Source organism: Pleuronectes platessa, chromosome 17 (genome assembly GCF_947347685.1).
Source record: "Pleuronectes platessa chromosome 17, fPlePla1.1, whole genome shotgun sequence".
Taxonomy (NCBI): Eukaryota; Metazoa; Chordata; class Actinopteri; order Pleuronectiformes; family Pleuronectidae; genus Pleuronectes; species Pleuronectes platessa.
Window position 1 is genome coordinate 12062927 of NC_070642.1, and position 143754 is coordinate 12206680.

Below are 143754 nucleotides of genomic sequence, written 5' to 3' on the forward strand. Positions count from 1 at the left end.
AATCGCCCACCTTCCATCTTTGATCACTGACCCCACGGGTGTTGGAAATCCAGGGGACCACATTTCAGCCTGTTAACCTGTCAAGCGGCTCCTCCTTTTGAATGAAGTGGTAGCATTTGGTTCCCCTGAGCTCCAGCGAGAGTACAGGGGCTGTGCTCTGCTCTGCGCCTCTCACCTGGGCTGCCGGCCAACCAGACAGGGCCCTCCGGGGGCTTGGATCTCGAACGTCCTGCTGGAGATTTGGGAGTTACCCAGAGTTTCCTCACCACGTGGGCCACGGGAGAGCAGAAGGAGGCGGACACCATGGGGTGCTGTAGTGGCAGGTGTACCTTGGCCTTCATCTGTGGCATGCAGCTGGTAAGTGTTAAGATTGCTATTGATTCTTTAGGAGGGTCGCTATTCAGGAAAATTGATCAAGAGAAAGAAAAGTGTTTTTTTTTTTAAAGAAATCTGGTAAGAATTCAACTGGAAAAGAATCAACAAAGAGACACCTTAACCCCGGTGACTTGACACGAAGGAGGGGACGGGTGGATGGAGAGGAAGAATGGATGAGTGAGGGGTCATATTCCAGAACTTAATAGGCGTGTAAGAAGTGATGATACAAGGTAGGATCTGTGTTGAGGGATAGATTGACGAATAGGAGGAGTGAACGGATGAATGGCTGTTGTTGGGAGCATAAGATAGATGGAGGAGGCATGGAGTGATGAATGGAGATGCTCGAGAAAAAAAGAGCTATGGTGGCAGGTAGATGTACGGAACGGGTGCATGTGATTTGTGGATAGAAATGTATGGATTAAGGGAACAGGAGGAATAGACTCGATATTTACTGATGCTATCAACTGCTGCCATTCTCTCTGTGTGCCTGTCTCCCTTTGTATCTCTCTGTCTCCCTTCGCCATCTGTGTCAATGGCAACTGGTGCCAGGCAAGACAACAGGGAGGGAGGGATGGGTCTGTAGGTGCATGTGAGGATGGGTGAGAAGGAACGACAATGATTTCACGGTTATTCAGTCCTGTGAATTCTCAGTAATCGATGACGAGTCCCTTTTGGTCTTATCGAAGAAAAGGGACCAAATGTAATGTAGGTGATCTTGACTCAGATTAATAATTTTCAAGGACATATGTAGTTCAGTGGATGTGAGTAATGGAGAACTCTAACTCCTAATATATTATGGCCGAATAAAGTTCTCATTCAAACATAGACAAATGTACTAGCAGTTGCTGAGTTGCTCTCATTTGTCATTCGAAAGCCTCAAGTTTGGTGTTTTTTATCCAAGGCCATCTTGGTCTTTTGAAACCATGAGTAATCCTATCTGGAGGAGCAGATGCCACGTGCGACTTGCAGCCATTGCATGGTACTCGCTGTCAGTTAGTCACATGATATCCATGGCCCCCTGCATACTGTCCTTTATTGTCTATTTTACTCTAAATGGGACCATCATTTAATGAATGGGCAGGTAGCGCTCACTGGCTCAGAACGCTGTCTCTGTTGGGGTCGGGTTATACATTTGTTCGGGCTTGTCACTATGAGCAACAGCTTTCACATTACATGCAGTAATTTGCCCCATTATTCATATACATATTTTAGTCAGTGCAGCTTTAATAAACCAAAGATATCTAGGACACACAAGACATTTAGATTAAGATACATGACCGGTACTTGTGTCCCGGCTGTGAGAAGTTGCTTGCTTGCTGTTGCTTCTTCGATCACGGCGAAGCTCTTCTCCTTGAATACCTGTAAACAATTACCATTATTGCTGAACATTGACCGAGACCAATAACTGGGACTGGAGAGCAATCAGTCCAGGCAGGATTCTCTGGAGGATTGCCCTGGGAAATAAAGGAAATCGCTGCCTCAATTGGACGAAGAGGAAAGAGGTTTTGTCAGAGAGGGGCCACTCATGTCAAAATAGATCCTGAATTTCTTCAAACCATGTGTGCACAGCAACGGATGGTGTTTTAGAAAGTAGATTGGGACTACACTATGCATGTGCACTGACTATTATTCATGAGAGTGCTTATGCTGTAGCATTCTCCGCTCGTGGAGTCATGTACAGTAAGTGTGTGCAAACTTAAGACCTATTGTCATGTTGAATAGGGCACTGTGGCTGACACAACACCATGTGTGTGTGTGCACGCATGTGTGTTTGCATTCAGTGCAACAGATCCATGAAAGGCACCTAATTTACTGTGAATGACCCTTTCTGTGGAAGTCAACGGTTGTGGAAGGCCCATTGTGCTATGAAATGGGACATTGCTACGCACATTTTCATAACAAGTTCAAATGGAAAAACGGCAGTTTAAGTCAACTTGTCCACAGTTCCAATGAAAATGAGATTTTCCACATGTGTGTGCAGCCATGAAACACACCATTGTGTTGTAAATGGAGATGCTGGGTTTTTCCATAAGCGAAAATAGAGGGAGTATGTTCGTGTGTCTCTGTTTGTGTGTGTGTTTGTGTGTGTGTGCTTGTGAATGAGATGCTGTCATAGTGATAGTCATTGTGTCTAATGTGGTGGAACTAATGCTATGCCATAGTCAACAACATGTTTTGCTCTGCTAACTGTTGTAATAGCTAAGCCAGCTGATACCACCGCTGGCTGAGCCGGAGGTCTAACACTACTGTATTTTACAGTTTGGCCATGCACAGTTAGCTCGGTTATGGCTGAAACCATTTAGACACAGGCCTCCTGATGGGGTATTCACATAACGCAGACTGTGAAGATGCAATTTTACAGATACTGTTAAATTGTTTTCGCAAGATCTAGGTCCGTCATTGCTGTTATTACTCACAGGAAACCCCCCGGTACAGTCAAACAATTTTCACCACAAATTGGAACTCAGCCCTTTTCTCTGCTTGAAACCCCCAGTTGGAGCTGACTGGTTTTGCCACGTGAGCTTCCGCATTAATAGTTGACCTCACGGTGTAGAAGACAATGCAGGTCAGTGCGGCGTCTTATGTAGTGGAACTGATATCTAATGTCACTTCTAACAGCAGTTTTTCTCCTGCTTCATTAGCCGAGTTAATTGCAGAGTTATCTGATGTCACCATAGCTGAGCAGGGATCAGTGATCCAGGTTGGAGAAGAAGTTCGTCTACTTCATAGTTGACGTCACCACGGGCCAAGTCAATTAGTCCCGCCAGAGGAAATAGTGCCTGGTTGTAATTCAAATTAGATCAAATGTTGTGTATTCCCGTGTATGAGGTGCATGAGCTAGCTTAATTAGGTCACCAGTCAATTTTAAAGCCTTGTGTCTGCTTTGCTACAATAGCTATTGGTGTTGGTTATTTTTAGACTTGGACTTGCCCCCCTTGTTGCTTTAGATATTTAAAAACAATGAATGATTTTCATCATCATCGTTCAACAATATATATGTGTATAAGACTAATACTTTACATTGATGTGTAAAGTTTATGAATTTACATAGTTCATGACAATTTCACTCAGGCCCCACGGATCTGATGCAAGTATCTTTGCTAGTTTCACACTGACGCATTTGTAATTTTACCGTCCAGTGACCATGTTAAAGAACAAATTCCCTCTCCCATCTGGGAAATCTTCTATTTTAATTGCAATCTGTCAAGATGCGAGCATTCCTGGCTTTTAAAGGCGACAGCAGATGACACTTTGATTGGTTTATTGCATGTTACATCCCAAACGCACTCATACACAATTATAACCCTCTAGAACCACGAGCTTGGAGTTTTCTGCCATTTAACAATTTGTACATGCTCCTAATGTATATCAGCCCGTGCACTCAGATGGTAAAAATGGAGCCCTCGATGTCAGTATCTCAAAGGACATGTTGACATTTTGAGAAATGCACTTATTTGTATTCTTGTCAATAGTTAGATGAGAAGATCAATACCACTCTCGTATCTGTATGCCACTGCAAACACAAAGTTACTGCCAGTTAGCTTAGCGTAGCATGAAAATTGAAAACAAAACCTCTAAAGCTCATACACACAACATGTCTAGTTAATTTAAAATGACAAGTTGCAGTTTGACTGACAGTTGAATATTTTTTGGCAATGACATCAGTCTTTTTGTCAACCAGCAAACAATACCAGTAAGTCCCTGTATCTGGCCAAAATTTATTCGCAAACAGTTGACCCAAAAATATGTGATACAAAAATCAGTGGTGTCCATCTTGTTGTTTACAGTCACTCTTGACAACCAATTCAACAAGGGTGGGTCCCAGAATTTGGAACATTTTTTGAAAAAGGGGATATTGAAGTTGACGAGAGTGGGAAAATAGCAGTGGCAATTTTCTTCAACACTCATTTGACTTCAGTTCAACCTCCGAGGCAGCAACAGTGATATTATGGTGAGAAAGATGACACACATACCCAGTGTGTCATGTCAAAGTGTGTCGTGGTGCGGTGAGCAGAACAGAGGGGGAGGTTAGAAAGTTGGAACAGGCACAGAAAAGACGAGAGCACGATGATGGCAGCCTGTCAGATGTTGTTTTTACCAACACCTTTGCACACACACACACACACATATAGATACACATATGTCACTGTTGACTCACTTGCTGTGGCAATGGTTGTGGTCCTTGTTGCTATATCAGTCCGCACACCCACTGCCTGCTGTCACAAAGATGATGACTAAATAATCCAATGGCGTGATAGGTAACAGGATGGCAACTGGTGTCCTCGCTCCATTGGCTGGCTCGGAGGAGTTTGTGCAGACGGCAGGTGGGTGTTAATGTTGATGCAATGTTCATTATGTTGTTGGGGTGTAAGTTAATTGAATAGATTGGAGCAGAAGTAAAGCCCCATGATTCAATGTGGCGCACGATCATGGTGAGATGATAATCAATTATCCAGTGGAGCAAAAATACAATTTTGTTAATTTTCCAAAAGGACATTTTCAGGAAACATCAATCATGAGACAAATTGTCGACAATACTGATCTTTGTACAAGTGTACAAGGCAAAGGTTGTATACACGAGACAAGTTTGACCAAACAGGTTGACCATACAGCAGCCATAGGCTATCTGAGACACAGTGTTTGTCTGTCTGTGGCAGTACGTTCCTGTGACATTTCCACCACTGAGGGACATAATGAATAATTTACCAAACGGAGGCAGTGACATGAATACAGAAATCGTACCTCTGCATGTGTGCCGCGTGGTACCTGATTGCAAAACAGTGACTGTGCAGACATTGACACCAAGAAGTCAATACCGATCATGATGGTGTTACGGGGGGGGAGGGGGGGGGGGGGGAGCAGAATCAATCGATGAAGACGTGTTGGATTTTCAAGAACCACAGTTTAAAGTGATTTTGACTTGGAAATAATCAACAACTCATCAATTTACAAATCAAAAAAATTGAATTAAAACATCCACTGGTGACACTGGTTTAATAATATCTGTTGAATCAGTTTCTACTGGAATAAATTGTCCATTATCATTGCTGTTTTGCAAAAAAATTCTCTCCCTCGCGGTCTGATTCTTGCTCAGCCACCATATCATTTTATTAGCAATGTTCAGGCTCTGTTATTTTTGCAAAACGCTTCCATCACTTGCTGTCGGTTTTTCAGCATTTTGAAGCAAATCCATGTGGGGGTAGTTTCAGTCGAAAGCTAAGGCGGCTCCTGCACTCTGACAGCGAACATAATCTTCAGACCTCCGTCCTCATCAGCTCAACTCTGCGAGATAAAAAGGCTTTGCTATCCTTTATAGAAAATGCCGCTTTCAACGAGGGACACACACAATCTCGCCTCAGCGTCTATAGATTTTCTGTCGCGCTGTCTTTTACGCAGTCTCTAATTTGTCAGTCTCTCTACCCCCAGGTCTCTTATTTTTATGTATGCCCCCTTTTCTCTGTGTATGTCTTTTTTGGGCCTTTTTCAGTCTTAATTCTTGTTTCTTTATGTTTTTGCTCGGAGGAATGCAGTAATCACACCTTGGCAACACGGACTTGATTAGCAATTCATTCAACGTGTTCAATCGAGGTCTGTGCACAAAACAAGCTTTCACCTACTGGTCCTGTTCAGGTAGTTCCATTTTGCAACTAAGTCTAACATCAGACCTCAGGCAGATCCGCACAAGCTGCAGACGTGTTGTCCAGGTTCTTCTTGGTGAATAAGGGGGAATTGGACTTAAAAGCCTTTCAACTTTTAACAAAAGGCAATGTAATTTTAAACATTGAGACCTTCATTTCACATAGAATCACACCAAAGTAGGTGTATGCCTTTGGTGGTGGAAATTTAGGCCGTTGCTTTCGGATTTCTATCAGTTACGGATAGTAAGCTAAAGCAAACTCCTTCAGGTAACTGTGAATACTAATGGTGGCAGTTCACACCAAAATTATGCGGCGCACCAAACTTGCTTTAAACTAAAGTTTGAGTTTGGCATAATCAAAAGTGACTGTGTCTGGAAAACCATAGAAAAAAAACTATATAAAATGAAAATAAGTAATTATCTTCTCAACCTGGAGGTCCTTTCTAGGCTGTATCCAACTACTTTAACCGAAGCCGTCAAAAATGAAACCTTCTTACATCTAGAAAGTCGGGAGTTGTGACACATAGCGAGCAAATAATGCTGTAAAATTGTGAAATCTTGTAGGCACTACTCATGCTGTTTGGTTGTAAATGTGATACCATACTTCTTGTGCTGGAAAAAAAGATCAATCAGCCTAAGGAAATCCATCATAAAGCTGTCAGCAAACAGTGCAGACTTCTTCACAACCTGGACTCCTTAAACTAAGTCAATATATTAGGGTTTGGAAAAAGACCAACTTTTGAAATGGAAAATATGTGGTAAAGAGTATTTTTCTATGCTGGAATGTGTCCAAGGGACGTGCAGGGGACAGTTAGATCCTCCCAGCCTGGATGTTTGACTGCAGCAGCCTGATCACAAGGTGCATCACAGAACTGGAGGTGACAGAGCTTCTCTCCAATGACCCTTCACCAATTGATCTATGATGGCCCAGATAGAGTAACGGAAGTGTGTGGTTGTCCAGTGTTTGTGCGTCCACTCTTAGCTCCCGGTGTCATATTTAAGTCAATTAGTCGCTTGTGCCACTGAGAGCTGCAGACCCTTCACATGTCTTAGTGTGTGGTCCATTAGCATCTGTTATTCAATATCTTTTAACGTATGGAGATTTCCTTACGTTTGCCTTATATTGAAAACTTAAACATGTCGCTGCGCTTTTCTGTCTGTTTAACATAATATCTTTTTTACATGCATATTATTTAAATGTACACATTTGCCCATGTCATGTAATCTCATGAAAACAGGTTTGTCAAGAAAGCTATTTTCAGTGTGGGTTCCTCAGAACCAGGCCTAAAGGATATAATTCATTACTAGACTATGTATTTATATATTTATTTGATAGGGACAGAGCACATTAATAAACATTGATATGAAAACAAAAATTTAAGAATGCTAAAACAAGTTACAGTTAAGCTAGCAACTCTAAGAGAGGTAATGACTATTTATCCAATGGTTGTGTCAACTTCTCAGCACTAGAGTAAAAGTAAAAAGACCACCCACGTCAATAGGAATCATGAATGCCAATACATCTTATTAAGACACTCTGTTAATACTGCTATATGGCTGAAATTGTGAAATTTTTGATTGCAATAACTTACTGTACGAGTTACCATAAAGCGTAACACAAGAAATGTTTGCATTCCTGGCTGCCTCCAATATAAGATTTGTAGATTGGTGTCTCTGTCTGTCTATGAGGTCTTTAGGAAAAGGCTGGACTGTAAGGGCTGGACGTTAGGAGAGAGGATTTCAAGGTTTTAATAGAACAACATGAGTAGAGAATGAATGTAGATCCAGAGGCAGACCGGAGTCGGAGTGAGTACATGCCGTGCTGGTGGGTGGCTGAGCGTGGCGGTTATGTCAGGGCTGGCAGGTGATTCTGGGTGCAGTCAAAGAAAAACACATGTTGAGTTTAGGATGAACAAAGGAGCTGTAAACTCAGAGAGATAGCAAATAGGTAAGTTCTCTGCAGAAGCACAAATACTGCACTGAGAGGGGCGGTTCTTGTTGGAGTCTTGTGGTCCTAACTGCTGAATGAAAAGTGCAGTTTGTGAGATGTGGTTGTATGAAAACTTTGAAGAACTCTTAGCACAAGACGGGATCACCAGCACTAGAATCACCACTTTACTAGTATTGTTGAACGTTTTCTCACAAACTCCACTTCTAGATGTTTTTATTGAAAAACCACAACAACGCTTTCTCTCTCGGTTGAGGTTGTGGGATGTGTTGTTAAAGCACTCAGGCTCACGGCAAGGGTGCAACACCACGATACTGTATCAACTCACACTGTTATTTTGAAAAACAGTGTGTGGAAGAGTGAGAATCTGTAAAAAATGAAATCTTTTTATTTGAGTTAGAGAAGCTGACTCAATCTACACTCCTCCACAGCTCAGTGGAGGCTGTAAACTGAGCCCTTACACTGTTGGATTATTTGTTGTGTAGTCTCAGTGATACTGACACACATGGTGTGAAATCACATCCACTGTGCAGACCACTGTTGTGACTCCATGTGGCAGTGGCACGAATCTGGACTGTAGCACACAGTGTTATCTAACAGCAAATACTCTTAGTTATCACTAAGTAGTGTGGATGCAGTCTTTGTTCAGGCTTTGATTTAGGGCAGGCTGGACTTTAACTATATTCTTTCAAACCTCAGTTGCTGCGGTTTTCTTTTTACAAAGTACAAATCAATGTTGCAGCTGTTTCTGAAAATATTTTTCCCTGCCCCAGTTCATGCAGTGGTGTTACACTCTGAGGCATCGTTTTTATTACAAACATTCTTCAGATACAGACACCAGCTGCAGAGAACAGCCAAACCTTTCATTTTCAGTTTATTATAGAGGCAACGTTGATAAGCTATGACTGATCTAATCCTCCACCACTGATGTCATGAAGTGATGTTAGAAAAGTAATAAGGTTTGGTAAAAGATTTGTTTGATGATAAAAAGGAATATGCACCTTGGGAGTTGTAGTGAACTTTTGACGTTTGATCATATACCATAAATGAAGATGGACGATGCATCTACATTTCCCCCCATTTTTCCAGAACTTTAGCAAGGATATCCTCGGTAAGAACGCTGCCATCTTGCGCCATTGATGATATTTGGAGCCAAATTCCAAACGAGGAATGGAACCGTGATATTTAAGCCCTGCAGATAAACGCGCTTGACCAATCTTGAATCAGTCAGTGTGATAAGAAAATGATAGAAACCATCTATGAGAAAAATTTATTCAACATGTTTTTTGAGTTTTTTGTTTGGTCTATGTCCCGGCCAGTAACGTGGATAAGGTTTATGACGAGGGGAGAGTTCAATGTTTTCCTACTGGGAGTTACTTTTTATTGTCTAGAAAATGAATGAGTAGCAGTTCATTAGTGTTTAGCGTCTCGCACAATTCTGCATTTCAGATGCAGGAAGTTCATCTTTCTTTTATCTGTAATACCAAAAACAAGGAGGCAGCAAACACATCAACGTATGAGTTTATCTAAAGAGGAAAAAACAACCAAGCAATGAAGCATTGGAAATAAAAATGTTTTGAATCCTTCAAAGCCTTTATTCATGTCATTAATGAGAGTTTTTGTTGATGTAAATTTTCAAAGTAATGTTCACGGCGTCCCCAAAATCCTCAGATGCTTTCATCTTCAGCTGCGGCTGTGGGGGAGACTCACTTCACTTTTGCAGCCGGTCCTATTCTCAGTGGCTTGTTGCTTCAGAGCAATCTGGTGGCCTATTTCAATCTTCCTTCATCACATTCCCCGAGTCCTGACCCCATCTTTAAAAATCGCCTCCGGCTTCGTATCGACACTCGGCAGCAGCGAGCGCGAGGAAAGTGAGGGGATGACATGCAACAAAGGTCACATCAGGGGAGTGTGTGTCTGTCCCCGCCGAGCTGCTAAAATGTGCATCAGCGGCGGTGGAAGCCGACCTTGTGCGTGACCACTGCTGATGGATGAGCTGGGATGATGTTTGGCCAAAGACTGCTGCTTCAATATTTACACACAAGGCTGACAGGCGGACTGACAAAGAGGGTGGACAGATAGACACATCGACAGACACCCTCTGTTATATTTTAATACACTTTAAGCTGCGGTGCTGACTTCCTGTTCCTTGCTGGGCTCCTGTATTGTTATTTACCCCTCAAGGTGAAACCCTCCTCTATTGTTCTCAGAGAAGTCATATCCTGTTGATGTAGTTGTTGCCGTTGTTGTTTCTCCCGCGAATTCTGTTATTCCGCCTGCGCAGACATTCTGATCTTATTACATCAAAGGGGTGCTGGAATTACAATGACGAGCGACTGCAAAGCAATGCCTCGAGCTTCATTACACATAATCACGAGACGGAGGAATGACTGGTGTCAGACGATAACCTGCTATCTGGAGCGAGAACAACTGCGTTTCCTGATTGACACACTGATGTTTTGTTGAGCAGGTTTCGGGGGTGGGGGAAAAGTTGCTCACTACAGAATGACGTGACTGACACTTTAAATTTAGCTGAAAAGGCAAGAAAAGTGAGTCACAGGTTTGTCTCGTGGGAGCAGTGATAATATTTTTCATTAATTTCAATTTTATTCGTCTAGGTTTTTCGTACAGAAAGGAATTACATTCAAACAATGTGGTTATGCTCCCATTAAGTCCAGTATTCTTGTCCTCGTAGATATTCTATAAAGATCATAACATTGGCCACAGTTGGATAAACATGGTCAGAAACTTGTAAATGTCTCTAATGTATTGTTATATTCTATGCATCGTCTTTCTTCCGCTGTTCCACCGTGTCGTCTTCTTTCTCTATCATTGTTGCTTTGTAATTTTTCTTTCTGTGTCTCTCAATCTTTATCTCGGGCTCGCGCTCTCTTTTATTCTCTCTTTCGCTGCGGTGCACAGGCTCTCCCAGGCCATTTGAGTTGGTCAGGGAGCTGTGAAAAGCCGTGAAAACGATGTCTGTGTGCCTTTGCGTCCGAATCCTTTTGGGAGTGCCTTCGTGTCTGTGTGTCTGCGACAGCCAAGGTAGCGGAGCGTGGTACGTCTCGCTGTAGAAGCCCTTCAACTGGGATGAGGAGCCAAGGGAGGAAGGGAAGAAAGGATGGTTGGATAGATGTTCTCTAAGAGGATAGATGAATGTCTGTGCGTGGATCAATATTGGGATGGAGGGATCGAGAGTTTGGACGAATCAATGGAGAGAGGTCTGGGGAAGATGATTTGGGGAAGCAGAGGAGGAACAGAGGATAACGAGAGAGGATGGATCGATGATGGACAGATACTGAAGATGTATGGATGAACCGATGATTAATAAACGGATGGGTCGTTGAGTTTTCAGAAATGGGCGTGGATTGCTGTCAGTGGTAAGATCCAATGAGTTAAGTTGGATGTTGGCTTTGTGACAGCGGTGGTTGGACGTAGGGATATGTTTGGATTTGGGTTATAGTCAAGGGAAATAAAAATTGACAGGAAAACAGACTTATTTTCATTCTCCATGCCCTGGCCCCCTCCTCCACCGCTATACTCCATTCCATGAAACATACCATTGTCAGATATGAGTCTGCTCACCATCCCCTGTACCAGCCTGAGAATCTACATTGTCAGGGAATCCAGTGTGGTCGCCCTCACCCTCTTGAACTCTCCACTCAAAGATCTGCAATGTCCCAAATCTGGACACCTTTAAAAGTCTTCTCAAAACCCACCTGTTCAGAAACAAGTTCATGTCACCACTTCTTTGGTTATCCCCAGCAAGTATTTCTACTTTGATTATCTGTCCTTTGTTTGTTTCATTTTTTTTCATTATCCTAACTTGTGGCTTTTGAAAGTTGCTATCTAGATGCAAATCCTAATTATTCTTGTTGTTATTATTAAGGTAAGCCTATCCACATGGCTTAAAGGTTGTGCATGATGCTTACTTTGTCCACTATCCATTTCTACAATGGTGTGCACAAACCCAAACTGTATTTACCACCGTGTCTGTTCAATCACGCTGCCTCGTCAAAGCTTCAAGCCACATCCTTTTAATTTATCTTATTTTATAGCCTTAACAGATTTACACCGTGGGTTTGACAATGTTTCATGATGAGATTTTATTTGAAAATGACCTCTTCATATTCAGATTTCCCTCCAGGCAGATGAATAGAACCCTCTTGGAAGTACTTCGCTGTGTAACAGACTGTAATAAATTGGTGACTAACTTACGTTGAAGGGATTGTTTGTTTTCTAATCATATTAATACGTTTGGAAAGTGATGCTTATATTGCTGAAATGACAGTGACAGGGTTTTAACAGTGGCCAAACTGAATAGAGGTGACAGAGAGGAGAAACACATCTGGTTGATTAACAAGCTTTACCTCATTTTACCCTCCGCTGTGGAGAGCGGTGCTGATTTTTGCGGAGACAGATACGTTAAGTACTTCAATCACTGATGGATTGTCTGCATCCATATAGTGCTTTTTTCAGTCTTAACGACCACTCAAAGCACTTTTACACTACGAGTCACATTCACACACACATTCATGCAGTGCCTCTATATATAGTTTTTTATCACAGCAGTCAAAGATTCACTGTTTTGCCCAAGGATACTTGTGGACTTGTGGACATGTGGACTTGAGGAGCCAGAAATTGAACCACTGACCCTTACGATCCAAAGGCCTCTTTCCACTGGCCAAAACCCCATCAGCACACTGTAACATCTGTTTTTTGTCTGCAATGGGAATTGATTCACTTGCCCTTTTTTCTTTGTCTTCTTTATTTTGGCAGTTTAGTCTAGCTGTGTATGTTTTTTCCAGTTATATGATGTGCATTGTACTTCTGGGTGTAAATACCCATTAATTGGTGTTTATGTTTTTTTTACACCTTGGGAATAATGAACGATAGTCAATTGTTTTCTTTGTATTATGCAAGACAGAGAGGTGAGAGGGATTCTCAGTTTCTGGCGCTTTACATGACTCACCACTGGCAACTAGGAAAGGAGATGAACAAAAATCTGTACCTGCTAATTCAAAATCAAATTAAACATATACATAAACATTTAGCACTAGGAATGGTTTACATTAATACTGAGAAACAAGAAAAACACTCAAGAAAACAATCATCAAATAGTCAAAGTTGATCTTCGGTTTAAGAATTATGGAGAGGCAAGACTTTGTGCAACGGCCTGATTCTTCTGGTGGGTCACGACTTAAAAGAGGTTAAGAACCACTGAGCCCGACCACAGGATGTATCCTCATGATGCCTTCAGCTGTTTATTTATTCACACCACTCTCTCGTCTCCATCGCTCGAAAACTCTCTCCCATCCGATGTGAAGCCTCTCCTACTCTTTGATGTGATTGGCTGACAGTCAGAGGCAGTGGATGGAAGCCAGAAAAAGTGACAACGTTTTGAGAGCGGGCCAAGACCGAGCGTTATTGTCTGAAAAAATTTACTGGCCAAAACGGTGTGGGTGACCTTTATTGATTTTTACCTACTAAAGATTTACCCTCAGTTGGTCAATACGGACTCTTCCTCAGAGTTCAGAGGATCGATCGATTCACAGAGGGATCAAAGATCTCATTTTGAGCCTCCACTACATCCATCCCCGGGCTGTTGAGGAAACTACACACTCGGCGTAGTTCTATATTTTAGTATTAAGTGGAATCCATCATATGATTCAGGGAGGCCGACCCTTTCTATCTGCTGAAGATGCACCATCCATGCGTGTGCTCTCTTGAGATGCAGTTTAACACAATACAATCACATTCCTCCTCGTGTTACTTTAAACGTCAAGATGTTTCAGCGTCTCGGTTATTTTTGGCACTTCTTTGGGCTTCAATGCAGCAACACAACAGATGGTTTGCATTTAATCTCAAGGTAGTGTAGCAAAAAAATAAATAATGTTGTATTACCCATCACTCTCTCTTTGTACCTCATACATCTTTTAAAAAACAATTCATGCTTAAAAAGTCATAATCATGAGTTTACTTTGCAGGGTAATTTAAAATCCGATGCTTCTCATGCTTATTACTTCATATTGTGGCAGTAAAGATCATATTAAAGGCGGCTGCAGTCAGGGAATTGGACTGCCCTCTTATTTCAATTTGTGTGTGAAGCAGTGGTGAGAAGGTGCATTTAAGTGGAAACTTTTTTCTCAGATGGGTTCATTATGGCACGACTACATTCTGCACAGAACCTTCAACTTGCAAATATGGGAGGTTTAATAAGCCTCGGTATCTCAATGATAAAAAGCACCTCACAGAGTTCCTCCAGTTCCCACGCTTGCTTCATATCTACGTCACATGTTTCTGGCCTGAGCGCCTCAAACAACTGGACCAGAGTGAGTTGGAGTTGTCATTATACGTATAAACTTTTCTTAAGTAGGACAAAAACACCCTCAAGTGGGACTATAGAATAAATTATAAATGCTGAGACTGTTTGTGACCAACACATTTTTGTCCGCTGGCACAATAAATGGCCGACTCAACATGTTTACAGGAACATCCACAGAGAGACACACTGCGTGAAACACTTAAAGACTTTCCCTGTGAAAACATGTCCTTTTTTTAATTGTCCATTTTTTTGCCTTTACTCTTCTATGAGTGATCAGAATGTGTGCTCTTCACTCGGAGCCAGGTCATCATCCCGACCATGAATGTTTTTCTCCTTGCTCGGTTAAGCTGATAATAAACTAGACGGGACAAACAACTTCAGATGGTCCAATGCGCTGTCGATTTTGAATTCCAACAGCTTCCAAGAACTTTCCTCTTCAAATAGTTGGATCTAAGTGTCAGGGATTAGTTTAAAATGGCAATCACAAAGAATTCACGTTTTTTTATTTCATTGTTTTGTTGGATTTGCTGCCCAAAAATTCTCAAAATAGATCTATAAAAATACAACAATGACACAAAAGTGATTTGACAGATGCTTTTTTAAATCTTTGGTGGGTCTTCTTTTCTTTCTTTTTTTTAACTGTTGCCTCCGGTTGTCTCCTGTCGCTTTGCCAAACATTTCCATTAATATTTTGATCCAAAAATATATGACTTGGGTATTTGTTCCCTGAAACGCACACACAAAAGTGAACACACATTGTCACGCAATCCACAATTTCTTTTCCAGGCACACTGACATATCATTGCATGGAGGAAGCTTTAAGGACTAGAGACTCAAGAGTTCAACATTATACATTCATCTTAACCTGTAATCAGTTTCCCTCCACCACTCGTCCTCCTCTCCTCTCCTCTCTCCCCCTTTCCTCTCCTCTCAGTATGAATTGATTCAGTCTTATTACCTTACACACCTGCTCTCCGGTTTGGCTCCATTCTTTCTCCCTCTTTTACATAGAGAAACACACCTACAGGCACACACACACACACAATCACACACTACCTACCATCTTCTATTTTCTTGCCCTGCTCCCTCTGCTACACTCTCACAAACACACACACACACACACACACACACACACACACACACACACACACACACACACACAGTAATCAGATCTGGCAATCTCTTGTATTTTTTGAATACAGCAGCTAAAGTGAGATACAGATACAGTCTCAGCTTTCAGCTCTGCTCGGTTTCAGCATATCATCCAAACTGTAGTCACGTCAAACCAAAATAGAAGCACAGAATGTTTTGGAATGTGGGAGACACGGTGGTGGCATCAGGTTTTTTCTTCTGTGTGTGTGTGTGTGTGTATGTGTGTGTGTATGTCCACACATTGTCTTATGTATAGAACAACACGGTGCTCCATGCAATTAACAGGGAAAGACTGAGAGCTTTAACTCCTATAGAGCCACCTGTTTAAAAAACTGGACACATCCATGGCATCGTGGAGAGACGCTCAAGGCAAAAATACCATAAATGATGATGTACTGTATATGATTATGTACTGATCAACCACTTCATTAAAGCAAGATACTGGTGTTGACCATAGACTGTAAATATCGATGGATAACGTGTCTCTTATTCCTCCTGTTGTCCCAAAAATGTAATAAGATATCCTCGATACAGGTGCCGCCATCTTGCACTTTTGGAGTCATTTGAAGTCTGTGTGGTAGTGATCATGGAGGGAATCCGTGGTATTAAGGTTCCATTAGAGCAAACGCTCGACCAACCACGAGTCAGCCTCAGTCTGCAATCGAGATGATTCACAAATTTTTATAGCAACATTAAGCTTCTTGTAAGCAAACTTACTGGAAACTGAACACGTGGAGAAACACCAGTGTGAAATGAAGTACCCTAGAATGAAGGAAATCTTCTGTGATGCGTACTTTGACCCTTTCGTTTTGCCATCCACTAGCATGGAGGAGATTGGGTTTATGACCTATCAATCAGTTTGATTTGGTTTTACTTCTGTGGAGCGGTCATGTCATCCGTCTTCTGAAGACTTCTGCTGGTGACAGTGTAATTCTACGTTCCAACTTTGCGGTTGAGACGACAAAGTTGATGACAGGGATGGTGACACGATGCCATTGAGGTGCAAGTGGGAGGGTTATTTTGTGCTTCCACCTCAATTTTGCCAAATGTCAGCTTTCATAAGAAGACCTGCAGAGACTCAGGTCGCCATCAGACCGCTTTTAATTCAGAAGAAAAGCATTTGGAACTTCTCAAATTAAAGCATTTGAAATAAAAAACACCAATGCTCATCCTGGTATTTCTTGGGGACATAAGGGCAGCAGCTACTCAGTGGCTCAGATGGCAACGTCTGGATTTTTTTGTTTTTTCACCTTTTCAAATGTGCTGGAGCTTTATTAAACTTCCCTCTTACTCTCAGCAGTGTTTCATTTTCAGGTTGGCTATGCTGTTGCTTCGTAATAACTGCCTGCCCTAGTCTGCAGATACATGGGCGATACAAGACCGCAGTCTGTGTGTGTGTCTGTGTGTGTGTATCGCTGCCTGTTTTTATTGACCTATCAGTGACGTTGATTACATTAGCAGCTGCAGTTTGCGGCGTGACATTTGAAATCCATCCTATACTGACACAGACTGTGCAGTTGAATCCATATCGCAGCGGGAGCAGTCGTAATGACACTGGGCATGACGGAGGCAGCCGATCTAAAAACTTTCAAATAAAAAAGACTGTATCTGAACAAACATTAACACAAAGCGGGTCTTTCCTCTGAATCCGACATAATCATTCACTAAGCCTGATGAAAGCAAGCCAATATCATTTTGCAATCTGCAGGCCGTTTGCAGCGCGGACGACATGATTGATTGAAACAAAGGGAGACGATGTGTAATGCTGACACTGTCAGCTGTCCGAATCCCCAGAAAGGATTTTATGATTGATGGCAGGCAGTAGCATTTAGAAGTCTCACACCTCTGCACTGCACTCTCAGCACTCACTGTGATTACAACTGAGAGTGATTGTGCATGTGTGTGTGTGTGCGTGTGTGTGTGTGTCAGAGCGAGTGTGTACGAGAGACTTAGGAACAAGAGGAATCGAGCAACGGTGTTTGTGTGTGTGAGTCTGAAAGTGAGGGGTTGATTATGGTGGTGAGCGTGTGTGCAAAGGTGAGGATGCAGTCTGTCCGTGTGTGTGTGTGTTGCTGTGGAAACCTGAGTGCTACAGTGATGATGGAGGGAGGAGCAAGTCGGGGACTGTGGGAGGAATCTGGAGGAAAAGAAGCCCGCGAATCCGAAGAAGAACTGGAAGGTGTGGGAGATGGATGGATGGTTAAATAAAGCTGCAGCAGATGGTGAACGAGAGACAAGGTTGTGTGAAGGGGAGGAGGATGGAACAAATGGGATAAGGACAGAAGTATACAGGGAGGATGGAAAGAGAGGGAAGGAGTAATGTTGGAGCAGAGATGGGTCACAGAGGGAGGTGGAATGAATGTACAGGAAGGAGTGAAGGACACATTAAGGAGTGGCAGAAGGGAGCTAGAAGTTGAGATTGAGAAAGGGAGGGGAGGAGATGGGATATGTGCTCATGGGTGGGAAGCGTTAGAGCTGCCTTTACTGCGGCTTGTGTAGTTTACCTCCTGTTTTGTCACAAAAAGTGAGTAAATTAGATTTCTGCTGAAAGTTTTGGTATTGGTTTATTATTATCTGCACATGTGCCATCAAAACAAATTACAAACCACTGCAGAGACATACATATGATTTATGATATAACAAGTACAGCGTGATCAATTTGTTATTGGTCAAAATGAGCCTTCAATATGCAGACATATTTGTATTGACATGATACAAGCTGATACGACAACTTTTATTTTGTCAATTAATAGTTGAGATTATGGAATAACAAAAAAAACATGTTAGTTTGAAACAAGAAACAAACACTTGTCTCTTGTGGGTTTTGGTGACCCATTTATTCACACCACCTTATAGCTGCTGAATTCGGTAAAGAATTCGCCCACTCGCTACTTCAATACTTGAAACTATAACTCTTTTGTTTTAAACAATGTCTTTACAAAAGACTTTGTGACTCTAAACACTCAAGCTCACAACGTTTGTTAGATTCTTTTTTGTTTATTATAAAAACATGCTAATTTGATACCTCAAAGTGATAGTGTATGTGCATTAATTCGTCTGATACTTTGTGTGTGTGTGTCTGTTTGTGTGTGTGTGTTGGTGTGGGTGTGGGTGTGTGTGTGGTTGTGTGTGTTCGTCCCTGACTGTGGTTTCAGATGGAGGGTATGTGATAGGGCAAACACAGCGCTAATGGAGGCCTGTGTGTGTGTGTGGTATGGTTTTCAGCAGTCAAGAGGACACAGCAGGATAGGTGAGATGCCACTTAAATAGTGTGTATCTTTGTGTGTCTGTGTGTGTGTGTGAGCGTGAGCGGTAAGTGAGTCTGTCGTGTCATTGACGCCCCAGGTCCCAGGGCCATCTGTGTTCAAACCAAGGGACAAAACCCTTCTGCAGCTCTGTTCTGATTAACGAGTTATTGATGATGTACATTGCAGTTATGGGTGTGCGGCTATTTCCCCCCCCCCTTTTTGTAACTGAGCAAACACAGAGCAGACAACCAGGCCAAAACAACTAAAGGTCTGGAAACACCAGACAGTGATGCGGCGAAATTAATCTGCACCTATTGAAATATTTGCTTCTCCAAGTTTGTTGACACAGTGACAAGATTTGTGGCATCTAGAACTGGGAATAGCTCTTTTATAATAGTGGTGTTCATTGAGTTTATACTGTTGTATACAGTGCTGCATCCTCATCCTGCTGCATAAGTTAAAATGAGCAAATGTGAAATATTTGGCTGTTGCATTGACTGACTGGGTTCAGACCCTGGGGTTGGAAAGATCCACAGGTTCACTTAAATCCAACGAGAGATAATCATTGGTCGGTCAGTGGAAAACATGTCAGCTGGTTCAAAGCGTTATTGGTTAAAACTAACCAATTAACTTATTAAACTTAGTTAGTGTTGGTTTGTGTGTCTCTGCACACCGTGTCTTATTCTAGTGTGTTAATTAACACTTTAAATATCAGTAAGGATTCAGTGGAACTTATTCAGTGTCACCACCATATTTTAGGGCGGCTGAGGCTCACAAAGAGCGGGTCCTCCACTAATTAAAAGGTGAGTGGTTTGATCCCATGCTCCTCCATTCTGCAAGCCGAAGAGTCGTTGGGCAAGATACCTAACCCCAAATTGCCCCTGATGGCTCTACCGGCTGTGTATGAGTGATAAGTGATAGAATGGTGCACTGTATGAATGTGAGCGTGAGTGTGTGTGAATGGCAAAACTGTGCTAATAAGATATGATATCAAAAATACATCTGCTATTAAAAATGCAGACCCCCCCACGATAAATTCATAAAGACATTACTAATAGATTAATTTTGAAGCAGACCAACTACTGTGAATGTTTTCGCATTCTATTCAAGTTATTTTTCTTGTATCTCATCCTTTCCCCATCTTTAAGGAAATACACATTTATTTAAAAGCTAAGAAAAAAAAAAAAAATCATTGCATCCTTACCATTGTCAATGCGCTCCTAAAACTTTCATCGTGACAGGTCCGAGGTCTTTAGTGGCTCCACTGCTTGTTGGTGCACAAGAAGCATCACATTTGCATATTGGGGAGATAAACATTCCACAACTTTCTTTCCTCTTTTATTTTATATCAGGCTGTCAGGGCTCAGGCAGGATTCATTTCATTACTTTTTCAGCTTCCAATTTTCAGGACATGAAATGAGATCTTTTTGAAACTTTTCGCAAAAGTCGAGCCACAGATACTGCACCCTTTAATTATATATTCATACCAAACCGACTTTGCTAAGGTTTGCTTTGCTGTGCAGTTTTTCTCTATCATTACTAACATGGGAAACATCAAACATTAAATACCAGTGGCCCAGTGCTAGCATACATTCCATAGCTCAACACGACACGTGCCCATTACAGGAAAGTGATTTGTGTGTATTATATGTAATTTATGTACCTAAATATTCATGCGGCAATCAGGCTAAAGATTGTCCTTCCGACTCCTTGTAATGGCTGCAAGCTGGTGTGAGTTTATATTGGCTGTGATGGTTTTCTTTTTAATTAGATAGTGAACGGGAAAAACTAGCACAACAAACAGTCTAATGGAGGATTTCCACTGAGCTTATTACAACCCTCAGATGCATGTTCCACCCAAACGCATGACATTTCCTTGATAAACATCCTGAGTGGTATTACACATTAGTGATTTAGTCTTGTTAAGATCGGCTATAGAGGAAGCTGAGCAGTTAGCGGGCGCAGTGATCTGTGCGATGGCAGAGATAGCAGGGAGAGTGGAAACAAAGGCTGTGCCAAAGTCCCCTCAAAAAGCAGAGAATTTAATCAGGATAACCGCATTAATTTTAAATCAGTAAAGTTTAATATCACATCACTCCCGTATTGTTCTTATCCCCAAAGGCCAACAAGCGGAAATGCTGTCATGCCATTAACTTAATGAAAAACAAACACAGACACACAAACACACACACGCACACACACAAATGCTGACGTATACACTTTGTCATTTTGGTTATTTCTCTTGTTCTGAGAGGGGGAAAAAAGGCGAAGAGAATTTCTAAGAGCTTTTGTTTGGTGGAGGCGGACGATGCTGAAGCTGAGATTTTTGTCTTTGCAATATCTGTAAGTAGTGTGAGAGGCGGAGTGGCACGTTGGCTTTGGAAGGATACACACGGACACAGATGCATAAACTCACCACACGCACACGCACACACACACACACACACACACGCACACACACACACACACACACACACACAAACACACTTGATGGATTGAATTGGCTGTTAAATCTAATTACATTGGGAGGACCACACAAGCAGCTCTGGCATCATATGCACAAAGCCACATACTCTCACACACATTCATTTATTTAATCATATAACTGAGAGAAAACTAACAATATTAATAATTTAGCGTAATTTAATTTAAAAAAGGTCACACCTGTTTTATTTGTACTGGCGTATATTTTTGTAAATGAAATTGAACACTTAAGTGTTTTGAACTGTTGGCTAGACAAATCAAGCAATATAAAGCTGTCACCTTGAGCTCTGGCACAGTTGTGTTTGGCTATTGTTCAAGCATTTTATTAGCTAAATGACATTCAGTAAATCAAATCACTAACCAACAGTAAAAACTTATTGGTCAATTAAATGTTTTTATTGATGCTTTGCTTTGATTTTGTCATGACCAAGTGGCAACCCACTGGGACATAACCAAGCGTTTGGCATTTTGTCCAGCGCCATCTTGGGTCTTTGAAACCACAGGTAACCATATTTGGAGGGGCATGGGGGTGGAGCCAAACTGAAAGCTCGAGGACACTGCTCACCTTCACCTAACGGACCACACTAGCTGTTAATCACACGGTATCCTAATCCAATCCATACTGTACTCATAATTTACAAAAATTTACAACACGCTGTATTGATAAAAACTTGAACCTAGCGATTGAGACCATAAACTCTGTAAAGAAGAAAAATACATTTTTTTTGCCACCAGTGAAGTTGCCCTGTCCTGGTTATTTGAGAGACTACAGATATCTGGAATTCCGCATTGGCTTCACTTTCCAGACCCCGGAGGCCACATCCGTTTTGTATACAGTCTTTAGTCATGGCTCAGTAAGCACCAAGCCTGACTCGGTCCTACAAATACCATAAATCAGTTTCTGTGAATGTATGCTTGCAACCATGTATGAAATAAATCAGAGGTAAATTAAGGATTTGCAGAAATAATGGGTGGAGCTACGGGGTGACCCACTTTGGCCCATGCACTGGAAACGAGGCCAAATGTGTCAAGGAAGCAGAGATCAGGCGGGTTGAGCTCAGCACTGAACTGAGGACATGTCTTGCCTTATTGGAAAGGGCTGTTTGTCTGGTGGTGTAGTAGCAGGTAGCCTGCCGATGGGAAAGATGCAGAGGCTTCCAGATTCACGCTGTCATTATTGACTTAAATGCAACGTGTTCGTTGGTGTTTCATACAGTAAACACACAGACGGGCCTTTCTGTCCACATGCACAGGGAGCAAGTGCTGGCTGCGTGTACTCCACTGACCCGGCGATCAGCAATGTGGTCTCACTGATAGCACCCGGAGTAATATTATGGAAATATGGCCACATTTTCTGCTTCACGACAGTGGGCAGGAGGAAAATAAAGTGCCCGGCGCCCATTGATGCTATGAGCAGTTCACAGGCACAATGGAGCTCATTTGAATGAGGTGACAAAGTTGGCCGGCAGTTTATTGTCAGCACCACAGGTTCTTTTCATGTCTCCCATTCAGCCAGGGACACAAAGTTAATTTAAGCTTGGCCCGGGAATCAGACACAATAACTCCATTGTTTTTCTGACTAACTGAAGGGAGATGAAACATTTTGGTAAAGCAGCTTGTGTTGTTTCCAGGCTGCAGTCGGTCCTCACCCAACAAACCTACATGGGAGACGCACCCGTACATGTTTTCAAAGAAATCCCAACGAAATGCTCACATTATTCACCAGACACTCACTTTCATTCTGCTCTTGTACATAGACGCAGAAGCAGACACCACAACCACCAATGATGTGCTTGATTTCATTTGGTTCCCATGAGGTTGTTAAGGGAGAGGGAGAGGCCAGTGTCTGATTACCATTTTATGTGTGTGTATGTCAGTGTGTGTGTGTGTGTGTGTGTGTGTGTGTGTATTAATTTGTGTTAATGTGTTTGTGCTGCCGTAATGTTTCTTAGCCTGCTGGGCCTCCATCTGTGGGTTTGTCTGGTGTCATTTCCACTCTTCATGTCCCACTACTTCACACACTGTGCAGTGCTGTGGTCACACACGCACGCACACACACACACACACACACACACACACACACACACACACACACACACACACACACACACACACACATGTTTGCGCAACTATTCTTATTAGGACTTTGCATTGATTTCCATTACTAACTGTAACCTAACCACAAATCAAATCTTACCCTGAACCTTAACCAGGACCTCCAACATGATGTTTTGTTTCATTATGAGTGGGCTATGTCCGGGACCTGTGTCTGTGTATGTGTGTGTGTGTGTGTGTTTGTCTCTCTGTGCATGTGTGGCGAATAGTTACACAGAAACTGATTAAGTGAGTGAGGGAAGAATGGAAGCGTGGGGTGAGAGGAGACATAGAAGGAGACAAAATGGAAGAGGAGGCAAGAAGGAGAGAGGGGAAGGAAAGGAATGATAGCAACAGAAAATGAGGAGGAAGAGGGAAAAAATGATGGCACAAGAAGAGAGGGATAAAGAGAAAGAAAGACAAGCAAGAAGCAAGATGAGGGAGAGGTTTTTGATAAAGGGAAGAAAAAAAGGAGTGAGAGGAGAGAAAGGGAGCGCCACTGGAGGGTTGGGAGATAAAAACGGAGGGAGAAGGCAACAAGCAGAGGGGAGCCTGAGCCATTAAGGAGCTGGCAAAGGAAAAGCAAAAGAACAAAGCCGTTTGCACAACTCCTGTTTGAATTCACTGTGGCTTTACTGCAAATTCTTTAATATACAACCACAAGTATTCACCCCTGAGAGCTCAGAAGTCTATCACAAGGCACATTATGATTTAGAAACATGATTCGTGTCCAAGTAATCTCATTTGGACAAAATGTTATTTTTATTCTCACTGCATTTAAGAGCGTAAGGTAGCGCTCACACTCAAATATACCCTGCTTGTGCTTAGATTTCCTGGGATCCAGCTTCAGCTCTTCTCCTTGCACTCACGCTGCTTCTTTGCGAACAATTTCATTTGTCATCTCCAAACATGGCATCCTATTGGTTGGGGAATGTTGACGTACTTGCTGCAGAAGAAAAAAAGCGAGAGTAAAGGAAAAATCGAGCACGAGAAGAGCTGGTGATCTAAGCACAAGCAGGGTATATTTGAGTGTGAGCGCAGGGATTTGAGTTAAAGCATTACAAAATCTGAACTTGAAGTACTGCTCTCAAAATGCTCATAAATAAAGACAGGGAAAAAAAACGTAGCAACAACAACTTTTCCATCTCTGCTGTCCTCTCCACGCATACGTGCTTGTAGTCCAGTTCACTTCAAAGCTGATAAAACAGATCGAGACAAAGCCGAGCATTTCACTCTCTCCGCTTTGCTGTGATAATGTCAGCGATTCTTTGGTCGGATCACGGATGGAGAAAAAAAAAGCTAATCTGACAGACAGACGGAGGAAGCTATCAAAGGCAGCAGTGGGGAGACAAACAGATGGACAAGCTTTCCATCAAAGACATAAATTTGCTGCTGCATAGTTTGATTAACAAGGCAGAGACAGAGCGTCAGATCGAGGATGACCCGGGTAAGGGAGACAAAGAAATGGAAAAAGAGGAGGAAAGGAGGGAAGTGGTGGAAAAAGAGAGACGGTGTGAGGAGGGCAGGTGCATTCCTTTGAATGGTGGGTATGGTATTAATCATCATCAGTTAGTCAATCATGCTAAATAACTGTAAAGAGCTTCTGCTGCAGCCCGCAATTATTACTAATGACACATTCAGCTCGGTGTCTGCACACACACACACACACACACACTCACACACAGACAAACACACACATGCTCATACTCTCGTCTGATTGATAGTCTGCAGAGAAAGAATGTCCTCCAGCCCTATGCGAGTGTGTCTTCCTACGTATTCAAGTTGTCTGGTTTTATTTCGGTGTGCATGCTCAACTGTGTGCATTTGGATTTGTGTGCATGTGTGTGCTTTTGTGTGTGCACCCTTCAGATGAAACTGCTATATTTGTAATTTGGGAAGGGGACATGTCATTATTTGTGTTTCAGAGTTTGAGGGTTTACTCAGTTGTAATTTGACGAGCTACAGCTAATTGGAATGGATTGATGAACTTTGAGTCTGTTACGATACCCTCTACTGAAAATATGATGGTCCGATAATATTTGCAGGTTACTAAAGCAAGTAAGTAAGATAAAACACACACACATATGTCCAAAAACAGGTTTTATTCTTTAGAAATTACACAAAGCTTTAGTATCATTATAATTCCATTATCCTTCAAAACATCAACTCTATTATGGATTATATATTTTTCAACTATGGTCTGTCTTTATAAAATTCAATATTCTTTATCCCTTCTTCACTGACGACATGAACTTGTACTTCTTATTGACACTGATATTCCAAACGTTCACAGCTTTTTCCTTCTATTTGAGATCTTGAAAACTGTTTTACATGCTTTTATTAACTCGTGGCTCGACAGCTGCTGCTCCTGTTTCACGGGAGTCCGTGAGTCCTCCCTGTCTTGGCAAGTTAAGACAAGTTCGTTTTTTTAAATAGCACCAAATTATGACCTAAGTTTTGACACGGCACTTGTCATAGAAAGAGCAGGTGTAGATATGGCACTTCTCACAGGTACCAAGAAGAGAGACTATATCTCCTCTGTACCGGCTTCCCTCCAATGATTACCCATCTAACATAAAGTTGATATAAAGCTTTTCTTTCTCTCTCAAAAATCTGAAGAAAGACTAACCTTTAAAAAACTGCTCTTTAGTCCCCTTCAATTTTAGTATCATTAATTTGTTTTCGATTTTTTTAACTGTATCAAAACTTCCCTCCTGCCAAGCACTTTGCTCAACTCCTGTGGAACTTGACGTGACAAGTGTCAATCCTAACCAAATGCAACTCTTGCAGAGTAAAAGAGGAAATTAGGTCAAGAGAAAGAAATTCAAATGACACGACCAATTATTTAAAGTTAAAGAATCACATTCTAGCCAGACTTCCTTTTCATTGTTGTCTCCCAGCATAGAGAGCCGCATCCAACTGACACAGAACAAAAGTGGCAGAAATAGATAGAGACAGAGGGGGGGGGGGGGGCAGTCACAGACAGAGAGGGAAGATCTGTCGAAATACCAAACTGATTAGCCAGTGTTTCTGACATTTAAATGCCACGTTTACATAAAGGAATGTTTCCTAGGAATATGAATCATTATAGTTAATTTCCAAGGAGATGTGAGATGAATCCATGGTGCTCTTGGCATTGGAAGTGTGGTGTGGTATTGGAGTTAACTGCATAGGAACTACAGTATTTTGAGATGTTAGTTGACTTCTAAGTAAGTCTCATCCTCTTTTATTGACCCTCAAAACCCACTGGTGTTCGAGAAACCAGGACAGGACCAGCAATACATAGGAAATACCATTTATTTTAGGGCTTTTCCCAAGTAGTGGTAATGTAAACGTTTGAGCAAACAGGAGGCTGCTTCAGTTTCAAATGAAAGCACTGGCATCTTTTAAGTCAATGGTCCAAACACGGCACAGCTCATCGATTTAATAGGTGAAATCATGTTGTCTACCTTGCAACTCCCTCATGGTGACTACTGGGTTGAAACACCTTAACAATATATTGTACCATGAAAAAAAATACTGTGCGATATATAATGGAATTACTTTTCAGGTTGAAAGTATAAAATTATGAAGCCCAAGAAAAAAAAACAGACAAAGAGGAAGGAAGTTCCCTCTTTGGCATTTCTGGTTTGGAAGTAGAACTAAGTCTCGCAGATGGTCTGTCTTTCCAACAAGATTCCCTTTGTGAAGGTTGATTGTCCGTGTTAAATGGTAACACTTTTTTCAGGTGCTTTAGCTTGTTATTGGGAATGAGAGGAGAAACTGGGTTTTGCCTGTGGGCCAGTAGTTGTTTATCATATTTCCAAGTAAATCCATGGTATTGAGATGAGTGACCGCTATGATGTGAACTACAACCTACCACAGCTCTCCTACCTGCCTTATAGGGAAAACGTTTTTTCTTGCATTTGACTTTTATTCACACAACTGTTCTAACTTAGCTAAGCATTAAACTGTTTTTAAAAAAATATTTGAAGATAAAATCAAATCTTTGGTGTTTCAGAATTCTAGGAGTACAAATGAATCTTAGTTAAACAGCTCGTGTCACACTGTTCGTGATGCATTTACGTTGTCTTCCCATCAAATTAAGACATCTCTTAAATCTTCTTGTGAATAGTTTTATAAATAGCTTTTTTCCCCCAGCCATATGATGGTAGATCTCTTTGGTCCTCTGATCAAGACTACACAATTTTTTTACTTAATTTGGTTCCTGCCATGAAACATTGTTGCTTGTAAACACCCATATTAGTGTGGGTATGTTTTTTAAACATGTTGAGTTATATATAGGATGAAATGCAAGCAGAGAACAAAATGTTAAGCTCTATCCTAGCAATCCTTCACCAGCCTAGGAAGCCCTTGAGATAAGGAATTTGAAAGGTGCGCACCACCAGGTTCAGAGGGAGCTTAACACAACTTTCTGAAAAGTTCAGCCGACTCATGCAAAGGTAACTCATCAGCTGTATGAGTCAGAGCTATTATGCCAGTGCCAGTTCCAGTGAAAGCACTGTTTTAAGGTTTATTACCACAAGCAAACGTATACCAGCCTAATGGCCATCCTGTGATGTTAATTTAATAAGTCGGACTCTCACTGGGAGTTGTGTAGTCTATCTATAGCAGAGTGACTTAGGACATTATGGCTATTACAGATATGACTGAACAGTTGCGATCACGATGAGTGGGCCTCGATGGAGGAAATTGGATATTTAATGGAGAGATTTTCACCCTTGATCATCATTGTCTCTTTCCATCTCAGCCCTTCTTCCATCTCCTCCTTTCCTTCTCCGCCATTTGCTTCCCCTCCTTCGCTCTCCCTCCCACGTCTCCTCTTCCCTACATCCTTTTATCTTTGCCCCCCTCTTGCTCCGCTCGCCCCATCTTCCCCGCCGTCTTTCCTCTTTCTCCGAGCCCTAAGTAGCCACAAATGGTCCCTAATAGCCTCCAATGGAGATGAATTGATCGTTGTGCCAACTGAATCGATAGGGGATTGCTTTTGCTGTACACAGTGGGATACTGCACAGGCAGGTGGCCTTAATTAAGTTAACAGTAAAACCACGATCGCTTCTGAGTTTTATTGGGACAATAAAGTTTAGGACGATTACAGAGACAGCAAAAAAATATGGCTTCAGAATGAACTCCAAGGAGGGAAAATAGGTTCATGCTTCCGCATTGTGTGATTTGCCTGCTCACTCGTCGTGCTCCTCATCTGAGTGAAAGCGTGTGTTGAATGTTTGCTCACTGCCTGTTGTCTCTCTCCGCTCCATCCCTGCTGCTTCCCTCCTCTCCTCCACCAACTCTTTCTCCTCACTTCTCCTCACTGTCTATCTCACCCTACCCCATCTGACCTGCGTTTCCTCCCCTTCATCCCTCCCTCCCTGTCGCCTATAATGGGATGAGCAGCAGAATTTGATCAGCAGTTTTTTAAAGGTCACAGAACCCAGCGAAAAGTCGCAGCCACAGCGCAGAGGGAACGAGGGAGGGAAGGATGAGATTGAGGAAGGGAGGAGTCACGCCGGAGAGAGATATCAGTCCGACCCAGTCGAGGGAGGAGAGGGAAGGAGAGAGGGAAGCAGGAGGTGGATGAGGGAGATGGTGGTGGCAGAGAAGAAGAAGAGGGAAAAAAGACATTACAGGGAAGTGCAGTAAAGATGAGGGGGAGGAAGATGAGGTAATTTGCTTTTTTACGACACAACAGATTTGGTGACAAATGGATGCATATGAAATAGGGAGGGGAGGACGGGGAACAGGGGGTGACAATGAAGCGGAGGGGAGAAGTAGTAGGGAGGAAATGAGAAGACGTGAGAAGATTAGTGGAGTGAGGAGAAAAGCGTGGGAGGAGGGAGGAAGAGAGGGGAGAAGGTAAGGAGGGAAGAATGGAGTGACAGCGGGACAGGAAGATGAGACATGTTCACTTCTCTCCGCCACTGTCTCTCTGTCATCTTCTTCACTCTGCTGAGTAACTGTCAGATCAGAATCGCCTCTCCTTCTCGCTCATAAGATCTCTTGGCCCGTCTCTCTTTCACTCCGTCCCCCCCCCCCCCCCACCCCCCCTCTTCTCTGTCCACTTTTCCTGTTTAAGATAAAAAGACACTTTTATCACTGTGCAGTGTCTCGTAATGGTCACACAGGGCAGCTGTCCCCCTGTCCGCAGCGATACTATCTCCAATAATATCTCTGTGATATCATTTGAGCTTTCATTATCAAATAGATCAAAATCTTTCCCAAACTCGGTCTCCTCTGGCTCGCTGCACTGTCCCTTTCATCACCCTCAACTCTCTGCTGCCAATCTGTTCCCTAAGTGTTTGAGTGTCTTATTTTATCACTTCAGCTCTATGTCTCACTGATGGTGTCTGTGTATGTGTGAATGTGTTGGCTCACGCTCCATTGCTTCTACGCTATAAACGACCAATCCCTGTTTCTCTTTGCATTTTTTTATTTAGATTTTCACATGAAATCTTTTTAGGTACTCCAGGCTACAGGTGTATGTTTCACTGATTCTTAGAGCCAGAGCCTTTATAGGTTTGCACGTGTAAAAATGTGTGCAAACTTGATTTCACCAGAGAAAACTACATGCAAGTTGATCTACTGACGTTGCGCTCTGAGGATTGCATGCAGAATAACACAGACTGACAATGTAGTATGTTTGCCTTAATTAAAATGCATTATCGGGCGTTTCTTATTGTGGTGAGGAGAAGACGGCAATGAAGAAGACGGAGAGAACAGTTTTTTTCTGCTCATCGTAGAAATTGAACTGCACCTGCTGCTCAATATTGGTCAGAGCCATCTCTTCCACTGGCCCCCCCACCTGTTTTATTTGCCCAGGCTATTTTTTTCTTTTATTATTCTTCTAATGTCCTGCCAACTTCTCTTTATTTCACCGGTTGATCTTTTTGTTTTACCCGCAGCATTAACTTTCCTGCAGATACTCTACCATATCGCGTTATATTAATATTTCTTTGCTGTAGCTCAACAACATGTTTGTTTGCCTCTTCCACTAACACCTCCAATTCCATGGCATAACATTTCCCTTTGCACTTGCGGTCACTCTGCTCTCCGGTTCTCTTCGCTCCATGGCGGAAACCAGTAACGAAATCAGTAGCGAAACACTCTTTTAAATACTACTGCCTCTACCTTGTTTGCACCTGTAATCATTTGCGCTATTGACTTTAGTACCCACAAAACACAGACCAACCAAACTAGAAGGATTACTCAGTATTATTTAAATGTTATTATGACAGTCAGGTGCAGTGTCATATTTATTGATAACAGCAGTGTAATTGTTCAGTTAGGACTTCGACTGTATATTAAGTATTAAGATGGAAGACATGTCTGCCCCCCGAAAGGGAAGCCACAATCTATCAATCACCCCCTGGTGGCTGGTGGCAGCATTGGTCACAAATTCCGCATCCTCCATGTTAGTGGATGGGACATTGGACACCCTAAAAAGTCAAAATACATAGGTCCATAATAACATTTTCAAACCGATATGTGTTCAAATGTTCATTTTTATGGAAACTTGTGTTTCAATTAGTAAGTTGATATCATACAAACAAGTTCAAGCATCATGATTGACAACTGAGACTGACTGGCGATATCAGACTCTGGCAGAGGATGGCAGCTTTTGTTTCCAGTTTATTTTGGCTTCATTTCTGGATAGTGGGAGAAAGTGGAGAAGCGTCGTCCATCCTTATATATACAGTATGAGTGGAGATAACAATGACAGAGAGACTGCTGGCTCTGCTGCTGAAGCTCACATTGTCTTACCGTGTCATAGCCCTGAGCTGTTGATGTCTTGATTCAGAGCTTTTTAGGTGATCATCTGAGAACAATACAATCAAATTAGCAACAGATGGATAAATATGTCATTCCATCAACAGAAAAATTGTTAATGACCAAACCTTTCACCCTGCAGCTTGTTAACACACTTTAAATTATGCTAATAAAGTTGTAGCTCTTGTGATGAGAAAAAAATCATTAGGCAGATGTAGCAAAAAAATAAAAAAGATTATTAGTCTTTTTCCCTTTTAAATGAAGCATGTTTATTTCTTCTTTATTGCAATTAAACTTGAAACAAACTAAACCAATTCAGGGGGTTGGCTGTGAAAAAGGACAACACAGCAGGTGATGATACAGTTATGGATTCCACTGTAGCTCTTTATTCAGTCCCTCAGCTAACTATTGCATTTTAGAAACCCATGCTAACAAAGCCGTGGGAGGAACAAACTCACTTGGTCCCCAGAGGGATTCTGTTTTCTGGCATTAGACAGATTGACAGAAGGCTGCAAACCTCTTCTGTGTTTTTTTTTAAAAAATGTATACACACACACACACACACAGATGCCTCCATACTGCACTACATGAATTCATGGATAATTCATTGTTGTTATCATGTCATCTTTACTATTATTAATAATAACAATAATAATAGGAAAACTCCTCATTAATTTCAGACTTTAAAAAATAAAATGTACAAAGTGCTTTAGAAGAAATAGTGATACAAGCTATTTAACAATAGTTAAAATTTAAAATGTAGAAAGAAAGAAAGGGAGAAAAGTGAGTAACAGACAATAATCAAATAAGATTAACGACCACACGCCCATATACAGCACTTTTACAAAAAAAAAATTCAGCTGATTTAAAAAGAAGATAAGGAGCCAGTCAGTCTGATCTCCTCAGGGAGTGTATTCAGAGTGGGCGCGCTAGATGCTTTACAGACATTCATGGTGAAATTCAGTATTTGTTTATCTCTAATATAGTTCTATTTTGCCAGAGCAGCCTTGCCAACTTCGTGACGGATAAAAAAAAAAATCCACAAGTGGATGCACATCACAGTATATACCAAGATCGACGGGCTGCATGTGAACATCCCTCTGCTCCTGTGCTCTAAGCAGCGGAACTGAAATGAACGTCTCTGTCAGCAGCATCAAAGCCTGTCGCTGCAGATCCCAGAGGACCCGGCTCGCCAGCTTGAAGCTCCACCTGTACGACGCTGAGGCTTTCATCAGCCGCACATATCACAAAACTGCCATTTCTGCTAACATGGCTGCTGCTCGCAACTTTCCCCAGCGCGCCTCTCTCTCCCCCAAGATTCATAGCTGTTGAAAGGCTGGCCGATTTCACACCTTTATTCCAAGTTTGACCCGTGCAGAGGAGGCTGGGTTCACGGCAGTGGGGGCTGCACGCATGCTCTGTGTTCTGTATGTCAGGAGAACTCGGAGACTTAATTACCAGGGGTGATGTACTGAAGCAGCTGAGGTTAGTTGTTTTGCAGCTGAGCCATGTAATGAGAATTTCGCATCAAAAGCTGAGAGTGGTGTGAAGGAACAGATGGTCTGACTTTGGATATTGCTCTTTATTGGCCTCCATATTAACTCAAGTTTGAACTCACGCTCCAGCAAAGAAGAGATTTTTGCTGACTGATCATTAAGGATGTGTGTTGTAACGACCTGGAGAAATCAATATGGTTATAACCTGTACTGCACAAACTAGTTCTTTATAATTCTATCACATTTCCTTTCCTCCAATTGTGTTCATGTGATTTATTGTGTATTGTGGGGGGTAGTGTGTGTGTGTGTGTGTGTGTGTATGTGTGTGTGTGTCCCAGCTGGAGTGAAGACTGTTTATATTATTGGTGATGGAAAAGGGGCCCCCAGGGGCCTTAATAATGGACTGGGAGGCCTCTGACTTCTTATAATGGCTTCTCTATGTGAGTGCGTGTGTGTGTGTTTGTGAGAGCGGCTCAATTGCGGCACTCTGTAATTGTCAAAAGGAGGACACACTTTTACATAATAAACTGAAAGAAACAAAGAAACACGCACACACACACACACACAAACACACACAGAGCGAGAGAGAGAGAGAGAGATGGAGCCTATCAAACACAAAGAAACACAATGTGTGTCTCACACTCGAACATTGTGGTGCCACCTGAGCCCATGTTTGTCCAATAACAGCAGGTGCTGTCAAGTGCACGCCCAGCCGACCTGCCATGACACGGAAAGACACACACACACATGCATGCATGCACATATGTCATCACACCTCACCCCCTTTCTTTCAGCTTCCTCTTTTAATACTTAATGTTGCAAAAGTCTAGTCGAGTTAAATACAAGGTTACAGGCAATGTGTGTGTTTCCTGTGTTAATCAGTGTGTGTCTTAATGTGTGTGTACCCTGTATCTGTATCTGGCTGCGAAGGGCTGTAGTGTTGCCATATGGTCTCACATTAGGACACTCAAAACTTAGCCGTGTGTGTGAGTGTTTGCGTGTGTGTGTGTGTGTCTGAGAGAGTGTGGAGAGAGAGCGTGAATCTGTAAGACTAACAGGAAACAAAGGCCTTGATTTGAGCTGTTGGTCTTTAAACACTTCTACTTGTGAACAGTTAATATCTCTAAATGTATATGTCTCTTCCTTTTTCTTTCCTTCCTTAATAAACCAATAATGCATAATCCGAGCACTGAATTGGACAGCTGTCCCCATAGCAACGATGGAGGCTTGGAAGCATTTGGGTCAGCCCTGGTGTTAATATATTTAGCAGTGCCATATCATATGCTGCACTGACTTCATTAACCATCTCAGCATGAAGCGCCAGAGCCTGAATGATAATGATCTAACGCACACAAACACACACACACACGGAGCACTGGGATCTTGACACAAATGAATAGATAACTGATTACATTTTACTTCCTTATGATTAAAGGCCTAATTGTAAATACATCCTCTTTAACCTCACATACTCTTTACTAGGTCTAGTGCTATAGAATATATACTTATCACGTTGTGTGAATTCTAATTAACCCTGAGGTTTCTGAAGATCCTAAATAGGTTTAAAATAAGAAATGAATATATTTAGTTGTGAACAGGGTTGTCTTCAACTGGATAAATGTGTATGTTCTCATGTTTTTATTATTATTATTATTATTAAAGTATAGTAATGATATAATACAAAATCTAAAATTAGATGATTTTTTTTTCCTTCTGTGTGTATAATATGTACTGCAAGCCCAAAGTGATTGCTCTATTTCTAATAGAGTTGATGTTTTTGCCCTGGCAACCCCAGAAACTTGATGCTTACTGGCCACTGATCTCCTCTCCTCCTCCTCCTCCTCCTCCTCCTCCTCCTCCTCCTCCTCCACCACCTCCTCTTCTCCTCTCAGGTCAGCGTGCTGGAGCGTCAGGTGATAGACTTCCTGGGCTACCAGTGGGCTCCCATCCTGACCAACTTCCTCCACATCATCGTCGTCATCCTGGGCCTGTTCGGCACGATTCAGTTCAGGCCGAGATATGTCACTGGGGTGAGTTGAACACACTCACACACACTAAAATACACACACACTCTCTCGCTTTCTCTCTCTACGGACGCAACCATTTTCCATATGTCGTGCACTAGATTTAGCAACAGCCCCTTTCTCACTGTATTCAGGCCTAGTGTACACTACTGGGGATACACAAGCACGCCACGCCAGTAGGTGGAAATAAAGTCAACATTAACAATCCATCAAATATCAGAGAATGAAATTATCTGGTTAATACACAAATCAACTAATAGTGTCATCAAACTTAAATGCTCCATTTTACGCTGACACACTGGAGGTTTTGAAAATCTACTGTTTGGAAAGTGCTTATTATATTCAAAGGGTGCATCTGTCGTTTTCATGGTTTTCATGAAACCTGTATCCTTGTCATATCTTTAGCTGCACTGTGTGTATAGAACAAGTTTATTCAGTGCAACAGCTAAACAACTGATCCTCTCCTCACTGTCGGAAACACTTCATTCATACCTAGAGCAAAGCTGTTCATACATAACAAGGAATACGAGCCTGTCTTCATTAATTATTGATTTATTTCCGACTGGTGGGTCCAAGTTTTGAAAGAAGACGATGTCAATTTGAATATAAAAGAGCAGTGATACAGAGTGGGAGTAGGAATATTTTACTAAGGGGAGTTATGGGTTTCACTTTTCTGTTTCTGGGGCTTGTCGATAAAATAATTTATGTTTAAGATAATCTTAAGTTCCCATAGTGGCTGCAGGGCTACATGCAGTCCAAAGACCCCCTGCTGAAGACCCTCACATGCACACACGTGCGCACATTGAATTATAATTTATAAGCTTCAGATAATGAAAGTTGTATAGTTTATAAACTCTGCCTTGCCTCCTTCCTTACATCATTCATTCATTCGCTCCTGCCTTTTCGATGCCCGTACACACTCTTAGCCCTGCTATCCATTTTCTCTCCCTGTCTGGTTTGATTCTGGTGATTGGTTACTCTCCCCGCCGCTGTTTTTGTTTCCCTACATCTTAACAACATCAAAAGTGAAGCCTCCCTTTGTCTCTCCTCTCCGTCTCTCTTGCTCCGAATGCAAGACATGAACATGCTTTTATAATTCTCCAGCAATGGCCTGTCAAACCTTGTCTGCCTCTCACTTCCTCCTCTCTCTCTCTCTCTCCCTGTGTCTCTCGGCAGTACGCAGCCTGGCTCGTAGCGTGGATGACCTGGAATGTTTTCATCATCTGTTTTTACCTGGAGGTTGGGGATCTGTCCAGAGTAAGAAAACATTTTCTTGCAATTTCTGCATCCTTGTCAACTTTTTCTGCTGTACATGTCAAGAGTAAATACAACCTCTGGCAGGAGTTTAGGTGTTTTCGATCTCCGAGGCTGTCATTCCCACCTGCATTCCAAGTGTCTAAATCCAGGCTGGCAACAATTTGTATTGTCTCTCTGGTCCACAAATCCTTTTATAAGTGCAAAAACTGAGCTAAAGCCTATTATAGGTTACTATCCCCCCAATTATAGTCCCAAAACTATTAAATACTCTCCAGTGAGCCAAACGGTTGCACCTAGTGACTCGTCCCCTCATTACTATGAATGTGGGAACTGCAGTGTATTTTGAGTCGATCCCAGATTCACTGTCCTGCTGTCATTAATACTCATTAGCAAGTCTGATGTGTATTAATCTGCAGCGAAAAAATTGTAACCCAAAAGTGCACTCATGCGTTCACTGCTGTTTGAATAATATTTATTAAAAGCTTCAGGGCCCAGCTGCGTCAGCCTGTTAGATTGTATCTGTTTTAAGAGTCACATCGTCAATAAAAGTTTATTTGTCTCCTTCTAAAAGGAGAAGGAAAAGACAATTAAAAAGCCAAATCATAAAAAGGGATAGTTCACAGAAAAATGTACACATTATCTCCTCACCACTATGCCGATGGAGGGTGAAGTGTTTGAGTCCACAAAACACTTCTGGAATCTCAGAGGTACACCAGAGGACCCTCGGGCACACCATCATGTGGCTACGCCCGTTAGATGTTGTGTTTTGTGGACTCAAACACTTCAGCCACCCCTCTATTGGCATAGTGGTGAGTAGATAATGAATGCATTTTCATTTTTCAGTGAACTCTCCCTTTAAATCTGCTTTTATTTACATTCATCCACAGCTTTGCTTTCTTCCTTAGCCAGATGACAAATTGTAAAGTGTCTGTGTAGATTTTTCCATATATCATTTAGACCAACTCACACATTGGAACCTGGATATGTTTTGAAATAGGGGAAAAATATGAATATCCTACATGTTTACACCTCCAGGCCTCTTGGATTGAGATACGAATCAGTCACTCTTCTAGATTGGAAAGATTAAGGGAGCTATGAAAACCAATTAAAACCAAGCATCCATACACTTAAGTCTGCACTTAGTTGCTTTCAGACATCCACTGAAGTACAGACACTTGCATGCAGTGTCCCTGAGGGGCTGTATGTGACAACGCAAACTTTTGGGACACAGTCAAATTGCCGTAAAGTTTGCAGCACACAAGTAGGTTTGTTGATGACATTTCTAACATGCAACGTTTGCACATAGTGTCGCAGCTCTTACTCCTTTCTGCTTGCCTGCAGATCACACGACCCTTGTTGATTCTGCAGATGCGTCCAAATGCTCCAATTATTTGGGGCTGAGTCAGTAGCTCCTTCTCCCGCCACAGTCGATGTGCTTTAAAATGAAACACTTGGCCCTTAACCCTCCCTCCTCTGCTGTAGTAAATGAAGTGAATGCAACAGTGTTGATGAGCACAGAGATGACTTCAGTAATGAACTGTTGAGCTGTTATAACACAGTACAAAGCTACTGGGGCATTTCGAGGCGACGTTTCTACATCATCCACAACAGCACTGTGTGTAATGAAATCATGCAGTAGGAGAGAGAGAGGGGGAGAGAGAGAGAGAGAGGTAGAGAGATCATACTTTAGACTAGGTGTAGGAATGAGCCTGAAGCTTCCGCCTCAAGCCTCAATGCAGTTACCCTGCACTTAACAGCAGCATCTCATTTGACTCCCCGCTCTGCTCTGCTGTCGTCTTCGATGTATTGAAAGCAACAGGGGCTGATGTGCACGGAGATCTCTGGAGTGTGAAGAATCAAGATCTTATAATGGAGGTTGACTCAGAGCATTTGAAAACAAAGGCTTTTGGTCACTGTGTGGTGGTCCTGATTTTTTTCAGGGCAATACGGCAGCTTCTTTCAAATATCACCCAGTTGCATTTGTTCATATTTCCGCTGGTCTCTGCCCTCACCTCACTCTCTGCGGCTCCTCTCGTCTCTCTCGCTTGATTGAATATAACAAGGACAATAGGTTTTGTAAAAATTTCATTGGACCTCTGCCCTCAGCCTTGTTGCATGTTCTTGTGTCTGGCAAAAAAAAAATCCACATTATTTGAAGAGAGTGGATCCCACTGGACAGTTTTGGCAAACAAACTAGATTTTATTAAACTGGAAAGCCAGCCTAGAAATAGATAAGAAGAGGTCCTAGCTGAATGGGTATTGATTTTATCTGAGCTGGCACAACATTCGCTGAATAGATTATAGGTAGGTAACTCATCTTCTGACACTCAATTCTAAATGAAACTGAAATTGAAATTTATGATCGCGTTTCTAGTGTCGTTGGTCCCAAATTATCTAATCAAACATGTTATGTTATGTTATGTCATGCTATGTTATGTTATGTTATGTCATGTTATGTTATGTTATGTTATGTTATGTTATGTTATGTTATATTATGCATTGCTATCTTCTGGTATGTTCTGGTATGTTCTGTAGTGTTATCTTATCTTATCCATAACTAGATTAATGAAAAACAGTCACAATCATTCCTTTCTTTATTCTGTAATCTGTTATTGGGAATCACGAGCATCCCAGTAACCATAGTAACCGACTCACACACCTGCCTGGGAGAGAGTGAGGGAGTGAGGCGCTGCTGACCGCTCTGGGCTGCATGTACGGGAAGAAATTACAATTTAACAGATTTGTTGATATATCTGACTTTCCCCCGATGGTCTCAATAACTGGCGGCTGTAGTGCTGCGCTGCTCTGTTGTCTGTCCACGCGCTGTCAGCATTCTCTTTTCACACAGCAGCATTATCAGTAATGAAATTCTTTTTTTCACTGCAGCGATGAGCGAGCTAACGTTAGGTGGGCGGCCTGGCAAAGTTGACGGTTGTGGCATTTATTTGAGTGTACGATTAAATTTGTTGTCTGGATGCAGTCAGTGCGCCAACTATGTTCCCTCATTATACGCGAGCCTATGTATTGATCCACTTGCTAAGATGCAAATCCCCCAAAAAAATTTCAATTAAAAGTTGCACGTTGTGTATTTCCCAATATGACAAGGATGATTATGGGGAGGGATTTAGTGATGAAAGGAGGTAACTATGTTCTAAAGGTCCACCGACTCACAGAAAGACGGGTCAACAGGTTGGAGAGTGTAAGAGAAAGAGTGAGAGCGAGCAAGTGAGTGATTAAGAGAAAGCGGTGCAAAGCGCTGCACACTCCTCAACGAAGCAACAGAGCAAAGCTTCTTAAAATATTATTAAGTCGACTTGCACAGTCTAGAACGTTAATGGGAAATCCAGTATAACAGAAGAGTGAAGCTGCCCGCAGCGAAATCTAATAGAATCTACTCTTGTAAAATGTCCAATGTAATCGGTAACACCGGGGTTGTCATGAGTTTCATTACCCGGTGACATCCTTAGTCGTCGGAAGAATCAAGGATGGGTCAAGGAGGAACCCACAACGTTTTTTCAAGGACTCAAAGAAATGATAATTTAAGGATCTCTTGGCATCAAGAGATGGCTGATATCTATGAGTGTGTGTCTTTGGAGCAGCTTGATTGCATCTGAGGCTTTGGCAGAGTGATGCGCTCTGGTGACACATTACGACCTTTGTGCAATGTCATTTTTGCAAGGGAAGTTTTTTCACCTACTCTCACTCCAAAAACAATTGAACGTGCAAGGTGTGTGTTTCTGTCCTCCACAGACCTCTCTCTATAAAAGACTGTGGCGTGATGTCCCTACTTTGACCGCGAGTGCTGAAATCTCTGAAAGAGCTTTTCTTCCTGTCTCCTTTGACAGTGAGGGTCACATAATACCAGAGCAATTTTAGAGGGACTTCAGCGACTATAATCATGGGAGCAAGACCCCTGTCAGGGGCGACTTCGAAAGGCCACTCGCTGACATGGTTACATAAGAGAGGAGTAAGGAAGAGGTGTGCATCTCGGAAAGATGGATTCCTTTGAGCAGCTGCAACATCTAGTGGAAATCTGGTCATTTGGGCAGTTTGGTCACTGCGATTATCCGGTTTTATCCGGATTTACTCTTGGCTTTTTTGCCACCAGAAAGCAGTGTGATTCACATGAATTAACTGCAGCAGTTTTCCGTTTTGCACTCACATATGAACAATCCAGCAGGAGATTCTCTGCTCAGACGTGTTCACGACAACACGGAAATCTAAGCCTTTAGGGGAGGGGTGTAGCAGGAGGCAGTATTAATTCCACTGCGGATATCATGTGTCTTTGTTTACTGCACATCAACACTGCTACCATCAAAAACTCTTTTGACAGCTTCAAAGGTGTCTTCCACATGTAAGGCTTATTCTTCATCTTCGTGTTAAAAAACGTCATCAACACATCCACTGGCTCGCAATGAATCCTCTGGAGGATCTGGACATTATCTGGCATTTGCATTCTAACCCCAAGCCCCTACGGAGAATGTCAGGAGATTATCCGGAGTTCAGAGCGTGTCTGTAAGCAGCTTTAGTGTGTCACCATCTGATTTGCACTGATGTATATAAGCATGTCAGTTCTTTGCATTGGCGTTACACAACATCACAAAGGTTGTTAAAGTTGCTGCAGACGTGTGGCTGTTCTGAAGTCAACTTTGTCGATTATATCATCTTGGAAAATTAATCAGGGCCAATCAGTGCTATTATAAACAGAATAAATCAGTTGATGGGGGAGCTGATTGTGGATGATTACAGTCTGTGGCGTAGTGTTTTCCCACCACAGTTTGCTGGTAATTACTCCTTCTATTGGACAGTTATGTAACATACCTTCTATCCATTTCATAACAGTAGCAGCACCACATATCATCATTACTTATCCTCATCTCATTGGTATCAGCAGCTTTTCAATCTTCATCAGCGCTAGTTTGGATTGAAGCGTAATTTGGTGCATAATCTTCAGCTCGATTCTCTGTTTCCTCTGGTACACGCTGTTGGCTCTTTGTACACACACACACACACACACACACACGTTGATGGTGAGCCTTGTGAAAGTTTTGTTGCAGTACAAGCTATCGCCAAAAGTTTTACAGCGAGTCAACAGTCATATCTCATATATAAAAACCCATCCACCACCTGTTTACCGCTCTCCACCTTCGCTGAACTCTCATTCGAATGATACATCTTCATCTTTCACTGCCCCTGAGGACGAGCGTTAGCAGTTACAGCAGCCGCCACAGCTGGAAAGTGCTGTTTGGGTTTTTATCTCTTTCACACTAAAAGTACAACTGTCTGCCATTTTTGGGAGGAAGTCGGAGAACAAGCCGGTAACATCTGGAAAAGCAGCTTAACGATTGGTCACAGGTTAATTAAACCGAATGGCATTAATAATAGCGCCACAATCGGAAATCAAATCTCATTACAAAACAATTTGAGTGTAATATTTCTCCTCATTTGCTTTTGAAGGTCTCATTTCCCCCGACCGAATTCAACACATCTGGTTTTTCGGCCAGTTAATTAACGACACCAGTGTCAATTAACTGCCGGCCAATCAGAGAGGAGCAAGCTCGAACCAGATGCTGCACAGCTTGTTTTATGACCGGAACAGTTAGTGGGCTCCTCGCTCAAGGGCAAATCAACCTTGACCCAGTTACTGAGGGAGATGGGAGCCACATATGCCCCCTCCCCTCTCTCTCTCTCTCTCCCTCTCTCCCTCTCTCTCTCTCTCTCTCTCTCTCTCTCTCGCTCTCTCTCTCTCTCTCTCTCTCTCTCTCTCTCTCTCTCTCTCTCTCTCTCTCTCCAGCTGATGTAAAGATACAAATCCGTCACCTGCCTTTCGAGGGGCTGTTTTTTTACTCTGGTCCACATGTAAAACAAGCATGCCTGTCACTCAACTCAAAATCAACAACAAAAATTCCCTGCAAAATATGAACAAAACCAGATTTACACTCTGCTGCAAATTAGAAAGGTTGATTTTGCTGTTGTTAGTTTTGTGCCTGTGTTCAGTTTAGCACCATGTTATTGCAGTGTTAATTTTATGGTGAAAGAAGTAAATTCTTGTTTGCACCAAAAACAAGATTAAAGTTAACAAAAGTCACCTCCGAAAACAAGAATAAAAAATAATACCAAGTTCAAACCATATGAATAAATAAATATTACTTTGAAAGTTAGGGTTGATAGGATTTATATAATAATAAGAAGCATTTTATTCCAGGACTAGACACATTTACAAGGACACTAATATTCTAATTATTACAATAATAAGAAAAACATCTGCTACTGTTACCATGTAAAGCAGCATTTTCTGATTAACTTAACCCGGATAAAGTCATACCTAGAATAATTAATAATCAAATTAAGACATGTGGAGTATTCTGACCTTAAGCGCATTATGTAGACTTTTTTTTTTACAGCATTTCACATAATCGACATATGGAAATTACCGTCTGCCTGACCACACATGCCCTGATTCCAAGTGTAAACAAGTAGTAGGTCTTAATGTTGACCTGAGTCATAATCAGACTTTGCTCTGTAACGTGAACAGGAATATGAATGAAATATTCAATTAGTAACTCATGTAAATACCAGGTTCAAAATAATATCTTATCTAGAATAAGGTCAATAGTCGTAATATTGTTTTCCATTTAAATTTTGTCAACATTACGTTGCTGCCAGTAATGTTAGCCAACTTCTTTGAAGGAGAAAGGAAACAGACTTATATTCATCCACAGTTTCTCTCAAGATTTGACCAAATTAAAACCGATTGAACAAATAATGGAAAAATCTGCAATACAATGCTTTTATACTTAGAGCTTTTATTTTTGTCTTATCTTTCTCTCATCTCTTCTGCTCTCCTTGTCTCCTCTCGTTTCTCTCCTCATCTGTCCATTCCTAAGAGTCCCTAATCTGCCTCTCTCTATGGAAGTTAATTGTGAATGAATATTGGATAGGTATGACCATTGTCTCATCAGCTTCACTCGATTACATAGCAACAGTCTCACTGCATCTCTGCAAATGCGATTCAGTATTGTGAGTGAAGAACCAGCACGTTGATCCCATTGCTACGTTACTTCAGTCAGCCGTAAAGTGTGTAGATTAGCTCAGTTGGTTGTAGACTTGTGACTGACGGGGAATAAATCCGGGATAACAGCTAAACTAATCCAGAGAGGTCGAGGAGAGAGACGTGTCGTCACCTCCCACTGAACTAAACGCCTGCTTGGGCAAGTCATCGATTGATGACTGGCTTGATTGATTTTCTAAGGTTTTGCCCTAACCGTGATGAGAGACTGGTAATGTGCTGCCACATAATTGTGAGCCCTCTTACCGATTAGCGCTTGCTGCTAACCCCCAGTCCGAGAAATGACACTTTCACCTCGTCACGTTTCGAGCTACAGCTTTGTTGTACCGTCAGCCTATTTCGTCAAACTGCCCGTGGAGAATAATTTCACTTTTATTTGACAAGTGGCAGGTGCTGCTTTTTAACCATGACCACAGTGGCATGTTTTCCCTGTCTCTCCTCTTCCTGTGTATCGTCCTCCCTGGATCCGAATAACTCGCTGTCGTTCATAAGGGAGATGATGTGATAGAAATTCCTCACGTCTGCCTCTCCGTTGCTTCCCTATTGCTGCCTTACTCTTTCTCTGGTCCCTCGCCCTCCCTCCCCCCCTGTCTGTCACCTTCTTCATCTCCATGTAATTCATCCCTCCTTTCCCTCTGCTCAGCCCATAATCAAGACTTTTTTTATGTCGGTATGCAAAGTGCCGCACAAATCCGTCCCGCGCTCTTCTTCACCTTCTCGCCTCCTTTTCCATCCACTCACTTCCTCAATACTTTCAATGTGAGGACTTGAGGAAATGTGTCCCTGTTGAGAAGGCGCTGCTATATTTATAGTCAATAGGAATTCATAGTTGAGGGCTGTGGGCCAGTTCAATACATTACTCTACACTCTCAGGCAATTTACTCTGGGGTCACAGGGAATACATTTGCATATGCCATTCTGTGAAGGAGGCAGAAAATCACCCTCATTTGATTTATTACTTTTTATCTGTGATTTGGATTTGTTCTGCAGCTTTGATATGATTTTCCAGTCCTGTATTATCCATGAATAGACATGATGTCCACACTGTGCATCCCAACTGCCAGCAGTATACGTTCATTAGGACAATGATCACACTTTCAGGCTAGTAAGTGGAGGCTCGGACTAAAAATCAATGCGATAACATTTGTATTGTATTAAAAGACAAGGACATTTTGCAGGCAAAGACAACAAATCCATCCAATTTAATGCGCGGTGGCAGACGTGTTTGTGGTGCAATGCATCAATTTAAGTGTACTGAGCACACCGGGTGCCACAGCAGCCGGAAATCCAGAAAGATTAGGTTTGTAAAGGTTTGCCAAACACTTCAACTTTAACATTTCTTCTTGATAAAGAAAGTAAATCCCGAGTGGCGAGAGGAAAGTTGGCGGAGGCAGCGGGGGGGGGGGGGGGATGTGTCAGAGTTTGTCAGCGCTGTTTGAAGTCCAGACGTCAGAGTGGAGCAGATGGACGCTTGTTGACGGTTAAGATAATAGTTCGATGAGACATTGTGACACTGAGGTGAGGAGACGCAGCGGGGAGCGTGTTGCATGTCAGCGATGACTCACTGACAGTGTCCCACGCATGTAGAGGGGCTCGAACTGAAAGTTTGATGTGTAACTCTCTTTTTTTTCATTCGTCAATTATTTTGAGCTTGACAGGTTGTTGTTGAGATTAGAAGCAGCAGTCGACGAGGACCTCATCTCGAGATCCGCTCTCACCATATCGCATTGTTCCCTTCAGCAGATTGCGTCTGTCATTTGCCACAGACATGCAGATGTCCAGACTGTCCATAATTCTGAGCATCTGTCTCCAACAATACTCCCTCATTCACTAATTCACTGCTCCGTCTATAACAGACACTCGATACACACTGTATATCGTCCCCGAATGCTGAAGTATGAGACAAATTAAATGTTCACATTCATAAATTTCATTGCATTGCGCGATTGTTTGAGGGTTATTTGTGTATAAAAATGACAAAATACAAGATTTATACCAACATTATAGAGATCTTAACTACAGCTGCAGCAAAACCGGATATATCAATCAGTAATTCAACAGAATATCTATGCAGTACTATTACTGTATTTATTGTATGTATTATCATACATATATCTTAAGAATCTCATACCATTAGCTTGAAATGTACACAGTAAAAGAAAGGAATGAAATTCACTGTCAGAAATCTTATAAAAGCCCCTCCAGCCTCCCAGCGTTGGCTCTGGAGTCTGAAAATCTTTTGGAAAGTGACAGTCCAACACGAACGCCCACTCCAGGCAGAGATTGACCCGGTGTATGGAGGTGGGACATTACCCTGGACCCGAACTTTTATTGTTCCATTCTCATATGTGTTGTTGAGAAGAGACCAAACTGTGCACTGCGAATCCTCATTTGAAAGTCACATTTTTTCACCGTGCCTTTGAATCCCACCCCTCAGAGCAGTTATTTTCAGACCACACGATGTAAGAACCAGTTTGTTTCCAGCATAACTCAAAATCCATTAGAATTGCTAATGTGCTGTGACCAGCGACAAAAACTGCTTTTGTGATGACAGAATAAAATAATTTCTTTGTGTTTGAAGCTTTTACCTATTTTCGGAATTTCAAGAGTTCAACCATCGACTGTAGTTAAAAATGGAAGACATGAGACCTCCCCAAAAGTGAGGCCAAGTAGATCAAGCAGATCAAAACTTGTGAAAGAGCTCCTGCACACTGTCTAACTTGAAATCAGAAAGGTTCTATGCAACGTTTTGGTACTAGACCTTCATCAGTGATAGACAGTGTGCAGGAGCTCTTTCACAAAAGGGCCAAACTAAAAAGGTCAAAGTACATGTCAAATAAATTGTAAATTGTTTGTGGTACGCTTGGATTAAATTCGATCTTTGATACTATAACAAAGGGTGAAACTCTCTGATTGACAGCGGGACTTCAATATCGAGGCCCCGTCCCCCGATCTCTGAGTCAACTCATTAAAAGAATTAAAAAATACTGATACTGAAACACATCATTTCTCACAAACAAGTTTTAGCAAAATTCTGTCAACATCAGACTTGTTGTGATCACATTCGTTTCTGGTGAGTAGACATTTTCTATCAAATGTTTATCTTTGCCTTCCATACAGCTCCTGTAGAGCCACGGAGGCAAGATAAGGTGTACATACTTTTTTGACAGTAATTTGAGTTTAGGCCAGAGATTTATACAATATACCATCAGTCTGTCACACTCCCAACCTCCCTGTCTGTCGCTGCTGCTGCTATCTAATACAGCAGCGATGCCACAGAATGAATCTTTTAAAAGATTTCTGATGTGCCATTCCTGACAGATCTGGAGAGGAGCCTGTGGAGAGAGAACTGTCACTATGGTGCAAAACACCCAGACACACACACACACACACGCAAACACACAAACACACTTGGATATTCACATCAACTCTCTCACAGTCTTAGACAGCTCTCGGTCGGGAGTCCACTGTGTCATATAAAAGATGCAACCCACCTCCTGGGCGTCAGATGATGCACAGATACAGACACATAGATACACACTAACGTCAGTCATTTATTGCTGGGTATGCGGAGGGCGGGATCCCGAATGCCGTTTGGCATACTGTATGTGTTAAAATGTGTGTCTGTAAGTGTGAGTGTGCGTTGGTCGGAAGTTAGAGCACCTGTCAATCGTGATATTTGTGACAAGAGAACCTACACATGCTGAAATATACACACGCACCAAATCTAGACAGTCTCAAAACAGTGCCATCGCATTCCCACGTCTGTCAATGCATCTCATCTCACTCCGCACATCCACAATGGAACCGCGACAGAGCAGAAAAAAAGGAAAGTGGAAAGAGGGAGAAACTTTAGAATAGTGAACGATAGGAGGTAGAGAACGAGGCGTCAGGGGCGGACAGGGAGACAAGAGAGAGAGGTTTCTACAGGTAAGGGTATGATAGCAGCTTCAGAGGATGATGTGCCGTGGGATGGAGCCACATGTGAATCAGTGTTGCTTTCAACAGAGGAAAGAGAGAAGAGAGGGGAAAAGGGGACAGGGGAAAAAGAAAGAAGTGGAAGAAACGCAGAAAGTTAGAATGACAAAGCCTTGCGGGAAGATAGGATTGCTTATCTGACGGGAGAGAAAAAAAAAATCCCTTTCATATCAACGTCACATCAGCATCAATAGTCGCTGATGTCAACGCAGGGCGAGCTTTTACTGCGGGATAAATTGTTGGAGAAATATGACAGTAAATCAAACTGCAAACCACCCAATTCATCCCCGAAGAAAAAGCAAATACAAAAACAGATTGCCGGGGCCAGTCTGAATGCTAATAGTCACCTAATTTGACTCCCCTCAGTATTCATCCACCAACGATTGAGACGATGAATGAGAGGATCCCAAACATTTAATCATAGACGCTCCGGTTTAAACCTCCGCCCCGATTCTCAGAGTCAGTGCATCAACTCTGACTGTGTTTGATCAATGGATGCATTTGTTGAAATCAGGGCATGAAATTGTCTTTTTTTTTTTTCGTCAACACGTCTCCAGTGGGACATTCCCATCAGCCAATCTCATCACATTAGCCCTGAGCTGTTATTACTGATAAGTCGTTATGGATTTTTTATTGTTATCATTTATAGTTTCATGTGCAACGAGCACAGTTTTCTACTTTTTACTTGTCCAAATTTGAAAGAGGTGATTTAACAGAGATTGTCTGTGTTTCCGCAGTGGATAATAGATTTGATTGACTTGACTGCTACAGTTATATACTTCCTCCAGGTTTTTGGATGATAGCTGGTATTCATGTCAAGGCTTGATTGTGATGATTTAGCCTGGCTGTGATCACATTAATGTTTTTACTGTACAAGCCAGAGGAATCGGCTGAACTGCTGATACAATAAAACCTGTTTAATGTGTATTTTCTGAGGGTTTGGGTCTCATGAGCTTCCTCAGAGCTGTGGCTCCTTTTTTAAAGTTTTATCCATCATTGGCATCGCTGCTCTACTGGAGTCTGGACACGTGGCGGAAGTTAAATCTCAATCACACAAGAAGGAGATGTAGCACAAGTAGTTTAACACTGTTTCTTTAGAGCTGCCTGCTTTGGCTGCAGACACATTTGATGATAGCGGAAAGGGTGAACCATAAACTCTATATAAAGAGCTTCCTCACACTATCCACATATGAAGCTCAAATATCCCAGATACGAACGCCTTCACCTTGTGCGTTTGAATCCAACCTGTGTAGCAAGTTCCTGCTGATACACACCCGTGACCAATTGTGAGCCAGCCTCAGCTGTCAGCCGTGAGGTTTCACATTTTATTGGTCAGCGAAATAGCAGTTTTTGAGAAGAACATGAAAGTTAAGACAGATAAAACTTGCATAAAAGATACACTTGGGTAACAATAAGGCACTGCTGGGATTTGAACCCAGGATCTCCTGTTTACTAGACAGGCGCTTTACCAACTAAGCCACAGCACCTGATATGATTTGTTTGTGACTGAAATCATTTAAGACTGTATCAAAACACTACCTCTTCTGTTGAGAGTAACTAAAGACAAAATACCCTTGGTACGGGTGCCCCCATCTTGAGCTTTTTACGTTATAGGGAGCAGTGTTAATTTCGTTGATGAAAACTATGACCAAAAATATTCGTTAACGACCTTTTTCCCATGACTAAACTTGCATGCACCTGACATCACTGGTTGAATGTTGCCAGTGTCACCTTCTGTGGCCAGTATCTCAGCTCCCAACCGTAGTTGGAAGCTCACTGGTTATTTTGGATCGCTGTCTGGCCAGTAACCAGCCGTCCGTACCACTCCGTGAAAAAGGAGGAGGAGACGTTTCTTGAGTTTTAACACCGCCACTTTATTTCTTGGCTATACATCAGGAGAAACACGCTCATCACCTCTAGGTGGTCGTTCACTTCTCGTTATTCCACACAATCTAGCGCCTTACCCACAATACCCATGGTGCACTACGTCACACACTACAACCTTCCTTAACGGGGCAGGTCATACCTGCTATACCGGGTTCTTTATCCATACTCCACGCCCTCTCTGACATTCCCTGACATACAAGTGAAGCATAAACAACTGGTTCATACGCACAAGCACACGCAATCTGTTAAAAGTTTGAGTTATGTGTGATTTGTTTTGTGTTAATATGTGTTATATTTTATGTGCACAACATTAACACGCAGCTGCTATTTTGTGTGTTTGAGTCTTGTTCATTTTTCAATGTAACAAATAAACCAATGCATTAGGGTTCTGATTTATTGCAATCAGAACCTCCCCCCTACCCCTTATGCAATTTGTGGAGCCAGCCTGGGTTGTAGGGAGAAACCTTGTAGTTGCCAACCGCAAGATCGAAGGGGTTAAAATGTTGTGAGGAGGCATTTGCTTAGAATTGGTAATGGGTTTAGTGTGGTTACGGTCAGGGTTAGGATGTGGACTTCATCTCTGTGCACCATGAACACACACACACACACACACACACACACACACACACACACACACACACACACACACACACACACACACACACACACACACACACACACGCACACACACACACACACACACAGACAATTCCCTAACATACCCCCAACCAATCTGATAGGAAAAAAGTGCTTTAGGCATTATGGGTTAAGGCCTCATCTAACACCCATGGGAAATCACAGCAAAACAATGTAGGGAGATGCACCGTGACTGATGATATTGGTGTGAAATAACACAGACAGAGCGACACAGAGAAAGGGGGCAGAGAGAGAGAAAGTAATAGAAAAGGAGGTGAAGACAGAGATAGAGGTTTAGTTAAATAGAGTGAAAAATTGACTTTAGAGAGAATAAAGCTAATATTGTCCTCTCACTGACTCTCTGCCTTTTAGTTTGATGATCTCTGTGGGAGCCAATTGGACGGACCAAAACCGCTGTTGTCTGTCTGCATGTCAGTCTGTATGTTGAATATACTGTCTGTTTGGTTCACTGAATTACTGACGGAGCTTGGGTTGTGGGTAAAAAGCTGCTAGATTGTCTTTGTGTAATAAATTGTGAGTATTGTGTGTCCAGGGAACAGATGCTAGCTGAAGCTACTCATGGGGAAAATCCCGCACTTTCTCCCTTCTGGCATCAATCCATCCATCCATCCATGCATTCATCCACCCATGCATTCATCCATCCATCCATCCATTCATGCATCCATCCGAGCATCCATCCTTCCATTCATCCTTGGAGACCAAAAAGAAAATTCCCTTCCTTTAAAATTGACTTGAACATTGTTCTTTAAGTAATACAATTATTACTTCAGACTAGACTGGACACACACCTACACACACACACACACACACACACACACACACACACACCCACATACACACACACACACACACACACACACACACACACACACAAATATATATAATTCGAACACCATGTAGCTTAATCATTTATTTCCCAGTGCCCCTTTTCTTATACAGCAGAGGTTTATAGCTTTATTTATTTTTGGCTTTAAGCAACTTTTCCCCAAATAGTGTATTTTTTAACTGTTAAATTAGCCTCTAATTTTGCTTCAGGTAGCTTCACAAGGGCATCCACTCCTCCTGTGCTGATGATATCATCAGAGGAGTGGTCTTTTCCCTTCCTTCCATCCCTGTATCTCTTGGGAGTGGAAGACAAAGGAAAATAGAGATGTGGAAATTTAAGAGAGAGAGAGAGAGAGAGAGAGAGAGAGAGAAGGATGGAAGCAGCAGAAGGAGAGGGAGAGTCAGAGAAGGAGGGAGAGGCAGAGGAAAAGCAGACGTGGTTCAGTGAAGCGTAACTAGCCCACAGCCAGAGACAAAGACCTGAGAGCATGAGTGCATGATACTCAACTAGGACGCTCGAAATTACACTGTGTGTGTGTGTGTGTGTGTGTGTGTGTGTGAGAGAGTGAGAGAGAGAGAGAGAGAGAAGGGGGGGTAAAGAGAAAGCAAGTAAGGTAAACAGAGGCAAAAGGAGAGGAAATATATGAAAGAAAGATGTGGAGAGACTCAAAAATTACAAAACACAGACACAGACTGAGTGAGAAGTATTAACACAAGGCTCGCTGACCATTCTTATTTAAGGCTACAATCTAAACAGGCCATTCATCACCAGGCAGATTAATATCTCAAAATTATTTTGGCGCTATGGCTTCATCCTGGTGGGTTCGATTCAAGGTATAAACTCCTCTTCACAGCAGCAATTTAATTATGTTTTTTCATTCTACTCGTGAGTAATTTCAGTTTGGCCCCCAAATCCTACAACTCCCTATATTTGGGTTATTTGTTGTTGCAAAAACAACTTCCTCTAAACACTTGTGCTTTTAAGAAAAATAGGTTTAATTTCCAATGTGTGTGTTTTTTTTATTTTTTTTATCACATTGTCTCTATCTGTGCTGGTGGAGGCTTATTGTGCTGCCGCTGGATGAATAGAAAGGAGATAAGCGTTTTCTTCAAATTAGCACCAGTCTATTTCTGATAACACACAATGTAACCTCAGCGAACTCTTCACAGCGAGTGGAAAGGAAAAGAAAATCTTCTGTCTTGCTCTTATATGTCTCATCTGTTGTTAGATAGGGTGGCTTTTTGCATTGAAGTTGATCAGTGTAACCACAAGGAGAGCTTGAAATCCCCTTGATGTTGTTTCAGTGCAGGTACAATAAAGTTCAGAGGAGACGCGAAGCTCGGATTAGCATTCGGGAACAGAAAACTGTCCAAAACTATGTTTGTTCTGGAGCCTAATTAGGAAAGTACTGATACACACTGCACCGAAATAATTATTACCCCTCTCTCCCGATCACATGGCAAGAGCGGTGAAAGACTGCGGAGAAACAAGAGCGATAAAGAAAAGAGGTGAAGGAAAGAAATATAATAAAAAGAGAGAGAGAGTAAGAGGGTAACGGTACGAGGCAGACGGCGGGAGAGTGATGGCAGGGAGGGAGCGAGAGAGAAATTTAAGGAGATTTCACTCATTAAAACGAGGAGCACAACAAGGGGAGATGGCATTAATCAGAGCTCTGTGCTAATGAGGCATTTACTCATTACGCTGGAATAGAGAGAGGCCAAGGAAGAAAAAGAGTGGAGAATAAAGGAGGGGGGAGAGAGAGAGAGAGAGCACAATATAAATTAACAGTGGAGAACAGGGGGGGGGGGGATTAACCATCAATGTGGAGGGAGGTGACGGAGTGCAGGGTGGATGTGGTGGGAGGACGAGGTAAAGACAAAGATGAAGCGGGCTATACAGTGTGGAAACAGACCATATTGACTCAGTGTTGATGGAAGAGCAGCGTCTCTATATAAAGCTCTATTTAAAGATTTGCGTCCGTCACTTGATTAAGTGAGGAACTGACGACGTGGTTCCGGATGAAAATAAGTGATCTGCCCTGCATTTAAGGGACCGTTTGCCCATTAATCCTTGTATGCTGTAGTAGTTACCAGTCACTCCCATTAAAAAGGTGCTTTCTTCACTGTTTCAGTAGAGCTGCTTTTCTGACGTACAATGGAGACGTTTTCCTGAAATTCTCCAAAAGGGCTGTACATAACGACCCAAATGTCGAAGTCACATTTTAGGGATCTTTAACTGCCAGTTCCCATGTGAGAGTACAGTTTGGAAAAATCACATCGAGCGAGTGGGCGTATTAATGACGTTTGTAACGTGTGACGGACGTACAACTGAAACAAATATCTCATACACTTCAAGGATTCATCCCCATCAAAGATGTCCACTGTGAAAAACAAGATTTTAAAACTTTTGGTGGACAAACGCAGGAAAATCAAACATTTACCAATAGTTTTGTACTGTAAAAGTTACTTTCTTCCTTCTGCCCACTTAAAAGAGTTTCTTCTGTTGACACATTCCAAAGCAACATAGCAAACCTGTGTGTGTGATTGAATATGTGGACCTGTGTATTTAGGCGTGTATTTACTGCCATTCTGATTTGCATGGACGTCTGATGGATGATCTGCGTCTCTCCTTGCTAAGTGGAGTCGTTAATATGTGCATTATTGAAACCAGGACGACTGTCGTAACTGATTTACTGTGCATTTCTCATCTTTGAGAATTCAAAAGATTGAGGAGGAACCAAAGCAGACACTGTAACTGCAGGGGCCATTGCTACTGCATGGGGTCTCTCTGTGCTGCTGTGAAGTAGAACTCAAACACTGAGGAACAGAAAAGGGTTGATTTATTTACTGGTTGTCAGTTGTGCTAGTTTTTGCAGCCTCTGGTTGTAACTTGAAGTTGTCTCTCTCTGTGACGGGGTTGTTCATGCTGTGATGGCCAATATGAGCAAATAAAATGTCTTCATATTTGTGTAAAAGTATACAACAGCAAAGTTTTTAAGGATAACTCAAAGTCTACATTGATGGCGGTGTGGAGCCGCTGCATCGATGTCCCGTCAAAGAAGCATTGTCCAATCATGATGTTTAGTCCCATTTTTATAGCCTCAAATAAATAATTTCAAGGAGCAAAATGGACAATTGAACAAACATCAGTGTGATACCTGGAATGTTTATTTTCACTTAGTTTGGTCCGTGTCCCATCCACGAGCATGGAGGAGGAGGGATGATTTAACCTACTGTATATTGCAGCCATCCATGAGGGGGTGATGTGGATGATTTGGCTTCACTTTTGGGGAGCCAAATTAAATGTCGTCCATCTTTATATATAATCTATGGTCGAAACTAAATGTAAACTAGTGTGTAATAGACCGGAAACGTCAGCATCACGTCAGCATTAAAGAAAAAGTGGAGGGATTAACAAAGATTCATCTTCTGGGAACAGACACTTACTTCACAAGATTCTATGGTAATTCATTTCTTGAATTCTTTTAAATCTCAATCTCCAAGGAGGTAGATTAACTGAGTTGGTTCTAAACCCCTTTTGTAATGTGACCTCCCAGTCTCTCTTTATAGCTCCCATAGTTTTTTGGTTTTCCTGCTTAATGAGAAATAAAGAAGAACTGATTATAATTATGTGGCATAAAACCGCAACATCAACACTTTAGTAACTGACCCTTCAATGACACCACAACACAAATCGGTCTGTTTCTCAGGCGGGAAGCATCGTACAAACTACATCTCCCAATCCTTCCTTCTGTTCCTTTCTTTGTCTAGCCTCCTCTCTCTCCCTCCCTCGTTGTCATTACCCTGCATGTGTATGATTCAGATCTAATCTGAGGAATCCCAGATCACTGGGATCATAAATCTAAGATCTATATTTAGTTCTGGCTCTAGCCTTCTCTCTGGCTCTCAGACAGGGGTATGACAAACACTTTGGTTTTAATTAAATCTTGGTTAAAAGCCGCCCTGATATTCAACCCCCGGCCTAGTTCCTCAGAGGACGTTATTCAACTCACTCTGTCTCTCTCTCTCTCTCTCTTTGTCTCTCTTGCCAGGACTCTGACCTTGTGCTGACTTTTAACCTCTCCATGCATCGCTCCTGGTGGATGGAGAACGGCCCTGGGTGCAGGGTGACTCCCATCACCCCTCCGCCGTCCTGGGCACCTGAGGACCACCGATATATATCAATAGCTGGCTGTCTGATGGATTTCCAGTTCATAGAGGTGGCCCACTCCTCGCTGCAGATACTCCTGGCTGTAAGTACTTAAGCTGAATGAGTACCTACTGGTATGCACTGTAATTTCAAACTCAAGTAGCCGAATGTGGAAAAAATCGGCTCACGGCTTTAAATGTCCTTCTGACAAATCGGAGTGCCTGTTGGTCACAGTCGCTGGCATTGTTAATACAATGTATGTTGCAGTTGTAAATTTGTTGAAAAAAATATAACCTTTTTAACTTTTTCACTCATATTAGTCATTATGAGTGATGATTCATAAAGAATGACATAATGTAATATTCAGGAAAAAAGCAAAAAAAGGACCTTTAACTTTAGTGACTCTAAAGTTTGCTATTGATTTGAAAAAAGCCTGTGATGAAAGTGTGTGTTTCTGTGAATGTGTTTTTTTGTGTGGACAGGATTAATGTGCAGTGGTTAAATTCCACTCTTCGTGTGACATAGTGCTTTTGAATGAATGCACTTTGATGCTCTGTACAGTTACACGCACTAGTTTAATGTACTCTGTAATGTGTAATACAACCTTTTTGTCTCCTGCCACTGGTCAGGTAATGTTGGCTGATTGTGCGACTTTGCAGGTTCTGTTTTAGAGTAGAACAAAGCATTTCGGCTCCATTAAGTTAATGACTTCATACCCTCATTTACACGGAATTGGTATATCCTCTCTCTCTCTCTCTTTCTCTCTTCGTCTTATTTCATTTTTGCAAACAATATTTCGTTCTCTCTGTTTTCCTCAGCCTGTCTTTTACCCTCGCCCTCGAATTTCCTCCTCCACTGCACTGTCAAACTGCGATAATTAGCAGGATCAGAGAGAGACAGCGGAGGGGAAATAGAGAGCCGGAGTGAGGGAGGCCTGTCACTTTCATTCCAGTCGTCTCTGCACTGTAGTTTATTCAGGGTTTACACATAGAATGCAGAGGCGATAAACAAACTGACACATAAATATGAATGCATGCATCATTATACCATTACAGAAAACAGAGAGAAAGGACTTTGGGAGTTTTTGTCTGCCTGTCTCCTTTATTGTTCATTCTGCATCTTCCCCTCCTCACTTAGCATTCTCTCACCCCCTCTCCTCATCCACTCGTTGCGTCTCTCTGTCAATCGATAGTGGTACTTCTAGTGTGGCGTAGTGCCAAGCCACCACACAGCTGTACCACGGTCTCGCTATAATTGGTGTGTGGAAACACTGTCATGCTCCATGAGCACACACTCCGCAGTCTGACTGGTTCACTGGCTGACTGGCTGCCTGGTTTTACTGTAATTGGTGGAAACACTGTCAGGGTGCTTAGTAACATACGTCGTCCAGCCAGGAAACTGGCTGACTAAATGAGGGTTTGGGTGGGTCGGGATGTAAAGTGACTGGTTTTATGCCTTTTTTTGGTTAACTGCTTCCTCTAGTGAAGAGATAAAGGGTGATCAGCCAGTTCTGACTGGTGGGGTAGTTACAATACGAGAAATCTCTTTTGGATTGGCATCATTAAAAAAGAATCTCAAATGAAGATGTGTCATAAAGTCAAAACAGGCTCTGAGGCATCTGCAGCTGTCAAAGTCCTCAGCAGAGCATGCTTTTGTTTTGTTGGGTGGTCAGTTGTTTGTGATGGACTGGTTTGTCTGTCTAACTGGGTCACTGACCGTGTGATTGTGTTTCTGCTTGACTGATTTACAAATTCATATGTTGCAGGAGTACAGGTCTCAGTACTACCAAATCTTTCTTTTTACTTGAGATAAGAACATCTGTCTTAAGAGGAAATCCCACTTAGGTAAAAATTAAACTTGTATTTCATAAGGGACACATGTTGAATTTTTAGCTGATAGATTGACTTAGATAGATGAAAGAGCTGTGCTCTTACTGTAACAAGAGTTAACTGACTCTACCATAGACTGTATGTTAATATGGACATCCCAACAGTGAAGCCAAAGCATTCAGATCGCCTCCTAGCGGCTGGCTCCACTGTAGGTCACAAACCCTGGCTCCTCAGTGGGACATGGACCAAACCATAAAGTTAAGTACATGAAACCTAAATGGATAGATTATATGGAATTTAGTCCAAACCATAGACTGTAGTCTTTATAAAAGATGAATGCCATGACAGCTCCACAAAAGTGAAGACAAATCATCTTTATCTCCCCCTGGTGGCCGGCGGCATAGGTCAGGAACCTCAAATCTTCAAATTCTGAATGGGATATGGACCAAAAACAAAAAGCTCTGAATCGCGTTATTGTTGCAAGATGGCAGCGTTTAGGATACTTTGGCTTCATTTCTGGATAGTGGGATGAAGTGTAGCTGCATCATTCAGCTTTATATACAATCTCTGTTGTTTTCAGATTGGTGCACAGTATGATTATCTAAGCTCAAGCCAAGCGTAGAGATACATAATCCTCAGTATAGGAAAAGTAGGGGAATGTGCAATTATTCCTGCGATTACAGTTTCTTCCGATTTATTCTACCTGCTAATAGCTCAGATCGACTGATAATTAAATGGTATTTCACAAAAAAACATCAATGATTAGGCTTCCTGCTGGCACAGTGGTCTAGAGTGCATGGCAGCAAGTAATTACAGTAATTTACATAACTTCAACTAGAGTGGAAAAACGAATCAGTGAAATCACCTACTGTTGTTTTTTGTAGGAAGGAAAACCGGGATACACTCAGCCTTCTAAAGTACGCAGTCCACATAACCTTGAAGCTGAAACGCTATGGGTTCACCAGAAGGAAATGAGCATTAGCTACGCCTGCTTGTTTGCATGCTACACCTTTTATCCACCCCGAGCGAGCTGACTGGCTCAGAGAACAAGCACCGATAACAATCCCTGTGAACTACTTTACAATTTCAACATCCATCATCCCATACGTTGTGCTCCAAATGGGCTCACGTCCTTGACATATTTCTGGTGTCAAATCCAAAATGTTGAGATAGTTCTGTCAGAATAGGCTGTAACCAGCTGTCGGTAAAAACGTTATTAGGTCTCTTTTCTTAGGTCTCTGAAGATTTAAAGAAATGTGACACACTTACATTGTTCATTTAATGATTTAATTTCAGAGGAAACTATGAAGCTTCAGGTGTGATGCTCATTTAGAAGAATCCAGGGAAAAGCTGTAGGCAACCTGAGGTCTGTGGTGGCAGTGGTTTCTCAGGTCCTGAACAAACAGGAAACACACTCCGCATTCTGTCAGTTAATCCATCTAAAATTATATCAACAGATAATCTTTTCATAAATTGTCATCTTTTTTTAAATCTAGGTAAAAGGTGACTGAGACCTTTTCTATAATTTTCTCATTCATCATCGGTGAAGTTAGAAATTGAGTCATTAGCATATGAAGCGTTGTTTCTATTATCATTTTTATTGCCTGAATTGAATGTGACATTGTTGTCATTGACACCGCACAGTGATGTCATGCAAGGTTCAAATTGTATTCAGGGAGGTAGCACTGGGACCAGATTGGTTTTCATAGCTGTTGTTGCTCAGGGAAAAGAACAATGTATGAGAATTGAATGTCAGTCAGCCGAGGCCACCGCTGTGCTCCACAGCACTAATCCCATATCTGCTGAATAAGTAAAACCTCTCCTTTGTTTGTGTGTTTCTTTTCTAAATTAAGACAGGTAACTCTGCAATTCTTAAATCAATTAAACAGAGGAGTGCAACCAGGGAGGGTACATGTCAGCTGAAAATTCTTGTACATTAGCGCTGTGACATAGTTTGAAAATAAACATCCTTCTCTGGTGAGTGAGGTTGATATTTGTTGCTGTAATATGTGTTGCATCCAATGGCATAAACTCAGATTTAAACACACAAATTACCAAATATATACAAGTTTAGTCAAGATTTATTTTACAAAAAATAGTTCAACTGAGCATATCGGCAAACATTAAATACAGATACAGATATGTCTGTTTTTATGAATGATAAATGGGTTGGGTTTTAGTTTGTTCTAGTTGTTGATTGCAACCAATTGATACCCCTCCCCTCACCTCTCCTTTTTGTGAGGGGAGGGGTATCAGTGTGTGGGAGAACCCAAAGGGGCCTGCAGGTTGCATACAGATGCAAAAGGGCCTCTCTAGAATTAGTGTTGGGTTTATCTGTTCTGAGCTACAGTCGAAACACAGTGGTGCAACATGGCAAACGTCATAGAAGAGGGTCAACTCCTCATGTAGATATGAATCACAATGTTTCTTAGTTTTGGGTGATTATACGCTTATTACAACATCATTATGAATATTTGATTCCATTTCGGATAAATCCCCTAAATCCCACATACTGGTCCGTTAACTGGGTGTCATCAGCACAAACAGTTCTGATCTAATGGAGGTGACACCTTCATCACTGCACAATTTTGTGCAGAATGATGCAGCAGTAATGGATTCTTTCACTTGAGATGAAAACAATGCTTTCGATACAAAGCAAGATTGTCATAAGAAGTCTACATTTCCTGGAGAAGGAAGGAAGGACATGGGACAGAATTAATTATGGATCTAAATAACATCACGATCTACAGAAATGTTCATTGTAGATCAACCTGGGAGATGATTAAGTTTTACAAGTTTTACAGACCTTGAGGGAGACATTTCCGCGGCGTCAGCACTTTGCACCATGATTGTTTTGGCAAAATGCGACCTCACCTTCCTCCTCGGCAAAGGACACACTGCGTCACTGGGTGACTGACCTATAGCTGCCTTCCCCTGGCATCTGTCCTTGCTCTTCTGAAAGGTCTCCTCCCCTGGTGTGTTCCCCGGGTTCATTGGTCTGAGGCTATGCAGAGGGCAGGTTTTCCCTTCCTTATCAAACACCAGCTGTTTGACATTCAACTAATTTCTCCCTCAGCTCCTTTTTGCCGAACTTCCAGGTGTTCTCGGGATCTCTGCTGAGGGACTATTTGGGACTTGATTATTGTAGGAGAGAATGATGATTCAGTTATCTTTTTCTACTTTAATGACATTTCCTCTCTACTTGGGTAATGTAGCCCTGCACTTTTATGGGCCTCTTGATCATTTCGGGCACCTTGTTATCTGTAAGGTTTTTTAGGAGAGTTTGTACCTGCAAGACGGTAGTTAAAGCTAGTAATAAATCTCGGCAGGTATCATGGCACGATAGCCTAAATCCTTATCTTTGATTTTGTATATGTATATATACACAATCACTTTGTCAAATTACCGTTATAGCAGACAAAAAGGGGAATTAAAGCAAATGGGAGCCATTCCTAACTAGCTGTATATGGACTTTGCGGGGTGGCACCATAAATTGCTTATAAAATGGGTGTAAACTCTGGTTCGGAAAGTGAAGCCAATGAGGGAGTACCTGAAACCTGTATTTCCTGATATATACAACATCAGTAATTGTTTTCTTATGGAGTTAAGGTCTAAATCCCTAGTTGCAAGTCCTCTTTAATAAAGTATGATTACATTTTTTTTAAGTATGGTCCCATTAAGTGTCAAACATACACTAAGGCACCGTCGGCATTGGGGAGTGGATATTGTGTGATTGACAGCTTGCACCATCCAATGGGTGCTGGTCCAGGTGGGTTTGCATTAACCTTGAGCTCCAAGACGGTGCTGCCCAAAATACCAAGTTCAGGGTAAATCAATGGGTCACGTCCCAGTGAGTTGCCAATTGATGTAGGCTGAAAACAGGGACTATGCCTCAGTGTAAAATTGAAGAAGACAGTGTGAAGACGTTGATAAAGTGTAACTGAAGTGCAGGAAGCCCAATTTGCAGCCATCATCCCTCCAAACATTTGCCCAGAACATTCTGTTCTGAAGCTCTGAATGGGAAAGATCTTGCGGTCTGTTGTCGAGCGACACGAACATGAACACTTGACGGATGATTTTCCATACCATTACCCCCCTGTTGCCTTAAGAAAATGTTACTTGGTTCTGGCTGGATTGTTGTTGCATAACTATCTACATTTGCTGTGTTTACCATGGCAACAAGCACTGACTGAACAGGGTGTTAAAGAAATGGAATAAAGACGGTCTTCCTGCCTCCTGGGATAGAGTGTGACACTGTGCACATAAAGACCCATAAAAACATTGAATTGGGTAAATGTGTCTGTGAGGTGAAGTAGTGAACCTATACAAGCTATTGCTTGTCAGGCCCGTCGGGTCAGGGATCCTGTCTGAGTTCATGCTGAAGTTGTTCTATTTTCATTCCCGATCTTCGCACCACCACATCCTTTTGTCCCACGGACAAAATGTGAAAAAGGACCAGTTTCTGTCTGAGAAACTTGAATTCCTTCTGTCTAATGAAATGTTTGGAACAACAAACACCTTTTACCGTCAGTCAGTCGCCATTGTTGCCACTCTGTAGTCGTCAATCGTTCGTTTACTCGACATAAATAGTTTGAGACTAAAAGGAAGTTTGCAGCAGTCGAAGTTCAAATACACCCAAAGCTGAAGCATATCCTTCTAAAGCGGATGAGCCTTTCAGTTAATTCTCACTGCTGCATTTTTTTCCCCCGAGCATAAACCCTGATAAAAACCTTCACTCCCCCTCTTTCTTGTTTTCTTATTTCACTCCGCAGCAATATATAAAGGTCTGAATGCTGCAAGCTTCAATGTATGAGTCACTGGGAGTGAAATAGACACGAAAATAAATAAATTAAGTTACCTTCAAGGAGAATGTCAATGTCGTCTGGAAACAGCGCTGTGGGCAACGAGCTGCGGATGGTTGTTTGGATGTATTTCGATCTGAATCTTATTTGTAATAGCACTTGTTCCTGGAGATGGTGTTATGTCGTTTAGATATGAGAAATGTTTGGGGGAACTTTTTTGCTCAAAATGCTAAATACTTGTCACTGTCTGTCATGAGCGTGATTGTCCAGATATGACTGCAGGCGCCAAACCAACCCAGAGCCGGAAGTCCAGCAATAAGCACGGGACAGAGCACACACGTCATAGCTCATACTGGTGCAGCCTAGTTATCGGGAGAAGATGTAATCAGGGTTATTGTAAACAGGATATTACGTTTACATGCATCGACACCAAAACTGAATTCTTGACTATCCTGAATATTAACAGGATATTGATGCGCCGAGGAACATACTCTGTCACAGCTGATCAGATGTTCTCTATTGCAGTGTGAGCACGGCTCCCTGCTCTCTGTTCACTGGTGCTAGGGAAACTGCACCCAAAAGCCATTTTCAGGGGCAATGAGCCTGCAGAAGACAGAATGAGCTCTGGATCCGCTCTCACTCTGTGTGACTGAAAAGTCTCTTGACTCTTAAAAGTCCTTTAAACAATGTTTTGACTTTGTACCAGTTAACATCTTCATAATGATGGCCGTACTCCTTTAGCTGTAGTGGCAGTGGACAAGGGGAGGCGGTCTGAAGCTTGAGTGAGGCCATCTTTAAGGAGACAGGTTCAGGTCCATAGTTTTGATTTTGGTTATTACCTGGAAAGACTTACATTCTAATGTTAAAGGCTCTAATGTTCAGGAAGCACATCACTTCGACCATAGTGGCCATTGCTGCAGCTCCTCTTTCATCCTCTGTCTGAAACGCTTGGTTTTAGCTCCTGTCTCTTTAAGACACCCTCCTGATTGGCCAGATAAAGATGGACAAAAGATAAAGATGGACAACATGACAGCCCCCCCAAAAGTGAAGCCAAAGTGTCTTGATGGCCCCTTGGTGGCTGACTGCAGGAATGGTCGTAAAATCCTGCCCCCTTTATATAAATTAATGGGACATATGTCGTATCTTTCTTCAGAAAGTAATTTGATCGTGGATCACTGAGACCTAACTGCTGCAGCCCCCACTGCACAGGCTCCTGCTCCACATGTGCAAAATGGTGGTGCTCTAACCTGAGTATTTAAGCTTAATTTCTGTTTGGTCGGAGGACGTGGAGTCGTGCCATCCATCACAGCCTATGGTGGGACTCGGCTCTTGCCTTACTTGGCTTTGTTAGAGGGCATGTAAGACTAGCCGCTAGCTGTGCATTATGCAAATGTGGACCATTGTGATGTCAGAAGCTGAGTTTTCTGTGGGCAGGAGGAGCTCCCTCTACCGCGGACTATGGGCTTTTATACACAAACAACAAACTAGAGGAGAAAAAAAAGCAAAAAAGCCTAATACGTCTCCTTTAACGTTTTACAATGAATGTGTTGTTCTAAATTCCTCTCAACAGTTCTGGCATCAAAGATGTTGTAGCCTGGAAGGTTTATCGCCATCTTTGACCACTGGTAATTTCTCAAAGGCATTTCTGCAACATAAAGTCTCCTGTTTTATCCAAATTGATTTTCTCATCACCGCCGATCACCGTGCTGCTGGCAGCATTGTCGGCTCCGAGCACTTGGCTCAGTTTAAGGTAAATTCATCCCCCCACTAAGAAAAGCACTATATTTCTGTGACTCATTTACTTGTCAGAGACTGGAGAGAAGAGATCAAGGGAAATGAGAAGAAAGGTGCAGGAAGGAAATCAGAGATGTATAGGGGGGGGAAAAGAGAACGGAAGAAATGTAGGAAGCTGGAAGTGGGCGAGGGAGAGAGTAAGAGAAAAGGATGGAGGAGGGATGTGCTTCGGGAGCGGAACATTATTTAGACTAAATGAGGTCAAGACCTTGAGATATACACTGAATCTCAAATGCTGCATTTGCGGTTGCTGTGCGTTTTCGTGCTGGTGTGTGTGTGTCTGTGTGTGTGTGTGTGAGTGTAGTCAATGGAATACCAACAAAGTCAATGTCATTTTCCCTACACAGCAGCAATAAGGCTTAATTTATTCAGTATAACATGTTAGCTTAATGCCTCAAGCACAAACACACACACACTTTACCGCCATCACTTTCTGCCCGTATCCTCCTCTCTTCCCACATTGCTTTCCCTCTCTTTCCCCCTGTATCAATGCGGGCTAATAAAGTCATCAAATTGCCTACCCTAAGTTGACTGCACCTTCCTGCATCTTTGTTCCAATCAGCTGCCTCGTATCCGTTGCCCCGGTAACAGGCAGCCAATGATAGAGTGGATCAGAGAGCAAAGGTGTTCAGCTAATATGGACTGCCTTATCACTGTCTAAATAACAATCACACAAACACACGTGTTGAATTTGGTATTTCTTGGTAACAAGTACAGCACACAGAAAAGCATCACTGTACCATCCTCTTTGATAGTTCTCTCTGCCCGCCCAGCATTGCTCTCAGGTTTCTCAATGGCCTCAAACAGATGTGAGACCATGAGGTAGAACAATGTGAGGCCGACACAACAAAGCCCTCTCGGAGTGGGTGGCGGTGTGCAAGGCTTTTGGTCTCGACAACAGCGGCGAACATGGAGCTATCTCGCCCTGACATCTGAATACCACAGCAACAGAGTGATGATGAAAATTGAATTTCAGTGATCACAATCTTACTCGTGTTTACCCACAGCGCCACAACAGAGAGGAGGTTTCGACGATTCTCTCTTTTGGTTTTGCATGATGTCCATTTGTCAGTGCAGCCTGATAACCGTAACCTTGTGTTTGTCTTTGCTGACGCCGGACATTCAGTGTGTGTGTGTTTAGGTATTACTCATGTTGTAGGGACCTTAATCTGTTAACATGGTATCATTATGGGGACTTGTCTTTCTTATGAGACCAAAAAGAAAGTTCCCTAGATCTAGGTCATGGCGTCTTGAAGTTTGGTCCATAGGTTCAAGTTTGGGTTTAGAAGAGGCAAGTAGAAGTCGTGATTGGCGTCATGTGTGTATGTGTGTTTTTTGTTTTGTTTGTGTGTGTAGCCACTGATTCAAGTGCTCAATTTCAGAGCAGAGTACCACTGTGTTGTTCTGCTCCACTTACAACAACAACTGTTTTCTCTGTGTGTTCCAAGTAAATGTTCAGTATCCATGCTCTCTCTCTCTCTCTCTCTCTCTCTCTCTCTCTCTCTCTCTCTCTCTCTCTCTCTCTCTCTCTCTCTCTCTCTCTCTCTCTCTCTCTCTCTCTCTCTCTCTCTCTCTCTCGCCCCATCAATTCATCCACCCATTTTCTAAACTAATGCCTTGTTTCCTCTGCTCTCTGTGTTGTTTCTAGTTGGTGGGGTTCATCTACGCCTGCTATGTGGTCAAGCTCATTTCTGAAGAAGAGGATAGCTGTAAGTACACAGACATAAACATGGACAATTAAATAACAATTAATCTGCAGCTCCTCTTTCTCTCCATCCGTCCAACCTGGATCGCTGTGTTCTTCATTCTCTTTGTAATAGAGCAGCAGGTTTGAATGAAGCCGTCCCGGACTGACAGCCTTTACGGATACTTCCATTCAGTGTTACACTTACAGCCTCCAGGTTTCACAGCTGCGCTCATTCATTTTCAGAAATAAACGGAGGGATAAAAGACAAGAATGTGAGAGTGGAGGACTATTAGAGCTGCTTAGATTCACGCTCAAACAAAGTCTTCTTTCATCTGTGCGTCTCTCCCACAAGCGTTCAACTACCATCAAACATAGAGTAGAGCCTCAAAGAGCAATAAAATATATTCACACACCTATACACTCATCATTTACCTTTATTCTGCCTTTTATCCGTGGATCAGTTCATCAATTTGAGCGTGTGGAATGGGAAGTGTGCAGTTTTTGGAGTGAAAGGATTCATTGAGTTAATTGGAGGCATTTTGACAGTCTAAATGAATCGCATTTGAAGTGCACCTACCTTACAAATGAGGAAAATGAGGCAAATCAACACGTTGATTCCGTGATGCAGTCGCAGTGTGTGTGTGCGTGTGTTTGTGCATTCATACGTGCGTGTGTGAGGTCTTGAATAGGCCCCTTTTACCTGAGCCCGTTAGTTATTCAACTTAAGTACTTGCAGCTATTCTGCAGGGGATCAATACCTAAGCATGTCTCATTCCAAACTGGATTGAAGATGCTTTTTACGATCACAGAAATATTGATAAGGTAATATTAGCAGACTGAGAGTAGACAAGTTATCCTGCTTAAAGCAAATGGAGGGTCGAGTCTGTCGAAGGATTTACATTTATTTCCTGAGCAGCAGCTGTTATGGAAGTGTAAAACTACACTGGATACAAGAGCAGCTACTTTCTAAAGGCTCTTCATGTGACAAACAACCTCTGTGTTCATCCAGGTCACAGTAAAATATTAAGGTTTCTGATCGTTAAAGTTAAAGAGCAGTTCACAACACTAAATGTATTCCACTTTTATCAGTTATTTATGACTTATTGATATTCAGGGAAGATGGAGAGATTTTGAACACTGCATTTGAATGGGCTTTGTGATGGAAAAAAAACTCAACTGCCACTTGCCTAAATAATTACTTACTAACAGTTATTATTATGTTATTTTCTTTAATGGATGTATTTCGGTTATTTCAAATGGCATCTTTGAGAGAATTTTATTTGACTACTAGGTTGGTCCATGTCCCATCCACTAACATAGAGGAGGCAGAATGTATGCCCTTGACTGCAGCCAGCCACTAGGGGGCGATCACAAAACTTTGGCTTCACTTCAGGGGAGCTGTCATGTCATCCATCTTTACATCGAGTCAATGGGACTAACCAAGACCACACAATGAGACTTGGGGAAAACATTCACACACTGATGAGCGATAATAAGCAACATGAGTCATTTTCCTTCCTCCCCTTTTGGGCCAAATGTTATCAAAAGGAATCAGGACTCAAATTGAGGTTTTGGGCAGCTAATGAGGCCTAATGAATACACACACAATGGTAGCATCATGTCAGACGAGTCATTTTCAGATAATGATAAGGATCGTTTTCTCCCGAATAATTTGGCGATCCATTGTAAACTTCATGCTGCCGAGTGTTACCCTCTGAATGTGTCTGTGGACAGTGGCCGAGCAATAATGCAGTGTGGGAGACTAAACAATAACCAGGGAGCTCAGTAGGGAAAAGTGCCTTGGGCGAAGAAGCAAGTACTCACTGAGGACCGATGAAGACTTTAAATTGCAGAGAAAGCTAATTACTCTGATAATTATTCTGTGCATGTGCAAGGGTGAGTCTGTCTGTGTGGGGAAATTAATCATTATATTCAATCTTATGTCTCACAGCTATTCAAAGGTGTCAGACAGTCCCACACACTCTCGTGAGCACATAAACAACACATGCTCACCCTAAGATTACTAAAGAAATCAATCCTTGTGTAAACAGATGTGTTTTGGATCTTCAGTCAATGGCAAAAATTCACAATTTAAAATGAAGAAGCATCGAGCTTCATATACACCAAGGCATGACATCATTTTCTTTGTGACTTCTTTATGACGTCACTTATTATATCACATCATTTAATGAGGAACCATTTTCTGATCTTCATAAGCTGCAGGTTGTCTCTGTTACCCTTTTTTTGCTGAGATATCTCGGATAATGTGTTTTTGGATCATATTTTGGTTGGCCTATGCCCTTGACCTTTGACTTATCAGTTCTAAAAGTTAGTCATCAGGAGATAGCCTCCAGTTTTCCTTCCAAGTCTGGTGCAAATCAGCAAATCTTTCCTTTATAGTGGTATTCTTTGTGTCTGTGCGTGTGTGTGTGTGTGTGAATTACAGACCCACACACAGACACAAAGAATACCACTATAAAGGGAACAAATATTTTAAACTACTTTTTGTTTGGCAGCACACAAAAAAGGATAAAGGTAAAGGGACTTTCTTTTCGCTTGTGTTCAAAGGGTCATGTGTATCAGAAACTCTGCTGAGACTATTTCACAGCAGCATGACTCAGCAGGAAACGCTTACCGTTCACACAGGGTAATTTCTTCCTCTCAGGGATTCACACAGTTACTCCCGACTCGTTCAGGAACATAACAAAGAAGGGAGGTCCACATAACGACCATTTAAGCAAACGAGAAAATACTAAGGATAACACAACATATGAAAATAACATTCACTTATTAGTCAGGATATCAATGAAGGATCCACAGCTTGTTCTTTAGTGCACTCTTCGAGAAGCTGATTAGGATGGAAAACAATTAAAAATGCTCCTTTCACTTTTCCGAGACATTAAACTCGTCCCACCTAGCTCTGCTCCTTGTACTTCAGGGGGCAGTTTGGCACTTTCATCTGCTTCTTCACATTCCAGTTAAGGTGAACTCACATCCAACTTTTTTCCCAACCTTCGCCGCAGCCAAGTCATTTCCCAGGATAATTTGTTCACTTTGAATTGCCAGCAAGCAACAGTCACCCAATTTCTAATTCACTACAAACCAGATCTGAAACTATGCAAGGGCAATAACCACAAGAGAACTAACTCAATGTTAGTGCAGTGGACTTTTGGCCGGTAGTTGTATAAGTTAAGAAAGGAAAGGAGCCATGTTTAACCAACATGGTTGGTTTAGGCTCCAAACAGGTGAGGTCCTTCAGTGAGGTGGGAGGAAGTCAGGTGATCAGGAGGAGCCTGAAGGAGGAAAGCAGAAACAGGTCAAATCAAGGTTGTCACAGCACAGAGAAGCAATAAGTAAAGACGACAATAGCTCTGCACTGTCTGTCTAAACAACAATTATTAGCCTGGTGGTCATAAACTATCACTCTTCTGCAGCAGTGCAGAAAAACTGCTAATAGACAAGTGGGAAATCAAACAGATAAGAGGTTCACACTTATATTCCAAAGTTATTTTTAAAAAATCCAACAGAATTGAAAGAAAAAGTAAATTATGACGGTAGACACACCTCCAACACTTTGATAAAACAAGACAAATTATCTTTATGCTAAATTTCCACATACATTTCCATGAAATGTTTCTTCAGTTGTATGATTCATTAGAATTTAATAAAAAATCTAATGTTTATTTGCTCTCTTGCTGAAAAGTAAATAGTGTTATTGGTCTTCTCATCTAAATCTTCAAAAAGAAAAAAAATGTTTCCCAAAATGTTAAACTACCCCTTTAAAAGGATACATTTTATATATTTTAAATTTATATAAGGTATGATGTTTCGTTCATCTTTTTACATTTACATTGCATTAACAGTGACTCTCATCTCAGCCAGATTCCACATTGTACTTAAACTTATGACATCTCACTGAATAAATAAGAGTGTATGCTGCTGATCAAGGCGAGGAAGTGCCCTTTTCTGAGCTCACAACATCAAAGTAGAAAAAAAGTCATATCACGGCTGCCTCTCTTCAAAAGTCCAGACTCTCAGCCTCAGTCGGTGGGAGGCAACCACCTGCTGGCAGCTCCACAGCGCGGGGAAATATGTGCTGCTCTCCTGGATAATTTAGGAGTAAAGGGTATTCTCGAGGCATAAATATACAGCTGCATCCGTCTTAGTCTTCCTCTTTTAAATGGAATCAGATTTTCAGTGCGGGATTTGTACGACGATGAAGTCAGATTTTCACTGGAAGTCGTTTCATGCCCGACAACTCTGATTAGCACAGAGGCAGAGGCGGTGATTCTTGTACAAACAACTGTTGAGATCCGTATAGGCGTGGGAGGCCTAATGCAGTGAATCATCTGTGGTGGGAGGCTCCCACATGAGCATACACGTCCTCTCTGATTAATTTGGTTTATTTCTTCTTGTTTGTTTGTTTTGTGAAGTTGATTTTATAGGCGGGTTCGACTCGTACGGTTACCAGGGGCCTCAGAAGACCTCCCACCTCCAGCTACAGCCCATGTACATGTAAGTGTGGTTACTCTCCATCAGCATGTCTGTGTAAGTGCTCAGTGTGAATACTTCACTGGTTAACGTTATCCTTAATTTCATTATATATACCGCGTATCCTCTTGAGGGGCGTTGGGGGAACTGGAGTCAATCCCAGTTCACATTGGGTGAGAGGTCGGATGCACCCTGGACATCCTTGCATGGCCAACATACACAGACTAACAACCATTCACACTTGCTATCGTCTAATCCTGTTTTAAGACTTTTACAAGTCCTTATAAGTACTTGGTACTTACCCTCTCTCTCTCCCATTCACTCTCAATTATTAAATAACGGCCAAAATGCCCCAGAAAAATGTTATATTATAATAAATAAACAAATAAGAAGCCCATAGAGCCCGCTCACAATGTTCTTCTCTGGTATTTAACTGATCGTTGATGTGGACTTTATCACCACCTACTGGCCCGATATGCTTGTTTTAGTGTTGACAGCCATTTTTTCGGTATCGCCTAGACTGAAAACATTTCCATTCGGAAAAATATAGTAACCTAATCCCATTCTACATGTCTTGGACTGTGGGTATGAAGGTGAAGTATCCAGAGAAAACCCCTGCTGACACGAGGATGCACAATCCCCACAGAAAGACCAGGCTGATCTATCCAAACAGAGAACCTTTGTGCTGCATTTATTATGCTGAATGTTAACAAAACTAAATCCAGTTGTAATTCCCCTGAGCAAAGAAGTTGACTTTAGTTTTTGAGTGTGGGAGGCTGACATATCTCTCCCTCTTAAATCAAACCTCGCCATCAACAGCGAACTGTGTTTAGGGACCAAATTTGATGAGTGTTTGATACCATGAGGCCTGAATAAGAAGATATAAGCACATTTTCACTGCGTCAGCACAAGGTCTCACCATTTATCAGCCCAGGGTCTCATCACTTATCACTGCTGTAGCGCTTTTAGCACTCCCCTCACACGTCGCCAATAATGGTGGGGTGTGTGAGGAGAACCGGTGTATCCTCGATCTCTCTCAAGCTGTTTTTCATAATCAGCCGTAAACTACTTTACCCCACATTGACTGGAAAGGTATCCGCCAGGGGATTAAGTCTTGCGTTGTGAAATGGATTGTGGTTCAGATGGGTTTTATTGTGTATCCAATATGGGGATTTCCTGACGGTCAAACCTCGGATGCCAGTTTCGACAAGATCCGCAGTTACTCTAAGCCCAAAGATCCAGTAGGACAATACGAAATCAGTCTGAGTCTGAGCTCCAACGGCCCTGCATCCATCTCTCAATCTCGCTTTGTCCTGTGCAGAGCAAACAATACGGAGAAAAGCTTCCCCACTGTAACAAACAACACGGCAGAATAATGGCGATTCCATTGATGTGCGGCCGACAGGTCATCGATACCTGCTTTTATTAGAAAGAAAAGCCGGGGCGAATTAGAGAGAGAGATATGGGTGAACGTGGAGAAAGAGAGAGAGAGAGAGAGAGAGAGAGAGAGAGAGAGAGAGACGGACAAAGAGCAATTGAGATCAAGACGGTCAAGAAAGAATAGCAGAAAGAGGGAGGGAGAAGGAGAAAGAGGGGAGACAGGATGATGGGAAACACAGAGTGATGGATGAACCGTAGGACTAACCAAAGAAGAAAGGCAATAAAGGGCCATTCTGTACTTTTATACGTCCCCAGTGGAAGCTATAACATAGATCATAAATCATCGACCCCCAAGATAATGGCTGCCAACACAAACACACACTCACACAAGAGCTGGAGTACGGATATACATGTCTACAGTATGCACACACACACACTGACGGGTTGTGCTCATACACAAATTAATGTACACACACATGAATATGCGCGCACACCCACACCAACACAAAGATCATCAATACGCTATCATTGTTCTCCAGCTGTTGTCCCTACTTTGGTGTTTATTGGCTGAGGCCACAGGGACCCATAAAAGGGCATCAGCTGTGTTACCACCTCACCTCTCACACTCACACGCACAAATCACATAAATAACGGGACAGCAATCACCACATCCAGATTATTGTAGAGATGTGGATTTCTTTGCAGTGAAGCATAATTCATAGCACATACAAATATTTTTTTTATTTCTGTGTCATGCCAATTCCTTCGTAAAACTAATTTACAAACACATACATTGTCTACTGCTATTATATATACTAAACAAAGCAATACTACTACTACTACTAATAATAATAATAATAATAATATTTATCACAATTATATCTGATAATAAAAAAAATATTAACAAGTTAGAGATGAAACATTTTATTCTAATGGGAATTGTTATTATTATTTTTATTATTATTATCATTATTATCATCATCAACAGTAGTAGTAGTAATCATTTAAGAGGCACAGGATTATTTTCAAATTATCATCACTGAACGAACTAACTTACCCTATTATTGACATTTATTTTCTCTATTATCACAATTGCAGTAAATACCGCCATCTCATGACACACTCAAATAAATAAACAAAATATTGTCGCCGTCTTTATCACACTTGAACATTCTTTTCATTCGTAAGAAGAACAGTAAATAATTTCCTCACAATAAAGGTACATCGAGTGTCTGCAAAGCTCCGTCATTTGCACTGTGTCAACACTGATTATGGTTGTTTGGCGAACGAACAGACAAAGCTTTATTTTTCTTGTGTAATATTCAGCTGTATCGTTTTGGATGGAAGGTATCAGAGAGCCAGTATATTTACAGAGTGTTAATCGGCCTATTGAGAGATATTTTGTTCCATAAAATACACAGTATAAGGGTTATTATGTGTTTCACTCACTGTATCAAGGACAATACTGAGCAAAACACGGCTTCACATCTCATCCTAAACTCCTGAACTTTCAGTGGTTTCTATAATACATCAACAATTTCAAGTACCTTTAAAGTTAGATAAAATATATTTCTCATGTTGTATCGTACTACAACGTCACAACTTCACATCAGCTGATTTCACACACACACACTGAAGTCAAATCAGCGTTGATAACGTTTTTAACCCAGAAACTGAAAGAATACAAATATCTTCTCTTCTCCTCCTCTCCAGGTCAAAGTAAACCCGGGATACACTCCAGGAGTGCTGCCTTACCAACCACCACTGCTCAACATCCTGCTTTTACTACTGCTTTTACTACTCCAACTGTTTTTAAGAGTGAAACACACTCCGGGATACAATGACACTAAAATATTCAACTTACACCCCCCCCCCCCCCCCTCCCCTGTACTAAGGCTTCCCTCATCTGCCTGCCTGTTGTTTTTAATTGCAGTTAGGTATGTTCCTGATGATACACTGGCCTCGTGTGGTTGGACGTGGTAACTGCAGGACGTATGTTTTTTTTCTGTCTCTGGGTGACACAATGCGGAGCCAATGACTCGTCTCTCCTGTTGTGCCGTTGGATATCTGCACAACCAAAGGGATTCAAAGAGGACACAACTCCCCGGTGACGTGTCTTCCTCAGGCTTCCAGTGAGAACTCGTGGATTTCTGCCGTCAGAGAATCGTTAACATGGAGCCCTGTTCCTTCACACTACTATTGGGAAATCTTAGCAGCTCTCAAGTGCAGATATGCGTCACCAAAGAGTAAAAAAAAAACAAACAGAGAAGCATCCCTGTGTGCACAAAAGAGCCTGTTTTACCGTCTCTGGAACTCTTTGTGCCTCATAGATTAGACACTGCAGGACTTCAACTCCACTGGCTGAGCATCTCCGTCAAACGATCGACCGATCAAGGAATGTCACACTTCATTTTTCTATGATTACTTCATGGTGCACTTGGAGAAGATTTTCAGCAAAGATGGAGGCTTGATGTGAGAGTGGGTTGGACTCACGATCGTCGGCACACACCACACAATTTCCTCTGAATGTTAAATATCATCACACACCGTATGTGCATGTGTACAGCAGACACATACACACAGATAGACCTTAAGAAATGCATATGTGAATACACACATGCATGAAGACACACACACACACACACACACAAAAGCTTATAACATACAACTTACATACAACCACTTAACTTTTTTAATGTGAATCTTAATGTTTACAATAGACAGAACGACTGAGAGACAGGCAGGAGGTGAAGAGACACTTTTTAGCTGCAGCATCCCATAAAGGCCAGAGGGCGTTTTCTCTCACAGTGGTTAGGACAGGACCGGTGTTCCAGACGTGTTTCTTCACTGTCTTAATATTTTGTCTTCCATCCAAGACAGACGGGTAGAGGGACATAGAGACAAACCGTGAGAGCAGCTGAAGAGCAACCAAGGTCAGGCAGTAGTTTCCCCGTCCACCTCGGCCCTCTTGGAGACATCTCACCCAGCTCTTTCAGCAACATTGACCCCATAAAAATGCTGGAAGCCAGATACAACTGTTCAGCCCTATCATCTGCAGCATCCAGCTCTTTTGAATAATGGAAATAGCTCAAAAACAGCCCAAATCATCCACAGGCAATGCTCACATATAGAAGAAAACACACCATCTACACAAATGACAATCACAGTCAAATCGGCCGGAGTTTTGTCATGGATTTGAAATTCTATCTTAAAAAATTGAGCAAAAAAGATGAATGGTATTGTCGTCGTCATGTGGGAACAGAGAGGCCTCCAACTTTGACAATTATTCAATTGTTTATTTATCATTGTTTATAAATAATGCAACTCAAACCCCGCAGACTAACAAGGACAAAAACGGTACCGGAGAAATGTCAGACACGTGGCGGCTGCACCCGTTCCCCTCTCCACTCATATTATAATGTCGAAAGTGCCAACTGGAATTACCACATGGACATGTGACACCTGGATTATGAACATCACAGATTGGGTCCTTAAATAATGGGCCTCAAGTTCACTGTTTTCTATGGTCCCCCGAAAAACAAGGATATCTAAAATTAGAAGTAGATGCTCTGGTTCTGTTTTGTTCTATTCAGAAAATCAACCGAGTCCTCCTGGAAACGAGGCTAAACATGTTGCATTTGTGTTGCGATAACTGGACCAAACATTTGAGGCCTTCTCCATCAACAGAGGAAACATTTTTTGTGGGGAAAACAGCGGCTGCTCTCGAAAGGACAGACTAACAGAACATTTCCCTTTTTCCAAACTGATATCAAAGTCCACCGTCCACCTTCCTCTGCCAGTTATCTTGAACAGTTTTATCGGTCGCTCTGGAGGACAGAAACAACATGTTGTGTGTTTGCATGAGGTGTTTCCAAAACTGTCGCGTATTTAATCTCATGCTGCGTGTGACTAACTAGCTACTTAAAAACGGGAACTGTTTGGTTTGTTGAATGCTCCTCAGCTCTCTTCAAAGAGTCCTAAATGTGAACTTTGTGATTTTTTTCTATAAGTAACAGTCGCAAAATGTCCGTCGAGTAACGGAGGAAAATAGCTACGACAGTGTAAAACAAACACAAAATGTAACTTTGAACTTCTAGACGTTTTTTAATAACATGTGGCCGTGTTTACTGTTTTTTCTAGTTGACTACTAATGTATGATGTTGTGTACAAGTGGGACTACTATGTTTAATTTCTTCTAATTGTACAGTTATTTGAAAGGAGAGAGTAAGAGGAGAATGGGAGGAAAGAGAATTAGTTGCACTATAGTGTACGATATTTTCATTAAATGTTCTGTCACTTCAGTCCATAATTAACATTTATTAATTTATATAAAAATTGTTAAACACACATTACTTTTTTTTAATAAACTAAATCACTGCAACTGTAATGTCTTTCTGGAAATTTCAAATCAGCAACTGTGAAAAGGGTCACACGTCTATTATTAAGAGGCTTCATTGAAAAAGATGGTTGTTTAAGTCATTAGCAAATTACACTATTTGAATTGAAAGTGAATTTATTAGTTAATTAATTTGTCTTAATGTGGTTAGATACATTTTAAATTAGCTGGCGCTGTGGAATATAGACCCTAAACAGAAAGCATTTCAGACTTATGATGTGACCCAACTGTGTGTGTGTCTATGTATGCGTGTGTGAGACCACGGGATATTGTTTATTGTGTCTTGGTGAACTCAACGACTCTTAACCCAGAAACTCCTGAGTAATGACCTGCTCTGAACTCAACACACATTTCAACTAGAGGAAGAACTCATTGAGGAGCAATAACAACATTAGTGGTGATGAAGCTATAATCTACATTGTGCACTAGAGAGCGAAACAAAATTCCAGAACATGAAACCAAACTATTATTATGTTTGTATATATTTTGTTAAAAGTCAAACCATTGTTCTTATCTATCTTATCCATATCCAACAACTCCAATCTGAAGCTTGACAGTTGTGACCAACAGTGCATTTCAGTATTGAGTAAATGTATTAATCATTTGGAAAGAAAAACAATGTATTATGACTAAAAACAAAATTAGCATTTTATGAATTGAATTCAGATTTGTTAGCTATCATCATCCCTATCCCTAATTAAAGAAGATTACTTTTAAGGGTCTGAAAGTATTGCCAATGGTGCTTTTTCAATTGGTTTATATGGGAATACAGATGTAAATGGAAAATATGTATTAAGTCAATAATTTGCACTACATGATTTTGCACAAGCTAAATAAGTGTTTGGGACCCACGAATGAACCCTGAGGCACTCCAACCAGCTTAGCTTCTTAATTTAGCAACCTGGTGCTAATTGTAGAGAGTGTAAATGCATTAGTTTCACGCTTTGTAAAAGTGCATTTGCTTTCATTTAATCTGCGATTAATATAAGTCAGCTCTCAGAATGCAATAACACATAATCCTGATACATTAAGAAACAACCCCACTGGCAGTGCTCTAATGCAGGATTATGCTGCTGGTACTAACTACCAGTGGGGAAAAAAACTCCAATCTTCCTCTGTGACTCTGGGTTGATTTGTTAACGTTCACCACTGACGAGAACCACGTTGATTTACCTCATCTTTTTCTGATGGTTTCCCACAGGTGACTGACTGTACATAAAGTAGACAGTTGGGAATAAAGTAGACAGTGAAGAAGTCAAGTGTACACTTGTGTCCTCTGTTTCCTGACACCTTGCAGGGAGATTTTGTCCTCAAATGATTCATGCCTGCTACATGATGCATGCAAATTTATTTTGGGTGGTTGGGGTCGTCTTTGTTGTCCGGCCAGGTGTTTTCCAGGTATTTCAGGTCTGAGGAAAATGCACTTCATAAAATTACTGAAATAAAGCCAAACCTGTCCCCCACTGACACAAGAGCCTGAAAGACTGCTGCAGGCAACATCCAAACTGATCCCAGACATCCTGACGAGGACATCAGTGTCTCCTTTAATACACAAAGCCAGATCATTGCCAGGAAGCACTTTTGTTCCTTTGCTGAGGAAATATGCTGGTGCTCTGAGGTAAATTCATTGTTATGAGAATAGAGTGTTTAAATAAGACAAGACACAAATACCCAATTAAGACTAAAAACCTCTTCAGCGTGTGTGTAAAACTATATAGATGCATTCAGCTGTGTTGCCTGATAAGAGTAAACGCTCGCGGTTGGAATTAGTTTAAATATTTATTCTTAGACGGCACACAATCTCCCCTTTTTGATCTGCTTAGCGAGGAACTACACACTCCAGCGAACGTCTGATGGCTTTTTGGATTATTATGTTATAAGCAGAGACTCGTACTTGTAACGGTTGTTTTTAACATTGCTGGCATTCTCCACTAAAACCAAGTGGGGACAGCCAGGACAAGCAAACTAATTACTGGTTGTGTGGCCTATGGCGTTAATTAGGAGTTGTAGCAGACCTAACAACCCATTTTACAGGCGCCCCGGTCAGGTTTATTTGAAAGCTGTGCCAACAGCGCCTCAGCTAAAAGTGTGTCAGTCCTAATTACTTTCATTGTTCTCTGTTCAAGTGTCACTTTTCCATCAATTATAAAATGTGATCTGGTTTAAAAGGGGAACGTTACAGAGTAGATGAGAATCCAGTCTTTCAAATACTGTGCGTATCCTAGGATTGTCTAGCTGCTACTACTACCACTTGGGATAATAAAACCAGCTAAAATAATAGGTACAAAATGTGATTGTCCTTCAAATAGAGGAACACAGTGTATTGCTCCAGGTTACTGTCTGGGCCACATACGGCAAACGTATGGTGTCATTGATGTGACTCAACAAAAACCTTATCAACCATTTTAGAACCGCAGCCCAAGTCATACTCACACCACCTACAACCAAAACACACCAACACTAAGTTGTTTATGTATGAGATCACAACCTTTACCAGGGACAACGGCAATCACCAGTTTGTTAGAATTTGGTTTGGGTGAGGGTTAGGCAAGTAATATAGTTACGGCTGAAAGTGTGTCTCCAGGAAATGGATGTAAGTTAATGTAATGGCCTCTGAGATCAGGGAAACGCTTCTGTTTGTAAGTGCACAGATATCTTTAAAGGGACCAGTTTGAGCCCAGACCTTACAGAGTAAGAACAGTGGGGACAGTTCGCCTGGTCCTAACTTTCTGACCAACTGTTTAATTTTTCAATGGTCACCATTAACTTTGATTGTACTGGATTTTGCTGCAACGCTGTTCACCCCTGAAACTCCAAAAGTGTTTTGTGAGTTGATCATTAGGGGATCAATGTTCGGGGGAACCATCCCTTTGAGGCCCTTATCACAGTCTAGTTTACATACAGAGCCTGGGGTCTCGTGGGGCCCCTGTGGACCCGGGTCAGCTGTGGGTCCATCCTCAGTGATCATCGGGTCTGCTGCAGTCACCATGACTCCAACACTAGGCCTCCCCTCGGCCTATCGCTGCTCGCCCGCACGCTGACGCCGAGACCCGGAAGTGCCGCCGCCGCTGCAGCTGCTTTGTTTTGTTTTGGTTGTCGGGAGTTGTGTAAGCGAGCGACAGGCGGAGGTCGCCCCGGGAGAGGGACGCTCTTCACATGGGGAGAGTCCAACCGGGGATGGAAGATGACGGACCGGTAGCTGACGCCTGCGGGATGCCGAGCTTCATCGGCCGCTTCGAGGAGGAGGAGGAGGAGGAGAAGGGGAGGGCGAGACTGTCCCGGAGCCTGGAAACTTCCTTCGCGGACGGCAAAGTTGAGTGGCGGGTCGCAGACAAGCACCGGGACGTCGGCAGGTCAGACTCCCGGTTGTCGCTCGACGGAGGCGGCGGGAGGAGCGGCGGCGGCGACGAGGGGGGGAAGGATGCGGGGGGCAACAACAACAACAACTGCAACGGAAGAGGAGAGAGGAGGAGGAGGGCGAGCGCCGTGGAGATTCTGAGGAGGAATTTCGGGGTCGTGAAATCTCCCTCCCTCCGGTTCACCGCAGGCCGGCGGATGCAGGACAACAACCAGAGCAGCGTCAACAACGACGGCCATGGAGGCGACTGTGGCGACGGCAAAAAGTCGGACGTAGAAACGGGCGACGCGGGGATCAGAAACGAGCCAACCCCGAGCGAGTTGACGGCTTCTGATGCACATGCGGAGCAGCGGCATCGAACATGCGACAGTGACTGTAACACTGTGCGTGTAGAGGCGTCACATGGCGTCAAACAACATGTCTACTGCACTGTTTACTGCATTGCCAACGACGTCCTCCGCACTGAATCCGCACACCGCCGAGACGATGAGGCGGACGCACCTGACCCTGCGGACTCGGGCTCCGAGACGGAGGCGGGTTCGAGTCCCGAGCCGCCGCTGTATACCCTGGACGACCTGGTGGACCCGTTCGGGGACATTTCCAACCAGCTGTACAAGGATCAGGACGATGCGGGGAGCGCGGTGCGGGGCTGCCGGGTGTGCCTGGAGGACAAAACCATCGAGCCCCTGCTCTGCTGCAGGATGGCCGTGTGTGATGAGTGTTTGAAACTCTACGTCAGCTCCCAGGTCTGTGTGTGTGTGTGTGTGTGTGTGTGTGTGTGTGTGTGTGTGTGTGTGTGTGTGTGTGTGTGTGTGTGTGTGTGTGTGTGTGTGTGTGTGTGTGTGTGTGTGTGTGTGTGTGTGTGTGTGTGTGTGTGAGTGTATGTGTGTGTTCCATGTTGTTGAGGGGGTGGGAGGGCAAAGTTATGGAGTGAGGATGATACAGTATAAAATACAGCTGTGTGTGTGTGGTGGGAAAAGTTGTGGTGTGAGGATATTACAGTATATTATGCAGCAGGATGTGCGTGTGTGTGCGTGCGCGGACCCCAGGTTGGTGATACGGATGATAGGCAAACGGCTGGGGTGTATACAATACAGTGCAGCATGGTTTCACACTGATGAGTTTGTGTTTGTGTGTGTGTGTGTGTGTGTGTCCCAGGTTTAGGTGTCCTTCACCAGCAAGTAAGACACACACACACATATACACACTCGTCTCAGTTAGACTTTCATGTCTTGTGTTTGCCATCTTGTTTGCCCCTAGGCAGGGGCATGACTGCGAATTCAGAGAAGTGTGGAAAAATACTGATCCCTCAGCAACAAGCCGACACCACATGTTTGAGTTACTTAAAGAAAAGAACACAAGGATTAAGACTTTGAAGTTCACTCCTTGCTGATAATCAGGACAAATTTGACTCTAATCCCACGGCTCAACATCTGCAGGTCTCCTCAACTTGTGATAAATGTTGTTTTCTCACAATCTGGGTCACAGACACATTCAGCACTAAAATTGGGACCTTGGCAGGAACTCTTCTCACAACTGCACACTTGTTTGTGTTTGATATTTGGCTATGAGTAGAGTTTGCTCCTCTGAGGATCAACTATTTAAGGAAGGTCCTTCCACTCAAATTCAACACTGTTCTTTGTTTGTACCTCGTCTCGGGTGACCTACTGCCTTACTTACTTATCTACTGCATTGACCAAAGGTTTTCTGTCAATGCAGTATGTAAACAATGCTGAAAATATGCACAAGGGTCTGTTTTCACCCCTATCCATTTGTTTGTTTGTTGGTCTATCAGTAGGATTGCCCAAAGAACGACTCAACAGATTTCCACAAAACTTAGTATTGGACAGGGGGCCGAGAAGGAACCGATCTTTAGCGTTGTGAGACAGGATGTTTTTCTGAGGAGGTGATGGATGAATCTTGGAAGAAAGAGCATGCATATATATGAAGAGTGCAGCAGGAGATGTTCCACGTCGGCCCTAATCACCAAACGCACTCGAATCTCATTGTCTGTACAAATTTACATATTTGTCTGCGTCTTCTAAATATCCCTTTTTCATCCTGAGATATTGTTTTTTATTTCTGTTTTTCTCCATTTTGCGTCCATCCCACTTGCTCACTGTACATTTTTTCTGGACATTTTCCTGCTGCATTCTCACATTCTGAACTTTACTGGACATTTTACTTGACAGGAAAAGTTCTTGAAAAAGACCAGAGCGACTGACACATGCGTTCTCACATAAAGCCCCTCCGGAAAACCTAAAGGAGATATCTGTAGTTGAGTACACGTGTGAAAGCAGCTTATGAGTGTGCAATGTGGTGCGATTTAATACGAAATGAAGGGGACTGATGGGCCGTGGCGGAGGCATGTGCTCTACTGAGTGACATTCTAGTTGTTTGGTCAGTTCAAAGGAGATAGCATGCCTTGTAGCTACATGGCCTTCTGGTGGAGATAGTTAACTGGGGAGGCACTCAGCAGTTTCTTCCACTGTTCATGACTTTTGAATATTGATGCAGAGTAAAGAGTCGGTTCAGAGATCTTATCCATTGATCCTGATGTTGTTTACTGATACATCAGGAAAATTAATAATTGATAAATATAACATTTACCTCCATTAATCTTTAGTGTAGCTGCCATGGAAAAAGGGTCTAAGCATTGAAAAGCACTTTGCTGAAGGCTGCCTCCCACTGCAGCTTAAGTGTCTCATGATGGATTAAAACAATGTTTTGTATTTAAGTGCCTTGTTCGTGAGCTGGTGCAGTAATCGTCTGTAATCTGTTTTGATAAAACAGTGGACTACTCTATACTTGTTATTATCTTTCTTTGATAGCGATGCATGGGTGATCATGCATACAAACACAGAGACAGGCAGACTCTGTGATAAGCACAGTGAGGATGAGATAAGGGTCATGTAAACTCTCCTGTGTGGGTGGAATCTGTTTCTGTTCATGTGCGGCAGACACGCTCAGTGTCGACACTCGGTAAGTACAGTGAGTGTGAAGTCAGAGAGATCACAGTATGTGATCAGAGAAAGAACCCGAAGTGGGGATGTAGCACTTTGCCCCAGGGCACTTTGGCAAGGAGGGCAGGCAGGGTTAATGGATGCAGTAGGAGGGTGGAATGCACTGGTTTACTTCTTACTGTTCTGCCAGAGGTTAAATCAGTAACTTGTTTATAGGCGATATTGTTTATCTTGTTTTTAGGGGATTTAGTACGTGTTTTTTTTTTTTTATTTTAAGTGACAAACTAGCGTTCACAAAAAAAATGACACTTTTCGATTATAGACTGTATATAGAGATGGACGACGCTTTTTGTAAGGCTGCCATCTTGTGCATTTGGAGCCAGAGTCTGCACAGTTACGATCCGGGGACGGAGCTATTGTAGCAAGGTCCTGTCGATACAAGCGCTCGATGAGTCAAGAGTCCATCACAGCTGTCAAATCATGACATTTCACCCGTTTTTTTATAGCATTAAATAACTAGTTCAAGCCAAAGTTAATAATAATCAAACTTGAACAAACATTAGTGTGATAAGAGCTACCCTCAATGACAGAAACTATCTTGGAGAAAAATGTATTCGACGTGTACTTTGACTCTTTAGTTTGCTTCAAGTCTCGTCCACTAACATGGGAGGGGAGGATTTATGACCTATACTGCAGCCAATGAGGACTAAAGCCCAATCACTAATGAGGCAAAACATAATTGCTGAGGTCCAGGTTAAGGTTTGGGATAAGAAGTGAATTTTAATGTGGTTAAGGTTTTTCGTTTGGCAACACAGATGTGAGTGTGTCATACAGAGAATGGGGGTGGCGGTGCTATCCAAACCAGTCCAACCAGTCAGGCTTTGTCCATCAAATATCACAGCGTGTTGTGGCAACATTAATAACACATCAGCTGTCATGCCTGCAGAGGATATGTTTTTTATAATCCGGTAATAAATAGTCTTTGGCTGTGTGCACGTGCCGTAGAGGATATTAGATACAACAGCGTCAGAGGGCGGGACTTTCTGTTGTCACATCACACATACTGACAAAATGCCATATCATGTGTGAGCACACCCGGTCGCTCTGGCTTTGATGATGAAGTGTGGGGGGAGAGAGAACAAGACAGAAAGACAATCGTAAAAGAGGGAGAGAGAGAAAGAAGGAAAAGAGAAGAAGAGATGCCCAGAAACCAAAAAATCTGATAAGAGTAAGAGATAGATGGTGAAAAGGAAACAACAAAATAAGAGGTTCACAGTGGAACATGGTGAATCAGCATCCTACCATAAATACTGGCCTTATCATCGGTAACATTAGATGAGGGCTAACCATAGACTGTGTGTAAAGATGCACAATGCGTCTCCACTTCCTTCCACTGTTCGTAAAGGAAGCTTAAATATCTAGAATTTGAATGCTGCTTGTTGCGCAATTGGAACCTGAGTCTTTGCAGTACCGATCAGGGCTTGGTGCCGTGGTATCAAGTTCCCATCGATACAATCACGACCAATCATGAAGTTTTACTACATTTCTATAGCATCTGCGTGATAAGGACTTCCTTCTTTTAGGTGAAAGAAAGTGTAGTTTTATTTGGGACACACTGACTGTGTGTGTGTGTGTGTGTGTGTGTGTGTGTGTGTGTGTGTGTGTGTGTGTGTGTGTGTGTGTGTGTGTGTGTGTGTGTGTGTGTGTGTGTGTGTGTGTGTGTGTGTGTGTGTGTGTGTGTCCTCCAGTCTTCTGTTCATTGCAAATCATTCCCTCCATTCTTTGGTAAATTATTAACCGTTTTCCATCAGCGGTGTGAACATATTCATTTATATCTGGTGCTGATACTCTGTCTCTATATCAGAGAAAACCACCAGCCGAACACACAATGGAGCAGTTGGTGTGGCACAGATTCCAAACGTGTATTTTATCTTATGTCCTCAAATTCCGTTGCTATCAGTCACCCTCTCTGTTTCCTTCCCCCAGGTGCGAGTGGCCAAACCACACATCAGCTGCCCGATCCCAGAGTGCAGTGGCTACCTGAAGGAGAGCGTGGTGGTTTCCCACTTGGCCAATGAGGACGTGGCCAAGTACCGTTACTTCCTGGAGTTGAATCAGCTGGATTCGAGCACCAAGCCGTGCCCCCAGTGCAGTGACTTCACCTCTCTGAAGAAGCACAACAACAACCAGTCCGAGCACAAGTACAAGGTGAGAAGACGGTTAAAATAATCACTCCATCACCTGCACAGAGGAGGAGCAGAACATTCAGAAGTGATACTCAGTGAAATACATGAAATTAAACTCTAACAGCTGATACCACCTACTAAAGTAATACAAAGTAATCTACGGGTGCCATATAGAGGTGTGTCACTCCCCTCTCCCCCTTTCATGCTGTACCTGTCATATCAAATAGAGGCAACAAAAAAAAGCTCCAGAAATATCGTTTTAAAAAGTCATCTAATTGAGTGTCCTGTCTTGTGTCCTGACTGTAGATTCAGTGTGGGAACTGCCAGTTTGTGTGGTGCTTTAGATGCCACGCGCCCTGGCACAATGGCCTCAAGTGCCGCGACTACAGGAGAGGAGACAAGCTGCTACGAACGTGGGCAAGTGTCGTAGAACATGGACAAAGAAACGCCCAGAAGTGTCCACAGTGCCGGGTAAGAACCGGGGATCATGTCTGGGGGGGGTCCTCAGATGGTGTTGGAGATGAAAACACATACAACCTATTGGAAATAAAATTATTCCAATGATTTCACACTGGGAATTGTTTTCACATTACATTGTCTGTACCAGTGATAAGATATTCTTGTGATTGTGACATGTGCCTGATTTATATAGCTGGTCTGATGCTGTTTCTGTGCTGTAGAGCATCATAGTCTGTATTATGGTTGCTGGCTGTTGCTGCAACAGAAGGTGGGTGTGTGTGTGTAAATGGAAAGGGAGTTGACTGATGGAGCGTGGGATCGGTGTAGATGAATAAATCGATGAAGGTAAAGAAGCATTAAAAGCAGAAAGGGGGTGATGGATGGGGCGCTGTAGAGCTCGAGACTTAAAGTGCATGGGCTGCAACAGATCAGAGACACACAGATAATGTACATATTGGAAAAAATAATTACGTCTGTGCTGCACAGAATCACATCTGGTCGCCTGTCACAGTCATAAACACAGCCGGGTCTTACCTCTCGGGCTCGTTACAGTATCTAATGGGACTGTCAGGGGATGAGAAAAGGAAGACACAAATCAAGCTCATTACCGGTACATGGGAAATGTTTGCTCACAGGAGCAAACGCCCTCCATCTGTGTTTGTCACACCGCGGCTCCCATGTCTCTGAATTGCTGCTCTGGAAGCAGCGAGAGAGGATTTGACTGTGAAGCCCACAAATTGGTGTCAGGCTGTGTTTGGGTGGGAAAACGAGGAGGCTGAGAGCAGCTACGGGAAAACTGCTCAGCGATACAGGAGCCGAGAAGTGAAGGTCCATTAGCTGAGCCGCTGCATTCATGCTACCGTGCCCTTCAATTGATACTGGACCAAAGTCTTTTAGTTTAAAATATGGAAACGAGAGGAACGCCTGCCAGGGTTGCATTTCAAATGTCAGTCAAACTCGTAAAGTGTTCTCAATTTACTATCATTGTGTTTTTCTAGATCCATATACAGCGTACAGAGGGATGCGACCACATGACATGCACACAATGTAACACAAACTTCTGTTACCGCTGTGGGGAGCGCTACCGACACCTCAGGTTAGAAACTTTCTTTCTTTCCCGTTTTTTTTTTCTTCCTCCTGCTTCCACTTTTCTTTCCTGCGGCTCGGATTTAATTCCCACCATCTTTATTTTTAGGTTTTTCGGGGACCATACATCCAACCTCAGCGTGTTTGGCTGCAAGTATCGCTATCTGCCCGATAAACCTCATCTGAGACGGTTCATCAGAGGCTCCGTCTGTGGTATGTTGGTTTTATGCTTTGTGAATCCTGGATCTGCACATTTAGAAGATTTTTATAAGAAGATTTTCTTTTGTTAGCATTCTGTCTGAAATATTGAGATTTGATCAAATCAACGACAACCAGGTCTGAATTCAACAACTTACTATTTCACCTTCATTTTAAGGAAGTTTTAGCAAGACAGTGATTTACAACTACAAAGGCTTGTTACACACACAGATGGTCGGACATGTATAACTATGATGCTGATGTTAAGAAGATGGAATGTTTCGCATGGTCACCATCAACCAGAGTTTAATCTAAATCCATTTTGTCCATCAAACAGACCAACATTCCTCTTTCCTTGGAGTCAAAGCTCGAGCAAAGCTGAAAACAGCCATTTGCTAAATGTTCTGTACAAAAACCTACTGTATGTTATAGCTGCATCGTGGGAGAGCACATTCACATCTGACTGTTCTTGCGGATGCCACTGAGAAAGGCTTTATAATGAAGTGTGAATGAATCACACACTCTCTCGGATTATGTTATCCACAATTATCTTTTCACGTTTATCAAATGATTGGCGCAGCGAGCCTGCAGGAGTTTGAACTCCTCTGATAGATCCGTTTGACTCTGTTCTCCATGACAGCCTCAGCTAGTTATACCAGCGGGAGCCTGTCGGACTGGCGGCTAATTTGCCCCCTAACAAGAATAATTTACCCATTACAGCTCTCAAGGCGTCACGGAGGGTTAGCACCACAGATTTTACACTTCATATGAATGATTTCACTGTAAATGGAGCCGATCATTTTCCCTAAAACATGCTCTGCACTCAGTAGCTTCTGTAACTGCACACTGGTGACCAAACATTTAACAAACTCTGCAGGGATGCATTAAGATTTAAATAGGACGCAACCGCCAAACAAATCATTAAAATTGAGCCACGCAATGTTTGTGCCGACTGAAAGAGCATGAGATCATTCTGAATGAGGCTTGTTCTCCTCTGTCTGTTTTCTCTCTGCAGGCACTAAGGTGCTGATAGCTCCAGTGGTCATTGTGCTGGTGGTGGTGCTGGGAGCTCTCGCACTGGTGATAGGTAACTCAACCACACACATGGACACGCATGAGTATTAATCAGGGGGAAGAGCAGTAAACAGATAACAGCGACATTTTGTTCCAACCAGCGCCCCAGCAACACTGTCGATGACAAGTCAAACTAGAGACTAGTGCAGTGGCTCTCTGTCTTTCTTTCTCTCTCTTTCTTTGTCTCTCTCTCTCTGTCTTTCTTTCTTTCTATCTGTATCTTTGTCTCTCTCTCTCTATCTTTCTTTCTCTCTCTCTTTCTCTGTTTTTCTTTCTTTCTCTCTCTTTCTCTGTTTTTCTTTCTCTCTATCTTTTTCTCTCTCTCTGTAGTTCTTTCTTGCTCGTTCTCTGTTTTTCTTTCTCTCTTTCTTTCTCTTTGCTTCTTTGCTTCTCCTCTCTCTCCCTCTCTGTCTCCCTCTCTCTCTCTCTCTCTCCTCTTTCCTCTCCTCTCTCTCTCTCTCTCTCTCTCTCAGAACCATCGCTGCCTCAGCTGAGCTGTAATTAGTCTGAACCTCTTCCCTGTGCCTGACAGATGTTCTCCCGAGGTCTAACATGGCGTGACGGCAGATTCATATTTATTTCCATCGTTAATAGAATCAGCTTCTTCAATCCCTCCCTCTCTTTCAGCTCACTTAATTTGACATATGACAAATCTGTTTACAGGGCACCACATTATTGGATAATCAAATCCAATGCATCTGGAAATGTCACCAGAGTTTAACATGGATAGACAATGAAAGTATCAGGGGGAAAACACTGTGCTTGTCCACAGGTTTGGTGGCTTTCCCCGTCTACTACGTGTGTAAGAGGAAGAAGCAGCGCACTCAGGGCTCTGGACGGTGGATCTAAAATCTGCCGCTGCACTACATCCAGACCGAGGAGCTTGAAACGACAACGCCCACAGTTCCCTCAGGGGCAGCCGTGCCATGCCGAGTCATCGCAGAATACTTAGAGGAACATCGGAAAATGAGCAGTAAATGAGAACGAGGATAATCAAACTGAAAAAGTCGTAAGAGACCCACACAAAAGTAAGTCGAACTCTGGAGGAATCGCTGTGTGGTCACAACAACTGTTAAAATCACTTAAAGCTTCATAACATTTCACAGCCATGAGGACTTTGCTGCTCTTTTACCGGACACGTCACTGTAGGTCTCAGCACTTCACACATGCAGATTTCCACTCTCACATTTACAGCTGTCTTTCTGGAGAGCGAATCAAAACACAGGTAACAGACGGAGGCAGAATTGTTTACACCCGCACATGTGAGAATGCGCTGAAAGAGGAGATGTTTGGATACCGGAAACAAGTCTTCAAGGAACACTCACTGCTGGAACAACTGGTGAATGTTCCGAGACTCTCACGGGTGAATAATGCAGATAGAAAGGAAACAGTGTGAGAATGGAATGTGAATTTGGAACAAGCCATGATGGAGAAATTCCTTTTAACTGATTCACCGAGAACTGGACTCTCTTTCTCTGCTGGAGACAGAGTTTGCATACGGATATCTAAAAGAAGCACACACTGGAAGGTAGAATAACTAAAGTCCGATGGATGGAGAGATGATTCGACTCTGGTGCTTTTGTTATTGGCTAATCCGGATTAAACTGACTCTGCCTGAGCTCACGCTCTTGTTAGAAGACATGAGACTTGCTTTGTGTGGCTTTTTGTAAAACACAATTATTTGTGGATTTTTAGTGAAACTCCATTGTTTTCTGTCGAGGATTTCCATCAGCTCCTTCCTCTTATGTGCCTCTGTCTCCCTCACTTCCTTTCCATTTTTCATCGCTGGATGGTTGCTCAAACACACACAGACACACAGATCACTAATGGATAGATTTAAATAATTTTCCTGGAGATTTACACAAAAATCTGCCTTTCCCAAATGGTTGACACAGACACAGCTTTTCACCTAAAGTAGCCTGTAACAGAAGTACACACACACACACACACACACACATACACACTCCCAGCTTGCCAGCTCATCTCTGTCAAATCTAAATGCTGTATGCCAGTATCTGCATCATCAAAAAACAAAAAAAGCTGCTGTGTGGTGATTGTGCCAAAACAAAACGCTGAACGTGGCAGGACAGACAGTCGAGCCCGTCCCTTTGTTGGCTTAGGTTTTTGTTATCGTTTTTTAGGTGGTTGCCCTTTGCAGAGGTTCGGGTGGTGTCGCTGTAGGTGTTGTGGCGTATGCACAAGATCACGCAGGTCGGAGACATGATTATGGACGAGGCAGCTGGAAACCATTCAGACGCACTTATGCAAAGAATTCAAATGACTGATCGCAATGCTTCAAATGGTGCCTGTCGAAACACAGAATGCAGTGTTTGAGGTTTTAATTTGATTTTTAATGAAGTGTGGATGGTGGTTTGCTGAACAATAAACAGGTGATTTTTGAAATACATGCATATATATTTAAAAGCGTAGCGAGGTCATCATCAGGTTGCTGTTCACTGGATATGTTGTTTTAAATTATGAGGGGGATCATCTTTTCAAGCTTTTGAAGAATCCAAAGTTTGGGGTTTTCACGAGGTTTTAAAAGTGAAAGGAGGATTTCTGTCTGCTTGCGGGTTTGAATAGTGAGATAGGGTTTTAATAACACACACACACACCTCTTAACTCATTCACACGCACAAAAGCAAGCTCACACAAGTGGCGCTGCCAGGAATCAGGAGATCTTCAAGCTTTAAAGGCCGTCACCTGGCAGCAGCCTGTTCTCGGTTCTTCACTTTATCCCTCTGTCCTTTCCTCCCAGCTGTCATTCCTTTCATTTGTTGTGTTTCTCTACTTCTTCTATGATCTCTCACTTTGCTCAACATCTATTATCCACCTGGAATTTACATCCCTCTGACCTCGGCCGGGATAGGAGGCGGGGGAGACTGACAGTTACATTACGAAAAGGCTCTATTCACAAGGGTAGGTGCACGTCCACTGGAGCAGTGGCTGAAAGGCTGGAGGCTCTGATATGTGGGGATAACACAGAGCTACATGTGGTGCACGCTGCGGTCGAGTCCATCAGTCAAAGAGGTGTTTGTTTTTATGCCCTCACTTCATGGAGCTGTCTTTTTTTATGTCCCTCTTTCATTAGAGGTCTTTGTGCACATTTTAATGGAGAGACGAGTGCTTCTATGCCCCCCCCCCCCCCCCCCCCCCCAAAGAATCTAAAGAGCCCCAGAAATGCTGCATTATCTCTCCTTTCTCCCTCAGCCAATGACAATGCAGTGTTGCGCCCACGTGGTGAAGAATAAAAGTAAACCGGCAGTGGCATAGACAAAGAACAGCTGATAACAGGAGAGAATCGTGATTAGAAATTCTCAGTTTCTCCAGAGTGGTGCATCACTAATGTTGGTCACCAGTGGAATATGTTACAGAATGTTTCATCTCTGAATCCTCACGTAATCCAGGATTTAAGGTGTGAAGGAAAAGCAGGGTTGATGTTGACGATGACGTCGTGCACATGGGACATTTTTCCAGCCTCAGGGATCTGGAGCCTTTTCTACTGTCTGGTGCAGTCAAACTGTGCAGCCAATGTTCCTGAAGGACAGAGAGTGAACTGCTACACACTGATTTCCCAAGAGGTCCCGAATCTGGGGGTTGAACGAACTCTCAGGGAATCTGTTTTCTGTTCACACTCCATGCACACACACACACACACACACACACACACACACACACACACACACACACACACACACACACACACACACACACACACACACACACACACACACACGAGCTGTGCCACAAAAATCCCCGAGATTGAAAAATGCTGACTCATACATTTACCCAGAGCTGCTTAGCAACCATGTTAATTCCAGGAAGTAAAAAAAAAAAAAAATTGTCCTGACTCAGCGTTTTTTTTTCCGGGCCGTGTTGTGAATCCGGGACTGAAAACGGGAACTAGAAGAAAATGTGTTTTGATGAGTCAGCACTGGGAAAATCGAATGTGTACGTTTTGTGCGCCAAACTGTTGTTGACTTGAAATGTTTTTGTCGCCTAGTGTGTTATATCTAATTGCTCAGTTCGCACCACACTGACATGTTGGTTTGACTGACATGTGACTGAAGCGTGGAGCGTGACGGATGTTTGTACTTTTGATCGTTTGCAGTACAGAGAAATTTATCAGCAGAGTGGAACCAGGTGAATTTACAAGGAGCAGTTTTTCGTTTTACTGACACAACACTTTACCAAAAAGATGATTAATCTTGTGATCATCGCCAGAAAATTAACAAGAAACACATAATTTATCATTTCCTCCACGGCTCCACACGAGCATGGGTTTACCGTCACAGTTATGGAAGTTACGAATGTGTTCCATCTGTTTAGCTGCAGGACAAATGGAAATGAATATGTTTTTCTGACACTTTGGTATTTGTCACAGTTCATCCACCCATATCGGATGTCCCACTCCTCTGTTCATGTCTGTTCATGCTTCAGAATGCTGCCCACTGTTGCAATGTAAAGACGCCACATGGAAATTGCTTTGTTTTACTCTGTGATCACCACATATTACTGACTTCATCACCGACATTTACCTGAACAATAAGTAACTGTTTGGTTGAAGCTTTACATGCTTAAAAAAAAGATCAATGTTATTCCCTCATTGACGTGAGAGTTGTTTTAGCCTGTTACTTTTCTGTGCTGGGGTGTGTTGGCAGGCTGATGCCCCCGGTTCTTTTTTGGTTTGTCTTACTGTCCCAGTGATGTTTGTGTAAATATGCAATGGTGCCTTCACAGCCACAATAGATCAGGGTTGGGGTTCAGATTGAAAATGGGAGTCAACTCCATTAAAGCCTTGAACAGATTATTTAAAAGCAAAGTGGAAGACCGTCTTGTGATGAGACACCGGATGTTCCAATCCATGAGTATTTAAGTATATTTAATGATTACTCAGATTACTCAGTACTAATGGGTTGGAGCACTCTAATCTTTAAACTCTGTCTTTTGATCTAAACTACACACCGATAGAGTGTCATGCCTGCAATTGTGATGCTCGTTACAAAATCTGTCAACAGACACACTGACATTTAACAGCTGCCAAAGATGACACACACATAGGACAAAAGCAGAACCCGCCATGTTGTTGTGGTTGGGTATGTACAGGTGAATCTCAATAAATCAGAATCATTGAAAAGTTAGTTTTTCCCGTTATTTAATTCAAATTATTATCATTATATATAATATATTCTAGATTCATTAGACGTAGAGCAAAATATGTCTGTTGATATCAATGATTGCGGCTTACAGCTCATTCACATCCAAAATCCAGAATCTCTAATAATTCTAAGATCAATTAAAAAAGGATTTATAATACAGTAATACAGGCAGGTTGGCCGGCCAGTCAAGCACCAAACCAGTTAGTGTAGAATATATACATTTATACTTTCTGAAATTGCTGACGAAAAATGCATTAAACTAGAAGTGAAACGATGAACTGTATTTACAGGTACCACAATCCAGGGTGTCAGCCACTTCCCAGTGAGACTTTCACCTTTGGCTCATACTAACCTCACTGTTTTGACTGTTTGGATTAAAAGGAGGAAACACCCTCTATATTTAATAGTTGCCATGAGGCTGGTATGGGACTAACTTGCTTAGTGAGCATGGTGATTAAACCAAAAAGATGTGTCATTTGCAGGAAATCAAATGTCCTTTTCAAGACAATCACACAGGGGGATTTTTATCTCAGGAGGCCTGTGGGTGTTCAGTCTGCAGTACTCAGTGTACTCCCGCTCCCTCTCTAGATATGCACTTGCTGGAAAAACAACAGCATCTTAAATGTACATGTACAACACTTTTATCAAGGGTGTTTCTATTCAAAGAAATGACTGAAACTTGATGTGAGTGCTCTTTGTTTGCACCCAAAAACCACATTCTTCTACCTGCTGCCACTGATGAATCTGTCTGCTGATATTATTATTATTGCTGTTCACTTAGCCAGGCACAATGATCTGACGGAGAATAAATACAACTGGATCCCAATCAAAATGTTTCAGTCTGACTTATTTGATGTGAATATATGACACCAGAAAGAGGGGGGGGGGAAAGTCTCCATGTTTGTTGAAATCTTCTCTGTCTGGTTTATTGATTGTTTAATTCGATTTTTCAGGATTCTAAGTGTTTGTGGCTTTCAGGATAAACATCTGTTGGTCTGTAACCAGTCTCCCTCTCCGTCTGTTACCACAGTAGTGATTACAGTTTTATACCAGCAGGGGTCGCCAGCGTACCACAGCTGCACATCATCTTGAGTTCTAGATTGAACAATGAGTGCATTACAAGTATATACATTTAAGTATATACATACAAGTTAATAATAAAACATAAAATAAAAATACTAATTAAATATCTTTATCTCCGCTTAATGAATAGTATTATAGTTTTCAACGATATTTATTAAAGATAATGACTGCATACGACAATGCAGGAAAAATATGAAGTTTAAAAGTCACAAAATTCTATAAAAAAAATTCTATAATTTTAATGTGTTTTATATTAGTATTTTTAGTTTATTCATTTTTATTAATACAATTCAGAGCAAACTTATGCTGCAACAACAATGTTAAACTTGTATTTATTATTTGACATTTAACATGCACACTTTGATAATTAACTTTGTTCTTTTTTTAATAAACCTGAATTCAGGACTTACAATTCTACTTAAACAGGCGTTTTTGCTATTTTAGAGATAAGATAAGATTTGCCGTTTTACAGCAGTGAAAGGGAATAGTGAAATACATACTCAGTAAAATTAGAATACTAAAATAAAGTCGAGAAAATAGTAAATAACATGTACAATATTGAATATCTTGAAAACCCCGAGTGAGATTTATAAAGTGCACGTGGTCTACAAGTGTAAATATAGGAATGACTTTCTCCACCAATGACAAACAAAAAATTTAAAACCGTCTAGTTCCGCCTCGTGAGGAAACATGTCCGGAACATTACACCAACAAATTACAACCAAGCGATCTCATTGGCTCTTGCGCAGAGCTCCGCCTGGGGAAGCTTGGGAAGCGCGTGACATCCGACCAGACCCGAGTAAACCCGAGCAGTGATAAATACTGACCGAGCCACGGAGCCGGTTGCTCCCGTGCACTCACTCCCCGTCTGTGTCTGTTACTCCCGAGGATATCCAAGGAGTCACCTGTCTGTGTCTAAGATGGAAACCAGACAACAAGGTGAGGCACTTTGTTTACTCCCTGCGCCTGTTTGTTTGTTGCTTTTGTTGTTTGCTTGTTTGTTTGTTTGTTTGTTGATGTAATAACAAGCTGACGTTTCATGTTGGCTGCACATTGAGCTGAAAGAGTGGAGAGAAAACATGCATCGACCTGAAGTGATGTGAACTCATGGTTTACTTTCCTGCAGCTTCCCCTTTATTTATATAATATGTGTTTACACTGGGAATTGAGTGTGTTATTTGTTGTAGCGACCACACACGCAAACACAGTAGGTCAGTGTGCAGTAGCAGCACGAGCAGCAGGAGGTTTGTGTTACTGTTCATTCAACACAACATGGAAACTCCAGAGCACATCCAGTAATGTGGCTGGATACTGTTTCCTGGCTCTGATACTATCCGCGGCTCTAATGCACGAGTTTCCAGGTATTTCTGGTATTTGTTGCAAATACACACACACACACACTCTCACACACACACACAATTTTCCACTGCATTCTGAAATCAACCGAACAGCCCTGTTACACTCACATGGTGTCCAGCATCTTAAAGCTTATTCGAGCCAATCCAAAATTGGCTGTGACATCCAGGTGATGGTCAAAGATTATTGTGAGATATGTTGTCGTCTATAATAAAACAGTGAATGTAGTCTGTCGATAGTAAATCACATATAACAGAGAGTTTCAGTTAATTCATCCTAACAAGATGTAGTTTAAATCGGAACAATAATGTCCTGCATGAATGTTATTTTCTTCTATCCTCATTAAATCAACTTTGTATGTGGATGGATTTTGTTATATTATGTGTAGACCTGCTACAACTGATCAATGAACCCAAATATTACTGGCGTTCAGAATCTATGAATTGTGTTGCGCCAAATTCACATTTACTGATGATTTGAGTGAAGCGTGAGTCCGAAACCGATCGAGTTAGGGCAACAACTCAGTCAGTGGGGTAAATGTTTGCTCCTTCATGTAGTCAAATGGTTTATTTGCATTCCAGGTCTGAATGGGAACCTGTGTTGTCGGCACTGAGGCTTTGAGGCCACAGATCGAGCGGGAGGAAAAGATTTGCATTGTTTGTGAAACTTGTTGTTTTATGGGGAAATTGGGATCAACAAATTAGAGAAGATTTATCTCATGTGGACCCAACAGGTTTCCATAGCGTATGTTGGCCGTGCTGCAGGCAGCTCGATGCCACTTTAGCCTCAATTGATTTTGCAGCCATATGACCATCCCCAGGCCTCTGATTTAGCATAGCCACATGACCCGCGGACCAAATAGGAATCTTGTGACCACAGATATTCCACCCCAGACCGAAAGAAGGGGGGGGAGACAGGGAAACAGGAGTTAAGAGAGAGAGTGGGGGGGGGGGGGATGGGTGTGTGTTATGATATATGTGAAATATTCTTCTGTTGGTTAAACAGCAAAACAGATGATTCATGAAATGTACCAGTGGTCGTGATGGGAGCTCTGCCATCCTTCATGCTTGTTTTACACTGAATCCTGTCACTGTGGAACCAGAAGGAAACAAGTATTATTGAATCAACTCTGCTCTTATGCGAATCTGCTTCCTCCTGTATGGTGTAATGAGATTTCATCAGCTCCCCGGGAATTGCTCCATATCCTCGGGTATTGCTGCCTAAGTGTTTATTAAAGACACAAAAGGTCTCATTGTTAACTCTGACAGGGCAAGTGTTAGTATGCAGGAATTGTATCCTGTGTGACCAGCTCAGAGGAGTTCAGATCTCTGCCCACAAGGGTCAAACGTCAGATTTCCTGTTCCTCTACAAATGCAGAGTCAGATAAGGCGCCTGCACCAGCTACTGGGAAAAAACAGACCTCACAGGAATTGGTCTGAGTCGAGCACGTAGCTTCGCCAATGCCCAACATTCAGCTAAAGTCCAATCAAGCAGGCACCTAACTGCACAGGCTCATATCAGCTTTCTAAATTGTCCTGTTTTCTTCTTCTTCATCAAGATCCATAAATGATTTTCTGGGAAATGGGTGAACAAGGTGTAAATGAAGTGGGGAAAAAGGTTCCGGATCCAATTCCTCATCCTGATCAACACCAACATCTTATTGGTTCTTACCTGCGTCCTTCCACCAAGTTTCTGTTGACTTGTTTTTGTGTGATCTCACTTTTAAATACCTGCAAACAAGTGGACAGGGGTGACGACATAACCTCCGTGGTGGAGGTAGATGCTGTCCATTTACTGGCAGGGCTGGGATGGACCTGATCGTGTGTGTGTGTGTGTGTGTGTGTGTGTGTGTGTGTGTGTGTGTGAGTGTGAGTGTGTGTGTATAACCAGTCTTCTTGTCTCCTCTCTGCCATGCTGCCTCGCCTCTGCTGCAGAACTGTACTCTAGTGTTCTGAGCGAAGAAGCAGTGGTGGACTGGGGCAGCGTGGGTCCCGGAGAGGAGTGGGTTAACTCAGCCACACAGGAGGGCGAGCAGGGTAAGACTCCACTCTCCCAACACGGCGTGTGTTGGCGAGGGCAAAAAAACAGAAAGTGACGTCGCTAAAATCCAACACGTGTGAAAGTTTTTTTATGCAATCGTCACTGCAGCAGCTTCTTTCTGTCTCATGTGACAAAGTGTTGATTCATGTGCTACTGGTCAGTAGAGTGGGTGAGTGGGGTCTGATTGGGTAAAGCGATGAGTCCGGGATCCTAGCAGAGTAAAAATTAGAAAATTCGTTGGACGTTGATTGGTCTATGAGTTTGCAACAATTTACCAATGTGTTTCCTGCATGAGGTGTGTGTTTGTGTTTGCTAGAGTCCGACTGATTCATCAATAAAAAATGAGTCAAATATTAAGCTGCTATTACACATATTTATTCTGAGGGTTTGATAACAACAATTATTCCAATTTGGCTCAAATATCACTAATTTTTATCAGGACATTTTCACTTCCTAATATCAGTATTGGCATCGTCCCAGAAATCCGAGTCGGCCTGGATCTAGTGTTTACAGCCTGTTTCCTGCCTGAGTGGCCAAAAAACAAACCTATGTGCAGGTGGAAGTCAATAAAGTAGTTTGCTAGTCATTAGATAGGCTACAACTTCTACCCCTGAGAATTTGCTTGTACAATAAAATGTATCCAGCTATTTCAGTTTGGTCCAAAAGAGACTGTACCTGTTGCTTTGCTCAGGTGGGAATGAGGGGATGCTTGACCCCTCTGCCGAGGAGTCGGTTCAGTGGAACTACGGTGAAGACTCGGCTCCTGGGCTCACAAACGGGGGCAACCCGACAGAATGGGGTAAAGCTTCTCCACCGAGGGAGGATCGGTGGGGCCCCACATCAGTGTCCCACTCTGACAACTGGGTCAGGTCCACCATTTGGGATATGCAACTGAACGGCAGAGGTGAAGAGGAATGTAGTTTAGAGCCTGTAGACTAGACACTTGTTCACTTTGGTTGAACATTGACTTTCTTTCACCTGACCTCTGTGGTCACACCAGGGTCATAGCTGCCACCAAGGACACTGATGTCAACTGCTCACACCAACAAGAATGAATAGATTATTTTATTTATTGTTATACCTAAGACTTTTTATCATTGGATTACGTTAAGGCTAACCAAAAAATAAGAAAAGAATGTTTTTTTGTTATTTTCCAGCCAGAAATTAGTTCTTGGCAAACATTGGGTCTACATCGAACAATAAAAAAAAATGTACATAACACAATTCGTTGTAAAAGTTGACACATTTACTGTATGTTATCATGTTGTTCATACTGGAAATGACAGTCTCTTCTTGCTGAAATTAACATGGCCATTACTACTGGTTTCTGAAGGGGAACAGACTGAAACGGGTGCTGGTTGTGACAGTTACAGGTTTTAGGTCAGCCAACACAAACAGTCCATAAATTCATCTCACCTCTGGATACGGTCACATGTTTAACCAAAGTGAAAGTTTCCTCAAAATGTAGTTTTGACCCTTAGCTTCCTGGATCCCGATTAGTTGCTGTGAGGATTAGGAGGTTTTGGAAGCAATGGAAATTAAATGATTATTCATCGATATACTTAAAAGAAGATAAGCACCATTTAAAAAAATAAGCATGCAGCTTTAGAGAAAGTTGCGTGGCCACAGGGCTTTAAACCCAAACGTTTTCAGTTCTCATACCAGTGACGAGGTGACGCTTCAACTGGGTAAATTGGCAAAAGTGACATGGACGATATTTCATGACCATAGAATTAATTTCCCTTTGCAACTAAATGGAACCCAACCCATGTTGGCTAAAAGTAAACCAACTCACTTTAGCTGGAAAGAAACCAACTTGCACTTGATTACAACATTATAAATACATGCCATGCTAAATGATGCCAAACATGTGCACTGGTGTGGTTTCTCATGGTTACCTTTATTTCTAATGAGCCTCTTATTGAGAGCATTAGTCAACAGAAGGAACTAGTTCAGTGGAAGCGGTTATTGTTGTGTTGAGGATGTTGCATCCCTCTCCTGTTTGTACTCCATGTTTGCGAAGTTAGATAAACCAATGAGTGATGTAACTATCTTCCCACGGATCTAGCCCTGGCAGGACAAATTGAAACCAGCGCTCCTCCTGGTATCTCTGTGGTCGCCACATGGCTGCATGAACAGGGACAAACACTCCCTCTGATTCCTCAGTGCACTTAGTTGTGAACAGTTTCCATCTGAGCCACGGGGGTTTAAAACCCTGATTGTCCGGCTGCTGTGTAATGTCGGCAGAAATAGCTCCCCGAACATAGAGAGGTCCGACTTGTGCTGGTGCCCGCTGTGCTTGAGTTCAGTGCCCTAAGCTGCACTTGTGTGAGCTGTGTGTCTTTGCTGCATGTGGTGATGTTCCCCTTGTAACCTTAGATTTGACAGCAGTAGCTGTATTCCACTTGAGTCAGTCTGTACTAACCTGACCCTGTCCTCCCGTGTCTTACAATGCTGCCACATCCAGAGAGAGGACACCTCGCCGCAGGTACAGTAGTAGTCCATCTCCTCTCTGTCGCTTTTAATGGTCCACCACAGATACACTGACATTATGACCCACGTGTGTTTGCATTTCTCTGGTTGTGTGTACACAGTCGTTGCCTGTTTCTGTGCAAACCTCTTCTTATCATCTTGTTGACCTTTAAGTCCCGTCCTGGTCTTGGTCTGGTCATAGCCTCAGGCCCTTATAGCCACAGTCTCAGCTGAGGACCAAAGGTCACTGGGTGTTTCTGACAGGATCATTTAGTTTTTTGTGTTTTCTCACTTTTTATCAAGGCTTTTTTGTTGGAACTTCATTCAGTCAGTATCTCCGGGTCTGCATTAAACTTAGTGACGGGTTCACTGTCCTCCTGCTGCATCAAGCTGTAAACAAGAGTGAGTCAGCCGAGGCCGGTCAGCTGACAGTTCGTACCACCGTCATTACTTTGCTGAAAACATTTCGGTTTCATTCATCGACACCCTTGAAATGTTTTTCTTTTTCTTAGAAGTTGTGGCTTAGCTTGGGGCCAGCGTCTACCGAGTGTATGCTGGGGTTTGTGGGTGTGGCAGTGTTATTGTGTGTGTGATAAATAGCGTTGCCAGAGGTGTAAGTACAGTGTTAAGGGGCATAAACAGACATTTTCTTCTAAAGACTGTTTTCTACATTTTCTATACAAAGCATTTTCTTTATTAAACTGCTCACAAAATGAAAAAGTATTCATCATATCTTGTTTGGATCGATTAGAGTTGATGCCCGTGATCCTCTGAACCCTCGTGTGTGCAAACAAACTCGTGTTTAACGTAACGTCTTTCATTTGAGTTCAATGCCTCAAATTCCCCCCAGTATTTGTTTACTAAACCATTGACTTCAGTTAGTTGTGAGTGTGTGTGTGTGGGAACTGTTTGTGTGCAGCCGTCTGTAGTGTCAGTCAGTTGAGTTAAAGCAAGTTAATCCATATCAGTTAATCCAGATTAGGGCTCAACAGGCTGCAGCTAAAAGATTATGTAACAGACAGAGACGCAGACAGACCGACAGAGAGAGACACAGACAGACAGACAGGCAGACAGGCAGACAGACAGACAGACAGACAGACAGACAGACAGAGAGAGACACAGACAGACAGACAGACAGACAGACAGACAGACAGAGAGAGACACAGACACACAGACAGACAGACAGACAGACAGACAGACAGAGAGAGACACAGACAGACAGACAGACAGACAGAGAGAGACACAGACAGACAGACAGACAGAGACACAGACAGACAATCATGTGGACAGACCCAAGGAAAAAGAGCAGAGAGACAAATACACCAGAAACACAGGGAGGTAATGGGACGAAGCAGGGGAAATACATTTTCCTTAAGAAAGCATTACAATTTGTTGAGGGGGGTTTACAGTGCTTTGTTCTAAATGATGGTGTTACAGTTTAAAATCAATTAGTTTATTTGAGCAAAAACAAATCATGCTGTTGGTTTTTGTATTTGTGACCTTGTTTTATTTTTAATATTGATGGTGATAAGTGACAGCTGTCTGGTCAATTTCGTTCACACATGTTTCCCTCTCTCTCTTTTCGAGTCTTGTTATTTTCACACGTCCATTAATCAGCCCTTCACCGTGTGTGTGGAATATTTCCTGCAGGTTTTCTGGACTCTGAGCCACTGAAAGAGGCCGATGAAGATTTGGTGTCAGAGGTCAACTTGAATAACTCCATCATGACGGAGGAGGAGAGAGAAGAGGCTCAGCAAGAACTGGCCAAAGTATGAACACACACACACAATTTGATAGTACAAAGAGAGTTACAGGGCCAGTACTTTGTGTTCATCTCTGTGTGTATTGGTGTGTGTGTGTGTGTGTGTGTGTGTAGCTGGAAGAGGAGATCAGTACCCTGAGGCAGGTTCTGGCGTCCAAAGAGAAGCAGCACGCAGAGCTCAAACAGAAGCTGGGCATCAGTCCTCTGAGCGAGCTCAGGACCAACTTCACCAGAGGCTGGCACGACATGCAGTGCTCCTCGGCGTAAGTTTGTGTGTTTTTGTCTGTGTGTGTGACAGTGGTGGTAACGGCAGCAGCTCACAGCAGAGTGGCTTCTCTGTTTGCTGTCAACAGAAATGCCCTTTGGAGGACACACACAAAGAAAGTGAACACACACAAAGAGCAGGTAGCTCCCACAGCAGATATCCTCCTCTAAACTCAACAATCTTTTAAAAACACAGATATCACTAAACTCATTTAAAAAGAAATAATCCTCTGCTTGGAGCGGCACAGCGTGTGTGTGATTTCTTATCATTGTTGTGTTCAGACACACACACACACACACACACACTCACATCATTAATCTAATTAAAAATACATCAAACGGTGCTGAGGGCACCATTTGCTTTACATGGCTCCTCCAGTACTGGAAAAGATAACCACTTATTGTCTCCTGTGCTTCTCTGCTGCAGAGTAGAAAAACACTTACCTGTGATTTTATCTACAGTAGGGGGATAAGCTTATATTTTAATGAAAGGTTTATAAATGTGTTACTGTAAAACACAACGACCATCAAAATCTAGCAATTGAAACTGTAATAAACTGTATTTTATCATGGATGCATATTTCAGTACAGGGTTTAAAGTGTCATCATTAGAAACAATGGTTCGATGGTCAGTTTCCAGCACCATCGAATCATAAAGACGAGGGAGGAGGAAGAGGATCGTCTCCACAGGCCTCACTTCTTATCCAGTTACACTTGGGCCTGAAACCTTACACACCCACAGCCTCCACTCTCATCTATAATGAACCAGTGTGACCACAGGGGTGGGAAATGTGTGAGACACGCAGACACATGATTGGTTTAAGGTCCAATTTATGATCCCCCTGGAAACCGAGAAGGGTCACCACAAGACCCACGATGTATTACGAGACTTTTAAACATGAAATCACCTGAAACCTGGGTATTTAAATCACTGATATAACTGTTAAAGTTGTAAGAGTGATAATAAGGAGTTAAAGTGAGAAAGAAAATTCGATATTTTACAGTTTAACCACAATCTTAACCCTCACCCTATAATATATAATAGTATAAATAAACAAATGTACATTATTCTATATAGTTTGGTCTGTCAAATAAAGGTCTTCATATCTGAGAGTATCAATGTCTACAGCAGTACGTCCTCGTATGGCTCTTGTCGGCCATATTAGCAACCAACCGATATATTGTTTGGGCTCTGTTGAATACTGTGTTAATATGAGTGTGGGCTCAGGGCCTGAATGTGTAAAATATATCCATGTGTGTGTCAGATACAGGAAGACGTCAGAGACGTTTTCCACAGCAGGACAGAAGACCTCGGCTGCCTTCAGCACCTTCGGCACCACCATCACCAAGAAGTTTGGAGACATGAGGTACAGAAAGTCACTCGATTCATTACACATCTAAAGCCCTCATGTTTCCACCGGGGCCAGCAGTCTGTCCGTTGCTAATCTGCAGGGTCAACTGCCTCCTCCTTCATTTGCATCCATAAATAATATTTAAATCCACATCATCCTCTGCGTCTCTCTTTTCAAACATGCAACCCTGCACATGTGGCTTTTTCCAGCCCTGGTTGTGCATTAGCTCATCTCAAAACATTTATCATAAACTCATCTGCACAAACCAACCCAGTTCAACCCATCTCATCCTCGATTGATGCATTTCCCGTTGTATCCAGGTCACAGACATGTTTCTGTTTGTGCTGTCCATCCCTGAGGTTTGACTCTTGCTGTGCCTCCGTTCAGAGGAGGCTGAGATTATGTAAGAGCATGTTAAGCTGCTTTCTGAGCTGAAGGACTAAAGCAAAGTCTGTGTCCGTCCGTCACTTTCTTCCTCTCTGTGTGAGGCAGTGACAGTGAAAAGAAAGTGAGAGGCTGTCAGAGAACAACTGGGAACGTGTCTTTATTGTTGTGTTGAATATAAAGAGCATTTGTGTGTACGACAACAAGGGAAAGTTGCAGAATGAGGGCCTGTGTTTGTGTGTGTGTGTGTGTGTGTGTGTGTGTGTGTTGGAGCATGTTGCAGAGTGTGTGTTGATCACAGGAAAAAAGCCTTCAGGTCAGGGTCAGGGAACAAAGCTGATTGGAGAAAAACACGTCAACCTGCTGTACCGGCTCATGCAAGCTGAGAGTTTTTCTTATTTCTGTCTTGTTTGAGAAATGAGTCATGATATGTTACTTATTTCATATTTACACAGCTGCTTTCAGCATTAACCTTGAAACCATGATATGGGTTGATCTATTTTAAAGTTAAAGTAAATTCTAATAAGTTCATTGTGTTTTTTGGGATGTCTTCTTTTTAAATCAGTGTATTATCTTCGGTGTATTCCAGCATGGTTGGTCTAGAGTTATTGTTCCCGCGGAGGTATGTCGTGTGTGTGTGTGTGTGTGTGTGTGTGTGTGTGTGTGTGTGTGTGTGTGTGTAGGTTTGGTACATATGAACATACAGTAAGCATGTTCTTGTTCAAAGCATGTTCTTGGGTGAAATTAGTCCCAACTGATTTTCTCTTAAGTTTTATTCCCAGAGAATACAACACACCACAGTTTGCTCATGTTTGCTTTTGTGTGTATTATTTTTATGTCCTGTTGCATTCATTCTTATTTTACTAGAACAATTCAAATAATATGTACCAGATCATTATCTTAGAAATATTAATTTATATACAACTCATTTTTTTTAAATAAAAGTTTACATTTTATTCAATGTTATCTCTCCATTTAGCTAATTAGCCCGCGTTTTATTGACTTTTATTTCTTCTATTTATTACACGTTTATCTATCTAAGGCATTTCACTGTCAGCAGTTTTATTTGTTTTGTCTCATTCTTGGCTTAAAGCTTATTTTCATCACATAGAAATCTGATTCAAGTTTGTTTCACCCATCAAATCAACATAAAAACTATTTGTATTTGATACTTTTTCCCCCTCTCTTTGGTTTGGTGTTTGTGTGCCACTGTCACTAATTCTCTGTGACTTTTCTTGCAGCAACAAACTTTTTATTCCTGTCTTTGCAGTGGGTGTGCTTGTATGTATGCGTGTGTGTGTGTGTGTGTGTGTGTAATTAACAATTATTCATTGATGGATTTCTTCAAATGTGAATAAGTGTTTTTCTATGTTTGCAGTGTTTAATTTCAGTCAAGTATTTAAATTTTGTCCCGTGTACAACTGAGAGAAAGTTTATTAATACCAGTACCAGTTGATCTGTAATAGAGAGAAAAAGATGTTATGAATTACAATTTTTAACATGAATTTTAAAAGCGTTTCGAAGCCTCTTAAACTGTTTTCCATCCTCCCCCATGCTTCACAAGGTCCAACTCTATAGGGTAAGAGTCACACAGCTGATTATGCCACATTAGGCAGCGGCCTTAACTCAATAGATGCATGAGCGGTTGGTCAGCTGAGTCCTGTTGAGTGAATGATGCCGCCCCGCTGGACGGCAGCCCTCACTCAGGTCAGGCGCTCGTCTCGGCCCAGACGCACATCTAATTGATTCTGGTGTCTGATAAGCCAAAAATAAATTCTATCAATGAATCATGTGAACAAGATGTCATGAACTCTCCTGCGTTTAGCTCTATAGAAATCCTAAAGCTCAGCAAATAGGAAGAGGGTGTTTTAGGAACACGCATCCTTTTTTTTATTTCACTTTGGAACGATAACTTTATCGCTGAGATTGGAGAAAATAGGTAAATTAAACTATCTGTGATTTGCAGCCTTGTATAATATCATATTGCATGTTGTAGGGGTTACCGTTTATATTCCTCTTCCAGTAGAACAACCAGTTCCCCTGCAAAACCAGTTCCTATCCCTTGTCAGTTTAGTGGATCTGTCACCATCTCAACCCGTCTCTCAGTTCTTCATCTATATGACCCCTCAAATACAAACAATGTTTTCTCTCTCGCTGAATATACACCAATTTAACTTAGTGTGTGTGTGTGTGTGTGTGTGTCTGTCTGTCTGTCTGTCTGTCTGTCTGTCTGTCTGTCTGTGTGATTGTGTGTCTGTGTGTGCGCGTGAGTGCGTGCATATGTGCTTGTGTACTCTGTGCTAATCATTAACTCTCTCTCACCACGCTCTCTGGGAAACAGCTACTCTATCAAACAGTCTATGAGCATGCCCACCATGAGGTAACATGTGTGTGTGTGTGTGGTTGTTAGATGTGTCTTTTCTTTTTTACACTAGAATTTACTTGAAATTTATCCGAATTATTGTGGATATTATAACATTGCGATAGATTAGTTAATGTGTTTATCAGTGTCAGAATAATATTCACTCAGTTCAGTTATTTCTGCCAATACAGAAATTACACACTCTTATATAGGAAAACTCTCCCATGGGGTTTATCACAAATAACGCTCACTGCTCAGTTCATTACATGAGAGTCCTTTTGAACTGACGGCACATTAGGGACTTTATAATTATTTCAGTAAGTAATTTAGGGCGTTATGAAATAGTTAATGACATATTTTTTTCTTTTGTCTTCACAGAAACTCACCCAGCTTCAAGTCTTTTGAGGAGAAAGTTGAAAACACAGTGTCGACTATTAAGGTGAGTAATGTTTGTGTGTGTGTGTGTTTGTGTGTCTGTTCCAAGCCGTGCACAAATGTATGCACTGTATATTTTGAAATCCACATTTCTAAACCACCAAAAATCTGGAATAACAAATCAACTATCAAACATTCAAAACACTATAATCTGTGTGTAATTGCAGGTTTACAGTGTGACTCAGTGTAAACATACACAGTTATTTATACTCGCAGTAAAGCAGCAGATTCTCATAATTTATCTATACTTTATGGGCGTAGAAAGAGGTTAGAGATAAAGGTCTGTATTTGACCGGTGTCTGTAAACATCTACTCTGTTGAGCAGGAGGCTAAACTGCTGCTTTGTTCTTTGTTTAATTTGTAACTTCCTGTTTTTTCATCTCTGTGACATCAGGGCCCTGTGTAAACAAGTACACATTAGAAACTCTCTCTTTTTTAACACTTTGTGTTATTTCTGAAACCATATTTAAATTAAATAAAACATATTAGCAACTATTATTAAACTTTAATAAAATGTAAAAAGGACTCTCCTTTACTGTATAATCACAAATGTCCTATTTGTATTATCCAGTAAATATTAAGTGAGGCAGAGCGAGGTTTATACTCTGCAACAGGAACAGATGTGGAGGAAGTACTCAACCATTGTACTTTAATCAAAGTGAAAATACCACATTGACTTTTGTAGTTGAGTAAAAGTGATTACTTTACTTGCTTTTAAATATAAGTGGAATATTTAAAAGTTAAAGTGGTTGCCTAGTGTAGCTTATTCTCTAATGCAAGGAGGCATGAGTGAAGAGACTGAAGGAGGCGGGGTCTAATGTTACTTGCAGACTCTGATTGGATCAGTGCATCAATTCCTCTCTTGTTATTGGTCACTAATGTAACACAATGCATTGGGAAAAAAATGATATATATAGTGGAGTAGAAAGTGCAGATATCTGCTGATGTAGTGGAGTACAAGTTTTTTGAATAGAAATCTAATGTAAAGTACGTTTACATGATAAATGTACTTCAGTACAGTAACAAAGTAAATACAGTACTTAATAGTAAATAAAGTACTTTATTATACCCTACCGCTGCCCAGGAAACTTTCCAATACTGTATGTTTAAGATAAGTAATAAAAAGTTTAAATAAAATCTGAATGATCTGTTAAAATGATGTCCCTGCAAATGTCAGTGTTGGTCTTTGTGAAACTCTGCCCCCTTGAGGCAATTCGGCAGAACAACAATGGTGCATCAGAGAGACAGAAGGAAGATGAGTGACCTTTAACCTCTCAGAGTTTTCTTTCCTTTCTCTTTATACCAGACAAAGGTCGGTGGCACAGGGGCCGGAGGCAGCTTTGAAGAAGTCCTCTCATCCGCAGCCAACGCCAGCTCTCAGGACACGCCCACCAACAACCTGACAGACAGCTCAGAGAGGCAGTGCTAGAGCTGCATCCCAAACCATGAGGCGGGACTAACAAACCAGGCGCTGTATCACTGATATATCACAGCACTTTGTCACATATCCACTAAAAGCTCTGGCTGAAAAGGATCATTGTATTTGAAGACCATTAGGCAAAAAAGTCTGATGATATTAAAGGAGGATGAGCAGATTCCAAAACAACATCAGGAGGCAGAGCAACCAAAATCCAGAGATGAGAGGAGAAAGTATTTGAGCTGTATTTAAAAAGTGATCTGATCTTCATCTAAGTCAAATGCAGATATCTCCAGAGGGTTCACTTACTTTCTCCTGCCTCGGTTGATCTTTATTCTGTCACTGAGCTTCGTGTGTTTGTTCCTCTGTTGGTGTCAAATCGCAGCTAGAACCTCAGCTACAGAACCTTCATCCCTGTTTGTGCTTTGGAAAATCCATCCAAAGTGGAAACAGTCACACTTGACTGATGACAGTGCTGCTCCACTATATAACTACCACTCTTCAATTGTTTAACAAGATATACAAAACTACAGTTTAGGATTTTATTAGAAATATGTGTTTGATTTAAAAGCTAAGTACTTTTGAAACAAAATGTATATAACACCAACTGATTGATTTTACACTAAGACAAGATATGTGTTCCTGCAGGGAATCTGCAGATTTTAAAAGTCTTAAAAAGCATGGAATTCATTTTATATTTCTTCTTCAAAAAGGCCTTAGAGGGTATTCAAGAGTTTTTTAGTTTTTCCCGTCCATTAGTCCAAAACTCATTTACTGCTGTACATGACCAGAAACACCAAATACAAAATCACTTTGTAGCTAAAACCAGCAAATGTTTGACATTATTGCTTTAAGATTTGATCACAACACCTAAAGATCTTTTGTAAATTGCAGTCAAATAACTTGTTCAATGTAAAACACGTTTGCTGGAGCCCGTTTTAATGCTGGATCATACCAATGAATGATATATACTCAGTTAATTCAAACTACAGGAAGTTTTTATAAGAGGCAACGAGACACTATATTTCACTACACACGACACACGTGCTGTGAAATATGGACACACGTTACCTTTTGTTTATGAATAAATGTAATGATGTCGTGAAGTTTTGGTTTTTAATGACTAACAAAAAATTATCTGCTAAATCAAGAATGATGAAATCTGATGCTGGATTTTCTGCAAACAATTTAGCTCTAAGACAGCTGTGACTGAGGATATGTAATACGAACTAGAGAACTTTGAGTCAGTATAGAATGGTGTAGCTGTATTTGAACTGAACGTTCTAAAAAATATATGTTTATGTCACCTGCTGCTGATTCACAGGATATACATGTATTGTACATGTACTGAGTATCAGACTGTAACACAACCAGTCACTGTAACGTGACCCTGAAACCCAGCACACGTCGTAACCTACACCAGCTCAGATCTGAGTTTGAGCACAACTAACCCGTTTAAAGCTGAAAGAGTGTTTCGTTTCTACCGTCACTATGAGAAGGTTGACACCACCAAAGATAAAGTAAATATGATCATGTCTCTTTTTTAATAAATACTGTCTTTCATGTGTTAAGGTGATAAAAAGCCCTGGATCATTTCAGTCCGTCCATGAAACTTTAGGTCAATATTTACAGAACATAACTTATGTGATGCAAGAAAAGGTTGTGAGGTCTGATTTATTATCATTGAACATATAAAACCCAGTTTATGTTATATATTTGTATGTTAACCATGGCTTGAAATCAAATTGTACTCAGATCTTAAAAAGAAAAGCTTGTACTAAAACTCCCAAAGACATAAACTGTGACATTGACTTATAACATCCTTGTGTTTAACATATTCAGTTGTATTCATACATTTAATTACACACTGTGTTAAATAACTGTTTTTATGTCTGATAATAAAAATCACTTAAACCAAAAATGACGTGTGACTGTTTTTAAAACAAAGAACTGTGACTGAAGCTGCAGAAAAAACTGAGAAAAACAACAAAGCAAACGTAGGCATGTGTCCTCAAGCAGAGGTCGTGGGTTCGATTCCGATCCCTTCTCTCTCTCCCAATTTCAAACTAACCGTCCTGTCAATATAAGCAAAATGCCACAAAAAAAAAACATGTCAGACCCTGCGTACTGCACAGAGAGACTTCACTAGAAAATAGATGAGCACTATTTATTGTTATGTAATATCTGCCAGATTATGTACTTTTATTAACATGTCAACCTGTAAAGAAAGTGTTGGTATTGTCAAGTAGTTTCTCTCTGTACAATATCTGAAACATTGAATCATATTGTATTCATATATTATCTGGTGGTATTTGTATTGGTAATAATCAGAATGGATCTTTTATAGAAAATGGCTGATACAGGTTCCAGGACAGCATGGATCTAACACTGAGGTAAAAAGATTTTCCCAAAATTCAGTTTCCCACCTCCTCTCACGCATCTGGTCACGTGACATAGGTGTGTGTCCATTATCTGTGTCTGTCCACTAGGGATGAGTCTGTGCTTTTTGTGTTACAGTCAGGAGTTGTGTGGAGGTGAGTGTGGCCGTTCAGATACGCCACCAGAGGCCTCAGAGTTCCCAGAGTTCTTTGTGGTATCATTTTTGTTCATGTGACGGCCTCTCTCTTCATTCAAAGAGCTGAGGAGCTGGAGCACGTCTGGGTGGTGGAAACGGCCTGAGAACAAAGGAAAATATAAAAACTAAAATGTTTGAAAAATATTTGCCGTACATGAAAGCAAAAAGCATGACAGAGTGGTGACTCACCGCTGGTGGAGTCGAAGAACTCCTGAAGTCTCCCCGGCGCTCCCTCCAGCTCTTCATACTCGTGAGCCTGCAGGATCATCTCCAGGAGGTCAAACTGTTTCACCAGCCTGGCCTCGGCACTGCTCTGAGTTTCATACTCCTGCAGGTCACACAAGTCTGTGTCATTATCCTACAACCACTGAGTCCTGTTGCTAGATTAGTTTAACTGTTTACCTCCCACAGCCCATACATCTCCTGCTTGAGACCCTCTGGCAGGAGACTGGACAGATGTCTCATCGCTTCCTGCAACAAAAGTGAGATTTATCAAAAGACAAAGATAGTGACGGCTCTTTAAATATAAATCCTCATCATTGTTTATAATGACATGTGGTACCTTGGATACAAACTATAATATTCAAACAACTGGTGATGCATCCATTAACTCTGCTGGTGGTTTGCAACTTATCATCAAACTAGTGTGGGCGACCTTCATTCACACAAGAGATGTCTACCGTCTTGTTTTAAAACACAAACAGTAACACATGTACTGCTGGACTCATGGTGTTTAGTTGTAATGTGAACGCTGCTCGTCTCTTGCCTCTTCTCTCCTGTGCTTCTCTGCTTTACTGACGTTGTCCGAGGGAGCGATATCTCCCACAATGCACTCTGCCATGTCGTGAACCAGAGCCAGCTTTATACACCTGAGATCAGACAGATTGACAGGAGACATTAATAAATGCGGATGCGGGTTAAGTTGCTGTTTGGTGGTCGATAGTAGACAGTGTCAGTCATGAGTAAGTAATAACAGATTTTCCATTTAGCGGTGGATATTATCAATTACATTGACAAACTTTAAACAGATGATGTTCAAATGTCAACGTGTACATGTGTGTCCCACCTGTCCTTGTCCACTGTGGGGTCAGTGATGGTCAGAGACATCATGGCCATGCGGTACATGTGGTCTGATACGCTCTCGGGTTTCTTCACCTCCCTGTACACCCAGCCGGTCCGTGGGACTCTCTGTGGGAGACACAAGCGATTTCTCACCACTTATTCCACCGGATCAGTGAGTCTGTGTTTGTGTGAGCACTGAATTCACTGCTCCAAATCAATGACACATTTTGTTGTTTACTGTTTTGTTATCTTCTTGAATAGAAAACTGAATTTATTCCGGTTTTGCTCTGTTGGTAAAAAACAAAACAAAGCAAGTGGACCACAACAACAGTTACTCTCCCAAATTATTGAAGATTATCTTAGTAAATAGGAAAGTAAAGTGAAAAGTAAAATATTAATACATTTGACTGTATCATAAATGGATAAGATTTGCTAAATCATGAAACAACCCATATTGATTAATCAGAAATTAAATGAATTCCTTTGTTTATAGCAGCCAGATCTCTTGCTCTCTCTGTGTGTGTGTGTGTGTGTGTGTGTGTGTTTGTATGTGTGTGTGTGGTACTACACCGATCGGAACCAGCAGAACCGTTAGAGAGGAAACTGAGCCTAAAATAAAGCGACTCCAGAGAATCAGGCTACAAACGATCAACTTTTCTTTTCTGCACGAGGACACAGTCACTAGAACAGAGTTTGAAGAAGCCTCTTACTTTGAGTTGTCCGATAAGTTTCATAAACTGCAGCATGTTGCTCATGTTGCTCAGGTTCATGCCGGCTGCTGCCTCCATGGGGGCCGCCATTACTGTCCAATACCAATAATATAATAGTAGCCAGTGCGGCCGCTAGATGGCAGCATAGAAAACATAATGAGTAAAAGGAGAAACTGCAGTAAAACCCTGGTTTGCTGATCTCTGTTTTATTTTTATTTTACGTGTTCGCAGAGTGAATGTTTTTCTCGATTCATTTTGTAATCACACAAAGAAGACATTTTTAAATCCCTTACAAAAGTACAAGAAGGAATACATGTAGATGGCAGTAATGAGGTGAGTGGAAATCAAATCCACGAAGAAGAAGACGCACCGGAAGTGAGAGGAGCGGGAGATTGGAAAACGTAAACAAACTGGTCGCAGTCGTTCTCGTTACTTTCGTCCGGATCATTTTTTGCGAAGATGTTGAACAAGGCCCCGAAGCTGAAGAGTACGATCAAGATGAAGGCGAAGGGGAACGTGAACGTGAGGCCGGCGTCTGAAGCGATGGTACGATAACCAAACCACGTTATTTCTGACTGTTCACTTTGTGTGCGGCGAACTTTTGCTTAAGCTAGCTGACCTGAAAGGTTGTATTTGTCATATGCAAGTTAAACACAGGGTGATCAGCACAATGAAAGGTGTTGGACAAGAGGAAACCCAATATTATACAAAACTAATACATTCGGTGAGCCCTATAGCTTCTGTCCGCACCAAAACTCTCTGATCACTCCTGCAATAACTGAATTTATTTTACTGCACATTTTAGTCATATAACTTTACCTTTGCAAAAGACTACTTCAATTTTGCACGCTTGTCTTTTTAGTCGTCTTTTGTATTTAGTCATTTGATCTTCGCTCTATGTGCGAGATGTGCTGATATAACAAAATCATTTTCCAATTTGCGATCAATAAAGTACATCTGTCTGTGTCTATCTATTTAAAGATACAGTGTGACATTATCTGTAAATGAAGGAACCACTTTCACTGTAGGGATTGTGCATGAATAGTAATTGCACATGTGTTTGTATAGTTGAGTGCAATGTGTGTGTATCACTTCCCATTTCAAAATAAAGTTCAAACAGGCAGGAAAATCATGTTCCGTGGGCTCTTGGTCATGAGTTCACTGTAAGAACTGGAACCTAAGGTGTGGTTTCTCCTGTTTCCCTCAGATTGAACTGATCACGCTGTTGTTCCTGAGCAACCTGGCAGAGGAGGCCAAGGCCAACGCGTTTGAGGAAAAGTCTGCAACCATCAGAGCCCATCATGTGAAAGCAGTCTCCAAGGTCAGACCCGACTCGGCTCAGATCACTGCCTGTGTCTAACTTGTACTGAGCTGAACTGAATATATGTTAAACGTTTTTTGATAAAGGATGCAGCTAATATTAGTATAATATTAGGAACTCCCGATACGATACAATCACAATACTTAGGTGGCGATGTATTGCGATTCTGTAAGTATTGCGATTCGATATTACATTTTTTTTTAAATACTGGACCATGGAAAACAGTTGAATCATACCTTCAAATACAGCACAGTCAAATTGACTTAGAGCTTTACAAGTTTTATTTCAAATATAAACATTAACTTATATGAACTTTTCCCCCCCATCCCCAGTAGATTATAACTGCTGCCTGTTTAATATTTACCCAGATGATTGTTTCGTCTATCAAATGCCAGACGGTGATGAACTGAGGCCAATCCCATGTTCCTATTATCCCATGTTATCTTATTTTGCACTTTAGTACTCCAAAGTCTCAAAATTCAGTTTATTGAATCTGAGGTTCAGTTAAAGACCTTGATATTAAATTCACAGGACGAGAGGAGCGCTGAAAGATTCACACTCGAGAAGCTAAAACCAATGATATTGTGCTCCGAGACGATTTAAGTAAGTTGTCAGTGGTTGTACCTGTCAAGACGATTCCCTGATGCCTCTGTGTTGTAGTATTTAACAGACATTACAACACACAGTACTGATCTCACGTTTGCGAATGCTGTAGATGTCCATTTTATTGGGATGGTTCATGGTTCCCATACATGTGAATTGTGAACCAAGGATATGATAAATGTGTGAAGCTTTTTTTCTGGCAATGCACAAAAGATTATTGTTTATTGTCCTTTTGTCTTGATGACGATAGACAGGCGTCAAACCTTCAGTAGCAGCTCCACATAATGTACATTTTTCAGCTGATGTCCAGTGGTTTTCAATCCTGTAGCAGTTTGTCATCACCTCTCAGACAGATATATTCCTACGTAGTGTAAAGTAAATCACTGTGCTCAAAGGTTAATATCCTTCAATGCAGAATTTAGATGCCCCCGATCAATATCTCTGTATTAAAGGTTGTAGTAATTAGGACGTGTCTCCAGGTTCAATTAGTCTCGTGTAGACTCACAAATTAGGCCTTTGACACTGGCCTTGAATTCACTGCAGTCAGACCGTTGGACTTTTCTCCTCCCCTTTTATTTTGTCAATTCACTTGAACCTTTTTTTTATTTATATTTTTTAAAATGATACTTATGATTTGATTTCTTGTTTCCTCTTACATACTCACATGCCTAACCAGCACATACTCTACGCCTTTTTACCTGATCTTATCCTACTTTTTTGTTTTATAGAAGAGATTTACACTTAGTATTTACTTTACTTGAATCTCTCGTTGACTCTCAGTTTAAATATAAGCACATGTCAAATTGGTATTAGTGTTTTAATTTATTTCTTGAACATTTTGAACGGGAAGTAGATTTACAGAAATGTTTTCTTTTCTTTTTAGAAAATGCTGAAAAAAGCAAGAGGATGAAGACGGCACAAATGCATCATTATAATTTTGTTTTACATTGTCATGAATTGCCGCAGCAATATTTTTGCTTTTTGTTATATATACCTAGTTTTCTTTTGAAACATTTTTTTCTGCGTTTTTACATAAATCCTTGATATCTGTATATATATATATAGTCTGTATCTCTTTTCGTGCTTTAATGGTTTTATTAAATTCTTGTTGATCTTAAAATGCCTCATATTTTACACATATGTAACTTGAAGAAGACAAAAATAGTTTTCTTGTATGAACACAATGACGACTGCTGCCACTATCAGGTGGACTATTACACCAGAAAGCCATCATTTAGAAACCTGTGTGTATCCTAGATTGGATGTTTTGATCATATCTGAATAACTTGGAACCTTTATCAGACTTTTTTTTCAAAAAGATATGAGTGTACAATCTTTGAACTCCAAGCTGTGGATGGTTAATCGTCCATTATCTCTTTTCACCCCCTGTCTCACTCCACCCACCCTCTGTCATGCCCACTCTGTATCCACTTCGCTGAGTGCGGCCTCAGCCTCCTTCCACATTCCTCACCTCTTCACGCTGTACGGATTATCTACGAGCTCAGATGCTATCCTGCTCATTCCTTATCACTATCGGGTCCCTAACAGCGAGTCTTTTGTGATTTTGTTTATTTCATTTTCAGGCGTGTGAGCGGTGAAAAGGTCACAGTTCGGTTGTTAAGTTGCTCAATCATTGCACATAAATTTATACTTGGATGTCAACACATCCACCAGAACCTTGATGGCAGCTGTTGATCTCAAAGACGTTTCTGGTTTATATTAGAGTGAACTCGCTATTTATTGACTTTATTGATATTATATATCGGATTGAACAGGATTTCACGAGAAATTCGACATGCGTTACTTAACAACTTACCGTATTATTCACTTGGCTTTCTCCTTTGCTTCATGTTCTCGTTCCCCCACTCTCTTTTTGGCAGTTAAGACATTCCATGGACTCCAATGGTTATTTTCTTCAAGAATCTGATCCGGCCCCCCAGCGAGCGTAGCCCTGTCATGTTTATGTTTCCAGTCAGGTTGTGGGGATATTACTGGGTTTGGGGAGCCCCACCCTGCTGCCCTTTGAACCCCCTGACACCTCTCTCTCTCTCTTGCACTCTCTGCACGACTCACATGTTGCTATCACAGAGTCCTCTTAACATTTGATAACACGGCTACATATTTTTTCAAATATAAATCAAATCAATAAGTGGGGGCCAGTGATCAGCTTGCTCTTGTTCTTTGGGGATTTGAGAAGCTTCTTTCTTTATCAAAATAAAGAAGCAGCCCGGCCTCGTCTCGCTCAGCCACTGCGTGAGCTTGTGTGCGAGCAGTGCACCTGTTGACAATTTAAGGCAGCCATCGCAGCCCCGGTCCAGCTCCTCTGTCTGTCTTTTTAGCACCGTCTCCCTATCGCATAAATCAGCTCCAGTGTAAAACCCACTACAAAGCTCCTGCTGATTCCTCTTTTGACGATTTTCCAGACGTGCCGAGAAGGAAGCGAGCACGACAGTCAACTCTGGCAGAGACGTTATTATGATAAGTCGCTGTTCCTTCCTTAATGAGGAGCACATGCTTTCACAGGTTTCATATGTGTCAACTGATTCTGTTTATTCTTTCCCATGGAGACAGCATCATATCACTTCCAAAACAATATGTAAGCTTATTTAGAAATTATCAATAAATCTAGCCTTTTTTTTAGCAAATCAGGGGATTTTTTGAAAGTATGAGAAGTGACAGGCTCTGAAAAGACGTGGACCAAAGCACAGACTGCAGAGCTAAATCAATGCCAGGAAAAGCCTTCTGCACGAAGGGGAATTCTGGAGGGTTAAAATCTGTTTTGGAGAAGTGGAGGAAGAATCACAGAGTTCCCAAAACAGACGATAATACACACTGGGATGCCAAAGGACACATCACTGGAGGGCTTGAGCTTTCATCACATCCCAGCACTTTTGTGGGAATCACCCGTCCTTCCTGACACCTCAACCTCTTGTTGAAACGTACTGTAGCCAAATCACCCTGTGCTGTTCTAGCTTTCATTTACAGAACACACGTCTCAGTTGAAAACACACAGTGCCCCTTCATGACAAATGTCTAGGTTAAAAAATCTGGGAATTGCAGTGGATGTTTCTGTTTTTAGTTTTTCCTCCATGACTCCATCACAGTGACTTCATGTATGAGGAGACTTTGAGAAGATGGTGTTGATGTTGCCATGATGTGCCGAGTCCTTTCATTTTGTTTTCACAGTCACACCATGTGTGCTATTAGATTTACCAGTGATTTAAAGAAGATGTTTGTGCAGTTAATGTTGTTATACATGAACTTTCTAAACATGCACAGTGAACCACCTGTTACCATGCCACTGGCAGGTTAACTTCTTACAGGCTTTTAGGGTTTGACACTAAATAGGTCATTTTAAAGGCACTGTAATTGACAAAATAGTGATATTCATACCATAGTCTGTATTATGTTGTTAAAACCCAGTGCAAACAAACCCTCCTTGCTGAAGACATAATTTCCATTGCGTGGGATTCATTAAATATTGTCACACATTTTAACACAATCTAAGAGATACTATTAACTTGTTGAAAAGCCTTGAAATGACATACACTTCTCTTAAAACGCCCCTTCTATCTGTGGAGTGTACAGATTTCCTCATCCTCAGTTGTGCACGTGTTTAATCCGAAAACCACTTTCTCATGTTAATTCTGCACAGTGAAGGTCAAACATCCATGTGAAGTAACGTTAAGCAAAACACATTTTAGAGTGGAGAGAGAAGGTTAACACGGAAAAGGAAGGTGTGTTTGTGGGTGGGTGTGTGTGGGTGTGTGTGTGGGTGGGTGATCCAGAGACGAGCTCACAGCTACTTACCCAAACTTTAGATCAGCTCTGGGTTGCGTATGTCATATGACGGTTTCTCCTCTGTTTGCATTCTTCATGGCATTCTGCCAGCCTGAGTGATCGCATGGAATGCACATGGGACTTTTTTTCATCGGGAAAATATTTGTGCATTGGGCTGCTGCCTATAACCCACACTGGAGTCTTCTACAGCTGAAGCCGGAGATATTCCCTTTTTTTTTTAACACAAATGTACATCATGGGATTTGGGATGTGAGGCGAGGTGTCATTACAGACTGGATCAATGCTGTGCTGAAGGAAAATGCGGATACAGTTATTTTTAATTTGGATTCTGCACTTCATGGATCTTGCAAGAGGCGCAGACAACACAAAGATTCTGCGATACAGACGTAAGTATTCAAGCATGACTTTTCATTTCCACTTCTTCAATACTACTCTTTGCTACAGCTCTTGTGGAATATGCCTTATCTTGCCACATGTTTGTCTTCGAAGACGGTAAAGAGTAGACAGTCACAACATGTGGATACAATACGTTTTCGGGGAACGGTGTGGTCAGATTTCCATTTCTTTTTACCCACTTTCCCACGACAGATTTCAAAGCCAAGTTGCCTTTAGAGTTTCAACCTGTAAATGAGGCACAAGGTTATTTCATAGAAGAAGGATTTAAAACTCACTCAGTGTTATTCTAGTCTTTCCTTCATGTCCTCATATGCTATAACAGGTAGCTCTTCAGTGGCCAGACTGTGTCCGGCAGGTTGTGCATCGTGCTCGGCCCTGAATGGCTGCCTGTCCTGTAAACCTCGCCTCTTCTTCCACCTGGAGCTGGACGGGATGAGGCAGAGGGGCACCTGTCTGTCCTCCTGCCCCAGGGGCCACTACGACAAGCGCTCGCCACAATTTAACACATGCACCAGTAAGTACCCATGGATGCATGTCGGAGTGGTGGAAAGGGCTGTGATAGATGGTTTGGATGCTGATTTGTTTTGTACTGAGCTTATTGAGAAGAGATGAACTGTCTTAACTCACCTGGGTTAAAGCCCTGTGTGAAGCCGGAGATACCTTCAGTTTGTGCTCAGGAAAGGAAACGAAGAGCTCCATCTTTTTTCAGTGGTCGCTGCTCTAACCGAGGTTCACTCCATTGCAGGGTGCCGAGAGGACTGCGCTTTCTGTTTCAGTGAAACCTTCTGCACTCGCTGTCATCCGGACCACTTCCTGTTCCGAGGAAAATGTGGAAACAGCTGTCCGACTGGGCTGACGGCAAACACAGCGCTGCGAGAGTGCACAGGTGAGACACTGCCACTGTTGCATGTAATTCAATGTATCACCCAAATTGGTTTTATTCCCAGGATGTCAGGAAACTACAGCAAATTCAATGATGTTTGTGTCCCTCTGTCTCCAGAGTGCCCTGCAGGCTGTGAAGTGTGTGTGAGGAAAAACGAGTGTGTGAGGTGTCAAGCTGAATTATACTTTCTCCACGGGCAGTGCCACCATAACTGCCCCAGTGGATCAGAGCCCGATGTACAGCTCATGCAGTGCACCCCTCAAGATGAGAGTGGGGTCTTCCATTTTCTATCTCCTCCTTCCACTTAGTGTCGTATTAATCTTTGGTACCTCCTCTAGTACAATTTGGGTTTGGGGAATGGACAAAGTGGGGTCTGTGTATTCGGGGCAAATAGGAGAGGAGAGAAGTTACGCACCTGACATTGTCCACGGTCCCCGAGTCTCTACGGTGACCGCTGTCCCCACGTGTCTCAGATCAGGAAGTGTGTCATCAAAAAGAGATCAAGTGGACTGTCATGAGTGGAGGCAGAGAATGTATCAATAAATTGTTAACATTGCAGAGATATTTAACTGTTTATTGCACATTTCTTCTTGGATGGAAATGTAAATATGGAATGTTATTGTCAATTGTAAAAATGTGTAACTAAAATTGCATTTGAGTGTGAGTTAACAAAAGATTGGATGGATTTGCTGATGTTCCTGCCATTGCAGTCATGTGCTTGAGTGATACCGCTGGTGGCCAGCTATGCTAAACACTTCTTTGTTTTACTTACTGATTGTCTGGTTTGATTTTGGCTCAGTTTATATTTTACTGCATTTTTTGACTCATGCTCACTGTTTTCTTGCCTGCAATAAAATGTTGTAGAAAATAATATTGCGTCCTTAGCTCTTCATGACTCAACTGGACTAGAATATCTACAAATACTCAAGTACAGGCCAAGGATATATGGGTGCATGTATACATTTGAAGACAAAATAAATATATAAGGAAAGTGCCCAAATCTCTACTATTTTTTGGTGTAGGTCATTTGGTTTTGAGAATATGTATGTGGGTGTACATAAACATAATGCAAATGAATTGGTGAGATGACTTTAAGACTGTATTTGTCATGTGCACAACAATTAAATGCATCAGTCGCTGGCAATGCCATTCTTGGGTCACAGGCTCCCTCTGACTGTGCTAAAAACAATCTAGAAAGAAAAAAACAAGCAAAAATTAAATATATAATACAATACAAAAAATTGAATAAATCTAAAAGTCATCAAATAAAATCTACACTTAAAATATAAATTATGAACTATGATAAAATATATTCCTGAGTAGAATGGATGAATGAGAATGGAAGTAATACTGATGAGTGGTGGTGCCAACCTTTGAAGTTGCACATAGAATGAATGAGGAATTAAGTCATGGGTGGTGTCAGCTTCGTCTTTTAACGTTTCCACTTTTCACAAACTAGTGAAACTTGCTTCTCTCTCATTGAGCGTCTATCGTCGCTGTAATATTATTTTAGATCTACAGAACATGTGGACGGGCACGCACTGTGAACAGGAGCGAGGCCCATCCAGGCGCATTGAGATCAGCTGGGCTCGGCCTTAACTGAGGATCTGAGCTCCAGCTGCGACGCGGTCAGTCACAACCTGGCGGACACAACTCTGGATCTAAACATGAATGCAGCTTCCTAAATCCCTCCAGCTGCACTTCAGCTACGAACACTTCTCGAACGTAAGATGTGCTCATGTGTCTGTGTTAGCGGGGAGATTAGCGTAGCCGGGAAAACGCGCTGACAGCAATACGGCTAGCTCAACATGCTATTGCCAGACTCTAGGTGTTGTTAGCTTATCGTGAGGCGAATGCTCGACCTTCACTGTGAAGTATGTCAGCTCTAATGTTACCTCAGAACAAACAGAGCAGCTTCTAGCACCAGTATATGGCATGCGAATTTAAATAACAGCTAGTAAGGTAGCTAGTCAGCTAACCTTAGCTTAGCAATAAGCCAGCTGCGTGGGTATCATTAACTCTGTCAAACTTGGAGGAGGTTATTATGATGGTATTTTTTGGACCCAACTGTCTGTTTATGTCAGAAACTTGATCCTTACGCGATTCTTTTGTAACTCTGATGTAAATACTGCAATTGGATGTAAGCATAAACACGATGTAGTGCTCTATGAGGGCGTTTCTCCCGAAACTGTCAACAGAGCAGCGCATGTCCAGTGCGATCACGGCCGGAGACATTCTCCTGTTTATTGACACTCTGTTTAATATGTTCAACAGCACAGCAGCAAACCGGACGCGTTGTGACAGTTGTGTTTCTCTGCTAAATGGCAGGCTGTGGAGACATGGACCGCCCAGTGAACCACCAGGCTCCTACCAAGCTTATAGAGGAAGTGGGAGACACTTGTGCCACTGACTCCTCCACCAGCAACACCACCACCAACCCGGAGTGCTCCATCTGCCTTCAGAGCTGCGTCCACCCTGTACGCCTCCCCTGCTGCCACGTCTTCTGCTTCCTGTGTGTTAAAGGTGCCTCCTGGCACAGCAAGCGTTGTGCTCTCTGCCGACAGGAAGTGCCAGAGGACTTCCTGGAGCGGCCAGTTCTCCTCTCACCTGAAGAACTGAAGGCGGCAGCTTCAGGGGTGAGCCGAAGTGGCGGCACAGGGGGCGTTTCCCCTGGAGACTCTGCATGGTACTATGAAGGGCGCAACGGCTGGTGGCAGTATGATGAGAGGACCACCCGAGAGCTGGAGGAGGCCTTTTCCAGGGATAAGAAGAGCACAGAGATGCTGATTGCAGGGTTTCTTTATGTGGCCGACCTGGAGAACATGGTGCAGTATCGCCGCAATGAGCATGGCCGCAGGCGCAAGATAAAGCGGGACGCTGTAGATATCCCCAAGAAGGGTGTGGCAGGACTGAGGTTAGACCCTGATCCTCCCACCAACCCAGCTTCACCCATTGTCTCGCCAGCTGCAATAGAACGCGTCAGCTCAGCTGATGGAGCAGACACTGCAGGACAATCACAGCCTCCATCAGTTGGCATTTTGTCTCTCCCTCCTGTTAGACCTCCGACACTCCTGGGGCGCCACCTAACAAGTCCTTTCTCTCCCTCACTCTCAGCCATTGAAGACTCTCTCTCCCAGCTCCTAATTAGCCAGCCAGAGGGGGAAGAGGTGGATGGAGACGATGAGCTCCAGACATACGAGTATGCATCTGGCAACAGTGAGAGTGATGAAGAAACAGAGAGTGAGAGAGGGAGAGCAGCTTTGGTTCCACGGAGAAGCCTTAGACAAAGACTGCTAAGAGAGGACCAGCCAGCCAGAATGCCTCCCCGGGGCGGACCCTCCAACTCCGCCCCCAGTCTCCGCTCAAGTAGTCCCGATGGACAGTGCACTGTGACAGAGGTGTGACTGCCACTGAACAATGGTGTCTGTCCTCCGGGTAACAGACCTTAAACTAATCAGTTTAGCAAAAAAGACATTGGAAATCTATTATGCATCTTTTAAAGGTCCTTTGAAATGAAAAATCCATCATTGTAGTAGTGTTTCTGATATTTGAGCCGTTTCAGACATGACCTCCGGGTAAAACCCAGAGAATTGATTACGGTGTTAACTCGGTTTGCCTTTCACACATGTGCCACACAGACACGTTCACAACAGCAACAAATCCACCAACTGCACAGTCCACAGTACTGGTCACAGATGTCTACTTAGATGTGTGGACTAATATTTAAGGACTTAACATATGAGAAACCCGTGGTCCTCTTTTTCATGCTCCAAAAACAGTTACTCTATTACAGCCATTTCATTGGACCTTTAACACAACATTTCACTTTTTTGTTTAAGACTTCTAAACCTAGTTTTGGGCAGCGCTCTGATATAGAGTTAGAGATATCAGGCATCGCTCTCTGCAACAGTCTTGTTAACAGGTTAAAAGGGCTGTGAGAAACTCTATCACCTTTTTGACGGGTGTCAAAACAAACTACCACCCGTCACTGCGCAATACAACAAAACTAATCCCTCTGTGTTCTCTGTTCTCTCCGGACCTCCTGTTTGATTTTCTTTGTGGAGTGATAATATAAGAGTTTCACTGTAGCACCTTATGTACCAATTACAGATGGTAGAACAGATTTCCTGCTTTGCTGATTTGGTTTGTTGAAGTAATGAAGTTTTAATTAGGATCCAATGATTAACTATTTAAACTGGAATTTGTGTGTGTGTTTGTCTTTGAGTTCTCTTACTTTGAGTGTAAAAGTCTTGTTTAAATAGTAACTTGTGTGTTTTCTGTTGGCGTGACTGGTGTTGGGTGCTCAAAGGCTACTGGCAGAACCACTGGAAATATTCAGCTATATATATATATATGTAGAGTGACACATTTGGATCTCTGTCTACTCTCAATAGGGCCACTATCAACGCACTAACACTGACATGTACTCTGGAAGAGCCGAGCTGCCCTCGCACGCTCTGTTTTCTTCTCCTTCTGCTCCAGCTGCTATTATTTTAACTGTGAACTCGTCATAGTCGGTGTCTTACTGGCTGAATTACCTTAAACTGTCTTCTGTCTGTGTGCTGTTGCCCTTGTGGTGTTTTTGTCTGCGTATTAAAAGTGTTATGATTTGAAAACCTAAATTGTCTGTTTGTTTAAAATTGAGGAATACACAGTGGATTGTGTTACAATGTGGGTTGAGATTTCAGTCTAAATGCAGTGTTCCTTAAACGTCCACAGGATGGCGCTGTTGCACCAATTAAGTAGCCCTGTTTGAGGGCTACTTAATTGGAAACAAACAGGCTGATGTGTTCTTAGTAGTAAGACATGGCATTTGTGTGGACACAGTACATAAGAATACATGTTTAAAGTGAAATATATATATATATACTACTGTAATTTCCCTTTGGTAATTTAAGGAATGGTTTTTGCCGTAAGATTTGCTAGAACCTCAGCAAGATATCAAAATGTCCCAAAAATGTTAGAAATTATGTTTGACTTATAATTCCCTTCTATCTGCAGTTGTAGATGATTCAGCACCAAAGAAATGTGAAATCGATTGAACTTCAATGACAACTAAGAGTCAAAAGGGATGTTTATGGTTTTGAGACTTGACAATCATTTGTTTTACACTAATTTACTATACAATCCTGTATATGTCATCATTCTCTTTTTTACCTTCGATCTTAATATTGAATATTCATGATAACTAAAGAAGATCCTTGCAGACAGTTGTGTTTATGAATCTCTTAGGGCTCTAACAAATGTCTTGGGTCTGACATCAGATACTGAATTAGAAAGCAAGAGTCGTCTTTATTCTACATTCAATTGTTTTAACTAACTAATGCAGTTTTGTAGACATGTAGAGAGAAACCGGTTAGTTCTCTAAACTAATGTATTTTTCAACAACATGAGCGCTAACTTTTTTAGTCACCCCCTCTTTCATAAAGCAGTTGTTGTTCTTACTGGACTGTGGGACTTTGGCCACTTGCTACACAGTGACTGGTGCAGATTGAAATTCACTGGTTTGTGTAAAGCTGAGATGTTGCTCAAAACAAGATGATGCAGCTGAGCAGCAGCGTTTGCTAGCTGAAGAACACCACAGGCTCCTTGTGTGTAATCTCACCGTGACTTGAATAAGAAACAAGGTTTAATGAGCCAGTCTTTGGCCGGTTTCTTTACAGAGCGTCAACAGAACTGTGCACACTGTAACTTCGACGATCAAGCGGCCTTAATGTAGACTGACAAAATGTGTCTCTGCTTTTGAATACTTTTGGGATACTTAGCATGTTTGAAATATATGAACTGCATATGTACATAATATGCCTCCACACCAGTGAAAGCTGTAGCTAGGAGCATTATGTTTTCAGTTTGTTGGCCTCATTAATGCAATATCTCAGCAACACCGTGTAAGAATCCCTGAGATTTTGGGCAGAAATGTTCACTTGGACTCAAAGAAGAAATTAGACACAGATCTCACGAAACAAGATTTGTGGCATCTTGAACGTGCTGTCTCAAGATTGCTTGAAGAATGTCTTAAATTTTGGTGCAAAGGTTCACATGGACGAACCGATTTGATTTTGGTGGTCAAAGGTCACAGGCCAAGATCACTGTGACCTAACGTTTTGTGAACGAGATCCACAAGGGATACCTGGAGGGAATTTCATCACCTTTGGCATTAACATTCAGTTAGACTAAATGATGACCTGATTAAAAAGCAGAGGGAAAGCTTCAAGGTCACTGTGACCTCACAAAACAAGCTTTTGGTCATAAATGATGTATTCATTTGCTGAAAAAAAAGGCAGTTAATAGATCGCATACGGAGGTAATTGAAGTTAATGATGATTTAATTACTCTTACTTTATTTCCCACTATTTGTTCACATTATTTCATCTCACCCCTCGTGCACCAGTCAAAGCATCATACATCACATGTGATTTATTTTTCCTGCATGCTGGACTTGGTACAGATATATCAGTAATATGCATGACCTTAGCTGGCCTGTCATACACCCTGATGGACATATTTCTATGCCATGGAAACAGGGACTGTATTTAGATTGAATAAATATGTGTAGGGCAGCATTTCGCGAGAGACGCGCAGGGACATGAGACATGTGGTGACAGTGTGAAGAAGAGCAGATATTGCAGATTAGATGCTGTCGACGGAGGACCAATGACACTGATTCTTTAGGTTAAAAGTGGAGAGAAAGTGCATGTGCGTGTGTGTGTTTGTCTTGTGTGCATGATTCAGAGGCCATGAGTACTTGTGGGTCCTGGCATCCATATGATAGGGGCCAGACATAGTTTCCTTGCTGAACCTCGCAGACAGACAGGCAGACAGCTCTTCTATACGTTTTCAAACGCATAGCTTCACTTTAACTCTCTCATACGCGCTCAAATGCCTGCTGCGGCTCCACTCTTCACACTACAGGAAATACACACGCTGTCTACAATCCCTCCACAAATAGTCCTGTCGTGCCCACGTCTCTCTCCACCCCGAGGTCCACAGTAGAGCATTGTTGTTGTGTGGATTATGTCTGACCTTGTTATTGTAGGGGCTAGGTCGACTGGTGGTCGGCCTCAAGTATATGTTTACTTACAAAGCTGCAATTTTAAAATGGCTTAATTGAAAAAAAATGTCCTGTGACATATACGTAAAACGGTGCAGTTGCTGGATCGATATCAAAATCATAAACGGAAGAATTTAGGCCATGCATGCTGTGTGCACTATGTCATTTCTAATCATAATGCTGAGATTCACAGACTGGGTATCTCACTCACACAGGAGCCAGGAATGACCTCACCCCTACTGTAACCATCATCCACCATTAGAGCCTATCAGGTGTCGCGCCTCTCTAATCCAGCTGCTACTGCACCGTTCATAAAAGCCAGGCGCCACGTCGTTAAGATGATGACTAAAATCATAAAGTTGATATTGTCGGTATTCTCCGTTTCTAATTTCAGTAGCCTGAGACTGCACAGTGTGTAGACTATGGACTACTCCACTGTATCAGATAGTCATTCATGCATGTGTCATTTTCCACCAATTCAGGTTGAGGAGGATGATTTACTGTTGGTATATTGAAATTATTTGTTTCGTAATTTTGTGGTGAATATGAATGTATGCACTGGTCATTTTTCAATATTAAGGATACTGTATGAGCGAGGACTATATGTGCTTATAAATATTTCCCGACACATGTTGTGCAAAAAACAGCAGGCGAGGTGGAATTGTTGAGCCACGTGATGAGAAGTCTCATTGAAATTTCGGTGGGCACAGTTTTTTTAACTTTGAACAGAGCGGGGCAATTTTTTAAGCCATTGTGCTAAGCTCTGCTAATCACCTGTCAGCTCACATCATGTTTAACTCTGCCAGGGTCAAGTTTTCCTCTCAGTTTGTGTGTTAGTTAGTTTGTTAATGTGATGGAAATTCATCTTGAGATTTGAAATAATGAAATTCTCAGACTTGAGTTGCCATTGAGTCTTTATAATAGTAATCTCTGCAGAATTACACAACAAGCACAGGTGCTCAGAATGGAACAACTGGCTGCAAGTGAAAAAAAGCCAGGACTTCTACAAAGAGGCGTTTCACAAGCCAATATGAAAAAAAGAAGATATGCCAGAACTAATACAAAGAGTTGCTTCATAAACTTAATATGATAAAGATATGAAATCCTCCTCTGTGTCTATCTGCTGGGTCCGTCCGCTGTAACAAACTCCCTGTTTGCCAAGGCCACAGCATTGAGACACCTGGTCAGTTGAATTTTCCCATAAATTTATTAGCAGGATTCCACAAAAGCTTCTGACCAGGTTACCAGAAAAATTGACATAATTGGCATAATATGTGTCAGGGAAGAACACACATTATTTTGGTACAGTTTCAGATCAGAGGGCGGATGATTTTTTTTTCACTTAATTAAACATTGTGTGATTGGGCGTGTTGCAAAATTGTCATGTTTTCTAAGAGGATAACAAAAAATCAGGCTTGTTTAGGTGTGTGTAATTTGGTGCAGAGCAAAAGAAACCAACAGATCGAGGGAATTTTAAATATGGTTTCATAAGTGGATTGTAAAGACATCAAAGCCCTACCTTCTCAGCAAAGCAAGACGTCAACACCAATCTGCAGCAATATCTGAAGATGAAAAGCCCTCTTCTGTAAAGACCGTAATCTGAGCATAAGAGTATTTTCATCACTTTAAAGACGTGATGACAACAGCTTTCAGAACTTAATCCTTCTTCACGGAGACATGAAAGTGGAACCTTAACCCAGGTTCTCATTCAAGCCTGTAGATCCCTCCTGTATAGTGGGGCTACTCTAGAAACTATTTATAATTTTAGAACTGGTGTATGTGGTTATCCCAGCCTGCCACAGTGAAAGCAACCTGTTTAATCCAGCTTCGATTTACCTTTAATTGGATATTTACACTTTTAAAGTTTGAGGGGTAAACAGCGTGTCAGCCAAATGCAATACAATTGAAATAAATGGCGACCACTTCTTCAAAACGTAAAACAACAGAAACATTTGTCTTAATACTTCTCCTTTGGTGTCATCCAATTGCCAGTTGATGACAATTGGCTGGACACAGCGTTATTCACACCATTTTTTTTGCCTATATGTCCGCGATGCTACAGCACACCCTGCATGTACCCTTGGGCAAGAGCGTGTGTTTCGTGGTTCACCTCTTTGTTTCAGACATCTTATTATCCCTTCAGTTTGGTACAAACATTCCTGACACCCAGAGGATAAACTGCAAGGATTCTGCTGATCCTCTCACTTTTTGTCTAGCGCCATCATCAGGACATAATTAGCAATGCTTTGGTTCGGCCTCCACTGTGCTTTAGTTTTAATAGCTTATGTTAGCACGCTAGCACTACACTATTGAGATTGGTAGACATTACTGCACGCCAGCCTGCTCGTGTTAGCATTGTAGCTGCCACCATGACTGTCGCCTCTTTTAGCCTTGTTGTTGAATGCAACATTATTCCTCTAAGCTGTGCGTGTGTGGGCCACTGGCCAATGGGTCTGCCGCGTAGTCGCTCCCAGCTGACTGCTCCACTGAATCCAAATTAAAATCGGTCGTTCGTCGCAAGATAAATAGACCACTATAGTCCTCTCTGCCGGGCAACACCAGCTAATCAACACGAGAACACCCCTCGCTTGTTTTGAAAGGGGAGCCTCACGGGTAGTCTTTCAAAGGGGAAATATTTGGGCCCCATTCTATTTTAATGGAGAGGACTGGAATTCTCAAGAACCCTTTAGGGTCGTCCCGGCTGTCCTTGATGGTCCTGTTTGTCTTGCACCGCCACACTCATCATCCGGCATTTGAGCTGGCCATTTCAATTGACGAACGCAGACACAGTGACAGTTCAAACAGGTGTAGGAACACAAAGTGAGCCGGATTGTGACCTTGTGACACTGCCTCCGGTCCAACAGATGGGGACGTTTGGTACTCTGTGTGTAAAGTGGGTGAAAAACAGAGGTGCGGAGTGCTGGCATTTAAAACTACTCACTGGGGCCGACAGTTGAATTAATATTTGAAGCTGTCAAACTCTGAGACGATGAACAACAGCTTGGAAATCGTTAAAATGTTATTGATACGGGTGTTTAAAGGTAGGATCAGCACCTACTGAAGTTGACAGGAAGCTAACTTTCATAAACCTCAAATGTTACATATCATGTGACATGTAGGACAGGAAACGATTGTCGTTGTTCCTTTAGTTGTTCTTTTTTTTCTTCACCCAAGTTGTGTCCCAAGCTGTTCCAAGAACATTTATCACACATCATGACAGGTGTCTGTCTTTCAAGCTTTATGAAACTGTGCACTCACTTGTCCGGTGCAGGTGGATGCCTGGGGGGGGGCATCCTATTAAAGAAGAAGAAAAATGCAAACACCGTAGAACTCGAAAGTACACAAACATGCATGATGTTTGAGACATGCAAACGTCTTTGATGTGTTAAGTTTTAACGAGAGAAATGGTTTGTACGTAATGCAAAGGCAAGGCCTGACAGAGGCCTGCAAACAGCTCAGTTTCAGGTCGTTTGCTCCCTTTTATGTTTAACCTTTTGAACAGGGTGGTCCTCCATCCACACTTTTATGACACACACTCACATACGCACACATACGACTGGTTGTTAACTATCTATTTTCAGTCTGTTGCTGCAGCAACTGACACATGCTGAGGATTTCAGCGTGGACCTCCAATGAATGAGAGGCCTGTCCGGGCAGAGAAGCAGCAGCACAGGGGCAGAGGGCACAGGGGCAGGGGACAGGTGTGTGTGGGCGAGAAGAGGCAGGAAGGAGCGTGAGATTCACACGCGCCTCGGACGGCAGAGAAGAAGTTATGTCAGCCACAAGAGGCTCGTTCAGACAAATGTAACACTCATTCTGACACATGTATAGAAGAGACCGGATATCCAGTCTGCCTAGTAACTAGGGCAGAGAGTCTGTCTGTGCCTTTGAACTTCCAATATTCAGAGCTAAATAAAGCGAGTTAGGACCTATATCCAGATGTATGATATCATGCCTTGGAAAAAAGCTATTGTATTGGGCATTGATAAGATAATACTCCTCACATAATGTACTTAAAAAGTACTGTTTACATTCACATAAACACATAAAGATTCTTGCCCCTCCAGTGTAGTAACATTAATATATTTTATAAATTTCTTATTTTATATTTATATGTATTAGTTATATCAAAAGTCAAACCTGTTTTTTTAATGCTTTTTTTAAAGTTCTTATTAAAAGCACACATAGCTACAGAAGCCTATAAAGACCTTATTGCAATGATTCATTTTATACCGTTACCTTAATCAGTATCTAAGCATTACAGACTTTCACATGGTAACTGATCTCGTCTATCTATGTTCTATCGATTTGGTCTTGATTTGGACTAAACTCAGAAAACCTGATGATGTGTAGCAGATCAGTCAGATCAACTCGGATTTACAACAAACACCTCCCAAATATGAATTAACGTACAGCAACTTAAATGTGTAAGGTAGCACTTATACGAAGTCCCGTTGTAAAGGTTCACTACAAGCCTCACATCAGCCTGACCTATTCAAAAGGGAGACATCGGTCAGTTTACCACAGTGTTTTAATTTTTCTTGCTAATTCTGTCACTGCCTCCTGACAAAAAAGAAAACGGACCTTGCATTCAACTAACATCATCCATAATTGACCACATGTTGCCTTAGGTTATTCTTGTTTGTTAGATTTATATTTTGAACATCAATCTTATTGGTCTTTGCCGATTTAATGTGATACACATGCACAGGATGGCAGCACAATGTCATCCACATGTATACACACATGCACACACGTACTCAAGCCCTCCCTATTATAACTCATCTAAATAAGCCTCTGCACGATAAAAAGCGTTTGAGCAGATACTCCCTGTACCCAGATGTCATGAATAGGTCTGCAGTATGTCGTGCAGTAGAGCTGTGCAGCACTGGCATACAAGACCATAAAGTAAAAGTTGTGCAACTCCCTAGAAGTCTCTCGTGCTGATGCTAAAACTATTTTTTGTTGGGTGTTACCTCCTTCGGGGTTGAAGTGGCTGCGATAACTTGGCCTGCCGACGTCACGGGAGCCATGGCTACAGTTCAGCTGTCTGTTCTTGTGTTCCCTTTCTTTCACTCTCTGTCATCTGTCTGTATAGCTGCTCTCATGAATAGCCCGTCCAGTGCAGGACATGCTGTGCCAAGCTCTGCCCCACACTGTGTCGGAGTGTCCACAGCCAACCAGGGGAGTAGTGGTAAGGGAAATATCACAGAACTGGTCAAAATCATTTTCACACTTTACACCGTGGTTCTCCCGTGGAGGAGTCGGATCATACAAGAGGCAGCTAATCAAGAGTTGGCAAAGGGCCTGATGAGGACAGAGGAGTGATGGCCAACAGGATGCCTTGTAAATATACTCACAGGCATCCCAAGGAGGTGCCAACCTGTAAGATGGGCTCTCATTTACACACACACATATACACACGCACACAATGAGGGAGCAAATAAGGGAGACAAACAGCCTCTGAATCAGATTAACACTTACACTAAAATAACTAGAATATAAACGCCAAGGCTCAACAGTCTTAAATTCAATCAAGTCACACCAATTTGCACTCATGTACAATGTTTTTGGGGTGAAGAGTTGAAAATGCCAAAAAAGCCCAATCCTCATGGTTAAAGAAAGTCAAACCCCAATTTCCTGGATCTACCCCCTGATCCGGATGTGCACCAAAATATAATGGGTTTCCCCCTGACCAATACCACATCCTTCCTCCAAGTTTTGTGGTGATAGGTCTAGTAGTTTTACATAATGCCTGCTCACAAATAAACAAAATAAACAACAAAATAATGGACAGGGGCATTACCTCCATGGTGGAGGTAAAAAAGCAAGTGGTCTGATATACCTAAATAAATTATTCAAATTCAAAATACATTTTCACTCAAAAATTATCAAAACTTAAACTTCTTCTCAGGCCCCATCCCTCCACCAATGTTGGTTGAAATCGGTTCATACAATTTTGCATAATCCTATAAAATAGCAAAATTGCAAGTTGGAATGTGTGCAGGAGCTTTTTTTCCTTGTCCGACCAACAAATAGACAAAAATCTATGAAACATAACCTCTTTTACGGATATTACAATGGAAGCAGATTGGAGCAAATAAAATCATCAATTTATATTACCTATTTAATATCTGATTGGGAGGCAGAAGCAAGGTAAAATAAATAACTAGAGAGGAACCAACACCCCCCCGCCCCCTCCCCCTCCTCCCACTCTTTTTTTATATCTCTAAAGACAGCAGGCTAAGATTTCTGGCACCAAAACACACGTCACGCTTTCTATTTCTGTCTGATGTGCAACATAGCACTTAGAGGTTGGGTGACAGGGATGAAGCATCATGGGGCCAAGGGACTTCCGCACGCCCGCCCAGCCTTAACATGACTTTTCACACCTTAACTGCCTCTGCCAGGAGACAGTCCGTGTATATTAGTGGCACAGCATGCACATTTGCATCTGTGCACAGGTATGGGTGCTCGTATAACTGACATTTATATTTCCTTGTACATGTGTGAATTGAAAGAGTGTGAGCATGGGTCTCGGGCCCCTTCCACAGAACAGGAGGTGTCAGGGAAGCTAGAGGTCGTCGGTGCAGTCTTATATGAGGCGAGAAACACAGAGCATGAAAAGTGATCCCTCGTGATGCCAAATCACAGTCTGTGCCACACACTGGATATCCTGGTAACGACGGGTAACATACCTTCTCCTGTACCAACATGGCGCAGTGCACTTAACAGGTTATTGAGTGTGACATTTTTTTTGTTAGAAATAATCTTAACTCTACATAATTCAAGTGCTTTATAATGTAAACGCATCAAAAATTCACTGTATGAAGAGGACAATCTGTAGAGGAAACATTTTATCATGCAGCTCCTCAGATGATGTTTGAACCAGATGATGTGTAGAAGTTTGCGAACACTTAACCCCTTTGCAAAGGCAACACAACTTGAGCCGCCACTGCTCTGGCATGCAGGGAGTTGCGGGTGTCAAATATCCATATAGGGACGACCTGCAGTAAATCATCAACACCCAGGAGCACGGGCCATCATCAGTAGAGCAGCACAATGCAATGTTCCAATGCAGAGAAGACAGAGTCTTTCATTCAAAGCACTTTCATATTTATTACCAAGAAAACAAAAAACATTAAAGGCATATCCGTCATTTTTCACAGCTGGTATTTGAACATCTTAAATATATTACTTTGACAATATGATACAGTAAAACACGCTGTAGTTGACAGTAAGCAGGTTTGCTGCTTGGAACACATTTGCCAATTAACCCACTCCCACTCTTGGCCATGTTGAATTTGATTCAACAAGGCAACAATGAGGATTAAACACATGAGCATGCACCCTCAATCTAGGGGAGCATGCTAAATCTCTTTGTACAGAAAACACCTTAAAACGCAATACAAAAACAATGAGGAGTCAGGTAAGAGTCGACTAATGTTAGGCACAGAAGAAGCAAAAAGCCACAGCAACACTGGAGCATGTCGTGGATGTGTTTCATCTTGTAACGCAGCATAGAGGTAAAATGAAGCACTTCACCGCCACCCTCTCGTAAAAGCACTTTCCCAGAGCAAGTCCTCGCTATTTACAAAGAGCGTGTTGGTTGAGGGGTTTTCCTGGGGAGGGTTCGAGCTTTAGTGAGATGGAAAGGTATCACATGATGACAGTCTCTGTCTGAAGGGAGTAGGAGAGAGCAGGTCGGTGCTTCAGGCCTGGGCTTGGGGTTCTGGTCATTGGGCTTGGGGGGCGATACACTGGGCCTGATGGGGCGGTGATTAAGGCGGGCGGGGTGCGGCTGGCCCATCTGGACGGAGGCCGCTGATTGGCTGGCCGTGCAGGACGAGAGAAGCACCCCGAGTTTACTGCAGACGACTCGGCTGGATTTACCTGGACAGAAACATGAAAGCATTTAATGGCTACTTCGATAACGTTTGGGGGCAAGGAGAGGTTGGATTTAATCCAATGGTGAGGCAGAAAAGAACCTACCTGCTGCTCCTGCCTGCTGTGAGCTGTGTGACTTGTTCTGTGACTGGAGCTGAACTCATGTTGGATGTCCAGCATGTCCAGCAGCTCAATGAGTCCTTCATCCCTCACTCGGCCACAACCTGGAAACTCCTGTCCCGCTAACCCCCCCCTCTGAATCCTCTGAGCTCCAGAGGAAGAACTTGACACCCTGGAGTCCATTTTGGGCTCCACATGTTGGGGCGCAGGCTTCCTTCCTCCATCTCTTTCTGCACCACTGTTCGTCCTGGGTCTAATCTTTGGGCTCCCCGCCGCCTGTGATCTCCTGTGGGAGGGTTGAGGACTGGGATGAGATCCTTTTGATGCGCCGTAGCCTCCCCTCTGATCTTTATGGTTATGTCTTCCAGAATCTGACACTAACCCCCGTTCTTGGCTCGGCTCTAAATCTGCTGTCAGCACATCAGAATCTGACTGGCATTTGTGGGCAGGCATACGCACGGGCGCCCTGCCGGCGACTGCAGCGGCTCCCAGAGCTCTGCGCTGACAGACGGGGGTTGGGCACTTTGGCTCCATTCCCTGTTGGGTCACCACCCCTGTTTCGGTGAGAGTTTTGCCTTCGTTCTCCTGAAGCATGGCTCCAAACTTCCTGAGAACAGAGGGGCTGCCGCACTTTCTGTCTCCAAGGACGCCCGGACCGAAGCACTTCCTTTCCAGAGCGGGGGACTCAACAGTCTTAAGTGGGAGCTGGGAGCGTGATTGTGCAGCAGGAGCATCCCTTTGTCCCAGAGGAGGCTTGGCACCTGTGTTTTCCTTGTTTGGGGAACTCCCTCTGCGAGGGGAGCCCTTCATGTTTGACACTTGGTTCTTTCTGTTTTCAGTCGCTTCAAAACTGTCTCGAACCGGCTCTTGACCAAACCTATAGGAACACAAACATTAAAAGAAAAACTAAATCATACACGCAAAATAAGATTGATGGGTTATTTTAAAATTGAAATGTTTGTGGATGAAACCTCCTACCTGTCATTTTCATATCTTCTTCTGAACTCGTTCTCGTGTGCAGGGGTGTCCTGGCTCACCTTGATCGTGTCACTGAAGTGCTAAGACAGAAAAATCTGTTTTAGTCCATATCAACCATATCAACCACTGCATATCTGTAGGTTTAACTTAGAGTGTTATTCAGGATGACTGGCTGGTTTCTCTTTCTTCACCTCACCAAAACCTGAATAGTGACTGACCCTCTATCATCGCTCGATATAACCTTACTGACCTATTTTACTTAAATGTTGCCAGGGCACATGGCATCTTATGTGGACCCGGAAACAGTTTAAAACCCATTTCTCAGATGCTCTGTCAGGAGTTAGGAATGCTTAAGAGTTGGGGGAAAGTATGTGGAACTTACTCGTATCTTGTAACCCGTCTGTGTAAGCAGACTTGAAGGAACCAGCTTACTGTAATCAATATGTTCCTGACTCATATCATCTAGTCCTATCTGGTTTCTTCAGATGTGCAAATGCCAAGAGAATGAGGCATAAGCCAGGGAAATGATCAGAAATGCATTTCCTTCACTCACCACATGGCGAGCTCCATTGGTCTTCCGACTTATTTGTTTCCCCTGTCCCAAATAATCCTGCAGCAAGTCCCCGATCTCTGAGACGCCGTTGCCTTGGCAGTAATCGTAGCCTCCCTGATGACTCGCGGGGTAGCTGTACCCGTTGGGGTTGTAGTTGCAGCCGTTGTTATGGTGATGCGGCACAGGCAGAGCTCCTGGGTGATTCTGGCTGTGATGGCCTGGCACAAAAAGACCATTGCTGTGGTGCGTCAGGCCACACTCCATTTCGCTGCCATTCTTCTGGTTGTCAGTGGCGTTGTCGTTTGCTCCTCTGCGGGCCTGAACTTCATTGTACAACTGGAAAAAGAAAACGGGACAAAACATTAGCAACCTCTTGATGATTTTCTGCTAATTGGGTATATTCTTTCAAATCAGTTGTACTTTTTCACACCTATTGTACATTACCGGGTGCAAACATCATTTTCAACAACAATTACTGTATTTAAAGACCTTTATTTATGATCAGCGCATGTTATTCTACTTTGCACAAGCATCTGTTTCCCATCACAGCCTTCGATACTTCCTTTAGTATCCACTTTCAGACCGTGTGTATGTGTGCCTGTGCCTGTGTGTGTCTGCCTGTGTGTGTGTGCAGCGTTCAGCATGTCTGTCAGCGCAACACAGTTTAATTAGCTTGTTAACATTTGTCTGTATCATTGCCGTAACAAGGCCACTAGGTTGAGTGAGTCTATGATCTGTTGGCTTAGCTTGTTAAGGAGCACAAGCGCGCACTCACACACACACATACACATAATGTACATACACGCATATTACACAAATTAACACACTCTAAGCACGATAGGCACTATGGAATCACTTATGAACAGAACCATTAGCATGTCGTCACACCCCAGTGTGCGTGGGAAACAAAGCAGTGTTATCTTGGAGAATCACTGTCAAACCAAACTCTTAAATGAATAAAATGGATTTTATGCAGTTACATTTCTGTATCTTTGTTGGTTAAGACCTGAATCATTTCTTTTTACAGTTTAAGACAAAGAACATAGTTTATAATAAACACAGGGTCTTACTGAATTTTACCTCTATCTATGTAGTACTGCACAGTAGAGATCAGTTAAAGGAAGTTGGGATGATGGGTAGGGAATCTTAAAACACGAACTTCCATTCAGTGTCCTACACTATCCACTAATCCAAAGTAAGTGAACATTGCATAGCTCCAGATACTGTGTTTAATGTGTCATCATTCCAACACAGTGTGCCTTGTCAGCCATTTAAGAGCAAGTGGCAGCTCGAGATCACGCATACCTCTTCGATTTTCTTCTGGATGTCCTGCAGCTGGTCTTCCCACTCCTGCATTTCTGAGTCGAAGTTGTCCGTCAGCTCTGGCCTCTCTTGTCCCCAGACCCGGCCTCTGTGCTCCAGCCCACGCTCCAGATCAATGGCTGCCATGACGAGGGCGGCTAAATGTCCAGAGGGGTTATTTTAAATGGAAATTTCCCCTTTCCACTTTTCTGTCAGAGGTCACAGCGGGGGTTATCAGTGAGGGGCGGAAGGATCGATGACCTCGAAACACTCTAAAGACCAATGCATGAAAGAGAGAAAAAAAAAGTTTTGTTGATGGTTGGCATACTTTTCAAAGAGTACCACAGACAGATCAGTCCTTTTCTATGTATTTCTGCAGGCCCCTGAAACACAAATCTAGCTTTGAAATCTTAATTTCTTCAGTCTAGTGACAATATCTTTCTTTATCTACCTGGATTTGAGTTTTTCACTTGTCTCGACTACTTAAATAACTTGTTATGTTGGACACTTTCTGCTCTCTCAAAGGTCACATATTTACGGGCCTCTCCTTTCACATTTTTGTCTAAAATTCACAGGCTTGTAAGCCTACCTTTACAGCACGTGTGAACAAGAGTGTTGCATGAAAGCACTTCCAACTGTTCAAAGTCTTGGTCACTTTGACCTTCAGCCTGCCTCTGTACACCTCGCGACACGGGAAGAACACAAATGTCCAGCATGAGGTGGCTACTTTTTTGGAACCTGACCCAGTGGCGCACACATTGCATCACTTGGGAATGGATGATGGCATCGCGCTGGAGCAGCATGTCATTGTGCCTCTAAAATATCACACCCATTTGTCTTGACTTTGTTTTGAGTACAATCAGACTGAGGACTGATAGATTACAATACAATATGCAGATGATGTGCTGGTATATGTCTGTAATATTAATACTTTAAATGTAATTACATCTTTCTAGTGAGATCTTTCTTCAAATAGTAGAATTGTCAAAGGTGTGGCTTTGTTTCTTTGTAGGTGTCAATGGCCTCTATTTGGGAATTACAAGAATTGGAAATCTGTTTAAAATAAAGGGTCCAATATCAAAATGTATTCTTCAAAAATCCTAAAATGATTGTTCTTTCTACATTTAGGTGTTATATGAATATGTTGCTCACTCACTTATCCCTCAAACCTAAATAATTTGTGGCGTTCTAAATAATCACTGTATGGCAAAATGTTGTCCTACGTGGGGTAACTATTTGTCTAACCTGCTATCAAGTCAAAGTAAGACTGCCAGGCTTTGTTGTTATTGCTGTTGCCATCTTTGAATATTACGTGTCCAAGTGGAAAGTGTCTGAATGTACCACTCACTTCCCTCCCGCCTGTGAGAGTGGAGATATTAATAATCTAGTAACTACGCATAGTATTCTGACTGCGTTGCCTGTACATGTGGGACAGGGACAGAAACAGTGGACGCCTGACAGAAGCACAGAAACAATTAAAATATAAAACGTTACAATAAATGTTACAAATAAGCAAATTAATTAAAGAAAATGACCATGAACATACAGACTACAGTGGATTTTAGTAGCGTCAGGTTCCGTTTTGATTATTAAGCATCCGTAACTATCAGAAATTGATTTTCCATCTGTCACTGTATGTCTCTTCAGTAATAAACAGCTATCCTTACCTTGCTCTACGCAGAGGTTTTCTCTGCCCTCCTGTATAAATCCTCAGCCTGCTCTACTTCCTGCGCTCTGTGCGCTCTTGCCTCTCCAACAGATCCACTCCTGTGGCCTGCAGATCGTTAAGTCCCCTCACTCTGGTGCTCAACCCCCTCTCGCTTTTTCCTCAGCAGTGTTACGTAGAATTTAAAGGGCCCCCTTCCCCTCGTCACTCCTCAGTTGTTGAGGTTAAGTCAGGAGCCTTGGACTTGAGGGTAAACAACTTCTGTTCCAGCCGGGGTACCCAGCCCTTATACTGCTCCCCACTGTTTACGTGGAGAAGAGATCAAATATCATAATGTCAAATTTATTCCAGCATTTGAAGTCCCGATGGGACAACTGTCGTCACCAGCATCCTGGCTATAATTACCGGGGCTCACAGAGAGAGGGAAAGTGTTTACATAGCTATTTCAGCTGCTGCCAGCTCTCAGCCAATGGGCTTCTCTGTTGCTACTCTGCTTTAGGATGCTTGGGCAGATTTTGCCTTGTGACCAGGCCCTGCTGTAAATCATTTTTCCAAACCATGCCAAATGGGTGCGTGTGACACACTGTGTTATAATGTGTCACAGTCAATAATATCTTTATTGAACATAGTCATGAGAAAAGAGTCCAGTTGGACGCCGGGCATGTTTATGTCATTTTTCGTTTTCAGTTTTGTTTCCATTTGTGGCAATCCTCAGCTTTTAATAAATAAATAAAAAGATTTAGTGATATATATTGTGTAATCATACTTATGTTATATAATCAACTCAGGCATTGCATATATTGAAAATGAGTGACATCTCATACAATGCTCATACAATGCTCTGGAGTAACCTCTACCCATGACTGTGTTCTTGACTCATCCTGCTGCAGTGACGTCAAGAGACAGTTGCTACTGTTCATCTGCCACGCCATCAATCCCTAATCAGGGGGTCCTGTTGGGAATTTTTGGGGCCCCTCCCCCAGACAAGATTTGACATTTGGCACCTGACATGATCATCAGAATTCCTTCCAGTTTGAAGCCCCATGGATCATCGCTGTTACCTCTCCACCTGTTGTGTTTCCTAATACATGGTAAATCCTTCAGGAGCTAAAGAGAGGGATAAAAACAAACTTTATCCTTACCTCACCTTCAGGCAGGAGGAGCAGGATGGCACCGCGAGTGGGGTTCTGAAAAACATAGAGGACGAGACTGCTGTCAGCGCGTGTTACACAAGAAAATATATTTAGTGGTGGTTAAACCAGGACAAAAAGCAGCATGGAAAGGGGATTCAGATCGCATCCCCTCCACTGGTGTGACCTTAAAGCGCAATGTAAACCTTATTGAATTATAAGCTAGACAGCTTCATAGTTGTTTACACTGCAGCCTTCTTGCCCATATCAGATTATTTCATACATGAAAGCAATTTACATGTCCAGCAGCTTTCATTGCTTTCAACCGATCAGCAACAGAGACTGGTTTGCATCTACTTTCCTGCCAGCTTCAAGAATTCTCTTAGGCTGGACATATACTTGCTTTAACTATGTGTACACAGCGCAGTTGCCTTGCGTATCCTGCATTCGTTTGATGCTTTGGTTGTGCATGTTCTCAGAAATTCAAACTACGTGTCCACAGCCTGCAATTCACATACAAACAGTAGGGGCAGTGTAGAGGTAGTATCTAAGAAGTAACCATAGGCTAACTTCCCTCAGTGTTGCCATGTTTTTTATTTAGAGAATACAAATTCACACTTGATGTATGGTTTGAGTTCCCTGGTGTGCCCTTTAGTGTAAATACCACAGTAAGTTGCAGAGTAAACAATTAGTACTCGTGTATGCTAAATAAGAAGCTACCCTCTAGTACGATAAAGAGTAGTAGGTGGAAAGAGCTAGCTCAGCTCTATCACACGTAAACAAAATATATGGCTAGTAGCACCTCAAAATAAATGAAAATGTTTCATCTCTTTTATCTTGTTTGGGTTTTGGGAAACTAAAGATATAAAAAACCAAGGCTAGCTGTTTCCCCCTGTTACAAGTTTATATGCTTAACTAACCTAATCTATGGCTGGTTTTAACTTATATATTCAAAACTCAAATTAATTCAAACATTTTATATTTGTTTATTACATTTTTTCATATATCCTGAAACAAGTCCACACTGTAACTCACCTTCTCCAGGGACTAAAGCAGACAGTGGTGTGTTATGGGTAATGCCGTCTCCAGTGTTGAACCTTGCCACAGTTTCTTGAATGTGAACGCAGCTGCGGAAAGTGGTGAGCTTTTTTTTCTGTGCTTTTGGTTACCTTGGCAACAAATGATGTGGGGAGGAGAGGAAATCAACAGCGCAAATAAAAAAACAAACAAACAAGGGATGATGTAAGCGAGGGAGATGAACATCACAGAACGAAGAAAAGAGTAAAAAGAAAGACTAGTTTGAAGATGGTGGCGTAAGAGAGGGACGAGAATAACACGAGAATGAGGATGAGCAAAATGATGGGCTGGAACATCTGGGTGACAAACCATAACGGGTGAGGAAAAAACAGGTTGGATTAGATGAGAAAAAGGAGGAAACAGAGTCAGCCTTACTATATAAGCCATCATGAAACTCGTATTCATTTTAAGTCTTTCTCTCACCGACAGTGGCTCCTCTGTGTCTCTGTCCTCCAGCCTCGGCACTTCCAGTCTGTCTATAAAGGCCTGCAGCTCTTTTCTGAAGGCCTTCATCTGAGCGTTAATGCGATAAAGCAACTCGTGTTCCCTGATCCTGCTCCCATCTTCCTCTCCACCTTCCTCCCCTGCTCTCCCCAGCATCATGTCGCCATTAGAAACAAAAACCCTCGCCTCTGAGATGACGGTGGCCGTGTCTGCAATAAGCCGGTCGATGGTGCGAGCGAGCCTTTCTGCTTCCAAGCGGATGTCAATCATCTGCTGCCTGTCTCGCAGGCTGCACCGGCCACTAGGTAGAAAGCGGGCCAACGGAGAGGAGGCAGCGCCCTCGGGCCCGGTGGGCGTGTAGAGGCCCCGCGTGGGGGTCAGGCAACGGCTGCTGCCGTTAGTGTTTCTGACCTCGTCTGAGTCACTTTCCCCGCCCACTGGGCCCTCGCGTTTGCGGTGTGGTGGTAGGAGTCGCGAGGAGGAGGAGTCTTCGTCGCTCTCACGGCGGCTGCTTGTCACACCGCCGGCATCGCTATCTGCGTCGCTGTCACGTGGGCTGGGCCGCAGGGAGAGATGGGAGGCCAGGTCATAGCGCTGCATGTTGGAGAGGAGCACACGGTTCTCGTACTGCAGCTGCATTACCTGAAGAAAGCGCAAAAAACAGATGCACAGAAATAACATTTTGGAATCAGCAGGGACGATCTCAAAATGAGGCAGGCTAGCAACAAGCCCCTTGACAAGAGGTCTCTCAGTTGGTCGGATTTTACACATTGTTAAATCTGTGTCAATGAAATGAATGTAGAAGAAGAAAATGGATAAGTTTTTTATAGGATCATTAACATTCTGGTCTTCTAATACAACCACTGTAATCATACCTTTCCACTGAGGTCATTGATCTGTAGCCTCGCTGCCTTCAGCTCCTCCTGCAGGGCTTCTGCCTTTGCTGCATCAATCCCCGACCCCCCTGAGAATCCTCCTCCGTGCCTGCTGCCTCCTTCATGGGTTCCCGCTTTGAACCGTAACTTGTTCAGCTCTGTAGTCACCCTCTTGTTCTGGTCCTCAGAGTCAGCCAGGTTCCTCCTGAGGAGCTCTGCCTCGTCCTCCACCAGCTGCAGCTGCTGTCGAAGCTCCGTAAGATCATCCCCCAGGCCTCGCCCTGAACCCGGCCCACCCATTCCCCCGCACTCAGAACTCCCGGCTCCTTCTGCCTCGCCACGGAGGTCATCGAGCTCGGCTCTCAGGCCTCGATTCTCAACCTTTAGGAAAGAGGGAGATTGATTTAAAATACAGCATCACCTTCATTTGAAAGTCCCAAGTAGCATTGCCGCTCTTACCTCCAGCTCCACTATCTTCCTCCCAAGGATGTTGGCCTCCTCTTCTACCAGGCGGAGCCGTAGCTTCAGTTCTGACTCGCGGGTGGTGGGTGGCCCCCCAGCCTCTCCCTTGGGATGGGTGCTGTCCAGTTCTCCGTAGAAGGAGCGGTACTTCTGCAGCTCTTGCTCCAGTTGGTCCTTCTCTTTGTCAATCGTGGCCGTCTTCTTCCTCATGATTACGGCCTCCTCTTTGATGAACGCTAGCTGGCACTTGAGGTCCTCGTTGTCCTCCTGGAGCACAGAGAACAAACACTGATATTTAAATAGAAAAGGGCTAAACTTAATCCTAAAGTTCAGAGGGTTGCTCTCTGCAGTAAGACATAAGATTTTGTGTTTCTGAGCAAAAAAGATGTTATCTCTGTTTGACGTTTCCTAACACCAACTGAGACCTGATGTGAAAAACACAATATCTGACTAAAGAACATTACATAAGGATGTGAACCATGTTATTCGTATATGCACAACGTTTATTATATTCTCCGTTTATTCGTCACTCTCAATATATGGACACTGCCAACACATGTTCCGCCAAGGAACACCCACAAACCCCCGCGCGACCCGTGGTCGAAGGTAAGGGGTCAAAGGGAACACTTCCTTTTACCTTAATGAACATAATAGAGGGGAAATACATGTTAACAAGCCAAACCGGCAGGATCAATGCATTTTATTTACTAAATATGCATATATTTATTGTACCGGATTTGCACAGCAAAGCTTCACAAAGGTGGCTCGGAGATAAATAGGATATAATTTCCTCTGCTACTTTAGAATATGTGTAAGCAAGAGAAATAACGCAAGTCATTTCTTTATAAGTTATGACATCTCACCTCAGTAGGAGTATGTGCTGCTTTCTTATCCGTCTTCAGGACGTCTTTGCTTCCTCTTCTCTTCTGAGACTATAAAGACAGAAAAAAAAGGATGGGATCTGTGATTTGAGATGGTCTACAGCTTTTTTTGACTAAAATAAGTCTATTCCTGTATATATTTTACAAGCACAACCATTAGTACTTACAGCTCAGATTCAAATACACCATATATAACCAAAAAGATCACGGGTATCAAGAGATTTCTATTCGTCTGCTATCAAATCTTTATATATCTTAGGCCTCAAACAGACAAAGGCCACGCTCAAATGTTATTTTCTATAAACAGTAGTTAACTTTATGTCTCTGGGTTTGCTATGACTTAACTGATAAGGTAGACAGCCGTAACAAACAGCCAGTGTCTCTGTGACTCATGGCCACTTAGTCTCTTGTAGTGGACGTAACTGAACTGTGCCATGTGAGGACATTTGAGTTTAGATTGGAGGTTTTCCGATACCATTCTTCCCTTCCCAACGCAGACTCTGATACCTGGCCTTTGGGTATGAGCTGATTAAATAAATAACACATTTTACAATGTAGTTTTGGCAACACAAGCGCCACACCTCGGAAATGAAGTCGCCGTTTTGCCTGTGGGACTTTCCAGTGCGAAATATTAAAGACTTGTTAATATTTCAGCTAGCTCTTGCTAAAGCTACGTTACCAGAAATCTGTTCTTCTTTACCGCTCTGTAAACAGTACTTGTTAGTGGCAGTACAGTGCAACTGCAGTTTTGGAGCAGCAAAGTAGAATTGATTCCTGGGAAGAGAAAATTGTATTTGTTTTTTCTGGGTGAAACTAATATCGACTTTATGGTATCAGATCTGTACGTATAGATATGCTACTAAAATCTACTAAACCAGTTTCCATTATGATTATGAAGACTTGGGGCATGTCTCTAGAAAGAAGTTATTGAATTTTGGTGCTGATTTATAAAAGAAAAATTCTGAGATATCATGTTTTTTAACATTTTTGTTGATTTCTCGAAGCATTATATGTAGATCTTAAGGGGGAAAAAACAGGCATGTCTCTTGATATTTATGAGTTTGTGCAATTTGGTGCAGAGCAAAATAAAATTGGGATCAAGTGAGTTTAAATGAAGAGACTGTTGTAGATATGCGCTCTAATGAGTGCCCCTCTAGTTAACAGATGGGATGTAGATGGATGTGGGTCAGTGTTTATTTACCTCTTTGTTTTTTTCAAGTTCATTCTGCAGAGCTTGTTTGGTCACCTCAACCTCTATGAGTTTTTGCCTCAGTTTTTCATTCTCCTCTTCCGTCTTGGTGCGCTTCTCCTCCACCTTCTCCAGCTCGTGGTGCAGCCTCACGGACACATCCTTCGCCACCTGCAGGCATCGGAATGTGATTTAACTAAAAAACGGCAGCGGGATCATACACATTTCTGAAATTCATACTTTATCTTCATTTATAAACAATTCCAGGAATAATGCACCGAGCTTGAACTATAATCATTCTATCTTATCTTAGCTGATGACAAAAAGTCATGCATATCCCTTTGCAAACTGCATTGACACAGACACATGGACCCGAGCGGCCTCCCCTCCCCTCCCCACCTTCAGGTCCTGCTCCAGACTCCTGAGCAGCTCCTCATCAATCTCTCCCGTCTGGGCGTAGCGCAGCCTCTTCCTCTCGGCCTTCCTCAGACGATACTGCAGGATCCGGCAGTTTTTATTGGCTCTCTCGAGCTCACGTCTCATCTCCTGCAGCTGACACGTGTCCTCTTCGTAGAACGTGTCCCTCATCTCGTCCATCTCGGTCCTCATCTCCTCGATCTCACACTGG

At 42.3% G+C, this 143754-nt stretch overlaps 8 protein-coding genes and 1 non-coding gene across 17 annotated transcripts in view; 6 read left to right on the plus strand and 3 right to left on the minus strand.

Annotated features, from left to right (window-relative positions):
- The first annotated feature begins 303 nt into the window (after positions 1 to 303).
- Positions 304 to 69002, plus strand: nkain2 (sodium/potassium transporting ATPase interacting 2). Of its 2 annotated transcripts, XM_053444524.1 has the most exons (6): positions 304 to 357; positions 34417 to 34554; positions 35725 to 35805; positions 54274 to 54474; positions 64445 to 64505; positions 68917 to 69002. In XM_053444524.1, exons 1-6 carry the CDS (start codon positions 304 to 306, stop codon positions 69000 to 69002), a joined length of 621 nt encoding a protein of 206 aa, XP_053300499.1. The 2 variants fall into 2 exon arrangements, with proteins under 2 accessions (XP_053300499.1, XP_053300500.1); XM_053444525.1 differs by lacking the exon at positions 54274 to 54474.
- On the minus strand, positions 48267 to 48339 carry trnat-agu (transfer RNA threonine (anticodon AGU)). Its single transcript has one exon. It is a non-coding gene; the product is annotated as a tRNA-Thr (tRNA).
- Positions 69003 to 77814: 8812 nt separating the features above from the next.
- On the plus strand, positions 77815 to 87718 carry rnf217 (ring finger protein 217). The gene is made up of 7 exons (XM_053445070.1): positions 77815 to 78854; positions 83058 to 83279; positions 83564 to 83728; positions 84715 to 84812; positions 84912 to 85015; positions 86016 to 86087; positions 86847 to 87718. The coding sequence occupies exons 1-7, from the start codon at positions 77907 to 77909 to the stop codon at positions 86921 to 86923; spliced, it is 1686 nt and encodes a 561-aa protein (XP_053301045.1). The 5' UTR covers positions 77815 to 77906; the 3' UTR covers positions 86924 to 87718.
- Positions 87719 to 93065: 5347 nt separating this feature from the next.
- On the plus strand, positions 93066 to 108081 carry tpd52l1 (tpd52 like 1). 6 transcript variants are annotated; one of them, XM_053444817.1, is made up of 10 exons: positions 93066 to 93255; positions 95607 to 95708; positions 99835 to 99953; positions 100061 to 100209; positions 101476 to 101577; positions 102512 to 102568; positions 103511 to 103525; positions 104288 to 104326; positions 104687 to 104747; positions 106050 to 108081. In XM_053444817.1, exons 1-10 carry the CDS (start codon positions 93237 to 93239, stop codon positions 106170 to 106172), a joined length of 786 nt encoding a protein of 261 aa, XP_053300792.1. In that variant the 5' UTR covers positions 93066 to 93236; the 3' UTR covers positions 106173 to 108081. The 6 variants fall into 6 exon arrangements, with proteins under 6 accessions (XP_053300792.1, XP_053300795.1, XP_053300796.1 ...); XM_053444815.1 differs by lacking the exon at positions 93066 to 93255 and adding an exon at positions 95239 to 95335; XM_053444820.1 differs by lacking the exon at positions 95607 to 95708 and having other exon boundaries at positions 93086 to 93255.
- hddc2 (HD domain containing 2) lies at positions 106753 to 117425 on the minus strand. 2 transcript variants are annotated; one of them, XM_053444823.1, is made up of 6 exons: positions 117256 to 117425; positions 109802 to 109923; positions 109502 to 109604; positions 109138 to 109206; positions 108925 to 109063; positions 106753 to 108835 (listed from the first exon to the last, which is right to left on the minus strand). In XM_053444823.1, the coding sequence occupies exons 1-6, from the start codon at positions 117325 to 117327 to the stop codon at positions 108678 to 108680; spliced, it is 663 nt and encodes a 220-aa protein (XP_053300798.1). In that variant the 5' UTR covers positions 117328 to 117425; the 3' UTR covers positions 106753 to 108677. The 2 variants fall into 2 exon arrangements, with proteins under 2 accessions (XP_053300798.1, XP_053300797.1); XM_053444822.1 differs by lacking the exon at positions 117256 to 117425 and adding an exon at positions 110508 to 110608.
- On the plus strand, positions 110863 to 113551 carry cenpw (centromere protein W). Its single transcript, XM_053444825.1, has 3 exons — positions 110863 to 111053; positions 111715 to 111828; positions 113315 to 113551. Exons 1-3 carry the CDS (start codon positions 110967 to 110969, stop codon positions 113339 to 113341), a joined length of 228 nt encoding a protein of 75 aa, XP_053300800.1. The 5' UTR covers positions 110863 to 110966; the 3' UTR covers positions 113342 to 113551.
- Positions 113681 to 118382, plus strand: LOC128459888 (R-spondin-3). Its single transcript, XM_053444824.1, has 4 exons — positions 113681 to 116618; positions 116951 to 117142; positions 117374 to 117514; positions 117629 to 118382. The coding sequence occupies exons 1-4, from the start codon at positions 116531 to 116533 to the stop codon at positions 117817 to 117819; spliced, it is 612 nt and encodes a 203-aa protein (XP_053300799.1). The 5' UTR covers positions 113681 to 116530; the 3' UTR covers positions 117820 to 118382.
- A 715-nt stretch (positions 118383 to 119097) lies between these two features.
- On the plus strand, positions 119098 to 122133 carry LOC128459942 (E3 ubiquitin-protein ligase rnf146). 2 transcript variants are annotated; one of them, XM_053444908.1, is made up of 2 exons: positions 119098 to 119236; positions 119786 to 122133. In XM_053444908.1, exon 2 carries the CDS (start codon positions 119833 to 119835, stop codon positions 120913 to 120915), a length of 1083 nt encoding a protein of 360 aa, XP_053300883.1. In that variant the 5' UTR covers positions 119098 to 119236; positions 119786 to 119832; the 3' UTR covers positions 120916 to 122133. The 2 variants fall into 2 exon arrangements, with proteins under 2 accessions (XP_053300883.1, XP_053300884.1); XM_053444909.1 differs by having other exon boundaries at positions 119840 to 122133.
- Positions 122134 to 139460: 17327 nt separating this feature from the next.
- Positions 139461 to 143754, minus strand: part of LOC128460135 (protein SOGA3) — a 5682-nt gene continuing 1388 nt past the window's right edge. Inside the window, exons 2-8 of the mRNA XM_053445184.1 lie at positions 143526 to 143750; positions 143139 to 143297; positions 141920 to 141988; positions 141054 to 141323; positions 140595 to 140975; positions 139699 to 140361; positions 139461 to 139571 (exon numbers count right to left, since the gene is read on the minus strand). Coding sequence (XP_053301159.1) covers positions 139461 to 139571; positions 139699 to 140361; positions 140595 to 140975; positions 141054 to 141323; positions 141920 to 141988; positions 143139 to 143297; positions 143526 to 143750 — 1878 coding nt within the window. The remainder of the gene's footprint in view (positions 139572 to 139698; positions 140362 to 140594; positions 140976 to 141053; positions 141324 to 141919; positions 141989 to 143138; positions 143298 to 143525; positions 143751 to 143754) is intronic.

Bases quoted from the DNA above. Each gene is read 5' to 3' on its own strand.
- tpd52l1 (XM_053444815.1), top strand. From the start codon at position 95,239: ATGATTTTCTGGGAAATGGGTGAACAAGGTGTAAATGAAGTGGGGAAA. The intron at 95,709-99,834 runs GTAAGACTCCAC...TATTTCCTGCAG, and splicing joins CACACAGGAGGGCGAGCAGG to GTTTTCTGGACTCTGAGCCA. The intron at 101,578-102,511 runs GTACAGAAAGTC...TTTTTAAATCAG, and splicing joins AAGAAGTTTGGAGACATGAG to TGTATTATCTTCGGTGTATT.
- hddc2 (XM_053444822.1), bottom strand. From the start codon at position 110,597: ATGGCGGCCCCCATGGAGGCAGCAGCCGGCATGAACCTGAGCAACATG. The intron at 109,924-110,507 runs GTAAGAGGCTTC...TGTCTCCCACAG, and splicing joins AACTTATCGGACAACTCAAA to AGAGTCCCACGGACCGGCTG. The intron at 108,836-108,924 runs GTGAGTCACCAC...CTTTGTTCTCAG, and splicing joins GTTCTTCGACTCCACCAGCG to GCCGTTTCCACCACCCAGAC.
- nkain2 (XM_053444524.1), top strand. From the start codon at position 304: ATGGGGTGCTGTAGTGGCAGGTGTACCTTGGCCTTCATCTGTGGCATG. The intron at 34,555-35,724 runs GTGAGTTGAACA...GTCTCTCGGCAG, and splicing joins GGCCGAGATATGTCACTGGG to TACGCAGCCTGGCTCGTAGC. The intron at 35,806-54,273 runs GTAAGAAAACAT...CTCTCTTGCCAG, and splicing joins AGGTTGGGGATCTGTCCAGA to GACTCTGACCTTGTGCTGAC.
- cenpw (XM_053444825.1), top strand. From the start codon at position 110,967: ATGTTGAACAAGGCCCCGAAGCTGAAGAGTACGATCAAGATGAAGGCG. The intron at 111,054-111,714 runs GTACGATAACCA...TGTTTCCCTCAG, and splicing joins GGCCGGCGTCTGAAGCGATG to ATTGAACTGATCACGCTGTT. The intron at 111,829-113,314 runs GTCAGACCCGAC...TTTTCTTTTTAG, and splicing joins ATGTGAAAGCAGTCTCCAAG to AAAATGCTGAAAAAAGCAAG.
- LOC128459888 (XM_053444824.1), top strand. From the start codon at position 116,531: ATGCGGATACAGTTATTTTTAATTTGGATTCTGCACTTCATGGATCTT. The intron at 117,143-117,373 runs GTAAGTACCCAT...ACTCCATTGCAG, and splicing joins ACAATTTAACACATGCACCA to GGTGCCGAGAGGACTGCGCT. The intron at 117,515-117,628 runs GTGAGACACTGC...CTCTGTCTCCAG, and splicing joins AGCGCTGCGAGAGTGCACAG to AGTGCCCTGCAGGCTGTGAA.
- LOC128459942 (XM_053444908.1), top strand. From the start codon at position 119,833: ATGGCAGGCTGTGGAGACATGGACCGCCCAGTGAACCACCAGGCTCCT.
- rnf217 (XM_053445070.1), top strand. From the start codon at position 77,907: ATGGGGAGAGTCCAACCGGGGATGGAAGATGACGGACCGGTAGCTGAC. The intron at 84,813-84,911 runs GTTAGAAACTTT...CTTTATTTTTAG, and splicing joins GAGCGCTACCGACACCTCAG to GTTTTTCGGGGACCATACAT. The intron at 86,088-86,846 runs GTAACTCAACCA...GCTTGTCCACAG, and splicing joins AGCTCTCGCACTGGTGATAG to GTTTGGTGGCTTTCCCCGTC.